The following is a 144,179-nucleotide window of genomic DNA, read 5'->3' as shown; positions in this document are numbered from 1 at the left end:
AGTAGCCCCATGTTCTCATAAGGGAAAAGCTATGTGCCTTTAAAACTCTGGCATACATTGTGCCTAAAATTATTGAAAGACTTACGTATTTCACCTGTATACTCATAAACTCAATCCTTCTAGTATTTGCTCTGATACAATCAGCAACACCTTTTATATTATTCTCAAATTACCAAATTCTGGGAGGCCTTTGCTAATAGTCTCAGTATTTTCTTTACAAACTTCCTTGATAATATTCTGTCTGCCAAGAATTACTCAATTTCCATCATATACTGTAATTTACAATAAACCTTTAGAGAAAACAGACATCAAGATACAGAATAGAGAATTTCCAACTTCTGGCCTTGATGAGAAGTTTGTGCAGATATAACAAAATCAGAAAAGTGCTCATCACTGAAATTTGATGAGTATTTTAAAATTCTACTTAGAGCATGCATCCCTTTCTTTGAATGAAGCAGCTCAAACCCTATCAGTGCAACCTCCTTTGGTTGCCCAAAATGTGACCATGCTCGACCCACTATGGCTCACTGCGAATGGACATGTCCTCTTATAGCAAATTTTTTGACCCAGGTCATATGCCACATAGAATATGTCTATGCTTAGACTCACATTGACCTAATGACCCACAACTTTTACTCTTCAGTCATGCTGCATCCTTAAAAAATGTTTTAGGATTCAGATTGATTAAGTCTTTGTCTAACAGCCAGGAGTTGTATCACATCAAATTGAATCATATCCTGCTCTCCATCCATATCGGATGTAAAGAGAAAATTTTTAACAATTATTTCTCTGTGAAAAATTGGAAACTGAAATGCAAATACACACATACACACAATTTGCTTTCTCAAAAGATGGAGACTCTTTATTCAAGAAATCTTTGACAGAGCTGAAATTGAACAGTTGTGTTCTTTCTGTTATACAAAGTGGTTTGCAAGAGTACAGTTAAGTACTGAGGATAAGCGCTTTTGGATATCGAATCCTCCATTTTATTTTTTATTTTGGGGTTTCTTTGTTTTATTTTTTTTTCAATCCAGGTTAGAGATTGTTATATCTTTGGTGTACAATTTCATCTTACCTCACCTCTAACTTATAGTAATCTTCACCTGTGCCTTGGTATTTTTATACATAAAAGTATTGAAATTGCATTGTTATGGGAAAAGCTCTTGCCTATTATACTGTGACTGTGTTACCATATTGACATGGTCTTTCTTATGTAAGTCTAACAATTTTTTTTACATGAAATAATGTTCAAAAAATAAAAATGTTTGTCATGCACATACAGGTATGCAACAGAGTTTACATTATGGTAGCTTCCTACACAGACTATATATTAAATACTAAATATTAATGATTTTTAGGTATCATTTTAATAAAAAGAAAAAGAAATGTAAAGAATAACTACACTTTTGTTTAGAAAAAAATATTCCCCTCTGAGTGATCTAAATACATTGCAAGGATTATAACAAATTTTGTTGCAGATTCCTAGCTTTTGTTATTCTGAAGAAATAACAGTTTGTTTCTCTGTGTACATGTGCACAGTGAATTTGTATGAGAGACACTTTATAATTATCAATCAGCTGCTGTACCTGCAGTGTGCTAATAAGGAAAACTGCAATGCCTGCATCCTTTTAGATGTGATTTTCTTAGGGAGTAGCTCACCAAAAATGAAAATTTTATTGCAGGGAATGCTCAAAATCTGGCTTGTATCTTAGTGCAGACTTTTGGAAAAAACTGTAAGCGAATCATACAAGCAGGACATGACATATCTGGGGGGCATATTGCACACCGTCTGTGTGCAAAACACTTCCAGGTAGCCATATTGCATTGCATTTTACAGAATATTACAGTGTTGCAGATTGAAAAGGAAAGGTAATTTTTATAACATTCAATCACAATATGGTTTGTGTTGCAATTGTATACACTATATTATTATTTTTTTATTTGCTATTTTTTTCCCCCACAAAATTACTCTTTAAATATTTAAAGAAAAAATATTAAAAAAAACAGACAATAAACAACAGCAGAATAAAAAGGATTAAATATAAAAATTACTTAGTAAAGTTTGCCTGGTCTATGGTTGCATGCAATGAGTCCAATCGCTTAAGGAGTCAATCCAATCTGATGTAGCAGAGTTACTGGCTCTCATAAATGACTTTTAGCATTCTTTTGCAGTCTTGATTGTAAACAAGACCTCAGAACTACAAATGTAACAATCTTTTCTGGTCTCTTGAGAGGGCTCTTGCAGAATTAATACAAACAATTAAAGCATTTGAGTGGTGTGCTGGAAGGGTGTTGAAGTGTTTTATTATGCTCTAGCAGACAAACCCTTAATACATCTATACCTGAATATATCTATATTTCCATCTGACAAGGTTTCACAATCTTATAATTAACCTATAATTGCAAAGAGAAAATTAGGATTCGTTACAGACCAAATATGATATGTATATAATGCACGTCTCACTTAGGCTGTGTTGACACTTGATTGATTTATAGCTTGAAGCTTGAAGCTCCAAATATGCTCAAACTTAAAAAATCAGTTGTTCTCTATGGTGCCTGTTCATGGTGCCTGATCAGGTGTGAACAGGCACTATAGAGAATATTTGACTTTTTTAGGTTTGAGCGTTTTTGGAGCTTCCAGCTAAAAATCGCCCAAGTGTGAATGCAGCCTTAAGAGAACTAATATGTTCTAATAACCTCCTGAACCTTGTAATATAGGTTTGTTGTCTACCTGGTTGGCATCTTCCCATGCATTAACTTTTATGAAGGTAACTCCATCACAACGGGAATTATGCAATATGGAGAGAATTTGGCTTTGGTAGTAAAAAACAGATTTAAGATTTATTCTAATTACACAGTTTATTTATCACCTTGCTTTTTATGTCAGGGCTGAGTAAAAAATGTCTGGGGATTCTGGCTGATGGAAACTTACAACATCCTGCATTGCTTCTAGCTTGCACTGTAATAGTGGAATTATATAATGTCTCTGCTTTTTGTTAAATGTGTCTTAAGTTGGCCTCCTTCTTTGCTGTCTTGCACATTAATGAGATATAAATCTGTTTTTGTGACCAACATGTGAATTTTGGAAAAATGAGGGTAGTACTGTGTTCATTATTCATTCCACACAGTTAGGGGTTTATCAGAGCTCATTAATGTCACAGCAAGGACAAATAGAGAGGGTGAATCTCCCCAGTGGTGACACAGGTTGCAATAAAAAACTGATACAACTTTTATCACTCCCCTGCTCTATTCAAGCAAAAAATGGAGAGGCTTTAAGAAGGTATTAATTTTGGATCAAAGGTTGTAACAATGGCAATATACTTTGGCAGTATACTTTGCTGTTGTAAAGGTCTTGGTTGCTCTTGATTGTACATTTGTAGTGTGTTATTATAACAGAAACAAAAAAGACTTTTCTTCTGCAATCTGCATATAACTGACACAAGAAGCTTCATTCGGCTCATGGGAAAATACAAATCAATTGAGGACACTGTGCAGATACTGTAGACAAGCCAGAGTTATGTGCCAGGGGGCAGCACAGTGTCACAGCTAAAGATACAGCATAGCTCCTGAGTGCTGACTTAATTTTAGCTTTCTGGGGATTATCTGCAATACTTTACACTACTGATTCCTAATGCATGGATGATTATCATATAATGGACTAGGGCAGACATAGGTAATTTGTGGCTTTTTAAATACTGACAAGACTGACAGATTATGCTGAGATTTTTAGTTCCACACTAGCTAGGGTCAAGAGTTCCTGGACTAGAAAAAGCAAAACTCCTGCAATGGGGCATGTTAAGAAACAATTTGTTCACCTCATTCACTGGCCTCTCAACTGCCTTCTGCAGCAACAGAAACTGAGTAAGCAGTGTACCAAAATCTGCAAACCTTGGAATTTATCCACAATTTATTTTCATTTATAAAGGGACAGTGATCCTGTGATCCTGGTGAAAGGTAAAAGAATACCTGTACGTGTTAAAGTTTACTTTGCATGCATGTACGTAACAGGAAAAATTATTTGATACTAGATCCACTTTTAAAAAGTACAAAGGATAGACCTTGCTCCCATGGATACAATCTAGTGCCCCTAGCTTAGCCACATTGAGAAACTGTTTATTTTTGTGTTCAGTTCTTGGCAAGGTACATACTGTATACCATTCACATTAGCCCTGCTCCCAAACCTGCAGTCTAGTGTCCCTGATACAACCGAAACAAGGGCGGACTGACCATTTGGAAACTCTGGCACTGCCCGAGGGCCTGGGGTCAGTAGGGGGCCCCATGAGATGCCCCTGGTACCTTTTTCATAGGCAAGGAGACAGGGGCCCCATGAGTTGTCAGTCCGCCCCTGAACCGAACACTTGCAGACACACATATGCACAGTTTCAGGTAAATCAGTTGGGTTGCTAACTTAGCTCTCACCACAAGGCCTGAAATGGTTGCTAAAAAATACCGACTCTAACACTGAGTGGCCCACTAATTTCTGCACTGCCTTGGAACTACAGAGAGAGAAGTGGTGGCTTTAACCTTGCATTTGCATGCAGCAATAATATTTTTGCAATAGGCTGCAATCCACCAGTGTTAAGGGAGAGGTTTTATGTGTGCCACTGGCTCCTATTCAGTTGCCTTGGGAGCAAATTCCCTGCTCATCAATATAAAAAAACAATCTAAAGTAAGCAGTAAGCCACCAATATTAACAGGACAATATTAGGTATGCAATAGGCCATTGGTCACCAACGTAATAGGAACAATTATTTTCAGTGCAATGGGGCATTTTCCTTGTGTGTTAAAAGAAAAATACTATGTGTACAGTAGACCACTGATCACCAATGTAATGGAAGCTCTATGTGTGAAGCAGGCCATTCACTAATATAGCACCCTCTAGTGTGCTACTAAGGTTAATGTAGGTTCATTTATTGTGTATGACTCATGGTAACTGTGTGTCTGTAATTAGGTCGGTTTACTGCGGGTCAGGCTGGATGACTTAACAGGTTGGGACTCTATTGCCCCCATCTGGTTCTGGAGGACCATGGAAGCTTCCAGAAGCCAGTAGGTGGAAGCGATGGAGACCCAATTCTGCATATTTATAGGAGTCTAACCAATCCCAAGTTTGAAGGACCTGGTAGGGGGTGAGGCCAACCCATAAATATACTATATGACAGTCCCTAGCCCATAAGTGGCTTTTGCTACTGATCCATAAAGACTGACAGCATTCAAGGAGAACAGTCTAGGATCCGTTTCTGTAAATAGTAAGGGAGTTGCCCTTTGCATTGATTCTGTCAAGTTGGGCATCCCATAATCCCTATCACCCTATCTAAGTTGTTTCCCCTAATAAAATAACAAAATCCAAGCTCATGGACTGTTCACTGACCATGGACGCAAGTATGGAAAATGTGTGTTGCTTGGCTATGCAGAGCTTAGGGGGACCTAGAAACACAGCGACCCTCAAGAGGGTAGTGCTTCACTAACACTGAACAATGGAATATGGAAGAAATGGGAAGGGTCTAGCTATGACTAAACTAACAAGCCCTAAACAGGGAGACAGGACAGAGGAAGATACCAAAATTACATTAATAAACAAGCTGTTGTGGCCCAAAATTACTACTAGATGTCAGCATACTACAAAACAATACCAATGCAATGCAGTTCAATTTAAAAAAAAATTTAAAGTAGGGAAGAACAAAAGCTGCCAATATTAAGAACCATCAAAGATGAGGACAGCAAAGGGGTGATTGACCAAAGTAAAGCATATCCAACTGATCCTGCTCTCTCTCCAATTTGTTATCCCTCCCTATCCTCTCCCTATAACAACTTTAAATCCATTGACACTATGGGGTTTATTTACTAAAGCTGGAGAGTCCAAAATCAGACTCCCTTCTGCATAGAAACCAATCAGCTTCTAACCTCAGCTTGTTCAATGAAGCTTTGGCAATGAAACCTGGAAGCTGATTGGTTTCTATGCAGAAGGGAGTCTGATTTTGGACTCTCCAGCTTTAGTAAATAAACCCCTATGATTCCTCTATGATTCCCTGAGTCCTCCTTTATAGCGAAGGGGTTGGCTTATCCAAAGGTCCTCTATTGGATCATCCTAAGATTTATGGCTAGGATTCAAAAGCCATGAAATGCACTCTGGTTGAAAACAAATTTGTCTGGAAAGCAAATTTCAATCCTGCAGGATTCTTTGTCGCCATGGATTTGAACATGGACTCTGAAACGTATCTCTACTGCTGGGATATTACATCAGTGCTTTTGCTGTGAACTTGCAAAATGAATTGCTCCACAGTTCCTGAAGTTACAGATGAGAGTTAGTACTTGTTTTAAAGATCATTTACTTCTTGTTAAGTATATCTGTAGCCCAACCACAAGTTCACTTTAAACATGGCTTTTAATCTATGTTTTTATATGTTCCTAATGCATCTTAGCATATTTTCTAACAATGCTACAATATATTATAGTTTAATATCATTTTATGACTCTGTTTTGTTTAAGGCGTGTTAATTGCAAATGAGTGCCAGAGATTATTGGCTTGATTGCAAAGCTTCCTACGTGTTATTTGGTCTAATTTATGTAATATAATATTCTTCTATTGTACTCCCATGTAAATATAACCAATCTAAAATGATTGCCCCCTGCTGAGGTCTAGTATAAAGTAAAAGATACTGAAGGGTGGAAACCACAAGTATAAAGTGGGATTAGAAAGCTGAATGGCTTTTACCATCAGACCTGCACGTACACTAAATAACACATGCAATATAAGAGCAGCTCAATACTCTATTTGTTTGGAATTTTTCTATATTTGTTTGGAATTTTTCTACATTTCTATATAGTAGTAATTTTGTCTTATAAGCAGAAAAAATTATGACTTTTACATTACTTTCTTGCAGCTGACAGACAACCCAAGAACCTGATAAAATAAACCTGTCATTATGTTAACCGCTTCAATACCGGGTACTTACACCCCCTTCCTGACCAGGCCAATTTTCAGCTTTCAGCGCTATCACACTATGAATAACAACTGTGCGTTATGCATCATGCAACTGTAACCAAATTAAATATTAAAAAAAAATTTCTACACAAATAGAGCTTTCTTTTGGTGGTATTTAATCACCACTGGGTTTTTAATTTTTTGCTAAATAAATAGGTTAATTGTAGGGAAAAAACTTATTTTTTTTGTTTCTGTTATAAAAGTTTGCAAATAAATAATTGTTCTTCATAAATTTAGGCCAAAATGCTGCTACATTTCTTTGGTGAAAATAACCCAAATCAGTATTTATTATTTAGCTAGTATTAAAATTATAGAGTCCACAAACTATGGTATATATTTCAAAATTGATCAATCCTGATGTAAGGAGGACCTATCTCATTTCTTCATGCCTGAAAATGTCAGGACAGTACAAATACTCCCCAAATGACCCCTTTTTTTGGAAAGTAGACAGTCTGAGGTATTTGTAAGGTTTTGTCATATTTATTTGGAAAATGAAGAAAACATTTTTCACAATTTTTCTTTTTTTTACATAATGTCACCAGTATTTTTCTTTATTACATTTTTTTCTTTTTTTTATGATTTCCTTTTTAAACAAACTGTGACCAGAGCAATACAATGTTACCATAGTAACATTTTACTACTCTGGGGAAGTGATCAGGATTTTTGTTTTTTACACATTATGATTGCTTATAGCAGTGAATTTCATTACTATAAGCAAGCATTTTACTAAATGAAATCTATTTATTCAGTAAGTACTGTTGTGATTAGCTATGACTGGCCACAGCTAATCACATGGTGCAGATGGACTGTGATTAGCCCTGTCTGTACCATGTGATCACTGTGACCAATCACAGCTAGCAACACAATTATACACAGTAAATGGCATGAAAGTAAACCATTCATTGTTTACAATTGTCATGTGACATGCTGTGATTGGTCACAGTGATCACATGCTACCAGCAGTGGGCCAGCACAGTGAACTGTCATTGACTGTGTCTGTAGGACACAGCGGGTGACAAACCGTGCCTGCAGTGCCTGCAGTGTGGCTGCGCAGCCATGCGCAAGGTGCATTCTGGCAGGACGTCATATGACGTCCACCTGGAAAGAGGAAAGTCCTGCCTGGTCATCATATTACAATAGGTTAAGATACTACATAGATTTGCATTGTGAAACCATATGCAGTTTTGCACACTACTGCCATGTTTTAAAGTGATTGTAAAGATAAATTTTTAATATTTAAAAGAAAAGACAAATGTCGTACTTACCTTCCCTGTGCAATGGTTTTCCACAGAGCAGCCCCAGTCTTCCTCTTCTGGGGTCACAAGCCGGTGCTCCTGGTTCCTCCAGCCTTCCAAGTACCCCCCTAGCAAGCCACTTGCTAGGGGGACACTTCTGCCTTCTTGATCCCAAGTCGCACCGGATTTCAATGACAGTAGCAGGAACCAACGGCACTTGCTGCTCTCACTGAGTCCAGTGAGGAGGGAAAGAGAGAGTAGCACTGCTGCTCTTGGGCACAGCACTGGATCGAGACCACACCTAAAAGGTTTTTTTTTACCCTAATGCAGAGATTGCATTAAGGTAAAAAACCTTTAGCCTTTACAACCACTTTGATGCATATTTATTTGTTTTTATTCATTGATATGTGCCTTAAAGTGGGCCTAGCACTAAAATGCAAAGTCCACTTTTTACATACACCCCCCTCCTAAATCTAAAATTGCTTCATTATATATGTCGCGGTAGTGCATTGTTAAACATATGCGTTACTGCAACAAGTAAAGTGCCCCGTGCACACATTAGTGCGGTGCTATTTATTTTGAATGTCACCCCAAATGCACAGCCAGAATACAGCTGTGTTACAAGGCACCATATGCTCAGGCATTCAGTTTCCATAATGTTTTAGGATTATAGCAAAAGATAAAAATATACATTGTGCAATAAATATTACTTTTTTTCATTATCCCATCCTACATAAACAAGAATGTGGGAAGCTTTACTTGCATCCTAGGAGTTGAACTGTTGAGTGGCCACATAAAAGAGCTAACATGTGAGTGGCAGTTCTAAGCATAGATATGTGACTTAGAACAAAGTAAAAAAATTATGTTTTGTTAGTTTTGACTAGTGGTGAAGAGGTTAGAACCTTTGTCAGGTGCATATGTGGGGTGCCATACTAAATTTGTAAAGGGTCCTAAGCTTTACAAGTAAAGTCAAAAGTAAAGTCAAAATCTGTAGCTTTCATTAAAATTTTACCTTATTGTACTGATTATGTTGATGGGGGAATCAAGCAATGGGGCCCCTGTGTCCTTGCCCAAACTCAAAAAAGCCTATGAAAAAGGTACCAGAGGCATCTCATGGGGCCCCCTACTGACCACGGGGTCCTCGGACAGTGCCTGAGTTTCCAAATGATCAGTCCACCCCTGAATTTGAGTGTTAATTAAATATTTTTCAGTTTTTAGTTGGTAAATATTGTAAATTAATATATTATTTACAGCCAGCAGGTGGAGCTTTTCTCTTTCACTTTTCTCTTGTATTTCTTGACTAACTGTTTACAGAGCTTGGTAGCTAAAGCTGAAATGTATACACACCAGTGAATGCATCAGAGTAACAACTCTTCCCTCCTATTCCCATGTCCTCTGTATTGAGTTTAGAGACTAAGGGGTTGATTTACTAATGGAATATACAGTATGGGCTGTTCACATAAAAAGATGAATTATCCCTTTGCAATGGAATTATCCCGTAGCCTAGTGAATGAGTTTTGCCTAGCTCTGCTGACTTCAATCATCCAGGCATGTGTTTTTTTAATTCTCCTTGCATACTACTGGATATTCTTTGCAAACTGCTTTGCTCTTTTTTAGAAAACTTTGTGTGTTTTTGAAAGCCTTTGTGACGAGTAAAACCTGTATTAAATGACTATTTATAAAGCAAAAATGATGCACAGTGGGTATAATATATACAAAATACCATTTTAAAACTGTAAAAAAAAATAAAATTGGCCCCGACCATTATAACTATAGAAGAATTACTGGTATAGTATTTTAAACATAGTTACATTAGTCTGGCTTGGACCAATGCATATACCATACCTGGCTTATGTCCATACTATACACCACTACTCCAGTGAACTCCAATTGCTTCCAGGTCCCACACCTAGTAGCATTCTGAATGCAGAAGGTTGGCCGCATAGTACAGGGAATGCATTTTGTGATTGATGGAGGTGGAGAGTGTGACTTCAAAACTCCTCACCACGTCCAATCAGAAACACTGGTACAATGTTTAGAAGGATCATAAATGCCTAAATATGCTTAAAAAAAAAAAAAAAAAAAAGCTTATTTACTTCTTTGAGCATAGGGCATAAAGTGGTGACTATGCAAACAAGTGTGAAGAGGTGTAAATACTGTAGAATAAATGGGATTCAGCATAGTCAGGCATAGGGAAATGAGCAGAACAACACTGTGAATAGAAGCAAAATATAATGATTTTACGTCAGTTTTGTTTTATTTTTTTACATTGTATATCCTGTATGTATATATATATATATATATATATATATATATATATATATACTCTCTCTCTCTCTCTCTCTCTCTCTCTCTCTCTATATATATATATATATATATATATATATATATAATTCTTATTATACAGGATTTATATAGCGCCAACAGTTTGCTCAGTGCTTTACAATATAACGGGAGACAATACAACAACAATACACTTCAATACAAGAGGGTTAGGGGAGCCCTGCTCCTTGGAGCTTACAATCTAAGAGTATATATCTAGATATATAAAACATATAATGTATATGTTATATATATAATATATATATAATCTTTGTTCCCGTAAATTAAAGTGCTGCTCATGCCCTTTTAAACTCAACTCTAGGTATCAGCAAAGGACTGTGCTTCCTGACAGGCAATGGGGAGATGGGCAGAGACACAACACTGAAAATGTTTTTTATTACACCGGACTTGCTGATGTTGACGATCGCTTGGAAGCACAGCTGGATCTGTAATATCCAGGGATGGTATGAGGAACTAGTTTAACACATTTCCTGCAGCAAGACTAGCAAATAAAGGCACATTACATTTGAAGGGACAATAGGGATTTCAACTCTAAAACATGATGGAATCAGGAGATTGGATTTAAAGTTGTGTCTGCATAATATCTCCAATCAATATAGATAGGATGAAACACTGCTATTGAATTTTAAAAAATGGCGTGGTCACCATTACATTCACTCTCTTGCTTCGTGCCTGTAGTTTTCCCCATTGTCTCTACATCAGTGGAAAGTAGTAAATAATCATCAGCAACATCATTGACACATACTCATTGCTGCTTCTAGAAGAATCACCTCCCCAGCCCTGGCCCGTGTAAAGGAAAGTGACAGTTGGAGCAGTCACCTGACTGAAAGAATGGAGTAAAGATTAAGTTACTCTGTGGCAATATTTTTATGCACAGTACGTAGATTGTGTTGATACAGAATACCTTGCCTAACGGAATACCATTTTAGTTTCATGACAAAGGGTTCCTAGCTAAAGAGACTGTACGGCAGTTGTTCTTTGTCTAACTATAATATTTTACCGAGCCCTCTGAAAAGGGATAACTTTTGCATAAGTGTGCCACTCCTGGCTCCTCATTATTGCTTAATATATGCTGCTGCCATTTTGTTCTCAAATTGGAGTAGGACTCTCGTTCCCTGGTTAAGCAGAGCAAAAGCTTGTAGTGCTGTGTATGCTGCTCTGAGCTCCAGAATGTTTGATATGATGTCTTCTGAATAGAAGTTTCACTGTCCTTGCACTGCCAAATCCTGGTATTGTGCAGTGCACCCCTCCCTTCTGGCAGATGGTTCCTCAGAGTCTTGGATGACGTCTTCACCACAGATGTTATTCAGATAGATGCAGGAGTGTGGCTTGGTCTCACTGACTTAAAAACTTGGACTTATAGAGGACACATGTTCCAGAGTACTCACCTGACAATAATGATTGCTTAAAGTTTTCCCAAGATACTGAGGCACTGGGATGCTGATACATAGCTGGCAGCTAACGTTTTCCCGATGTTAAAAATGATTCCAGAAATCTTCTCTCTTTGTACAGTTGTAGTATCGATCAGCACTTTCAGAAAGACTGTTTTGCGATGGTTGTAGAGGACTTTTTCCAGTTGATTAACCACTCTCTATAATCTGAAGTGTGTGCAGTAGAATGTTTCTGTGATGAAAAGGTTTCCTGTTTGTTGGGAAGAAGCAAGCTATCATCTAAGTAATGGTGGATTCTTTTTCTTTAACTACTTCAATACCAGGCACTTTTACTCCTGTCCTGGCCAATTTTCAGCTTTCAGCGCTGTCGCACTTTGAATGACAATTGTACGGTCATGCAACACTGTACCCATATGAAATTTTTATCATTTTTTTCACATAAATAGAGCTTTCTTTCACCACTGAGTATATTTTTTGGTAAATAAAACAAAAAAAACCTGAGAATTTTGAAAAAAAGCGCATATTTCTTAGTTTCTGTTATAAACTTTTGCAAATAAATAACATTTCTTCATAAATTTAGATCAAAATGTATTCTGCTACATTTCTTTGGTGAAAATACCCCAAATTAGTGTATATTATTTAGTCTGTAGGAAAGTTATAGAGTTCACAAACCACGGTATATATATCTGACAATCAATCCTGATCTACTGATGGCCCATCTCATTTCTTGAGGCCCGAAAACGCTAGGATAGTACAAATACCCCAAAATCACCCATTTTTGGAAAATAGACAATTCAAGGTTTTTAGTAAGAGGCATGGTGAGTTTTTTTGGAGGTTATAATTTTTTGTTGCAATTTTTTGGAAAATGTAGAAATTAAAAAAAAAAAATCACACTATTTTTTTTTTTTTACATATTGTCACCAGTCCAGTACAGTGTTATTATATACCTGGTGTGGCAGTGATCAGGGACACTGACTGGTGACAGTATGTAAAAAAAAAAATTAAAATCATTTTTTTTTCAAATTTTTCTATTATTTTTTTTATTTTTTATTACATTATTTTTTTCTTATTTTTGCTATTTTTTTCTACACACTGTGAACAAAGCAATGCAATGTTACCATAGTAACATTGAACTACTCTGGGCAAGTGATCAGGATTTTTTTTAACACATTACAATATGATTGCTAATACCAATGTATTTCATTGATATTTGCAATCATTGTTACTGAATAAAACTGAATAAAACTGATTAATTCAGTCTTTTGTTGTGATTAGCTGTGATTGGGCAAAGCTCATCACATGATACAGATGATGCAGATGATACTGATGATACTGTCTGTATCATGTGATTGCTTTGACCAGTCACAACTAACAACATAATTGTATACAATGGATAGCATGACAGGAAGCCATCCATTGTATATAATTGACATGTGATATGCTGTGATTGGTCACAGCAATCACATGACACTGGCAACAGGCCGGTGTAGTGATATGTCACCGGCTGTGTCCCGTGGATACAGCTGGTGACAGATTGCGCAGGTGCATGGTCCTGCGGCCACGTGTTCGACTCCTTTTGACAGAATGTCATATAACTCCCAGCCACGAGAAGTGTGTTAAGCATGGTCATATGCAGCAATAGCACCTTTGTGAATGTTCTCGGGGACACTCAGAGGTAGAATAAAAGACAATGGAAGATCAACCTTTTTACATAAACAGGGCTAAAAGGAATTAAAATCCCATGTGTCCATTACAAAATTGTAATATTCCTGTTATAGCTTAGATTTTAGTAGTGTTTCGGAAAAAAACCTACTTCAGGGGATAAAGCAGGGGTATGCCATGTATAATAGATCATCAACATATAAATAACAGTTGAATACAGGTGGTTGTAGAAACAGGGCTGCCAACACAATGGTCATCCACCCTGGACCTGGATGGGGATATATCCCAGGACCCAATACACATCCACTGGGGCTACCACGTGTAAGGCAGAGCAGCCACCTACTCCCATATAGATGTCAACCATGAATGGCTGAATGTGGACAGCCCTAATTCTGCAACCATCTGTATTCAACTATTATTTATATATTGTTGATCTACTATACATGGCATACCCCTGTTTTTATCCCTGAAGAAGGAGTTTTTCTGCAAAACCTTGGGTTTTATCCTGATGTCTCTACTAAAATTTAAGCCAAACAAAATTGATACAGTATTTTGTGTATGTAATATATATATTTTTTGCAATAAACTTGGCATACTAGCCTTCTTGTTGAAATATAAATGATTATCATATCTGCCTTCAAAGTCCCATAAAGGGGGTCATGTATGATTGTTTCAAGTCGTACAACAATCAAATTGGGTACAGTCAGGCTGACCATAGATGGTTCAAATCTCAGCTGCTCCCTACTGAACTGGCCAAGATTCAAACTATCAATGGCTGGCTTTAGATACACAGTTAAACACAATGCAAGTAAACATAGAACCTGCATTTACATGTGTTTGGCTGCATAAGGGTCCATTTAACCACAATTTCTGTGTTCTTCCTGTAGTGATGTGTAAGTAAGGGTGTTTGCATGTGTTGACATGTTGGTGTGTTTTCCCAAATTATTTTTATTTTTAAAAAAGTTAACAGTTACAAAGAAGTACATTGAGCAACCAAGTGCAGAGACTGAGAATAATGTTGATAAGTATGTAAGTAAGGGTGTAATGGGGTGGGGATGGCAATCCTGAGATTCCAGAGGTGCCAAAGAAGAGCTGAGGTAGACTTTAGGTTGCATTGAGGCACTAGTTTATTGTGTTTCTGACACATGATGAAAGGTAAGCTAATGTCATCCACTCCCCCTATGCTTCCCTCTCTCCAGGTCTTCCAGAGAGAATCTACCCAGAGACAAGGGACAACGTAACGTGTATGGTAAGAGTCTGCTAGGGGAAGATGAGGTACTCTCCAGAAATTAAGGAGAGATATAAAGGCAGCACATTTCTAATATCTGAAACGTAAATAAGAAGGGGATGGAGGGAATAGCTAGTAGTGTAGGGCAATTGTTTGGTGTGCAAAAAAATAAAGGGTATGGGAGGTAGGAGGGGAGGGGAAAGGAGGGGTGGAATATAGGATCTTCAGGAATGTAAGGATAGCAGGTTATGGGGTACAGGTAGAAATAAGCTAACGTGAGGGTGTGGAAGGGACCTTTTGAGGGGGGAGAGGGTCTTACATTCCAACTAGAGAGACCCCAGATGCCCAAGCAAGCGTCAATCAATTTTCCACAGATGTTTCTTGGGTTGTTGTTGGTTGAACTCAGCTGTGTAATCTACTGCTTCGTTCAGCATGGTGAAAAAGAGGGGGTTGGTTGACAAAATATGCCAATTAAGAAAAGCTAGGCCAGTGGGTGTATTATGTGGTTGAGTATTTGTAGGGGTGCTATCTGGTCTGGACTTGGAGAATGAGGTCATATTATCCTTTTATGTTATATGGAGATTTGGCCACATTTAGCAAATGGAGTATTAATGAACAATTGTATTGTTTTATGGTCATGGTAGTGTAGTGGGGTAGGAATGGAGTAGAATGGAAAGTAGGGTGATATCAGTAATATCAGTGATGAGATGATGGACTTCAATTCAGGATGGCTGGATCCCCAGGCGCTGCCATAATATACAGTTGTTCTCAAAAGTTTGCATATCCTGGCAGAAATCATGACACTTTGGCATTGATATTAAAAATATGACTGATCATGCAAAAAAAAAAAGCTGTCTTTTATTGAAGGATAGTGATCATATGAAGCCATTTATAATCACGGTTGTTTGGCTCCTTTTTAAATCGTAGTGATAACAGAAATCATCCAAATGGACCTTATTAAAAGATTACATACCCTGGAATGTTTAGCCTTGGTAGAGACACACAAGGTGACACACAAAGGTTAAAATGGCAATTAAAGGTTAATTTCCCACATCTGTGGCTTTTTAAATTGCAATTAGTGTCTGTGTGTAAATAGTCAATGAGTTTGTTAGCTCTCACGTGGATGCACTGAGCAGGCTAGATACTGAGCCATGAGGAGCAGAAAAGAACTGTCAAAAGACCTTTATAACAAGGTAATGGAACTTTTTAAAGATGGAAAAGGATTTAAAAAGATATCCAAAGCCTTGAATATATCAGTCAGTACCATTCAATCACTTTTTAAGAAGTGGAAAATTCAGGGATCTCTTGATACTAAGCTAAGGTCAGGTAGACAAAAAAAGATTGCAGCCACAACTGGCAGAAGAATTGTTCAGGATAAAAAGAAAAATCCACAGGTAATCTCAGGAGGAATATAGGCTGCTCTGGAAAAAAATGGTGTGATTGTTTCAAGGGGCACAATACGACGATACTTGAACAAAAATGAGTTGCATGGTCAAGTCGCCAGAAAGAAGCCTTTATTGTGCCAATGCCACAAAAAAAGGCCAGTTACAATATGCTCGGCAACACCTTGACACGCCTCACCGGGCTTTTTTGTGGCATGACAATGAAATGACAGTGATCTAAATATATCTAAATATTTTATAAATATCGGTAGTGCCATAAAATGCAGTTTAAAATTTAAGTAATGGCAAGTGTAGTTTTTGCAAATGGTTCTCTAGTTTTCACTAGAGAAAAATCAAACAGCAAAGGTTGTAGGCAGGTGCAGTCTCTGTTCTCCACTGTAGGTGGTGTGCAGCCGGAGTGATACTGCAGCTGGAGAGGAGGTCAAGAGAAACTTGGTTTCTCTATGGTTTCTTGGTCCCCTAGGCAGTGTTCTAAATGGGTATGCTGCATCCAGGTGACCTTGGTGGCCATCTTGGGTCAGCAGAGCCTTTTTAAGTACCTGCCTCCAGGCTTTCGTGCGCTTTCTGGTGAGTGAATAGTGTAGGGACAGTTCACTCTCCTGTCAGTGAATAGATGTAAGGAAAGGTTTCAGATCAGTAGAGACAGACTAGGGGCACACCATCCTGCAATGGAATCCTCCCTACTGGGCTCAGACTGGTCAGGGCTCATTCTGCCCTCGGGGACAGGTGCTGCATAAGAACCTGCTCCTACAAATTTGGTGTAACTAAGTGTGTAACTATGTTTTTGGAGCATGATCAGCTCTGGTGACATAAAAATGCACAAAGGCTATGAGAACCACTGTGCCAAGATATGGAGTGATTACTTTCTCTTATAGAGCTGCAACATGGGTGCAGTGTGCTCTTTAACAAAAAAAGTCTTTTCACTACTGCCCTAAACCTGCTCTCTTTGAGCAGCACAATCCATAGGGGAGAGTATAGGTGCAAGGCAGTTGAAAGAAAATGTCTGTGCTTAAAGGAGAATAATAGTCAAAGCTATTTTGACTATACTTCTCCTTTAGGCCAAAGGAGTACAGTTTTTTCTGCACTTCTGTGACTTATTTTCAGCCAACAGTGCGCTAAAGTCCTCTGTTGGCTGATGTCACTTAACTGGGTCCAGCCTCTGAAAAGATCCCGGCCATATGGTCGGGATCAACCCAGAAGCCCGGACCGGCACCTGGCTCAGCCTCTAAACAATATGTCGAGAGACTAAACCAGCCCCTCCAGCCCCCTCCACAGCCCAGCGCTCCAGTGAGCGCTGGAGGTTCAGAGCAGAGAGCCAATAACTGACAGTCATCACTCTCTGCTCAGAGTGGAGGAGGGAACTGAGTGATCAGTGGTGTTTGATTGCCACTAAGAGTGCCATGAGCCTATCAGTGGAGGCTCCCATAGAGAGCTGAGCATCTTCGAGGAGTTCAGAACAGATAGGCAAGAAACCTGTATAAAGGAGATTACAAGCTTGTATTTTAAGAGCACATTGCCTAGATTGGGAAGGACTTCTATACATTAACAAATTGTTTCAAGCCTATCAGAAATAGACCCTCTAAACCACCAGAATGGGGCTCCTCCCATAAGACTAATTTAGAGGCTGAATGTAGAGGACATAAAACTAGAAGAAGAAGCTTAATGTGGACAGGAATTTTTAATGTGGAGAGTAGAGGTGAGGTTCGTGTTCGGTGCTGCTATTGATTTGTGGCAAATCCTGTGTGTATGACACTCATGGACCCGGTGAAATAATGTGGGAATTCTCCATAGAATTCAAAATGATTATGCTGCCTGGCCTTTGAACTTAGATTAGCTGGCTTAGAAGCGCCTAAAATGGGCCTTTGGGATAAGCCAGCCCCCCTCACTATAAAAGATCGAGGTCACCACATCCATACTGACAATGTGCTTTTGCTGTGTTAGGGAAAGTATAGAGTGTGCTGCTGGCAAAGTGCATGGGGAGAAATTAGTGTATGGCTTGTAGGCACTGGCAGGTCTGTAAGAGTAGATGTAAACACAGGATGTCATGTAGCTAGCAAAATGCTGAATATCCTAGAGACTTAGGGGTGGGGAGAGGGAAGGGTTTTTTAACCTATTTCATCCTTTGTTATATCTTAATGCTGCTGATGTCCTGCAATCTTTAATAGCTTGTACCTGTCCACATGCACTACAGGGATAACGGGCTGCAAGTGCTTTTTCACAGGGCATTTCCTAATTGTTGATGGCTGCAACTGTTTTTTTTCACAGCCCTTTTTTAAATGGTGACAATGGTGGAATATGCCTGGGCAATGTGCATCAAGGCAGATCCTTTCTTGGAGACCATGTGACAGGGTGTTTTACAGGCAGTAAACTGTGGGACACGGGCAGATGGTTGTCACCCTATAACACAAAATGCCCAAACAAAGGAACTTTATGTCAGTATCACCAGTGATTAAAATAAAAATAGGCTTTCCAAGGATGATTTGGGGACATTTTTTTCCTTAGGCTCAAGCGAAAACCTGTCATGGGCAAGTTGTTGTTGGAGATGGTGGGGTGGGTGTTGGCAAGTGCAACTTTTGAGTTTGTGGGGTTCACTCTAGGTAGTGGTAGACTGTTAATGCCCGTAGCATTGTATGCTTAATTTTTGCTGCTACCTGCCCTTCCCCCTTTGTCACGGGATAAATATATACAGAAAAGGGCACATGAGGAGCAAGGAGGATTAAAATGAGTCTCCCACCAAATTTGGCAGCCCCACAAATTCAGTCCCCCTTTCCAGATGACAATATTGCTAGTTATGCCCAACAATTAATCACTTTGTACACACTAAAGGGTCACATTCCTCTGCAACCTCCCACAAACAAACAAAACTTTTATTTGTGGATTATTTAAATATTTAAATTGCCATCCTTACCCATGTTTGCTTTTTCAGCCTCTCATGACAGCCTTACAGTGGAAAATAAAACATTTTAAAAATGTAAATATTGAAAATAGTTCAAAATTCGAGGCCATTTGATCAAAATAGTTGCCTGCCAAAAGAAGCTTCGTGGGCTGTTAAGGCCAAATGGAGATTTTAAAGTTTATATAATAAAAGAACAAATTTGAAGGAGTGGAAACTGCATTTTCACCATACTACCCTGCTACATTTATACACTTATCCCAGCATTTAACCAATGCCTGGAAAGCATTCCCACAGAAATATTCGCCTCTTGTACAATTTCATGACAGGTTAAGTGTCAATTATCCAGGATCAGGCATTCCATGCACTGAATGTTTAGAGGAATGACTGATGTGGGCTGGGAACCACCATGGCCTGGTATGTCACTGATGGACGTACCGCCTTCTTTGAAACGTTTACATCATTCATATATCTTGCTGTGGCTGAATGTCTTCTGTTGATATCCGCGGGTTTTACACCTTCCTTCACAACTAACTTAATCACCGCATGCTGTTCCATGCACGCGCTAACACTGTTGTCTGCCATCTTGATTAATCGTCTATGGACTGGCCTACAACATGTGCACCACCTATACAGTACGTAGTACAGCCATGCTAGTATCCCTTTTTATACCTGCAATATTAAAAGTCCCAGTTTGACTTGAACGCTCCTCGTACACGAAAGTAGGATTACAAAGCTACACATTGTATTATCTTCTGCAGAAAGAGAGTGGAAATCTGAATTATCACTTTCCATCAAACACATGATAAATATGGTACTGCACTGGACCTTTTGCTCACAGCGAGAGCTGAAAAGGCTTTGCATTGGACTAAACATACAGTAAATGTTATTGGCATGTCAATAAATAAATATTGACCAGCAAACCCTTCACCACCATCAGATTCCTTACTTCTGCAGGGGCCCTATTTCGAACCCTTCCAAAATAGCCTCCATACAGTATATACAGATTTTCTGACCTTATTGTACAACCATCCATTTTTCCCTAGGATAAGGTGGACCATTTCTTCCAAAATCTCCATCTGCTAACTTAAATACTGACATCATTGAAGTGCTCTTGGGTATTAAACCTTTAAAAATCTGTAAGGCCCAGAGAAAAAATTATTTTTTAAAAATCTTCTCTCCTCTTTCCATATTTTACCCTTCTTTTGAATGACCTGTCCTTAAATCTTGGTCCTGCCCTTTATTTATTTATTTCCCTTTAAGTTCATGTTACAATGATCCTTATGAAGGCTGATGAAACATTTGACCCCCCCCAGGACTTCCTCCTCATTTCCTTCATTTAGTGAACCTTAAGGTGTTGGGCACAATTTTGAGAGCAAGGATTAACAAACATTTACTGCCTCTTATACATAGAGATCAGGTGGGGTTTATCCCTAGGTGTCAATCCAAAGATAATATCCACAAAGTGGTCTGTGTTATCCATCTATTATGTCAATGCAAAGTCACCAAGTTTCTTTTATCCCTTCACAGTTACAAAGTATTAGGTTCCTTGTCCTGTGACTATCTGAAATATATACTTTGTAAGCGGGGATTTAGGGATTCTCTGCTCACCTGAGTGACTGGTTTGTAGTCTAGTCCCTTGGCCATGGTGCAATATGCAGGGTACCATTTTCAATGCTTTCAAATAGACTGCAGCATGAGGCAAGGCTATCCACTATCACTCATTTTGTTTATTCTGGCCCTAGAGCCTTTGGCATTTGCCATCAGGGAGAATCAGTACATCTCTGGGGTTGCTTATGCAGACCTTGACTTTAAAATTATTTGTGGACAATGCTCCCATAACTCCACTAACCCTCATATTTGCTTTCCAAACCTTTGCAATGTTCTGAACCAACATACCTAATTCTCTGGTATTAAGACCAATCAGGCTAAATCCACTGCCCTGAGGGCTCGTTCACACTTGACTTTACTTCTAACTCTTGCCAAACGCCCCTATAGCTTTTGACAGGTGTTAGACAGGTGTTTGGGAAGCATTTTTAATGCTCCTCAAACGCTCCCCAAACGCCCTATGCTCGGTTTTGAGGCATTTTATAGGCGTTTCCCAAGCGTTAAAACCACACCACAAACGCCTATAATGAAGTTAAATGATATTAATGCTCCACAACCGCCTCTCTACCGCACCGCAAACGCCTGCCAGGCGTTTGAGGAGTGGCACCGTAGACTTGAATGGGAGGCTTCAACTCCTCCTGACTCGACACGAGGCGTCAGTTTTGCCGTGACGCAACGCAACACGTCGCTATCACTTCAGTGTGAACAGCACTGTATGCTGCCATGTGCAGAATTTTCATAGGCATTTGAGAAGCATTAAAAATGCTTCCCAAACGCCTGTCTGATGCCTGCTGACAAAACTAGTGTGAACGTAGCCTGAAAGTTACTCTTCCACTGGATGTGTTATCCCATATTCACAATTTCCCTTTGCCTGGACATCTTCATCTTTGGAATATCTCACATCAACAGAAATTACTACCTTCTACTCTGAGCCTTGTCCACTCTCCTGCAGAACTAGGACTTACCTTTCTATCTTAGATTGATTGCATTAAGGAAGTGAAAATTACCGGTACTTTTTTGCATAAGATCCTATACCAATAAAGGTTCCACCACATTATTTGCGACTGTTCCAGTGTCAAATCTTGACATTCATCTGGGCCCATATATGTCTGAGAATTTCACAGCCCACTCTATATACACACAAATGACAAGGAGGCTTAAACATCCCCAATATAGGGAAATACTACCATGTAGCTCAGATTCCCCAATTCACTCTACTGCATGCTACTAGGGACACTCCCCTTTGGATTTTCTTGGAGCTTCCACACTATGCCTGGTGGACTGCCCATTGTTTTTCCGCATCCACCATTTCCTCACATCTCAGCTCTTTCCATCACAATCGATCTTGCAAGAGCACCACAAAGTTCCCCAGATGGAGTACTATAGATATCTACAGGTTAAACACTGGAGTTTTTTCCTTACCCAGAACTTGGAATTTCATTATACTAAATTAGTTTTGAATATGTTTGCCTCCATGAGCTAGGGTCCCCAAGGCACATATCAATCTTATACTTAGTTCAAAATGTCCACTCATCACAGTCTCCCCATACGCATGTTAGAAGCTGGGAACATGACTTAAAACACCCAACCATCTCAGATTTCAAAAGCTGTTCTGTCCTATAGTGGCAGGAATGAGGCCCCATATGCGACATGCACCACACATGATGATCTTTTCCAAAACTGATTTGCCAGGGCCCTGGGTTAGCCCTTCTACACTTCCCCATTCCAGGCCTTATCACTTCCCAGCAAAAACTCACCAATTTCTTTTTATAGCAGCTATGCAGTCTATCACCAGAAGCTGGAAGAAGCCTAAGATGGTTCTACAAGAAGTTAAAATGCATATGAATTTTCCTTAAAAAATGCATATAAATGTACTGTTTGTCATTGAAAAACTATATATTATTCTCACTGACTCACAACCAAAAATCCCTCGAAGTCTGAGAGCCCTGGCTTGGATACACATTCACCACCTTGAATCTACACTATATTGCCAAAAGTATTAGGACACCAGCCTTTACACGCACATAAACTTTAATGGCATTCCAGTCTTAGTCAGTAGGGTTCAATATTGGGCTCGCTCACCCTTTGCAGCTATAACAGCTTCAACTTTTTTTGGGAAGGCTGTCCACAAGGTTTAGGAGTGTATCTATGGGAATGTTTGACCATTCTTCTAGAAGCGCATTTGTGAGTTCAGGCACTGATGTCGGATGAGAAGATCTGGCTCGCAGTCTCCACTCTAATTCATCCCAAAGGTGTTCTATCAGGTTGAGGTCAGGACTTTGTGCAGGCCAGTCATGTTCATTCACCCCAAACTCGCTCATCCATTTCTTTAAGGACCTTGCTTTGTGCACTGATGCGCAGTTACAGTATGTTGGAACAGGAAGGGGCCATCCGCAAACTGTTCCCACATAGTTGGGAGCATGAAAATGTCTTGGTATGCTGACGTTTTAAGAGTACCCTTCACTGGAACTAAGAGGCCAAGTGCAACCCCCGAAAAACAACCCTACACCATAATACCCCTCCACCAAACTTTACACTTGGCACAATGCAGTCAGGCAAGTACTTTTCTCCTGAAACCACCAAACCCAGACACATCAATCAGATTGCCAGACAGAGAAGCATGATTCATCCAGGGTCGGACTGACAACTCATGGGGCCCCCGAGCAATAGGAGATCATGGGACCCCCTGTGTTCCTGCCAACTCATGCCGCACCCACACAAAGCCCCACCTACATATTACACTGCCCGCAATACATGCGTTTGTCACAGAATTTCTCTACAGTATGTTCAAAATAAATGTTTATTACACAAAATAAATTAAAAACAACTTACATTAAAGAGAGCGCAACAATGGTACATTTCAAAATTAAGGTTTTAATGAATTTTTCCTATTCCTTCCACTGACACCAATGATAGGGCACTATTCCTCCCACTGACACCAATGATAAGGCACTATTCCTCCCACTGACACCAATGATGTGGCACTATTCTTCCCACTGATATCAACGATGGGACACTATTCCTCCCATTGACACCAAAGGTGGGATGCTATTCCTCCCCTAATACTAAACATGCATGGTTTACTCCCACTGATGCCAGGACAATTTCTGATCCCAAAGACCACAGTCCGGCCCCCAAAAACATGAAGGACAGTAAACTGGCCCTTTGATCTAAATTTGGGTTCTCCAAACTTTCTAAACAAAGCATATTCATGTGTTAGAATGGCCCAGTCACAGTCCAGACCAAAATCCAATGGAGAATCTGTGGCCAGACCTGAAAATTGCTGTTCGCAGACGCTCTCCATCCAATAACAGAGCTTGAGTGATTCTGCAAAGAAGAATGGGCAGAAATGTCCCTCTGTAGATATGCAAAGCTGGGAGAGACGTCCCCAAAAAGACTTGCAGATGGAATTGCAGCCAAAGGGGGTCCTACAAAATACTGACTCCAGGGGGCCGAATACAAATGCCGCCACACTTTTCACAGATTTATTGGTCACAAATGTTGGAACCATTTCTCATTTTCCTTCCACTTCACAATTATGTGCCACTTTGTGTTGGTCTATCACATCCAATCCCAATAAATACATTGTAAGATGACAACATGGGGGACATTTCAGGGGGGGAATGCATTGTAACATGACAACATGGGGGACATTTCAGGGGGGGAATACATTTTAACATGACAACATGGGGAACATTTCAGGGGGGAATACATTGTAACACGACAACATGGGGGACATTTCAGTCATGAGGAAGACTTTTTCAAGCCACTGTATATATCACTGATATCTGTACACTGAGTGCTATTCCGTACTGATAGGCAGCTCAGATGGGCACTGATATGTGGCATTTATGTGCACTGGTAGGCACTGATGTGTGGCATTGATTAGCAATGATATGTGGCAATGATGTGCATTGATTGGCACTGACAGGTGGCATTGATGGACACTGACAGGTGACATTAATAGATACTGACAGGTGGCACTGATGGGGCTACACTGATCATCAGGGCACTGATCAGTGACCTGGTGATCAGTGTAGATGTCCCCTCTGAGGAATGCTGATTACCGGCTCTCCTCTCCTCACAAGCTGCCAGCGTGACAGCTGGTGAGGAGAGGAATGCCGATAACTGGCATTTCCTTATTTACATGTGATCAGCTGTGATTGGACACAGCTGATCACATGACTGAGCTGACGTCTTCAGGCTCTTTCCACTGATCAGTGATCTGCTGTGTCCCAGGGACACAGAGCACCACCGATCATTGGAGTGGGAGGACGTCATATGATTTCCTCCCAGAACAAGAGAACCGCCGCCTGCCTGTCATTTCCTTATATGGCGGGCAGGAGGCGGTTAAGCTGTAGTGCTGTCAGTGTCACCGGGGGTCGGGCGATTACACACTGACCTGCTGCAGGATACAGGGCAGGTCAGCACAACGATGACTCCGCTCTCTTCTCTGGCTGCCCGTCCTATGGCAGGGATGTGGGACCCGATCCTCTGAGGAAACTCCAAGGAGAGGTGTCCGAAGTGCCTGCCACGGCACTGCCCCGTTGCAACACTTCCTTTTTTCTTCCTTTCAGTAGCGGCATATCCAGAGGACAGACTGAGCCTCTCATGGGGCCCTCTAGTGATCCCGGGCCCTCGGGCAGTGCCCGAGTGCCCAAATGGTCAGTCCGCCCCTGGATTCATCACTCCAGACAACACGTCTCCACTGCTCTAGAGTCCAGAGGTGGCATGCTTTACACCACTGTATCCAATGCTTTTCATTGCAGTTATTGATGTGGCTTGGATGCAGCTGCTCGGCCATGGAAACCCATTCTATGAAGCTCTCTATGCACTGTTGTTGTGCTAATCTGAAGGCCTCCTCAAGTTTGGAGGTCTTTAGCTATTGACTCTGCAGACAGTTGGCGACTTCTGCGCACTGTGCGCTTCAGCATGTGCTCTGTCATTTTACGTGGCCTGCCACTTCGTGGCTGAGTTGCTGTTGTTCCCAGTTGCTTCCGCTTTGTTATAATACCACTGACAGTTGACCGTGGAAAATGTAGTAGCAAGCAAATTTCACAGAAGGACTTATTGCACAGTACCATGTCACAGGACCACGCTTGAATTCACTGAGCTCCTGAGAGCAACCCATTCTTTCACAAATATTTGTAGAAGCAGTCTGCATGCCTAGGTGCTTGATTTTATACACCTGTGGCCATGGAGGTGATAGGAACATCTGAATCTAATGATTTGGAGGGGTGTCCCAATACATTTGGCAATATAGTATATCTAGCCTCAGTTATCTATGAGAGAAATATATTGCTGCCACCTATGTTCTTCTGAACATGTTACACAGCAAACAAGTACAAATAATGGGACTTTAATTATTCCTCCAATGGTCAAATATATACATGACACAAATGTTAAAAAAGAATTAAATTTATTTTATTATTTATTTATTTCTGGTACTTATATATAGCACCGTCAATTTATGCAGTGCTTTACACATATACAGTATATATATATAGTACATTCACTTCAGTCCGTAACCCTCAAGGGGCGTACAATCTAAGGTCCCTAACTCACATCCATACATACAAATACTAGGGCCAATTTAGACAGGATCCAATTAACCTACCAGCATGTCTTTGGAGTGTGAGAGGAAACCGGAGTACCCGGAGGAAAACCATGCAGGCACAGGGAGAACATGCAACTCCAGGCAGGAGGTGCCATGGTTGGGATTTGAACCAATGACCCTAGTGCTGCCAGGCAGAAGTGCTAACCATTTAGTCACTGTGGTGCCCTATAATTACATGTCTTTATTACATCAGTTTCAAAAGCATTTTTCCATTAAAAACATATGTATTTTGAAACAGGATGTCAACTCTACCACCTGTCTTCCACATAAACGGATGGAAGAACTATAGCATAGAAGTCCTCAGAGATATTTGAATGTAGGTTGACACGTTTCGCAGGGGGACCAGCTTCATCAGGACCTTAGATCTCGAATATAGACACAGATGGCCAATAAATTAGTATTAAAGAGATGCAAATTAGTCAAACATTGTACATCTTACATATTGAAAAGACAATAATAACTTAATATGTCTCTACAAAACTGTCTATCCCCAAAAAAGAGAGGAAAGAAAAAGAGAAAAGTAGGGGGAAATAGAAGAATTGGGGGGGGGGGGGAGAAAAGAAAACAGAAGGGGAGAAAAGAAAACAGAAGGGAAAGGGGAAAAAGTAAGAAGGCAAAAAAATAATACATACAAAGTATATACATCCATATATACCTTCCAAAGTGAAGGTTCAAATCCACTTATGGATGAACATTATGTTGGTAAATCAGTGGGAGAAACTGTCCTAGCAAGTCCTGCCAGGCCATGGGAAGACCACCAATGGGAATATGAAGTATATGAGTACCCCAGACTCTCCCTTACCACACTTCATTCACATTCCCAGGTTACTTCAGACTTGCCCACCATACCCCCATTAGCCATCCAATACTCCACACCCCAGTACCAGAATAGGTCTTGTTGGATAACGCCTACTTTATAATTGTTGGAAGTTCTCACATGATATAACTTAGAAAAAAATATTTTAAAACTGCCGCTTACCTTTTTACTTGCTTAGAAATCCTACCTAGCATTTTCTATTTTATGTAGTGTTAAGGAGAGGGCTGGGTAGTCAAGGTAAACACATATAACCCTGTATGTACTTTACTGGTAGATCTTCATTATCAGTTGTAAACTAGATGTGCACAATGTTTGTCCGAACAAAGTTTAAAGATCTCAAGGCTTGGTTGGTACATTGAATGTTAATGTACTTAATAAAAATATCCCTATATTTGTCCCCTCATCAGGCCCACCATTAGATGTCATGGGACCCCATATAGTCTGCCTGACAGGACCAACGCTATATAGCCTTCCCTCCACTCCACACCTTATTGTTCATGCACAGTAATCCCCCCAGCTGTGGCTCCCAGTAATTAAAGGAAAGTTCTCCAGTCCCTCCTCTGTCCCTGGCCTCTTCTTCTAAACCGATGGGGACCAGGGAACTTATTTAATTGCTGGAAGCCACAGCTTGTGGGATTACTGTGCACACACCCAAAGGTATTTAATGAGTGTCCTTTCTGCCCTGGGCCTTCTGATGAACTGATAGGGCTTAGGCCCAGTACAAGAAGGCTTGCTCTACCCCCCTATAAGGAGCTCCTAATTGAACATTGGAAGATACTCTAAACAATTTCAAGCTGGCTATGAAGTCCTCTGTACAAACTGGTTCCAAAAAAAAACAATTAGAAAGTTAAGACATATTTAAAACAAAACAATTAATATGAGGTATGCAGTGTGACTAGAAACATATAACCAATGTACAGTGGGGGTTTCTCAAATTTGACTGCATGTGTGGAGATACACTTTAAAGTGGTCTAATCTATATTTTAGTACCACAAGCGGAAAACACTATTTAATTCATTTTTAATATACAAAGCAAATTCACCCATCCATCTATGTCTCATTACTTTATTTTATTACAAAATCACTTTGGAGAACACTACCCCTTGCATTTCTCTCCATGGCCACCTTGAGTAAGGGCAGATGATTCATGTAGCATTTGCTTTCTGTAATCTTTCCGCCCTTAGCTCAAGCGCGCAGGTCTGATGAAAACAAAATGCCCCTGACGTCTCCTGGGATGTATGACGTCATTGCGGCCTATCTATCCTACCTATTTACTAATACTAGCAGCACAAGGATTAAAAATAGTTAATGCTGATTGAAAAAGTTTAGTTCTGCTTTAAAGTCTTGCTCCAGCAAAGTTCGGGGGCTGCTGATTTCACACTGAAACAGGCATTACACAAGCATTACAATCAGTATGTCCTGTACATATAGCTGAATCCATACCACTTTCACACAGTCAAGCTTAGACATACAGTATATTTCCCTACATGCCTTGCTTTTATTAAATTCTCCACACACTTGCTACTATATGGTCACAGAACATTTTTTTCAACAATTTGCTAGTATCTCTTCACTAAATTGTCTCTACCCAATTCGTTACTATGTTTACATAGATAACTATGGGGTTACAATTTTTTCAACAACTTGCTACTATGTCTTCACTAAACTGTCTCTACCCAATTCGTTACTATGTATCCATAGATAACTATGGGGTTACAATTTAATTTAGATAAATATTACCTTAGTGTAGCGCTAAAAAACATATATAATCGGAATAATCTTTATGTGAATAATAAAGTAAAATCTATTGACCTTGTGAGAAACCTCACAATGCCTAAATCACACTAAGTGCTCTTCACACGTGTTGCTTAATTCATAAATAATATTCACAAATGTACATCATAATAGTGCTATTAAATATTTACCCATTAAATATATTTTGTGATAGTGCCACCTCAAATATACATATATCCTGTGATCGTGCCAAATCACTATAACCTAATCCAATATCAAATGTCCAAATAAATCACAAACAATATAAGACGATAAAGTCCAGGTGATGCTTATATACACATGCAGTGTATTTTCATAGTGCCACTCATGTAAAACACACTCTCCCACTTTGGCTGCAGTGCCTCCTCACCTCCTTTCAGCGACCCCTAGGGGCCCACAAGTCTCTAGGATCACCTTGGATCCTCAACACTCCTGGATGGTACCTCTCAGGCCATCCTCCTATTTGGCCTCCTCCACACCTTCACCTTTACGCCTTATGGAGTCCTCTACAGCGATCCTCTGTGGATTCTCACTCACATAATAGTGAGTTCAAAAAAGAGATCCTCCATAGTGTAATAGTTTCCAATTCAGCAAAAGTTTTTATTCTTAAAAAAGTAACTTACATTGATGAACAGCGTTTTTCTTCTCCCTGCATGGGTAAACTGCACACATGTGTTACTTTGGAAAATGGCGTCCCGTACCGGAAGTGCATCACTCCGGACACTGGAAACTGCGTCTCTGCGTGCCTACGCATTACGTCACGTAACCTCGTGACTTCATCCTTTCAAAAATTACTTTTTTATGAATAAAAACTTTTGCTGAATTGGAAACTATTACACTATGGAGGATCTCTTTTTTGAACTCACTATTATGTGAGTGAGAATCCACAGAGGATCGCTGTAGAGGACTCCATAAGGCGTAAAGGTGAAGGTGTGGAGGAGGCCAAATAGGAGGATAGCCTGAGAGGTACCATCCAGGAGTGTTGAGGATCCAAGGTGATCCTAGAGGCTTGTGGGCCCCTAGGGGTCGCTGAAAGGAGGTGAGGAGGCACTGCAGCCAAAGTGGGAGAGTGTGTTTTACACGAGTGGCACTATGAAAATACACTGCATGTGTATATAAGCATCACCTGGACTTTATCGTCTTATATTGTTTGTGATTTATTATTTGGACATTTGATATTGGATTAGGTTATAGTGATTTGGCACGATCACAGGATATATGTATATTTGAGGTGGCACTATCACTAAATATATTTAATGGATAAATATTAAATAGCACTATTATGATGTACATTTGTGAATATTATTTATGAATTAAGCAACACGTGTGAAGAGCACTTAGTGTGATTTAGGCATTGTGAGGTTTCTCACAAGGTCAATAGATTTTACTTTATTATTCACATAAAGATTATTCAGATTATATATGTTTTTTAGCGCTACACTAAGGTAATATTTATTTGAGCACTGTTTTTGGTTCAGTTGGAGTGTAAGCAGCTTCAATTAGGAAAAGGGGGGTGTCCATAGAAGCGCAGGAGGACTTACAATATAATTTAATTTAGATACTTTTCTAGCTCACAGAGACAGTAACTAAATGCACACCATTTCTGTTTTTTTCATATGTTGAATTTTCTGAGAATTATTCAATACACAAGTAATAACATAAAGTGACCATAGCCATGGGTAGAGATCTGCACAATGAAAAAAATTGTTTAGTTTTGGGTTTATTAGTCAAGTAAATAATTTAATTTTGTCATATTAGTTATGTTAAAATTATTCATTTTTGGAATCCGTTTCGTATAATTGTTATTTCTGAATCAATACAATATTTTTAAGTTTTTACTGATTCACTCGTTATGTTGTTATGTTATTTTGGCAAGTTGCTTGCAAATTTGATGCAACTTGCTTGCGACTTTGGCTAATCATAACAGAATGTAAACAAAAGACGCATTGAAAAAACAGCATGGGGATCACTTTTGGTCTGGTATGGACTTTAAGTGGGGTCCCACACCAAAAAAAAAAAAGAAAAAAATGAGTGGGACCCTCCGCCCAAAATCCATACTAGGCTCTTAGGTCTGGATATTGAGAGGAAACCCATGTCAAAATGTAAAAAAATAATGTCATGGGGTCCCACCCAAAATCCATACCAGACATTTATCTAAGCATGCAGCCCAGCAGGTCAGGAAAGGAGGGGGGACAAGCATGTGGCCCCTCCCCTCCTGAAACATACCAGACCACATGCCCTCAACATAGGGGGGTGCTTTGGGGGATGGAGGGTTCCTCCCGTAAAGCACCTTGTTCCCATGTTGATGAGGAAAGGAGCCTCCTAACCACAACCCTGTGGGGGTGCGGGGATGACTTATTGGAATCTGGACGCCCCCTTTATCAAGAGGGCCATCAGATCCTACCCCCCAATTAATGAGTTTGGGGTACATAGTACCCCTACTTATTCACCAAAAAATGTCAGAGGTAAAAAAAGGAAACACTAACAGTTTTTTTCAGAAGTCCTTTATTTAAAAAGTAAATATATAATAAATATGTCCCCTAAACCAGTGTCAATCACAATGAGCACTGCCCTGCACAAAAAAAAAAACATGACTGTCAAGACGACAAGTCAAGAGACACCCACCAAATGACAGCTGATTCTCCCCCATTGTTAAGTAAACATGCCATAGGGTCAACCGGGAACACCAGCAGGTGCCCACGCCCTCATGACGGCACTCAGAGACCTCAGACCATGATGTCACTCAGTAACGTCACCAGGTAACCTCACTCCATGATTACTTAGCAACGGGGGAGAATCAGCTGTCATTCAGCAAGTGTCTCTTCACAGGACTGGACGTATTTGGAAGGCAGATTGTTTTTTCATGCGGATCGGTGTTTATCGTGAATAAGGCTGGATTTACATTGGGAAAAATGTGTTTATTTATTTTTTTAATAAAGGATTTGTCAGGCAGGTGCATGGTGCTCAGTACCCAGACACTGTGAGTGGCCAGGGTATCATGTGATCGTTATGACCAAATCAGGTGGAAACAGCAAATTTAACGACTCCCCTTGATTTTTTTGGAGCTGTTTTTCATGGAAGATCTGTATGCACTGATTGTGGATAAAAGCAATTTATATGCACAACAATTTATCGCCGCCAACCCAAATTAAAATCTTGCCAGACCATTCGCATGGAAACCCATTACAGTTTGCGAATTTACATTTTTTTGGGGCCTAACCTTCAACATGGGCATTTCTAAAAAAAATTAATTGTGGTTGTATTGGTCCACAGTACCGATTCATCATATGCCCGTGTTCCCTGCTGCCATGGCCAGGCATAGATATGAGAGTATAATGTGTTTTATGCATTTCAACGACAACACACTCTGTCATCCTCGAGGTGACCCTGAATTTGACCGGCTCCACAAAATTCAGCCCCTCATAAATCGCCTTAACCAAAAATTTGCAAATGTCTATACTCCCCAGCAAAACAACTGCGTTGATGAGTTCCTCATTCATTTTTCTGGCCACTTTGCATTCAAACAATTTCTCCCCAGCAAATGTGCCAGGTATGGGGTCAAGATGTAGAAGACCTGTGAGAGGGCAACAGGCTATACATATAATTTTCAGATGTACAAGGGAAAAGATAGTTACGTGGAGCCCCCCAGATGCAGAGGCTACATGGGGAGTAGTGGCAAGATAGTTTGGGACTTGGTGTCATCCTTTTTCCATATGGGGTACCACTTATATGTGGACAATTATTATTCAAGTTTGCAACTATTTAGACATTTGTACAATCTTGGAACTGGCACATGTTGCACCGTGCGACCTAATGTGTGCCCACCATTAGAAGTGGGTATATTCTAATGGTGGGCATAGCACACACTTTTTCTGGCAGAGATTTCTTCTCTTTTTTTTATTCAGCCCACAAGCTGCATACAGAAAAAAAAAAAAGAACATAGCATATATATCCAACAAGGATCAGAGACGTACTGGTACATCACTGGACTTTGAATGGTTATACCAGGATGATGCCTACAGCTTCAAGCATCATCCTGGTATCGTTGTTTTCAGCCGGCAATCGGCTTTCATGTAAAAGCAATCCTAGTGGCTAATTAGCTGCAGGATTGTTTTTACAAGCAGTGGGAGATGATGACCCCCCTCCCCTGCTGCCTTCCACAGCCTTCTCAGGCGATCCGGTGCCATGTGGAAAACCTGAGAATGCAGCCGGTGTTTCTGACAGCTAACCACAGAGCTGATTGGAGACCAGAATGGTGCCAATCAACTCTATGGTCTAAGAAATCGGAAGCTACAAGCATTTCATCACTTCAGTTTCGCAGGATATAAACAGTGCAATTTGTAAACTGGGAAAACATCTGATCACACCGATCTTGGTTTGATTAGATAATGTAAGGGCAGAGGAGATATCTAGAGTCTGATAGACCCCAGATTTCTCAAAAAAGAATATATGACAATGCCCATTAAAGTTATAGGGGATATTTGCATTCCCTGTGATAGCATTAAAAGTGATAAAAAAAATGAAAGGGACAGTATAAAAATAATAAAAAAATCAAAATAACTTAAAAAAAAAAAAGGACCCTCGCCTCCCCCCCACGCATGCACACCTGTGTGCCGGTATGTAAACAGCGGTTGCACCATGCATGTGAGGTATTGCCGTGAACGTCAGATCAAGGGCAGTAATTCTAACACTAGACCTCCTCTGTAAATCTAAAATGGTAGCTTGTAAAGGCTTTTAAAATGTTGACTATGGATACTAAAAATGTTTGTCGTCATTGCACGGGGCATGCGCAGTTTTAAAGCATGTCATGTTTGCTATCTATTTACTCGGCATACCATCATCTTCCTATATTTTACCAAATCATTGGCCAATATATTGTGTTTTTGTGCATTAAAAGTAACAAAAGTGTATTTTTTTTAAAACAAATTGCGTTTGAAACATCGCTGCACGAGTACTTTGTGGCATACAAAATTGCAGCACCCACCATTTTATTCACTAGGGTGCTTGCTTTAAAAAAATATATGTTTGGGGGTTTAAATTAATTTCCTAGCAAAAAATACAGATTTTTTTCATGTGAACAAAAAGTGTCAGAAAAGGCTTGGTCTTCAGGTGGTTAGAAGACTGAGTGATGTGTGGCATAATTTTCTAATGCTGGGCATAGAATGCTCCCACCCCCCAAAACAACCCCTTTTTGGAAAGTAGACACCCCGAACTATTTGCTGAGAGGCTTGTTGAATGAATAGAATTATTTATTTTTTTACCACAGGTTTTTGGAAAATACTCACAATGCTTCTTATCAAATTCCTTGGGGTGTCTACTTTCCAAAAAGGGGTCATTTGGAGGGTTTGGTGCTATCCTGGCATTTCAGGGCCTCCGAAACTGTGATAGGTAGCGAGGAAGTGAAATGAGGAAGTTACGCATCTTCAAGCTTTCAAAGTGGTCATTGGATTTCAGGCTCCTGTATGTGGCTAGGCTTCCAAAAAGTCTCACACATGTGGTATCCCCATACTTGGTAGAAGTATCAGAATGTATTTTTGGGGTGTAATTCCACATATACCCATAGCTTGTGTGAGAAATATATCATTTAAATGACAACTTTGTGTAAAATAAAATAAAAATATTTTTGTCATTTTCCAGAAACTTGTGGAAAAAAATAAATCTTCCATGGACTTAATATGCCTCTCAGCATATAGCTTAGGGTGTCTACTTTCTGAAAAGGGGTAATTTGGGGGTGTTTGTACTATCCTGGTATTTTAGCACCTCAAGAAAGTAAAAGCTGTGTAAATTCCATTATCTATACCATAGTTTGTAGACGCTTTAACTTTCACACAAAGCAATCAATATACACTTATTGGGATTTTTTTTACCAAAAACATGTAGCAGAATACATTTTGGCCTAAATTTATGACGAAATGTTAGTTTTTTTTGGATATTTTTTATGACAGAAATTAAAACAATTTTCAAAACTTTTTTTGTTTATAGTGCCAAAAATAAAAAGCGCACAGGTGATCAAATACCACCAAAAGAAAGCTCTATTTGTGTGAAAAAAAGGACATAAATTTCATTTATGTACCATATTGCATGACCACGCAATTGTCAGTTAAACTAGTGCAGCGCTGTATAGCAAAAAAAATGACGTAAATTGCAGTATCTATACCATAGTTTGTAGACGCTATAACTTTCACACAAAGCAATCAATATACACTTATTTGGAATTTTTTTACCAAAAACATGTAGCAGAATACATTTTGGCTTACATTTATAACTAACTTTGAGTTTATTATATTATATTTTTTTATAGCCGAAAGTAAAAAATATAGTTTTTCTTCAAACTTTTCGTTCTTTTTTTGTTTATAGCGTGAAAAATAAAAAGCGCACAGGTGATTAAATACCATCGAAAGAAAGCTGTATTTGTGTGAAAAAAAGGACGTAAATTTCATTTGGGTGCAGCATTGTATGACCGCGCAATTATCAGTTGAATTAGTGCAGTGACGAGTAGCAAAAAGAGGCCTGGTCATTAAGGGGGGAAAATCCTCTGGAGGGCAAGTGGTTAAGGCAACATTTAAACAACATGACTCCTCGGCTAGAGCTCTGGGTGCTCATGTGTACCTTAGCAGTTTGTAAACAATATAAATGACTCTGAAGATTTCTGGGACATAGGACTTTCTGGAATTTACAATGGTTTGGGATACAGTATATGATGTTCTGTGATATATGACGTATTGGGATACATGACATTCAGGTAAAAGTGATGTACTGGGATATATAATGTACTGGGATATATGAGGTTCTAGGATATGCAATGTTTTGGGATATATGACATTCTGGGATATACAGTATAATATGCTATTCTGTCTCTCAGTGCTCCAATACACCTACCATTCGATTTTTAGACTGATCATTTCTAAGTGAGTGGGCAAACATTCCAAATCAACAGGGGATCAAATACTTATTTCCTTCACTATATATGATGTTCTGAGATATATAACGTTCTAGGAAATACAATATTCTTAGATACTGTATATGACGTTTTGGGCAATGTTCTGGGATATATGAAGTTATGGGATATACAGTGTTCTGGGTTATATGATGTTCTAGAATATAAGACATTCTGAGATATACCGTGTTCTGTGATTTATGAAGTTTTTGGATATATGACATTCTGAGATGTATTATGTTCTGGGATAAATAATGCTCTGGGATATACTGTACATTGTTCTGGGTTATATGATGTTCTGGGATATACAATGTTCTGGGATATAATACATTCTGAGATATACTGTGTTCTGTGATTTATGAAGTTCTTGGATGTATGACATTCTGAGATGTATTAAGTTCTGGGATAAATATTGCTCTGGGATATACAATGTTCTGGGTTATGTGATGTTCTGGGATATACAATATTATAGGTTATATGATGTTCTGAAATATTTGACATTCTGGGATATATGACATTCATGGATTTACCATTTTCTGGGATATATGATGTTCTCGGATATACAATGTTCTGGGTTATATGACATTCTACAATATATGACATTCTGGGATGTAGGATGTTCTGGGTTATACAATGTTCTGGGTTATATGATATTCTACAATATATGACATTCTCGGATGTATGATGTTCTGGGTTATACAATGTTCTGGGATATCTGATGTTCTAGGATATATGACATTCTGGAATATACAAAGTTTTAAGATATAAGTTATGTGACGTTCTGCTATAGACAATGTTCTGTGATATATGATGTTCTGTGATATGACATTCTGGGATATACAATATGATGTTCTAAGATACATAATGTTCTGGGATATATAATGTTCTTGGATATACAACATTCTAGGATATACAATGTTCTGGGATATATGATATTCTGAGATATACAATGGTTTTGGATATAAATTATGTGATGTTCCGAGATATACAGTATTCTGGGATATATAATGTTCTGGGATATGTGCAATTCTGAGATATACTGTGTTCTGGGTTATTTGATGTTCTGGGGTATATGATATTCCTGGATATACAATGTTCTGGGTTAGATGAAGTTCTGGGATATACAATGTTCTAGGATATACAATGTTCTAGGATATAAGTTATGTGACGTTCTGTGATATACAATGTTCTGGGATATATGACATGCTGGAATAAACAGTGTTCTGGGATATATGAAGTTCTGTGATATGACATTCTGGGATATACAGTATGATGTATAATGTAAGATATAGTAAGATATATAATGTTCTGGGATATATGACGTTCCGGGATATACAATGTTCTGGGATATAGGACATTCTGGGATATACAATGTTCTGGGATATATGCTGTTCTAGACTATTCAATATTCTGGGATATATGGCGTTCCGGGATATACAATGTTCTGGGATATAGGACATTCTGGGATATACAGTACAATGTTCTGGGATATATGATGTTCTAGGCCATTCAGTATTCTGGGATATATGACGTTCTGGGATATACAATGTTCTGGGATATATGAAGTTCTGGGATATATGACGTTCTAGGATATACAATGATCGAGGATATATGATGTTCTAGGATATACAATGTTCGAGGATATATGATGTTCTAGGATATACAATGTTCTGGCATATATAATGTTCTAGGATATACAATGTTCTGGGATATATGATATTCTGGAATATACAATGTTCTGGGATATATGATGTTCTGCGATATACAATGTTCTGGGATATATGAGGTTTTAGGATATACAATGTTCTGGGATATATGAGGTTCTAGGATATATGATGTTCTGGGATATATGACGTTCTGGGATATACAATGTTCTGGGATATATGACATTCTAGGATATTCAATGTTCTGGGATATGCAATGTTCTGTGATATATGATGTTCTGGAATATACAATGTTCTTGGATATATGAAGTTCTGGGATATATGACGTTCTAGGATATAAAATGTTCTGGGATATATGATGTTCTGGGATATATGACATTCTGGGATATACAATGTTCTGGGATATATGACATTCTAAGATATTCAATGTTCTGGGATATACAATGTTCTGGGATATATGACAATCTGGGATATACAATGTTCTGGGATATATGACGTTTCAGGATATACAATGTTCTGGAATATATGACATTCTAGGATATACAATGTTCTGGGATATATAATTTTCTATGAAATACAATGTTCTGGGATATATGATGTTCTAGGATATACAATGTTCTGGGATATATGATGTTCCAGGACATACAATGTTCAGGGATATATGTCGTTCTGAGATATATGGCATTCTGGGATATATGACATTCCAGGATATTCAATGTTCTGGGATATATGACGTTCTAGGATATACAATGTTCTGGGATTTATGTAGCTCCAGGATATACAATGTTCTGGGACATATGATGTTCTAGGATACACAATGTTCTGGGATATATAACATTCCAGGATATACAATATTCTGGTATATATGATGTTCTAAGATATACAATGTTCATGGATATAAGACATTCTGGAATATACAATGTTCTAGGACAGTGGTTCTCAACCTTTCTAACGCCGCGACCCCTTAATACAGTTCCTCATGTTGTGGTGACCCCCAACCATAAAATTATTTTCGTTGCTACTTCAGAACTGTAATTTTGCAGTGGGAGGAATAGTGCCCCATCATTGGTATCAGTGGGAGGACTAGCGCCCCATCATTGGTATCAGTGGGAGGAATAGTGTCCCATCGTTGGTATCAGTGGGAGGAATAGTGCCCCATCATTGGTGTCAGTGGGAGGAATAGTGTCCCATCGTTGGTATCAGTGGGAGGAATAGTGTCCCGCCATTGGTGTCAGTGGGAGGAATAGTGCCCCATCATTGGTATCAGTGGGAGGAATAGTGCCCCATCATTGGTATCAGTGGGAGGACTAGCGCCCCATCACTGATGTCAGTGGGAGGAATAGTGTCCCATCGTTGGTATCAGTGGGAGGAATAGTGCCCCATCGTTGGTGTCAGTGGGAGGAATAGTGCCCCATCATTGGTGTCGGTGGGAGGAATAGTGCCCCATCATTGGTGTCAGTGGGGGGAATAGTGCTCCATCATTGGTGTCAGTGGGAGGAATAGTGTCCCATCATTGGTGTCAGTGGGAGGAATAGTGCCCCATCATTGGTGTCAGTGGGAGGAATAGTGTCCCATCATTGGTGTCAGTGGGAGGAATAGTGTCCCATCATTGGTGTCAGTGGGAGGAATAGTGCCCCATCATTGGTGTCAGTGGGAGGAATAGTGCCCCATCATTGGTGTCAGTGGGAGGAATAGTGCCCCATCATTGGTGTCAGTGGGAGGAATAGTGCCCCATCATTGGTGTCAGTGGGAGGAATAGTGCCCCATCATTGGTATCAGTGGGAGGAATAGTGCCTCATCATTGGTATCAGTGGGAGGAATAGTGCCCCATCATTGGTATCAGTGGGAGGAATAGTGCCCCATCATTGGTGTCAGTGGGAGGAATAGTGCCCCATCGTTGGTGTCAGTGGGGGGAGGAATAGTGCCTATCATTTGTGTCAGTGGGGGGAGGAATAGTGCCCCATCGTTGGTGTCAGTGGGGGGAGGAATAGTGCCCCATCGTTGGTGTCAGTGGGGGGAGGAATAGTGCCCATCGTTGGTGTCAGTGGGGGGAGGAATAGTGCCCCATCGTTGGTGTCAGTGGGGGGAGGAATAGTGCCCCATCGTTGGTGTCAGTGGGGGGAGGAATAGTGCCCCATCGTTGGTGTCAGTGGGGGGAGGAATAGTGCCCCATTGTTGGTGTCAGTGGGGGGAGGAATAGTGCCCCATCGTTGGTGTCAGTGGGGGGAGGAATAGTGCCCCATCGTTGGTATTAGTGACACAAATGATGGGGCACTATTCCTCCCACTGACACCAATGATACTTACCTTGCTGACCCCTGCTCCAGCCTGGGCTCGCTCTCTCCCTCTCCCATCTACAGCCTGCAGAAGCAAAATTTGCACTTACCTGTCAGCTGTCTTCCTTCTCTGGCCTCTCTCCTCTTCACTCGGTCCTGCAGCTCCCTCGATCTTCTTCGATCTGCGCGCTCTGCCGCTCGGCTCCTCCCCTCCAAGCTCCACCTCCTCACCGGTGATTGGCCGCCTGTGTGCCTCTCCTGAGCTACAGTTCCGGTGGCCAATCAGCGGCGAGGAGGCGGAGCTGTTGAGTGATCCCGGAGGTGTGGCCAGGTTACAGGGGCAGCATATCATCCCGCCCACAGATCGTGAGACAGAGCAGCGGTGTCTCGGTTCCTAAGACCATCGGAAATATGTTTTCCGATGGTCTTAGGCGACCCCTGGGAAATGGTCGTTCGACCCCCAAAGGGGTCGCGACCCCCAGGTTGAGAACCGCTGTTCTAGGATATATGACATTCTAAGATATACAATGTTCTTGGATATAAGACATTCTGGAATATACAATGTTCTTGGATAGATGACATTCCAGGATATTTAATGTTCTGGGATATATGACGTTCTAGGATTTACAATGTTCTGGGACATATGACGTTCTAGGATATGCAATGTTCTGGGATATATGAAATTCCAGGATATACAATGTTCAGGGATATATGACGTTCTAAGATATACAATGTTGTTGGATAGAAGACATTTTGGAATATACAATGTTCTTGGATATATGACGTTCTAGGATATACAATGTTCTTGGATATATGACGTTCTAGGATATACAATGTTCTTGGATATATGACATTCTAGGATATACAATGTTCTTGGATATATGACATTGTAGGATATACAATGTTCTTGGATATATGATCTTCTAGGACATACAATGTTTTTGGATATTGTAGATGTGTCAACAAAAATGTTAGCATGTGCCAGAGAATTCTGTAGGTCTTTAGCTGACACTCTGGGATTCTTCTTTACCTCATGCAGCATTCTGCGCTGTGCTCTTGCAGTCATTTTTACAGGACGACCACGCCTAGGGAGAGGAGCAACAGTGCTAAACTTTCTCCATTTGTAGACAGTCTGTCTTACCGTGGACACATGAACATCAAGGCTTTTGGAGATACTTTTGTAACCCTTTCCAGCTTCATGCAAGTCAACAATTCTTGACCGTAGGTCTTCTGAGAGCTCTTTTCTGCGAGACATGGTTCAGATCAGACAGTGCTTCTTGAAACCAGTAAACCCAAAACAGGTGTGTGTTTTTTAAGGGCAGGACAGCTATCAGCAACACATCCAATATCATCACACTGATTGGAGTCAAGGTTGGCTCACTCCTGGCTCCAATTAGCTCTGGGAGAAGTCATTAAGCTAGGGCCTCACATACTTTTTCCTATCTGCACTGTGAATGTTTACATGTTATGTGCAATTAAACCATGGCAACATCTAATGTTTGTGTAGTATTATGTTAAGCAGACTGTGTTCTTCTATTGCTGTGACTTAGATGACGTTCAGAGCACATTTTATGCCCAATTCATGCAAAACTCCACGTAATCCCAAGGGGTTCACATACTTTTTCTTGCAACTGTACAATGTTCTTGGATATATGACATTGTAGGATATACAATGTTCTTGGATATATGATCTTCTAGGACATACAATGTTTTTGGATATATGACGTTCCAGGATATACAATGTTCTGGGATACATGACGTTGAAATCTGAGGAGTGGGAGTGCAGTTCAGCTACGTCCTCTCGCCTAGGTAAGAAATGCTGAGTTGAGAAGAAACAAAAAAAGCCATTTACATAATACAGAAAAAATTGTATTTATTTTAGTAAACTTGTACAACCCAATTCCAAAAAAAGTTGGTCCGCTGTATAAAATCCACAGAAAGACGGAATGTGATGATTTACATTTCATAAGCCCAGAGTTTATTCACAATAGAAAGAGAAAACTTATCAGATGTTTAAACTGAGAAAATGGACCATTTAAAGGAACAAATTGAACCAGATGGCAGAAAGATTTGAAATGTTCCTATGGTGCAGAAACTCTGGGTTTGCACATCATGGCGTTGTGTTCTTCTGGAGATTTCACACAGCGTCCCAACATTTTTGGAATTGGGATAGTAGAAGGGAAGTTAATGGAGAGAAGTGAGCGGAGCACACTGAGAGGGAAGGGACTTTGTAGTCCACATTTCCATAGACATGGCAGCCAATCAGAGTCCTATCTCCTGCAGTTGCCTGTGCAGAGTTCTCCCAGTGAGGAGACCCTCCACCTACCCCCAGCCCTCGCTCTGTGAGGGAACATCGCCCTCCCCTCCCCCTCTGTTTCTTTTAAGACGGGCCCCTGGGCGGACGTTCGCCGCCTGCTCGAGGTTGTGCTTTGCAGACGGTCCCTGGTCGGGGTGTGTTGTGTATTGGCAGTGGGGCGGCTCCGACTCCCTGACGCCAGTGAGACCAGATCAATCCAGGTTGCCGTGGAGGAGGAGGGAGCCTCTCATCCCGGGCTGCTGCTGAAGGCATGCGAGCGGCTTCCCTGCATCGCTGCACACACCGACCCGCCGCCGCTTGGTGACTGGCCGCCAGCCGGGCAGCAGGTAAAAGAGCGGGGAAGGCAGTGGGAAGATGAGGGGGTCCGGACCGGAGATAGGATTCCTGTGTACTTCGGCCTCCGCTCCGTCACTTTACAAAGTAGTTTAGCTGGGCGGAGTGCGGCTCTCCACAGAAGAAGGGCCGGCCTGGCTGAGACTTGTAGTGACGGCAGGGCCTCTGCCAGGAGTCCGCCTCCACTCCTTGTGTCCCAGCTCTTCCATGGGGCCCGGGCAGGGGAGCTGAGTGGCTGGGTAACTCCACAGCGCTCCCCCGTATCCCGGCAATGAGTCAGTCCGGGATAGTGCGAACTTGTGCTGTGGGATCCTGGAAAGAAGAAGAAAGGGGGGGGGAGGTGGGGGCAGAGTGATGGCGCCTGCACCGCACAGAACAAGCCCTTGTGTGTGTGAGGAGTCAGCCTCCCTCTCTCCTCTCCCTGTGGAAGGCCCGGACATTCCCAGCACACGGCTGTCCGCTCTGCCCGCCACCCTCACACTTCTCCCGGCTGACCTTCCTCACTTCTCCGCCATACTAACTCCTCTCACCACAACTTTCTAGTGAAGGCAAAGTATATCAACCCCCCCCAACACAGACATGGCAGCGTAGCCCTCCGCCTGCATTCGGTTCCTAATTCAGGCAGTAATAAAATGCTTTGCTAGTGCCATTGTGCTATTCTAACAGCAAACCTTGATTCTATTGCAGCTTACCAGTTCTTGGATGTGTTGGCTGCCTTAGTTTTCTTTTTTAGCCTTTCTTCTGCTTTCATATGGCAAAGCAGCCAATAAATCTGTTTTTCAAAAGAACAAGCTCTCCTATAGATGTAAAGTTAAAGTAGAGTTCCAGTGAAAATAAAAACAAAAAAAAAAAAAATTGGTAGCTACAAAAACCGTAGCTGTTGACTTTAAAAAAATGGCCACTTACCTGTCCCGCAATCCCGCAGAGTCCTCCATGCAGCCCGTTTCACCCTCTGCCCAGTGTTCCCGGCGCTGGCATCTTCAGTGTGGGCACCTGACTATGACAACTTGCAGTTTCAGAGTCGGGGGCGCGAGCAGCGCTGCTCTTCTGGGACCTGTCACGCGTCCCAGAAGACTATGGGGGGTGAGGGACAACTTCCGCTTCTGATCGCCTAGGCGATTGCAGAGGAAGTGGGAGCTGGTACCTGTCAGTTTCAAGTACCTGCGCTCCCCAAAGGTGCCAATCCTTAATGGGGAGGGGGACCAGTCCTTAAAGCAGAACTTCCTGTTTTGGGTGGAGCTCCACTTTAAGCTTTCCTTTAGAAGTTAGAGGGTTGAGACAAACCATTTTCCACTGACGGGTGCTTTCAATGGCCAGCTTTTTTTCATGCAAAACCTTTATCCCAAAAGAAAAAAGTATCTGTAACTGCCTATAAAGTCTTAGCTGGAGTATGGCTTCAGTTGGTGGATTTAAATCATCTTTGGCTTCCACTTGCCCAACAAATAGAAGTTCCAAATATTAACCGCTTCCCACCGGCTGTACGCATATATGCAACCTCTTGGAAGGTGGGCCTTAATGCCGATTGGCCACATATATGCGGCACTGTGTAAACCACTTACCATGCTGGGATTGGTAAGCTCCCGATGCATACTTGTGATTGGGAGCTTTCCGATCATGTGACAGGCAATCACAGCGGTCACATGACCCATATTTCCACCTCCTGGCTTTTAGATTTCTTTAAGGGCCTGGGAAGGGGTTAATAACACAACTCTATCCACAAATCTTTCCCCGGCTACATCACTAACCTAGTCTCATAATATGCCCCAAACCGTGTTCTCTGCTCCTCCTACTCTCTAGATCCCTCATCGCCTCCTCTCATGCACTCCTCCAGAACTTCTCGCAAGCCTCTCCCGTCCTCTGGAACTCCTCATCCCAAGTTGTCTGTGTCCAACTTTGACCTCTCTTAGGCGATCCCTGAAAACCCAGCTCTTTGGAGAAGACTCTCTTGTTTTTAACTAATGAACTTTTTTTTATTTTATAAACCTTTTTTTTTTTATATATATATTTTCTCTATCGGCTCATCCCGCACAGTTATTACATTTTGTATCACTTGAACCTGCCTCTTAGGCTGGCCATACATTATACAATTTTCTTTGGAAGATTGCTTTAGACTTACCAAAAACCATATAACATAAGTTCAAACCTAAACACTTTCAATTGTATCCAATTAGGTAGGCACTTGTACTACATAGTTTGACCTCTTCGCGCCAGCGCCTCCCGACCCTTTAGGAGTTTCAGAAGCCGGGAGGCGGGGTTTTAGGCTCATGTGACCGCCGTGATTTGCCGTCCTAGTCACATGATCAGAATAGGTCCTGATTGAAAGGGGAGATTGGGACCTTTCCGGGAGTCACGGACATATGTGCAGGGAGCACACTCTCCACACATGTAATTTCTAATTGCATGCAAATATGCAGCTGCTTGGCGTCAAGGCCCAGACGCCGAGAAGCCAAATATTTGCGTGCGACCGGCCTCAAGGAGTTAAGATAAATCTAAAGGAAATTGGGCAGAAAATTGTATAGTGTAAGGCCAGCCTAAAGCCAACCGTACATAGGTCGTTTTCTGAAAGAATTTTCAGGTGTGTTACTGGCCAGATTGCCAGGTGAAAACGGGGGATTGGTAAACTGCAATATATAAGTTTTTTTTGGTTTGAGGTTTAATAGCACTTTAAGTCTAGGGGTAGAGGAGTGATCTGTAATATTACTTTATTCTTCGATACCAGGAGGCTTCTGTAAGGTGTTTTGGCTGACATTTCCACCAACCACAATGCAGGACCAATAGGCCTGCACTGTACATGAGGACACCGTGGGCCTACCCACAACAGGGAGTTTCAGAGAGAAGAGCGCCAGAGGCCAGGGAAAGCAAGGAGCCAGGTAAGTATTACAGCCTTTTCCACTACCCCTAGATCTAGGTGCACACTAAAATGTCACCTTCTCTTTAATTTTTTTATTTTTCACGTATTTTCAATTGTAAAGTGCTACGAGGAGGAGGGGACTGGCTTTGAGTGTGGAAAAACATGTTATGGGCCATTGTCAGGCATGGTCATTGAAAACTGTGAGACCTGTATGCGCAAGATCATGCCGCAAAGAGGCTTATGGACTTCTTTGGCATGAAAAGCTACAGCACATGTGAGCAGGCCCCATAGAATACAATTGTCCCTTTTTTTATTTTGGAAACGTGACAAATGATTTAGGTGCAAACAGAGGCTTAACACCTTTACTACTGCCTAACATTTGGAGACAGAAGGGTGGGCTTTAACACCCACATACATGCTTTGCTGGGTGGCTGATGCTTCTGTGCTGAGAGTTTGCTCCCAGTACAGAGACTAAACTGTGAAAGACAGCTTTTGGTCCCCACTAATAATTGGTGTTTGGAGGGACTGGCTCCTGATCATGTGATCACTGTGATAGCCAGTGACAGTGGTCATGTGATAAGCCAATCTTTTTAAAGGGTTGGGTGGAAATGGGATAAACAGTGAAGGTGGGAGAGGAATTGTGTTTTTCATCTTTCTCCTCACCTTCCTAGATTAGAGCATATTACTGATGCTGCCATTAACATCATTTCCTGTCCTAGAGTAACTGTTTTCATTCAGTGTACTGTATCTATTGAGGAGCTGCGTTTTCACCTTGGAGGACAACATTGGGATTTCAGTTCAGTCTGCAGAAAGCGACAAGGATGCTGACTTGCTATTGAGATCAACAGGCATTTTTCTATATTTTGGTGTTAAAAAGAAAAAAAAATGTAGTCGCCCCATCGAAGGACTGGTTTACCACAATATTACATTTTCTTGCTTGAGTTTAGACCACCTTTGAAATACACATAACTTGCCACAAAAAGGACCTGTTTTTTTTTTTTTTTTCTTTTTTCCGCCTTTTACTGTTATGTCTTTGTAAATACACTTCCTGTCTGGTGTCCTATATAACTTTCTGTGGCCTGGTTGGATTAGGAAACCAAGAGAGTTGTCTGTCAGAACAGGCATGGTCATATTGTGTCTGTGCTGCTGCTACAATGTTATATTTATCAGTAGAAGTGAAGCATCAGAAGGGATTTCGTACTGCTGGTGAATACAATGTCAGATGATTACCCCATTGGAAAAGAACTGTCTCTGTTTTTCACGATGGACAGATGTGCTAGCCTGCAGTCTGTTGCATCAGTCAGGAAGCTGCTTCAGGTTCTCCCTGGAGAAATGTTTCCCAGCTTTTGACTGCTAAGGCTCTGGTTACTGTGGAGGTCTTTGTTTGATTTTGTGAGTTTGCAGTAGCCCCAAGTCCAGTCATTCTGAGCCATTCAGTCTCATGGGAGAGTTGCTGCAAGGCGGGATTGGGTTACTCCTTAGGGCATGGGCTGTCCTTGCCTCATCTTCTGACCTCTTACAGTTGGTGTAAATTCTAACAGGAGGACATTTAGTGTGCTCAAACATGGTGTAACTTAAATAATTACCACGTCGTCTTCTTCTTCTTTTTTTTTTTTTTTTTTTTTTTCCCGCATCTGAATGCTGCTGGTCTCCTCCAGCTGCTTTCAGCTGCTTGTCTACATGCACTTACTCTGGTGTTGGCTGCACATTATCAGTAAACTAGTCCTGAGCAGTAAGAACTGTGGACCATGCCTTTTGGTATGTGTGTCAGCATAGCTGCATATAACCTCCACCAGTGACACATGAGACAGGGTGGCAAAACAGGAGCATGATTGGCAGACCACCCCATAAGCAAAGAGTGCCTAAACAAAATTTTTTAATGAAAGCTGCAGTTTAAAAAAAAAAAAAAAATTGTAAGATTGAAAAGTTTGTATTGTAGTTACCATGTTAAAAAAACGTCTGGGCTTAAAAAAACTAAATAAAATAAAAAGTGGAAGTAACACCCAATGCTGCATCTGAACACCCCCAACCCCACTGAGTATGGAGTGATCAAAGGCTGCTGATCGCTCGGTTCTCCGCTCTGCTCACTGGAGTGCTGGGCTGTGGAGGGAGCTGCTGGCTAAGCCTGTCAGCTGATCACTGAGAGGCTGAGCCAGGCTTCTGGATGGATCAGCTGTGTGATGTCAGCTGACAATGGACTTTAGCCTGCTGTTGGCTGAAAATGGGTCACAGGATTGCAGAACGAACTGCATTCCTGTGTTCCATAGAAGTACAACCAAAAAAGCTTTGTATGTAAAATTTTAATGATTTGCTTTAACTCTTCTAAAGCTCACCTAGAAGCCCGCAACAAACGTTTGTATATTGCGGCTTACCAGCTCTTATATGTTGGCTAAATTAATTTTTTTTTTCCTTTAATTTCACCTGATGATCTTGTCGATAACAGTCTAACTGCACTGTATCTTTGGAGGCTTGTCTACTGGAACGTTGAGAACTTTTGTCCTGTGATAGCTGCAGCCACTGATCAGTGTATTTGGACAGTGGAGAGTCCTGGGGGGGGAGCCACTGATTGGCCAGCCTTGCATCAACATTACACTATGACAGAGAGCAAATCACCTTCAACCCACAGGTGAGCAGGACACGGGAGTATTTACCAATACTGGCACACAGCAAGATGATGCTAAACATGTACATTGAGACATATTTTCTATAATTAGGTAGCTTCATTCATTAATTCCTCCCCCAGCTGCCCTGAAGTAGTGCTGCAACAGAATAAAACCTGCCTCTGGCCACTTAAAGAGGAATTCCAGTCTCAACCCAAAAAATTAAGTCAGCAGCTACAAACACTGTAGCTGCTGACTTTTAATAGAAGGACACTTACCTGTACAGGGGTCCAGTGCTGTCGTCACCTGAGCTAGTTCTGTCTAACTGCTGGGTTCCCGGCGCCAGCATTGCAAGTAAGGGAAACTGGTATTGAAGGCTTGGCTTACTGTGCATGTATGAGTCACGCTGCATTTTGTGATTGGTCCCATAGTCTTTTGGGACCTGTAAAGTGTCCCAGAAGACTGTGGTGGGGGAGGAGGGGAGCTGAACTTCTGGCTCAGTTTGCTGCAGAGAACTGAGCTGGGAGTGGGTACCTGTCAAAACCAGGTCCCCGCTCCCCCCTTCGTCCCAAAAAGTACCAAATGTGGCAGTGGAGGGGGGAAAGTATGCAAAGAAGCAGAGCTTCCCCTTTTGGGTGGAGCTCTGCTTTATCTTCACAGCTTTATCTGCACAGGTAATTCTGTCCTAGACTTGGGCAAATATGTCTTTTCGTTGCACAGGATTCCAGGTGCAGGGATCACAAACAGAAAAACTTTCACATGGGCTTTGCTAACTGCAGCTTGTTTTGTGTTTAATTAAGTGTTCTTGCATGGCAAGACCACTTACTGTTATCTCACATATATATTCTTATTATTATAGCCAAATTTACCACCCTAACTCCTCCCACAGTTTTTACACTACATACAGTAATATATCGAAATGTGTGGATTGTTCCCGATTGGTGTGCTATTACTTTTTGGTTCACGAAATATTGGCGTTTTTGTGGTGAAATTCGTCCCATAGGAATGAATGGCAGAATGTTCAAAACTAGAGTGTGAGCTGAAAAATCAGGACATGATTTCTAAACTGCCATCACTCCCTCATTTTCAAGCCCACCTACACAAATCTTATATTAAAACGTTCAACTATCCCTGCTGCCACTAAAAATGTCCATGGCTAAGCCATAGTCCTGATGGTTTTCACAATATGACCATTTGTTTGCAACTCACGCCGCCCATTGACCTTTTCACAATTACTCCAGCCACTCCAACCACACAACAGTTACTCCAGCCACTCCAACCACACAACAGTTACTCCAGCCACTCCAACCACACAACAGTTACTCCAGCCACTCCAACCACACAACAGTTACTCCAGCCACTCCAACCACACAACAGTTACTCCAGCCACTCCAACCACACAACAGTTACTCCAGCCACTCCAACCACACAACAGTTACTCCAGCCACTCCAACCACACAACAGTTACTCCAGCCACTCCAACCACACAACAGTTACTCCAGCCACTCCAACCACACAACAGTTACTCCAGCCACTCCAACCACACAACAGTTACTCCAGCCACTCCAACCACACAACAGTTACTCAAGCCACTCCACCCAGTTACTCCGCCCACTCCAGTTGTAGACTACTGGTGGAGGCAAGAACATTTCACACAATTTCCCCAGAAATTGTAGATTTTCTAGTTTTGTTGCTAAGATACTTAAAACCTGTCCCTCTGAGGTTCTTAGGAGCTTGGCTAGAGGATAGCTGGCAGTGTAAACTAGAGTAGCATTAGACACATTTTACTTGTGGTTTAAATTGTGAGAGCTGGAAAGAACATTGTCAGATTAAGGTTGTAGAAAATGCTACATCTGACTCAGAACCTAATGGAGGACTGTACTTTGTCTGCCACTTGCCTCTTCACTGTCCACTGAGCTTTTTTCATCTGGTACCTGTACAGCATCTCCACAGAAAGCAGGCCAACTATGCATGTACAATAGATTTTCAATTTATTCTTATTAGATGATGGCCTTTCTTGTTAGTAACCCAGGAGAAAATATATATAATTGCCACATGCTACATTAAAGGCCATTTATAAATGTGATAAAAGACATTGTTTAATAATTTGATATTGGTGCATTAATTACTTCTCTTACAGTAACCAATTGATTTCCTGCCTGTACTATGTCTTATGCTTCTATACTTGCTTTGCAATGAGGTCGGACCCATGGTAACATTGAGCAACTCTGCTGACTTTCATCTCTTCCCCTTGTGGTCTGTTGTCAGGACAGTTCTTTGAATCTGTAGGAATGGTGCCTGCATGTATTTGTGCCAGACTGTTCATAGGTGCATTAGTTCTGTCTGTCACTCCACTTTGCCCTCTTGGAGCTTGTTTAAGATGTGTTAGATGTGCCTTAGAGTAAACTTCTGTTTTTAGATAAATGTAGGCTGCTGTTGCTGACCTTAATCTGAAAATCCTAGGTGTCTGGCCAATTCTATATCAGTAATTTCTGAAAATGAACAGGTATGCAGGTTAGGGATGTTAGATTGAAATTGACTACTGTATGTGATCCTTGCAGTATTCTGCATAGTACTCGGCTATGGTATTACAAGTGAATGAATTTGACTCTGCGTGTACTAAAGCCGTAGTAGGTATGACAGTCGGCTTCTATACTTCCTCAGTAAAGGTTTCCTTGAAAGCATTTTAAATGGGTTGTATAGTACTGTGGCTTTTTTTTTTTTTTTCAGGATTAATTTTTTGGTCTCTATCAAAAATTAAAGGTGCTTTGGTACCTTTTTTTTTTTTTTTTTTTTTTTTTTTTTTTATTTGCATATAAAAAGTGTACTAATCTATGCTGATGTGCTCTAATGCTTTAGCTAAAATTTGTTTTAAACATACCGACTCGTACAACCAGTATGAATGAGACCTTTAAAGTTATTGCGGCATCCAGGGTGGGTGATGACAAATGACATCCCAGAAGCCTGCAGTGTAAATATTCTGTTAGGTCATAGTCCCAAGTGCATGCCACTTGTTAGTCATTAGTATGTGTCATAAAGATTTCTAGTTTGGAGAAAAAGACCACTAGTCTTTTATGCAAGCAGGGCATGTATTAGCTTTCAAGTGACGTTTGCAATGAACTCTCCTTGTGTTTTCTAGCAGGTAGTTAAATATTGTCCATTTTTATTTTGTTTTCTGAAAACATGTAATTAAGTCAGTACAGCATATTAGCAAAAGCCTATCCTTAATGCCCATTTGAAATGCTAATTAAAACAGAAGTACCTTTTTAATATGACTTGTATTTATTCTAAATGTATTTTCTGTAGTTTATACTGTCGGTATTAAAACTATGGATGTAAGGAGTTACAAATGAAACTGTTCATACAACAGGATACAGTTGATGTTTTTCAAATATCACATCTTGTGCAGCTATACAACTTGCTTTGGCCCTTTTAAGGGACAAAGACTTTTTAAAATTAATATGCATTAATGAATGAAAAACTGTAAAATTTGCTAGTTTAAAGGAAATAGAACTTGCAGGGAAATTAAGGGTAGTTGACCAAGTAATAATGAAATTACTGATTATCTATGCACAATCTTGGTGGCAAAAAGATTATGTGCAGTCTTCTTCTTTGGGAAAAAAGTCTTTAAAGTACCTGCATTTACATTCATAGATGTTTACATGTCTGTACAGCATTTAGATGTAAAATTCTTTCATTCCATTTAGCTGTAAAATTCTTCCATTCATACAGTAACCTCTTGCTCAGGTTTTTCTATTTTGAATTAACAGATCCGAATGCAGTTCAGTTGTACTGATCGTTATGCTCTGTGTGCATGGGGCCCATAGAAAATTTAGGAGAAAAAAAAAGTACTGGTTTAAAAATTTCTCTTTTGCAGCTGTACACATGAGCCCTTAGACGCAGACTATACAAAATATATTCCCAAATCTGCTGTAACACGTATGTATGTTCTGTAGTATAAAGGTTATAAATATGGGTATTTCCATGCCCTCAGCCTGTGTTAGTTCTCCAAGGCCAAGTGGTGCATAAAACAGTTTCTCCATCTGTGTAGTTTTATTCAGCTAATGGAGGTCTCAACTAGCCCTTATAAATAATGTAAGCTGTGTCTAATGGAGAGACTCTAGGGACTGAGGAAAAAGCATCATTACTAGACTTTTCAAGATGCTACAGATCACAGATTGATTTACAGCACTGATCTGGTGCAAAATGATACATCAGGGCGAACAGGGTCATTCTGTGAAAGTGTATTATGTGAAGCTATTAGTTCGCTGATCCTAATTAAGTCACATTGAAAAAGGCAGCTGTATGTGCGAAATGTGTCATAATGCACTCTTTTATGACGAGGGTGGGACACGTTAGACTTCCCTAATTGTTCTAAACTTTATTATTTGGCTTTGCTCTCTAGGTTCACTGGGTGGCAAGCAAAACTTAAATTGAGGTTGGATGTGAAAAACCATACTACCTAGAAATGCACAGCATGTTTGTCTATGTAGCTAAATCCACAAGATTATTTTGTGTAAATATGTGCCTATACTGTACATAATGTGCAGCGCAGTGTGCAAACATTTCTCAAGATTTCTGCTCCGGCTGAATAGACTGACAACAGGGTCCTTCAGACTAAAGCAAAGTCTTCTGCATTTTGGCAAAATATCTATTCTTCACATCACAACTCTGATATAATCACACCATATTATTGATGACAGTTGCCATATGAAATGTATGAATGTGTTCGGTTTGTAAAAATTGGTGTTTGTTTTGTTTTTTTTTCTTTTTAATTTTTGGGTGTTTTTGTATACATTGTGATCCAGGGAGCAAATTATTAACAGTTAACCATTTTAGGCATGTTTTCTCTGTCAGTCAGGAAACCCTATTCCAAACATTCCTTGATGTACTTATGACTAGTGTGCCAGCTACATCCGTTTCCTTTCTTAGGATAGTCCCAGAATTCTCAGTCTTGAAAATCCAGTTATCTAGGCTGTATATACTGCGTGAATAATGTATGTATTTTTGCCATTCAAAATGTGGGACCTTATTGTCCTTTAATTCGATGTTGAACCCTTTACAAGTTTGATAGCAATTTCAAACAGGTTGTACCTCTTGCATATCATAATAGCTGATTCTGTAGTTGGTATTGTTTTTAAGGTGGGCACATAATTTCTTTTGGCTTTATATGTGCTTTTGGTTAAGTTTTGACAGAGAAAAAAAAAATCCAGTATATGTGGAGTCTTGTTACTCAGTTATGCTGCCCATCTGGTGTTTGGCGTTTCCAGGTTGACCTCAGCACAGTGAGCAGATACAGAACATTGGCTGTAAAATGCTGAGCTGTTGTGCACATTTATCATCCTGTTTCCTAGCAATTTTGTACTAGTTGTGTTAGACAGCTGTGTCCTCGTGTAATTGAATTATGTTTTGGTGATCTGAGTCTGAAAGTGTATATAGCACTCTTCTCCATGGTTTAATGGTTAGTTGCTTGATGGCTACTAGTCTTCACTCCATTAAAAGAAAAGTAAATGTAGAGGATTTTTTTTTTCTCTTGGTAAAAACTGCTGCAAGAACTATGAAAATGTGTTTGGGTTATTTTTAAGTTCTTTAAATGGAAAATGAGAATTTCCATTGTTTAAAGCATTCCTATTGTATAAAACATTACCATTTTTGTCCTAAAGCTGGAGCGTTACAGGTAGACTTTACACTTCTGTGGTATGAGTACCCACACGTTCACCTTAAAGTGGCTGTTGAAAAGGCATTTACCATCCATTCATCAACTGAAAATGAATCCTTTAGCTGTTCTATGGAACTAAGCCCAGTAGTAGGATCGTCCGCATTCAGCACCAGAGACGGCAGTGTGGAGGAATCACAGGGCAGTGCGGAGGAACCACAGACATCATATGATGTTTGGTGCTTTAGGTTCTTCTGCATTATTTTTTTTTTTCTGACCAGAATTGGTAGATGGTGGTAATGTACTTCCAAATGCCGTAGGGCCTTCCTGAAGGCTAAGCCCAGGTTTTCTGTCACTTGAAATGGTTCATTTGGGCCAAGCTGACCCAAGCAACCTATTTCTTTTACTAAGTGATGCTGTTGTGAACATTTGATCATTTGTAGCAGCATCCGCTACATACAGTATGCAATGCTGTGCTACAGCAGCATCACAGGAGACTTCTGTCTGTGCCTGAGCAAAGTGCTTCTCACTTATTCAGAGTAGGTCTTGTGTTTTTATCAATGATAAAAAGGCTTCTCCTGGCTGAGGTGGATAGGCTGGCAGGTTATTTAACATTCTCTGATTGAATAAGGTGGAGAGATGGCACAGTGATGTCACAATCCCCACCTCCTCCAATCAGAGAATGCTTGCTTTCCATTTATTGAGGAAATGCAAGGCATTCTGTGAATGGCATGGGGCCTTGAAGACAGGGGTAACTGCTACAGTGATATATAAAACAATTTTTTTTTTTTACTTCGTAATTTTTAGTGGGGTAAAATGTTTTGGACTACAGTGACATTCAAAGGAAGGAAGGAAATTTTTATTTTATTTTTTTCTCAATGTAACATTGAATGTGTGTGGGGGTCTTTTTTTTGTTTTGTTTTTTGGTGGGGGGGGGGGGGGGGGGATCATACATTTTGTAATCCAATTGTAAGTGCATCTGGGATTCCACATGTATAGTGGGTCTGGATGAATCTTAAAAGGGCTTGGAACAAAATTAGTTGACTCCAATGACAAATGATTTTCTGACAAGGTTTTACAATTTCTGTACGAATGTGCAAATGGGAATCCATGTATGGCCAGCTGAAAGTGTAATTTCCTCATACCCCTCGCAGTTGGACAGGACTCTGCTTGAGACAGACTATCGGTAGATTGTAACAGGACAACACTGGATCTGCTTGACATGGGAGTGTGTATTCTGAGGATAACCCAATAAAACAATTAAGATGGGATGAAAAAAATGTCAATTTAGGCAGTGAAGTTCTCTGAGTGAGGATGCTTGTGATCAGTGTATGTAGCCATTGCTTATCTATGTTACCATAGAGCACTAGAGTAGGAGCCAGAAAATGCAGATCTGCTCAGTTATTTTGTAGATTTTTAGGCTTGAAATTGGCTAAAAATTTTATATGTCAGTATTGGAGCATATTTAGAAAGATGTACGAATTCAATTGGGCTTTCAAGGGAAGGGAGAATTTCTTTTGTATACGTCCAGGCTAAATTTTTTTATTTTTTTTTTAACAACTATCCAGGGTTCCATTAATGAGTTTTCCCTTCTCTTCCTGTTTTGGTGGCCAAATGTTTCACCAGACTGGAGTTGGAGGAAAATTTACCTAGCGATGCCTTTTTAGAGTATACATAGTGTACTTCTGCATTTTGTGTCCCTGTCCATTTTTTTTCCATTCTATCCAAAAATGCAAAAAGTTTTGGTGGGTCTTGTAACCTGAGATACAGTGAATTCATCTTCTCTAAATCTCGTGACCCCGAGGAAGTCACGAGACCACGTGACGTAACGCGTAGGCACGCTAAGACGTAACTTCCGGTATCCGAAGTGTCGCACTTCCGGCGCGGGATGCCATTTTCCTGGTTATCAGGAAGCTCAAACACGTGTGCAGTTTGCCCGTATAGGGACAGAAGAATCGCTGTACAAACACATGTAAGTTACCTTTTGTGATTTCTACAATTAAACCCGGATTATTGGAAATACTACACTATGGAGGATCTCTGTTTTTGACTCACTATTTGTGAGAGAGAGTTTGCAGAGAATCGCTGGTGAGGATCCTATGAGGCACAGCAGTGGAGGAGGCCAAATAGGAGGAATATCTGAGAGGTACCAAACCAGGATTCTTGAGGATCCAAAGTGATCCTAAAGGCTTGTGGGCCCTTAGGGGTCACTGAAAGGAGGTGAGCGGGCATTGCAGCTGAAGTGGAAAAAGTGTGGTTTATTCACGAGTGGCACTTGATATATAAAGACACATTGCATGTATTTAAATATCACTTGGAATAGATTTGTTTGGATTTGGACATTGGACGTTGAATTAAGTTGAAGTGGCACCATCACATGATATTGATTTATATTGTTTTGAAGCGGCACTATCACATTATTTATATGTTTATTTAATTAATGCAATAGGAATTTGTATTGATTTTGGGGATTTGGAATATACATATATGTAGTAAGTGGCATATAAGAACACTGAGAAGATTATAGTATTTATCACGAAGTCAATATATTGGATTACAATAGTTTGTGTATTTTAAGTGCTACACTAATTTATATTTATGATTTATCATTGAGCACGGTTTTAGGCATCAGTTTGAGTGTTAGCGGCTTTAAAGTAGGAGGGGATTCCATAGAAGCGCAGGAGGATTTCTAATAAGAATCTTCTCTAAATTATTGAAGCTTTTAAAATTATTTTGTGAATGCAGCGAAACACTTGCACAGGACCCAGTCCTGTTCTGAAAATTCTTACTGATTTCACTGCACACAGTGCATTAGAAGTTTCAGTAAATCCAAACCTGCCTGCTTTCCTGGTTGGAGGATATCGGCATCATCTAACACTTTCCTTCCTTGCCTTACTGCTCCTGGCCTGCCCCATTTGTTCATTGGATTTCAGTTCTATCAATCCTAAAGCTTCAGCATCACTTGTGGGCATTGCGTAAGGCAGGCTATACATGCAAATGAAATCTACCTAGGAATGTCCACTCCTCAACATTGATGTGACCCATCAAAGCATCCGGTTTTAGGTAATGTTTTCAGGAAGCAATGTATAGCACCCGGCTGGCCCCCAAATCCCCCAAGCCATGATCTGCCTCCATTGGATAGAGACGTACAGAAATTCTGTATCACTTGGTATAAATGGAGAGATAAAGATATAAAATACACTGATCAGCCATACCATTATGATCATCCATCATCCAATTGAGGCATGGACTCCACCAGACCTCTGAAGGTATGCTGTGGTATCTGGCACCAAGCTTTCAGTAGCAGATCCTTTTGAGTATTGAAAGTTGCAAGGCTGGGCTTCCACAGATTGGACTTGTTTTTCCAGCACATTCCAAATATGCTAGATTGGATTGAGATCTGGAGAATTTGAAGGTCAAGTCAGCACCTTAAAATCATGTGCCTCAAACCATTCTTGAATTCATCAGACCAAGCCACCTTCAGTTGCTTCTGTGGCCCAGTTCTGGTGCTCACGAGCCCATTGCAGGTGCTTTTGGCTATGGACACAGGTCAGCATTGGATCCCTGACTGGTCTGCGGCTAGGCAGTTCCATACACAAACTGTGATGCACTGTATTTTGACACCTTTCTATCTGAACCAGCATTAACTTTTCAGCAAGTTAAGCTACAGTAGCGTTTTGATTGGATTGGACGTCAGGGGGCCAGCCTTCATTCTACACGCGAATCAGTGAGCCTTGGCTGCCCACGACCCTGTGGCCAGTTTGCCAGTTTTCCATCCTTAACCACTTTTAGTAGGTCCTGACCACTGCAGACCAAGAACATCCCAAAAGAGCTGCAGTTTGTACTATGCTATGACCTAGTCATCTAGCCAATACAATTTCGTCCTTGTCAAAGTCCTGTAAATCCTTACATTTGCTCATATTTTTTTCTGCTTTCAACACATCAATTTCAGGGATATGTTCTCTGCCTAATATGTCCCACCCACTTTCCGATGTCATTGTAACAAGATAATCTATGTTAATCACTTTACCTGTCAGTGGTCATAATGATATGACTGATTGGTATGTATTTGATCCCACTAACAATTAGAAGCCCAAATGAGGGTTCTTAAAATGTTCCCAGGAATTTTACCAGTGTAAGAACCGCTTAGGTTTGTGCCCCAAATGACTGTGGTTCACTGTAGAATGAATGGTATTGCACCTATTATGGGGATCCTAAAAACTTACCCTGGGACACAGTTATCAGTATTTTTTATATAAAAAGCAAGATTTGCTACAACTGTAATTTTCAAACAAATCTATATTCGCAAACCTGGACAGGGTCAGAAAAAAAGTTCAGCTTTTTATGTGCATCTAAAGAATTGGATTTCAGTCATGTTTCAGTCATGTTTCTTCTGTATTTAGGGTGGAACATGTAGCATGTTCCAGCTTCCTGCCTCCTCTGCACTCATCCCCCCTCCCTGGGACCGTGGACACGGGATCTCTCCCCACACCTGCCGGTACATTACTGTGAGTGGAGTGCTGTCAACCTCTGCGGGAGACGACTCCTAGTTCTCAAGGAAATGCGAGGGCCCTTGTTGAGCGAAAGTAGTTCATTGCTTCTTTCTGTATCTGCCTGTCTGCTGGAGCCTGGCATTGCACCCGCAATCTGCTGATCGCAGGAGCATTGCTTTACAGGCTGCACAATAAAATACACTTTTTTTGCAGGGGGAATTATTTTTTTTTAAATGTAATTGGAAGATATTTTTTTGGGAATAGTCGGCAAATTTTCTAATTGCTCATGGGTTAAAATTGATTGTGACACTAGAGAAAAATATAATCAAAGGATGGAACATTTTTTTTCATGAACTTAATTCTAACTGTAAATGTGCTTTGCACTGCGAATGTGCATCCTGAAATTGAATGTAGACTTAAAAAAACTGGCGTGGCAATTGCAGAAAAAAAGTTCAGGGTTTTTTCTGGTAGTTTCAAACAGATGTTCGAATGAAATGAGCAAACTTTAGATGTGGAGCACACCTTCCTATCTGTTACAAAGGACTATACACTAGCTCAAGTAGTTTTCAAACAACCAAGCTGTCTATCCTACAAGATCTGTATCCAGACATATACTGATTGGATGCTAGAATAAACTGTACAGATACACAGATTACTTGCTTGGTATACTAGATACTTAAACAACTTGTGTGCCTCTTTAAATGGAAGTTGTGTTGCTCTGATAAAACCGGTCATACATGGATCTAAATCTATCTCGTTCAGCAGTGTCTGTCCAGATTTTGATCCATGTAGGGGCATGGAACTGCCCTTTCTGATTTTTCCCTCCATCAAATTTAACACTGCAGGCTATAGCTGGAAATGCTGATCTGTGTATTCTGATGGAAGGGAGGTCTCCCCACTGTTAGAATACAATGGCTCAGTGGGGAGGATTCCCCTATTCACATTGAGTGTGTGGATCAGGTTGGGGTTGTGTTGTTTTTTTTTTTAGTTTTGTGGGTTTTTTTTTTTTTTTTGGTTTTTTTTTTTGTTTTTTTTTAACAACAAAAAAAATCTATGGGCTGCATAGTTTTTTTTGTGTTTTTGTATTATCAGGACTTTCAGTTTGGCTTTGCATCTGTCCATAGTCTGTGAAGAATAAATTGATCAAAAATGTGGACTTCACTCTGCCAGTCATCGGTCTTGATAAGACCTCTGTTTTTTCACTGACTCTTGCTAAGTCCTGGAGGTTACATGTCCAGCCCTTTTTAATTTTGTATTTGTAAAGGGAGCAGATGGCTCCAATAACAAATAACTGGACATCTTTGAAAAATATGTCCCTTTTTTGTATTCGACTTCTCTAGGAAAAAAAAAACACCCCACACAAACTGCATAGGTGTGAACCTAGCCTTAAAGGGTATGTTGTGCATAAGGTTTTAATGTTTAGCTGTAGACTAGTTCTACAATTGGATTGTTGCACAGAGCAAATTAAGTCACTGTTTGTTGTCTATCTCCTGCACTGTCTAGAACATCCTAAATTAAGTCACCTAGAACCTACTTAACCCTTTATAGGTGTCAACTAATTACTGTAGTCCAATGAATGACTTTTAATCAATTTCTGTCAATGTTTAATACCCACACTTATTTATTGAAGGCCTGAAGGAATTTTTTTTTACTTTCATATAGTAAGAGTCTGATTTATAGTCAGCAGCTGCTTACATTTTGTGCTTAAAATGTGTATCTAAACAAATAAAATTTGATTAATTGCAATCTTTGGGGGTTGTATCTGCATTCATCGTTCCTTCTCCCCCTTTTTTTTTTTCTACTTTTACCTGGAGATCTTGTCGTTTTTTTTTCTGTCTTAGGGCAACAGTTAGGACTGCAGAACATCTCCCTGTATTCTCATCTCCATAACATTAAAGGCTGGATCAAGCGTTTTTTTTTGTTTGGTTCTTTTTTTCCCTCTCCCTTATCGAACAGGTATAACCGAATGCTGCCAATTGTTTATTTAATAGACCAAAAGGGAGCAACATGGGCAAACCTATAAGTACACCTGTGCGAAAGGCCATCTTTTCCTACATGGGATGCACAGGCAGTCCCATTTTATCTGTTGGGATGCATCAGCTGTACTGCAGGGCTAAGAGAGGTGTGTAAAAGCAGTACTTTGATTCAGTCAGGTGTATTTAGGCCATGAGCATGCTGGTGTGAAGATGGAGCAGAATGACAGAGCTGCTTCTCCTTTTTACTTTTCAATCACAGGGTGAGGGTGGAGAGGAGACCTGAAAGTAAAACTACAGCTCAGAGAGATCTGGTTGCATTCTCTGCTAGTCAGGGCTGTGCTGTGTTAAACTCAGAGCTGGATGGACAGAAATGTAAAACAGCTCTATGTATTTTTATTTGGTTTTGCCTTTTTTCCTGGTGTTCAAATTTCAAAACCCAAAGCACTTTCTTAGTCAAATGTTGTGTTAAGATGCTAAGACTCTGTGAACATTTTCAGTTTCAGAATTGTGCTGTGTATAACTATATGGGTATGTGCGTGTGTGTGTGTGTGTGTGTGTGTGTGTGTGTGTTTTATGTCGATATCTGCCTGTTATTCATGTGGTTGGAATGTGATAACTAAGCTTTTACTACATCTGACTATATTATTAAATGTGTCCTTTTTTGCTACCAGAGCCATTTTTGCATTTATCAAGCATTAAAATGCTCATTCTAGAAGAATAAAACGGTGGTACAATTTGTCACATGATATTGGCATAAGTGTTTATGAAATGCATGCTTTCAATAAAAAAAATTGTTAATTTTGGTGTACACAGTCGCAATATATTACCAGTTATTTGAAATATGCAAAAGATGAGATTGTGGAGTAAATGGATACAAAACATGTCAATCCTTAAAACTGCACACACCTGTGAATTGGTGACAATCTTTGGTAGCAATAATTGTCCATAGGCGTCCCTTTTAAAAGCTCCTTCAGGTCATCCGTTCAGAGCTAACCATGAATAATTTCCATAGAAATATTGCTTTCATTCAGGCATGCATGACAACATGTAACACAATCTCCACTTTTATGTGGATGCACCCCCCGATGCCTATGTTCATGTACCTGGGCGTTATGACCCTTTTTTTAGGCTTTCGTTCGGCATGTGTCCCTTCAAGGAAGCAGTTTTGAAAGCTTAGGATATGGGGGTAATTTACATTTCCAACCCCCCCCCCCCCCCCGTTTTGTCTCTCGTTATTCTACCTTGTAGGTGACATTATTATAGCATTCACCTATTTAAATTTGGCTTTATTTTTTTTTCCACTTTACTACCTGGAGTCCTTCCATGGCTAGTGACAAGAATGCTTGGGACTCCTAAAAGCGTACACATTTTGGCAATGACACAAGCAGATCTTTTGCTGTCGTCTCACCTGTGGTCTGATATCCTAGAGACACCTCCACAGGAACTCTGTTCGTACCTGGGTTATTGGATTCGTATATACCAGACATGCTAACCCCTACAGTCTGCATCCATTCTGTGAGTACCCAATAGGGAAGATCCTCACTTGACAATGGTGGATTGCAGGTGCACATGGGACCAACAACTGGAATTTTGATGCAGGCCCTGGGGAAATTCAAGTTGAAAACTGTTCACTTGTTTCAGAGCAAGGTCTTCCAATTGCACTGTTCCATTGCTTTTTTGGGTGCTCTCACAGAAGGCTGACCAAAGCAAAATATTCTGATGCTGTCTGCTCTACTTCAGAAGCTATTGCCATTTCTGGAAACAGAGGTTGCCAAAAATCATAAATGCTCTTCTGCCTCCCCTTCCCCTGATTTCATGGGATACAATCTGAATTGCCTGGTGAGCTTAGATTTGCAAAAGGGACTCTGGCATCTTAGCAGAGGCTGCTGAAGAGTTTTTTCACCATCAGCATTTTTTTAAGTTAATCCTTCACCACCTTGTCACATGCTGGCCATGGTGGACTCTTGAGGCTGTGCACACTAGTCACTGGCTAGATACACTCCAAGAATAGGGAAAATTGCCGCCTTTATTGTACCTACTGATCAAGCTGAATATTGACTGACCCAACTTCTAGAGGTTATTCATTCTCCTTTCATTTTTGCTGCTTTGTACACCCTACGGGAGAAGAATTAAAATAAAAAGGCCATTAACCGATATCACCTTTCACACCTGCTTATGTGGCTTGTAAACATACCACCCACTCAGATCTCCAAGATACCCCTTCCTTTATCTTTTCCCCATATACCTAGAACCTAACATCCATCCTACCTCTAAAATAAAAACTGCCCCAGACAGAACTACTCACTCTTCGGCAACTAAGCTCTAATTATACTCTAAACCTCCCCCTCCATCCACTTAGGGGTGAGATGTCAAAAGGGGAACCTTATCTCCCTTAGCTTGACCGCTTCAGCTAGCCATACATGGATCAAAATTCGTCAGGTTCAGCAGGGACTAGCCAAATATTCGATCTATGTATGAACAGTGAGGTTGTACAGAAGTAGATCTACCGTTTGACTTGTATGGTACCACTCTGATGTGTTTTTCCTGCTCAATAGGCACTGCTGGCAACACTGATCAGTGTTTTCTGATGTAGGAATTTTTATCAGGCATTCCCTGAGACTGGAAAGGTATTTCAAGGGTTCCTCCTGTGTTGAAAAGTTTGAGAGAGGCTGATCTACTGTATCCCAATAATCACCAACTGTAGGAGGTACAAGATGGAGCCCACATGCAAACTAAACTGGAACGTTTGCCCCGCAGTGCCCCCTAGTGGTAGAAATGCATATTTCTCTTGTTTGAGAACTGCAGTGCTATTTGAATTGTATTCCAGGATTTGCTTGTCTTCAGCTGAGAGAACTTGCAATAATTTATAACTTTACATAAAGTCTTAAATCTTTCACTAAGAGCTTTATCATTGCAAAAGCACATATTCCACACTTTTTTTTTTTTTTTTTTCCCTGGGGGAAAAAAAGAACCGCTTTTTGTTTTTTGGTTTTATTTTTTGTTCCATTTCTATTCATTTATTTTTCAGTCCTTCCCATCTTTTGATCTACATATGAATGAAATGCTAAATACAATGTAACTAAACATTGTCTATCTGCAAGTGTCATTTTACACAGGAATGGCTCTGCCCATACCATCAAGGGTTTTCCTGAATATTAGATGAGACTAAAATATGGATCTATGCAAGATTAAAATTGCATATATTGGTGTGGCTTAATACTTTATTCTCTTTAACAGCTTGAGTAAACCTAAGTTGTAAACGTTACAACTAAAATGTTGTACATAGGGTTGGCTCATTGCTTAAATCTCCTCCCTGTGTATCTTTTTCATCTTCAGTAAAATGTTATTGCAAGCACCCCCATCTGTGTATTCTGTGTTGAGCAAACAGACATTTATCTCCTATGGAAAGCGCCCTTTATAAAATAGGACAGACCATAATAAAGTGGAAAGACCCCCACCCTTTTTTTCCTGCTTTCATGGTGTATATATTTTGCCTCCTCCTTGACTTTTTGAACTGTCTGTGGAAAACAGGTGTTATGTTTTTTAGTTTTTGACAAAAAATGCACATCTGTGTGGGTGTGTATGTTGAGAAGCACAAAAGCAGGATAGCCTCTATATATAGATTTGTCTGCTCAGCTCTAATTGCATAATTTAATCAGGGCCCTGTGCAGCGGAAAGGCATCCATACTGCTCTCAGGCATCAAAGGAAACATCTTTCCAAGCTGTATCCTTTTGCAGAGCAGCACGCAGTCCCACACCACACGCCCAATTGTTGAACCCCTCCGCTGGGAAGAATAAGGAATTTTGTTCTTTTGTGTCTTTTAAACAAGCACTTCCTCCATTATTTAGGTTGGGTGTTAGGGATGGCTAGAGCCACGCAAAGGCCAGCTGATTACACCCTTGCTGCCGGCCAGGTTTTCGTGTAGAAACTACTTATTTCAAAAGTCAAAGCCGTAGTAGAGCGATTACAAATATTTTGGTTATGGAAAGATTCTGGTGAGTTAAAGTGGAACTTCACTCTATCAACCTGGATGAATTTTAATCCTTCTGCTGCTAGCAGAATTATTAAAAATAGATAGGAAAGTGTATTATGTTAATATACTTTCCTAATTTTTTTTTTTTCTTTAAGTTTCTTATTTCCTGGTTTTCTGGCCTAGGAAAATTGTCATACATCCCAAGAGTCTTCAGGAGGGGAGAAGGGGTTTTTCTCCGCTAAGCACACCCTTCTATTTGCATGACTGAGCTAAGGGCAGATGGATTGCAGGAAGTAAATGCTGCATGAATGATCTGTCCTTGCTCCCGATGGACACAAAATGCTAGGAAATTAAAAAAAAAAAAAAAAAAAAAAAATTTCTCAGTAAAAGTATAGAGGCATGGATGGGCAAGTTTGCTTTGAATATTAAAAATGAATTCATGAACACTTGTGATGCTAGGGTGCGGTGTAAATCCACTTTAAAGCAGCTACTGGCTTGTTTCTTCATCTTGAGAAGTGGTGAGATCTTTCTTACTGAGTCACTGACTGTTATTCCCAGCCATAGTTTGTCTTCTTGCTGTACCAGGCAAGTTGCATTGCTCTTTCTGCAATCTCTAAAATGTACCATTAGTAAAAAGTCTAATAGGGGTTTTTTTTAATGACTATGCAGATGAGTGGGGTTGGAGACTGGGAATGAAGATCATATATCTCACCAATAGTATCCCCAGAAGGCCTACAAAGCCCATGGGTGATTCCGTCTGTTGGCATCTATCCAAAACTGAAATGCCTCCTTTGATGGGCTAACCCTTTAATTGTTTCTGCTCAGCAAACCTAGTGGTATTAAAGCCCAACTTCTATTCTTAGGGCTCGTTCACACTTGGCTGTTTTACCAACGCTTGCCAAATGCCGCTATAGCGTTTGGCAAGTGTTGGTCTGGCGTTTGCAGAGTGTGTTTTTTTTTTTTTTTTTATAACGCTCGGCAAATGCTCCGCAAACGGCGCATGCGCGGTTTAGTGGCGGTTGCTAGGCATTTGCCAAGCATTAAAAATGCCCCGCAAACACCTATAATGCAGTTTGAATGGTGTTACCGCTCCGCAACCGCGTCGCAAACGCCGGCCGGGCGTTTGCGGAGCGGCACCATAGACTAGAATAGGAGGCTTTAACGCCTCCTGACTCGACCAGAGGCGTCCGTTTTTGATGCGACGCAAGCGCTCCCGTTGGAACAGCACCATGTGCTGTAATGTGCAGAATTGGCAGAGGCGTTTGGGAAGCGGTAAAAACTCTTCCCAAATGCCTCTCTGCCGCCTGCACACAACACTAGTGTGAACGTAGCCTTAAATGTGTTTTTTCTTATCCACTGCTGATTATTGCATCATTAATTCCATAGATCTGTGCTACCATATTATGGCAGTAAGCCTTATTTATTTTTTTTATAGCTTGAAAGGTTATATATGCCAGTCAGATGAAGTGTAAAGATTCTCACTTTTAAGACTTATGTTGCTATATTCATAAATATAACATTGTATAGATGTCCTTAAAAAACCAAAACAAAACAATAAACTTTTATCTAAAGGTGCGATTAAGGCTCCATTCACACTGGCTTAAAAACACGCTGTTCCTAGGAGTGTAGCATCTTGCCTTAGAAGCAACTAATGTTATCCTATGTGTCCATGTACATTAGGTAGTCTAGAGGCGGTGAGTTTTTGAAGGCAGAAACATTCTGTTTTTGAGTTTTTCTGGCAGAGAAAAAAACAAAACAGTAGTACAAAAACTGCTCAAAATTAGAGCGCTGGCTTTTTTTTTTTTTTTTTTTTTTTTTTTTTTTACTTTTTAACATTTCTGCTATAGCCAAAGAACATGTTGAGAGCACAAAACTGTCCGATTCTTTAGTTTAAAAAAAAAAAAAAAAATGCAGACTACTGTACCCAAACTAATTCTCAAGCTTTAATTCTAGCTACTATATATTCCATTTATTAAAACCACAAAGTGCATGGCAGGAGCAGTATTGGATTGTAACATATATAGAGTTTTGCGTGAATTTATCTTTGTTTAAAACAGAATTCCAGTCAGCTAAAAAAAAGTGCACCTTGCAGTGCCCTCAATCCCTGCCGCTTATCTCCTAAGCTGAAATACTAACCTTGTCCCTCACGCCCCTGACAGCTACTGATGCTCCTGGAATGTAAACAGGCTGTCTGCATCCTCTTGGATAATGCAGAACCTCTGGTCCCACTTTGTAAATGTCCAAAGCTGTGACCAGTTGAGCAATTTAAGAGGTGGCGGGAGGAAGCCCATGGAAGCTAGGAAGAAGGTAAGTATTTAATCTTAGTTAATTTGTCTAGGGGTGATGACTATTATGCTGAACTACACTATTGCAGCTCTGTAATCATTGGTATGTCATTAAATGGTATTTTTTAATGCAAGTACTCCAAGTACTGGAATTTGACATGGTACCAGACTCTTGCAGTCCTTGTACAGCAGGGCTGGATTGTGAGAGGAAGAAGCAGTACGAGGAGCCTATTCGTTCTTGTGCTGACAAGAACCATGGTCCTAGGAAGAGAGCGTGTAAATGGGATAAGCTAATTACGGTTCTGCTTCTATTTTTCGCTGTCCAGTTACAGGCTGAAGCCAGTCATTTGGTCCTGGATGACCTGAGGTCAGGGAAAGTGGTTTGAATGATGCTGGTTATCACTTAGTCTAGGTTCACATCTTCACAGGTGATTGATTGCTGATGTGGGAATGGAGTTAAAAACAGCAGGAGCTGGATGCAATTGATGCTGATGGAACTCACCAGAAATCTGTGTGTGTGTTTTTCTTTTATCTTTTTAACCGGCTATTTTATCACATGCATACATTATCATGAAATTATTATAACGTGTATGTCTACTTCCTCTGATGAAGAGGACTCTGTTGGCTCCCCTGGAAAATTAAACATTCCAGCTTTTATAAAGATTACTGGGGTATAGAACATTCTTTTGGTCACAAGCACTGCTCCTCCTGTGTAGCTCTCGTGTTTCTTTTGCGTCACCTTAGGCACACATGATGGACTTTTTGGGTGTCTTTTTTTTTTTTTTTTTTTTTTGTCTTGCGTAGCTGCTTTCATCAGGACCACTTACTAGTACTGGTGATAAAAAAAAGTTGTATATCCCGGTTATACATGGATTTCGGAGCATCTGAGAACCTGGAGCATGCTACAGCTAACCCAAAGGGATTTATGATCCAGAGGTGTTGCTGAACTAGCAGGGTCAGCATTTATAGTCTGTGGAGAAGGTATAGTGGAACTGAAGTGGTAAGTCTGTACACGAAGTTATAAAGAAGTGTCCAGAATGGTAGCAGAACCAGGCAGGTCCAGAACATGTGAAGGTTAGTGCCTTCCTATGTGAGGCATCTCCAGCACATGGATGAGATTTGAGAAATAATATTGTGGAGAGTTAAGGGGCCTTTTGTACCATTGTTTTAGGATTTTAAAGCTCATTTACTGAACAGAATTGGAGATGGACACCGCATGAGTAAACCATAAAATGCGGTCTTTCTGTAGATCTGAAAAGTGAATGCTCAGGTCTGTCTCCCACTTGGTGATGTAGGGTGAGTCTTGACTGTCAGGTGGAAGGTTGAGCAACATATAGGCCGAGGAAAGTCCATGTCTTAATGGTGAGGTGGAGATGCAGAACTTTTCAAAGCCTGTTAAATGAGAGATCTTTTTACTGTATTAAGCCAACATCTTACTACAGTAAATCTTTGATATAGCAGCTTCCCTAACATCTTGTTCCTCTAAACAGGCTGGTGGCAAGAACATGAAAATGCTGTATTGCAGGATAGGAAAGTATGAGAACAAAGCTGGTTGTGTTGTCTGGCATGGTTGTAAATATCTTCGAACAAGATGGGCATAAACACAATTCATTTGCTAGGGTAACCAACTTGTGTGTATTTCAATCATGTATCTGGCTGTAGTTGAGTTTCTTACACATGTGAACAATGCTCCATACAGTCGAAGGGCTTGTTCTGATGTGCAGTAGCACTTGCTGCCCCTGTAAAAGGCAATCCAAATGAATATGTACTGTTTTTAACCCTGAAAATGGCAACTCACGGTTGTGACACAGGGCCCCATTCACTTAAATGGGTCCTGTGCTGTTCATTGGGCAGTACCACTGTTAAATGTGACCTGTTCAGGTGAATGGGGCCTGCAGCATGGTGGGTCAGTATTTTCAGGGTGTTTAATTTTTGCTGTGGCATGTGTAGAGCCCTGAGTGTCTGCATGACCTTTTTTTAGGTTGGTGGTCGGGGGAACAGTAAAACTGCAGCTCAACTGCCTGCTTTTACCACCCCCACATGGCTGTGCATCTGAACAAGCCCTTAGTGAAATGGCAAGCATTGCTTCACAAGTGCTTGTTTGGTGTAAAACACTCTTGTTGAAACATCACTCAATTTACTGTAGTTGGGTCCTTTTTTACATTATGTATTAAAAATATGACTTTGTGCTTGTTACATCCTTTCAAACACCTTCTATTGTGAATTTAGGCTAAAGTTGAAAACCACTGTAAGAAATGTATTGTGCTTGGATGCCATTGTTCTTTGTAACCTTTTTGGGATTCTATTGTCTCCTGATAAATCTGCTTAGAACAGACTTGAACGTTTAAGGCTTTTAGATTCACGGCCCTATATACAGAAGGATCCACTTTGGGACTGAAGGCTAACTTATTTCTGTACTGTAGGGCCTCCTGCACACACGGCATTTTTAAACATGCTCTTTCTCTTGGCAGCAGGGAGAAATGCTGGGAGGGGGGGTGAGGTTCCTAATCACGTGACTGCCGTGATTGGTTGTTTCAGCGGTCACATCATTGGAAAGCTCCGGATTGCAGGTAGAGAAGGAAACCTTTCTGTTAACTGCCAGGCGTGCACTCTTGGCACAGTTCTGTTTATCTTTAGGTACAGAGAGAGGCTGCATATATGCGTGTGACCAGCACCAAGAAGTTAATGTATTTTCTGTAATTCCAGATATATTTATAACTAAAGAGAAATTCCATGTATTGATCTTCTGTTACGCTTTTTGGATTTAGAATTTCTTGAAATTTTGCTTTGATAATATGCTGTATCTGCAGATTCATTTATGGTTTATGGAATGTCATAGTGCATCAGACATTTTATGAGGGCTATTGATATGATTAAGTGAAACCAAGAATAGCACAAATTGAGGGGAATAAGTTGACCCTCTCTGAGCACAGGTCACTAAATTCTCAGGGGGGTTGTGTTCTCACTGTGGATATATGTTGTGCAGCAGCCAATATATTCAGTACTCTTGGATGTTGCCAGATGATGAAATCTCGCATCTGGATTTCTGTCCCTCACTAACTGATATATTATACACATTTTTGTTTCTGTTTTAGATGCTGCTGGTTTACTTGGAACTTCAGACACTGACTCCTGCACTGGAAATCGTCTTCTAGCCTAGATACAAGGAACTGCATTATTTGTGTACAAAATTGTGAACTTGGACTGGACAATTTTCTTAGCCCTCTTTGACATTTGAGCTAGTCACAATGAATGTGACCAGCTTATTCTCCTTCACTAGCCCTGCAGTGAAGAGACTGCTTGGTTGGAAACAGGGGGATGAGGAGGAAAAATGGGCTGAAAAAGCAGTGGATGCATTGGTGAAAAAACTTAAGAAGAAGAAAGGGGCCATGGAGGAGCTGGAGAAAGCCCTGAGTTGCCCTGGGCAGCCCAGCAACTGTGTCACCATTCCTCGATCTCTGGATGGCAGGTTACAAGTTTCACATCGAAAGGGTCTCCCACATGTCATTTACTGTCGAGTGTGGCGCTGGCCGGATTTACAGAGCCATCATGAACTCAAACCCTTGGAATGCTGCGAATATCCCTTTGGCTCTAAACAAAAAGAAGTCTGCATTAATCCTTACCACTACAAGCGAGTAGAGAGCCCTGGTAGGTATCTTAAATGGTGTACATGGGATGTTGTTTAATCATGTATTGTAGCTCCTTATTCATTAGCTGTTAAGTAGTACTTTAGTGCAATGTTTCCTGCAATGATATGGATAAAACCTGAAAAAGTAAATTATTGAAATATCTACAGTGAAATGAGGACAATTTGCCAATAGGACAAGGTAACATAAAATGTGTGATCTTCTTATGTTTATCAGGCAGGAAGATGAGTGACTGTTAAAAAAAAGCCTGTACTGATCTAATGTTGGGTATTCCACCTTGGCTGTATGACTTTGTGTGTTGCTTTACTTATAAATGAACCTTTTTATCTAATAGGAAATCTGTCCTCATTTTGCAGAGCTGCCCCAACCGCTAGAAACATCATTTCTTAGCTTTGTAATGTTTTATAGCGAGTGTCCAGAGTGAAACCATTTCATGTTTATATGGATGATTGAGAAGTTTTCCAGAGCCATGGGCCATTCTTCAAAAGTGTGTGTCTAAAATCAGACCTGAAGAAATCTCACCCAGAACCAAGAGCCGGCTTTAAGAAACTTGAAGTCAGCATCACACCACTTGCATATTATTACATCGAGTTTATATAGCGCCAAAGGGTTTGCTCAGCGCTGTGACGTTCTAGGTAGCTGAAATATAGAGAAACTGGTTAAAACAAAACATTTGTTCTATATTTTTATTGTTGGTCTGTTCAAAATTAACAGAACAAACAATTTCTCTACCAGTAGAACACCTTTAAGCCATAAATGGCCATACGTTCCACATATTCCCATGGCTTGCCTGCATCATGGTAGCTGTATATGTCTCTCAGAACAAAGACAAGTCATGGTCCTGTAGCTGAAAAGTGTCAGCTTGAGAAGATGGAGAGAGTGTTTGGGCACAGGGTTTTCCCAACAAGCTGGTACTGTGTGAGAATGTAGCCACTAATGTGACTATTGGAAGCCAGTGTTACATTAAACCAGCTAAGCTAACTTTGCTTTTCTCACGTGCTGGGAGGACATAGCTTGGTTGTTCAAAAGTAACGCTAGCTTGTTTTCTGAAATGTCACATATTGCTGACTTTGTCTAAATATCCCTGGCATTTCAACATCTACCTCCCCACATGCATTATCCCCAATGACCTTATTGCTGGAGTTATGATGCCATGGTAACTGGAAGGTATGGTGGTTAACCCTTTCCTGCCAAGCCACGGTGTCCCTTTTTTATAGGGTCTGTACATTCGGGGGCAAGAAGAACCTGTTATGTGATTGGCTGGCTGTCAGTGGTCACGTGACCAGGAGCTGGTTTCATCGGCTACCGATAATTAGTGGGGACTGTGAACTGCCTTTTACCAGTTCAGTCTTTGTGCTGGGAGTGTGCTCTGAGCCTAGAAACATTGGCTGCCAAATGATGCCTGTAATGTGTGGGAGTTGAAGCCAGTGGCAAAGCTAGACATTCTTTAACCCAGGGCAAAGGCTCCGTTAAAATCCCCCATAATAGCCATAGAGCCAACGGCTTATCTGCGCAAACCTTGAAGAACTTATAATATTATATATTAAAATAATCAGGGATTGCTTAACTAACAGCAACTGTTCAGAGAATGAACACTTTGGTGAGATATATGTACAATGTAGAGTGAGTGTGTATAATAAATATATATTCGTGCAGGCATTGGTTAAGCTGGGCATAAATGGTTAGTTTTTTCACAATCTCTCTCCCCCCCCCAATTTCTCTGAATGGCCCCTATTAGTGGGGCACCCTGGCCATTTGTTTCCCTTGTCAAAGCAACAGGTTAATGTGGGTTGTGTTGACAGAGCACAGGCCAAATTTTTGTAATTATCCTCTATTATGCTTTCTTTCTCTTCAGTATGAGTTTTAAATTATGTAATAGCCATTGCCAATCCGTTTTTGTGAGCAAGTATTTCATACCTCCGCTCATGCATAACTGGGTACGTAACGTTTCACAAACAAAACAAAGGAAAAGTGGCGCAAACACTGCATTATCCACAGCACTTTATTAAAATATGTAAATTGAGGTTAGATACCCCTAAAGGCAATACAAATACCAGCATTGTGTATTCCAGAAACCCAAACATGGGCTCTGTGATGGAAATCCTTCTTCTGGTTCAACTGGATGTCCTACAGCCCGCTGACCCGTATCGGGGGGGGGGGGGGGGGGACTTCCTTCAGAGCAAGGCTGGTATACTCATCCCCCTTCAGTCTCTTGTCCAAGAGAATCTAGTGGACAGCGCTTTTATAGAAGTCCAATCAGAACCCATCTTTTGAGTATTTTGGGTGAAGATAAAGGTCGTATGAACTACTGTCCTTCTTAATCAGAGTTCTCTCTGCTTTTTGTTAAGTTGAGAACTCATTAAAACATCACAACCTGCATTTTATGAATGGACCTTTAAAATTTAGGCTGTGGTGTGCGTAACCTAGAGACGTACAATGGAGAGCAGCTAGTGATATCCGCTTTCTGTGATAAATTGGGACCCTTGGTTTTCTACTATCCACAGCAACTTCAGTGGTGAGATCTTTGTGAGCTCAAGGTTTACTCCGGCAGTATTCTTAACTGTTCTCACTGTCCCTGTTGGATGTTCAAAGTACAGTTGTGTGCAAATGTTTGCATACTCTGGGGAAAATTGGTAATATACAGTGTGTGCCATTTTTAAAGAACCTGAGTGAGCAGGCAAAACACATTTCTTTTATTTCTAATGTGATTCTTATTCAACTGTAGGTCATCACAGAATGGCCCAATCCTAAAACAAAACATGGCAACAAGTTAAATAAAATGACCCCTGTTCAAGTCTGCATACCCTTTTAGTTTTTAATACGGTGTATTGCCCATTTAGCATCAATGACAGCATGCAGTCTTTTGTAATTGCTGTTTGATGCCCAGAATTCTTGCAGGTGGTATAGATGCCCATTCGTCTTTGCAAAATGTCTTCTGGTCATGGTTGTCTTGCACAAAATGCACCCAGAGTGGCTTGATGATATTAAGGTCAGGAGACTGGTGGCCACTTGAAAACCTTCACCTTTTTCTGTTGTAACCACTGGAGGGTCAACTTGACCTTGTGCATAGAGGGTCATTGTCATGCTGGAAAGTCTAAGCGCATCCTATGCGCAGTGTTCATGTAGAGGAATGCAAATTGTCTGCCAGAATTTTCTGATGGTATTGCAGTTGCCCTGATACCGTTTAGCGGATTGTATGAGTACCAATACTTGCTGATACCTTTTTGCAGTTGACTTGAGCACATAAATTTTTTATGTGCTCAAATCGCATTGCAAAGAGTCACATGTGATTTGAACAGGAATGCGGTACGATTCACATGCAATATTGTTGTTCTCTCCCCCCCCCCCCCCCCACACTGCTCCCATGTGATCCATCCCACTATGGAAAGACAGGGAAGTGACATGTTAAAGTGCTTAGAATCTTGCATGTCATATCCAAAACTGTTCACGGGGCTGGAGAAGAGGTAGGAAGTTCTGGGACTCCTGTGGGTATAGGGCGAAAGTGATGTCCACTAGGGAGCAGACTGCCTATACCTCTCCTCCAGCCCCATAAAGACTGACCACATTGGATTTGACATGCAAGATATTAAGAAATTTTAACCTGTGACTTGTGCTAACATTTTAACCTGTTTGCCCATTGCTTCATTGCTTTCCTGTCTTTCTATAGTGGGATGGATCACTTTGGAGCAGTGGGGGAGATCACATGCGATTTGGACAGGAATCGCACTATATTACTGTTCAAATCGCATGCAATTCTCTGTAGTGCGATTTGAGCCCATTTTATTTTTTTTATGGGCTCAAATCGCACCGCAAAGGTATCGGTTTCAGGTATCGGGAGCATTTGCATGAGTACGCGTCCAAATACTTGGTATTGGCACAACCCTGGATGGTATTGTCGCTATAGGCCTTGTTGACCCCTCTCCAAATATTTTGGTCTTGTTACTTCAGATTAGTAAGCCAGAAGCTGTGAGGCATGTCAAGGTGTTGTCTGGCAACACCTTGTGGGATTGGTGCAATAAAGGCTTCTTTCTGATAATGCAAACGTACAGCTCCAATTTTGCTCAGGTATCATCGTATTGTGTTCCTTGAAACAACCACAATGTCTGTCCCGAGCAGCCTGTATTTCTCCTGAGGTTACCTGTGGGTTTTCTTTGCAGCCACAACTGCCAGAAGAATTGTTTGGCATACAATCTTGGTCTGCTTGACCTTGGCTGGGTATCAAGAGATCCCTGAATTTTCCAATTCTTAATAAGCAATTGAACTGTAGTGACTGGATATTCAGGGCTTTGGATATCTTTTTATATCGGTTTCCATCTTTTAGAAAGTTCCATTACCTTGTCCCTTAGGTTTTTTGACAGTTCTTTTCTGCTCCCCATGGCTCAGTATCTAGCCTACTCGGTGCATCTACGTAAGAGCTAACCTACTCATTGACTATTTAAACACAGACTAATTTCGATTTAAAAAGTCAGATGTGGGAAATTAACTTTTTTAACTGCCATTTTAACGTATGTGTGTGTGTCTGTGTCTGTGTGTCTGTGTCTGTGTGTCTGTGTCTGTGTGTCTGTGTCTGTGTGTCTGTGTCTGTGTGTCTGTGTCTGTGTGTCTGTGTGTCTGTGTGTGTGTGTGTGTGTGTGTGTCTGTGTGTGTGTCTGTGTGTGTGTGTCTGTGTGTGTGTGTGTGTGTCTGTGTGTGTGTGTGTGTGTCTGTGTGTGTGTGTGTGTGTCTGTGTGTGTCTGTGTGTGTGTGTGTGTCTGTCTGTGTGTCTGTGTGTGTGTGTCTGTGTGTGTGTCTGTGTGTGTGTGTGTGTGTGTGTGTGTCTGTCTGTGTGTCTGTGTGTCTGTGTGTGTCTGTCTGTGTGTGTCTGTGTGTCTGTGTGTCTCTGTCTGTGTCTGTCTGTGTCTGTCTGTGTCTGTCTGTGTCTGTCTGTCTGTCTGTCTGTCTGTCTGTCTGTCTGTCTGTCTGTCTGTCTGTCTGTCTGTCTGTCTGTCTGTCTGTCTGTCTGTCTGTCTGTCTGTCTGTCTGTCTGTCTGTCTGTCTGTCTGTCTGTCTGTCTGTCTGTCTGTCTGTCTGTCTGTCTGTCTGTCTGTCTGTCTGTCTGTCTGTCTGTCTGTCTGTGTGTCTGTCTGTGTGTCTGTCTGTGTGTGTGTCTGTCTGTCTGTGTCTGTCAATTTGAGCATCTGTACCAAGTCCAAACATTCCAGGGTATGTGAACTTTTTTTGTAAATCGTAACAGAAAATACAACACAAAATGTCCCTAATCAAAGCAGTCAAACTGTGTTAAATGGCTTCACATTATCACTATTCTTCCCGTCCACCCTATAGCAGAAATGCTTCTACAGGGCGGCACGTGTGCGCAAAATCACGTGTGTGTGTGTACGTGATTTTTCATTTCCAGGTAGGGAGCCCTACCCGCGCCGCCATTTGCAGCTGTCAATCGCTGGTGATTGCTGAGGATCTCCGATGGGGAGGACTGTTTTGTAACCAAAACAGTTCTCTTCCCTGTCAGCTCCTGCACACTCAGCCATACAAAGCAGTGTGCTTACAGTGAAGCACAAACACATGGCCCCATAGTAAAACGCACACAGTTAACCCTTTGATCGCTCCTAATGTTAACCCCTTCCTGCCCAGTGACATTAGTAAAGTGTCAGTGGTTTTTGTTTTTTGTTTTTTCTTTTAGCACTGATCACTGTATTGGTGTCACTGGGGATGTCAGTGACACCAAGTAATTTCCCCCCAGTGTCAGAATGCCCGCCGCAGTCCTGGTACAAGTCAATTATCGCTGCCATTACTAGTAAAATATATATATATATATATATATATATATATATATATATATATATATATATATATTCGCCATTTGTAAACGCCATAACTTTCACGTAAACCAATTTAATTTACACGTATTGTGTTTTTTTGTTTATTTTTAATTTTAACTGGACATGTTTATTAGCAAAAAGTAAAAACTTTTTTTTTTCCTCAGTTGTTGGTCTTTTTTTGTTTTATAGCGCAAAAAATAAACGCACAGGCGATCAATTACCACCAAAAGAAAGCTAAATTTGTGGGGGGGAAAAGGATGCAAATTTGATTTGGGTGCAGCGTTGCATGACCGTGTAATTGTCAGTTAAATTTACGCAGCACTGTAACACAAAAATTGTTCTGGTTAGGAAGAGGGGTAAATCCTCAGGAGGGCAAGTTAACTAAGAGTGTTTTTTTTTTTTTTTTTTTTTTTTTTCTGGCACGTTCAGCCAGTTTAAATTATCCATGCCAAATATCTGCCAGGGTTTGCAAACATTTTGAGCACAACTGGTATGCTGTATTGTAGGAGTAGATCTAGGATGAGCACGTGTTTAATGAAGTGTACAATAAATATAAGAACCCAGCTGCTGACTAGATCCACCTGTACCTGCATATCACTTTTAAATGGTTAACACCCCTTTTTGCAGTTAATTGCAATGAACTTGTATGTTAAAATAAAGGCTTTTAAGTCTGACTGGATGTAAGAGTAAATGCTAACTCTCTTGCTTCATCTGATTTTTATAAGTTATGAATTGAAATATAATTTTTGATCTCAAAAACAGTTGATCTTCACATACCTGACCTAGGGTACATGGTTATCTCAGTGTTTTTAGTAATCACCCAAGGTGACTTCTAGTAGCTGCCTTCTATAAAGTTTGGCACTTTGATTTTAGTGAATGTTTTTGAACTTACAATTTTCCTGAGCAAATGTAACTTAGGTGGGCCACCCAGTTTTAGTGCAGTACAGCCATGATACTGATTGGTCTGGCATTAACCCATCAGAGTTTGAAGTCTTGAAAAAAGGAAAAAAATCTACAGCAAGCCTTTTCATATAAAAATAATCTAGCCAAGAATCTGTAATGTGTGGCATTTGTAATGCTGGCGGTTTCCCCTTGCCACCCGCATAATGTCAACATTGGCAAAGGATAGTTTAAGATTTTGGCTTTCGTTCTGAAAGAGGCAGGCACAGAAACATCTTCCAGACTGCATTTTATTTGCACATCGGACTAGAGTAGATCCTATCCAAGCAGGTATTCTTAACATCTGCTCTACTAGATGTTTAATTCCTCACCAACTTTGATGGCATAAAATAGCTGAGAAGTCCTGAGATTAGGAGAATATTTTTTTTTTTTTTTTTCCCTTCTAACACATTGACAGAAATGTTCTTACATTCAATATTTTTGTATTCAGTCTAATTGGGTAAATATGAGGTCTTATGAGCTAGGCAAGTTTGAAATACCCATAAAGCTGATTTCAGGTGGTGAGCTGTAGGCAACTACTCCACCAGCTTTCCTATAGCTGAACTCCAGATGACTCAAAACACAGATGAAGTTGATATATAAGGTAGCTATTTTACCTGAAAAAAGGATTTCTATTTCTCCGTCTAGTCCTGAGGTTTTAAAAAGCTCTGCCACACAGCCCTGTCTTGGAGGACAGGAGAAAGCATTTTTCTATGCTGAGATAAAAAATTTATAGGCCCATGTCACACAGACTATCATGTAGTGGCAATTTGAAACCGCTACAGAATTACTCTCCTTTACCATTTTTGTTTCTAGAAAAAGGTTATTTTCAATCATAAACAAGCCTGAGGGGGTGGGGCATTACCAGTAAGGTCAAATAGAAACTGCTGCGTGTTCTGACAGGAGTGAGCAGAGTTTGACTTGAGTGTCAAATGTTTTACACAAGGTAAGATTCTCACAACTTTCTCCCAAGATGTACACATTTTTCAGTGGGGTTCAATTGGGGGAAAATTTTGATTCTTCTTTGAGAACCGTTTTTTAAAATGACCCTTTTAGGGCCATTTCACATCACATCCAGTCCAGTGCATTTTTTTTTTCTGCATCAAAAACCCATTGCTAGTAGGATACATGGTTTCCAATGGCATAGTTTTACAGTCAGTTCCAGTTACAGAAAAAAAGTCGAAAAATGCACTGGAATGCAAATGTCCTTAAGTTGAAGAAAGAGGGGAAACGTATCCTAAAAGCATCAAAAATGCATCACAAACGCATATAGAAACGCATCCAGACTGTGTTTCTATGGTGTGAACCAGCCCTTAATGTGTAGCTGCTTCTTCATTGTCTAGTGCTATTGTCTAAGCTATTATTCATGACTGCTGTGCTCAACTGCTTTGTAGGAAGCAGTCTGCACATATTAGAAACAAATATAGCTGCTAAACCTATTTTAATATCTGTAGTTCTAAAAACATTAGTGAAAACAAAGCAGCCAGATGTTTATTCAAGACAATCCTAATTACTCTAGGTACCTTCAAGGATTATCAATGTGTTGAACCCCTTCCTATCTAGCCTATTGTAATATATCGGCTGGGCAGGAGCCCCATTTATCCTGGGATGACTTCATATGACGTCCCCCCAGTATTGTGCCTTGCGTGCACCCACAGAACACAGCTGATGACCGATCAATGTACCGGCCCACTGCCGGTACCATGTGATTGCTGTGGATAACGCACAGCAGATCACATGACAGTTTTACACAATGAGGCGTTGATTCATGCTTTTCATTGTGCATTATTGTGGTGAGCTCTGTGATTGATCACATGATACAGAAAGGTCTAATCATAACCCATCTATACCATGTGACTAGCTGTGGGCCAATCACACAGCTAATTACAATCGCAAACACTGAATAGTTTTCATTCAGAAAAAACATTTGCTTTTAACTGTAAAATTCAGTTTATAAGCAATCGGTGGGAGAAAAAAATCCTGATTACTTTCCCAGAGTAATAGTGTTACTGTAGTGCTCTGGTCACTGTATGTGTAAAATTGAAAATTTATTTTTTTATATACTGTCACCAGTCATTTTCCCTGATGACCGCCACACCAGTTATGTGATAAGGTTGTTAATTATATCTTTTCATGTGACCGCACTGAAGAAATGAAACTTTGTTATACAAGCTGTACACTCGCTACTTTACATTGCAGCAGTGTAAATTTTGCTGTCCCTTCAAAATAACTCAACATGCAGCCATTAATGTCTAAACCGCTGGCAACAAAACTGAGTACACCCCTAAGTGAAAATGTCCATCTTGGGCCCAATTAGCCATTTTTCCCTCCCCGATGTCCTGCGACTTGTTGGTGTTACACGGTCTCGGGTGTGAATGGGAAGCAGGTGTGTTAAATTTGGTGTTATCGCTCACTCTCGCATACTGATCACTGGAAGTTCAACATGGCACCTCATGGCAAAGAACTCTGAAGAGCTGAAAAAAAGAATTGTTGCACTACATAAAGATGGCCTAGGGCTATAAGAAGATTGCCAAGACCATGAAACTGAGCTGCAGCACGGTGGCCAAGACCATACAGCAGTTTAACAGACAAGTTCCACTCAGAACAGGCCTCGCCATGATCGACCAAAGAAGTAGAGTGCACGTGCTCAGCGTCATATCCAGAGGTTGTCTGTGGGAAATAGACATATGAGTGCTGCCAGCATTGGTGCAGAGGTTGAAGGGGTGAGGGGTCAGCCTGTCAGTGCTCAGACCATACGCCGCACACTGCATCAAATTGGTCTGCATGGCTGTTGTCCCAGAAGGAAGCCTTCTAAAGATGATGCACAAGAAAGCCCACAGTTTGCTGAACACAAGCAGACGAAGGACATGGATTACTGGAACCATGTCCTGTGGTCTGGTGAGACCAAGATAAACATATTTGGTTCAGATGTTGTCAAGTGGCAGCAACCAGGTGAGGAGTACAAAGCAGGGGCGGACTGACCATTTCGAGCTACAGTTCATTGAGGGAACCATGAATGCCAACATGCACAGGGACATACTGAAGCAGAGCATGATATCCTTCCTTTCGGAGACTGGGCCGCAGGGCAGTATTCCAACATAACGACCCCAAACACACCTCCAAGATGACCTGCCTTGCTAAAAAAGCTGAGGGTAAAGGTGATGGACTGGCCAAGCATGTGTCCAGACCTAAATTTTTTTGAGCATCTGTGGGGCATCCTCAAACTGACGGTGGAGGAGTGAAAGGTCTCGAACATCCACCAGCTCCGTGATGTCGTCCTGGAGGAGTGGAAGGGGACTCCAGTGGCAACCTGTGAAGCTCTAATGAACTCCATGCCCAAGAGGGTTAAGGCAGTGCTGGACAAGAATGGTGGCCACACAAGATATTGACACTTTTTGGGTCCAATTTGGACATTTTCACTTAGGGGTGTACTCACTTTTGTTGCCAGCGGTTTAGACATTAATGACTGTTATTTTGAGGGGACAGCAAATTTACGCTATACAAGCTGTACACTCACTACTTTACATTATAGCAAAGTGTCATTTCTTCAGTGTTGTCACATGAAGATATAATAAGATATTTGCAAAAATGTGAGGAGTGTACTCCTGTGAGATACTGTATGTACACCCTGTTCCAAATTATTATGCAAATGATATTTTTCTCATTTACTTAATTGATGTAAGTAACAGCATAATTCTCATGTTATCAACTATTAAGAGTACAATTCAAATTTTATTGATAACAATATTTGTTAACAAATAAACAGTGATAACAGTATTTTTGTTTAAACATAAACTTACAATGCACTGTTCCAAAGTATTACGCACAGTAAGTTTCAAAACACTTTATAGGTTGTAAAGAACTGAAAATTGTCATTTGTTGTGTTTGCAGCATATTTATTGAAATCAAAAGCTATTTCAATCAAACTTTTAACAACATTTTAACTTTTTAAACATTTTAACAGGTCACTTAACATTTTAACATAGGACCCCTTATTTGATAGCAGCTTCACAAGTCTTGCATCCATTGAACTTGTGAGTTTTTGGACAGTTTCTGCTTGAATTTGTTTGCAAGATGTCAGAATAGCCTCCCAGAGCTGCTGTTTGGATGTAAACTTCCTCCCACTCTCATAGATCTTTTGCTTGAGGATGCTCCAAAGGTTCGCAATAGGATTGAGGTCAGGGGAGGATGGAGGCCACACCATGACTTTCTCTCCTTTTATCCACATAACCGCCATTGATGCAGAGGTATTATTTGCAGCATGAGATGGTGCATTGTCATGCATGAAGATGGTTTTATTACGGAAAGCATAGTTCTTCCTTCTGTACCAGGGAAGAAAGTGGTCAGTCATAAACTCCACATACTTTGCAGAGGTCATCTTTACACCTTTGGGGACCCTAAAGGGGCCGACCAGCTCTGTTCCCATGATTCTGGCCCAAAACATGACTCCACCACCACCTTGCTGACATCGCAGCCTTGTTGGAACAGGGTGGCCGTCCACCAACCATCCACTACTCCATCCATTTGGACCATCCAGGGTTGCACGGCACTAATCAGTGAACAGGACTGTTTGAAAATTAGTCTTCATGTATTTTTCTGCCCAATGCAGCCGTTTCTGCTTGTGAGCATTGGTTAGTGGTGGCCGACTAGAAGGTTTATGCACAGTTGCAAGACTCTGGAGGACTCTACACTTTGATGTCCGTGGGACTCCAGAGGCACCAGCAGCTTCAAATATCTGTTTGCTGCTATGTAATGGTATTTTAGCAGATGCTCTCTTGATCCAATGCATGGATCTGACAGAAATCTTCCTCAATGTGCCTTTATCTGCACAAACCCGTCTGTGCTCTGAATCAGCCACAAATCTCTTAATAGTGCGATGATCGCGCTTACGTTTTCGTGAAATATCTAATGTTTTTTATACCTCCGTCCAAGGCATTGAACTATTTCACTCTTTCCGGCAGCAGAGAGATCCTTTTTCTTCCCCATATTGCTTGAAAATGGTACTCTGTTTAATAATGTGAACACCGTCCTTTTAGTAGTTTTTTCCTTAAATTGGGCTCACCTGCCAATCTAATTATCACAGGTGTCCGAGATTGTTTTCAGTGATCAAAAGAGCCCTGACACACAATGCCATCCATGAGTTAAACTGAAAAACAAAATATTTATTCTTTGACACTTAAATAGAATTTGCTTAATAATTTGGAACAGGTTGTATGTATATATTATGAATAATTTTCACGTAAACCAATTAAATTGCACGTATAGGGATTATTATTATTTTTTTTTTTTAATCGGACATGTAGCAGAATACATTTTTGGCCTGACAAAATTCGATTTGGTTTTTAAAAAAAAAAAAAAAAAAAAAAAAGTTTGAGCATGTGCCATGGCAAATAGTCACCACACAATTGTCAGTTAAAGTAACGCAGTGCTGTATCGCAAAATATGGCCTGGTCAGGAAGGGGGGTAAATCCTCTGGAGGGCAAGTGGTTAAGGCGAGACTTGGGAAAGCTCCAATTTCGGTGATAATGGTAAACCTGACCGAGAGAGTGAATCTCCCCAGTGGGGTCACCATTCAAGAGACATTGGGGCTGAACTGTGCGAGACCGATTTGAACACAGCCAGTGATTGCACAGACATTCAGATGCTCATGTTAATGAGCATGCATCCAAGTCCAATCAGTAGCTGCTGATCCTGGATGATGCCCAAACAGACACTAGCTCTTTGCCCTATATTCTTCTTTATGGAAAGATTTTCCTTTTTAAGCCAGCAATTTTTGTTATCTTCACTCATGTCAGTGCTGTGCTCTCTAAACTGTTCATTTTAGATATTGTCGAAAAAGTCAGCAGTTATAATGGAAGTAATGTATGAAGGTAATTTTCTCTAAAATTAATGGTTTATAGATTGTGCCTAGATGACAAGTCGTGGTCACATTTGCTGTGAACCATGTTCGTTTTTCAGTCTCCTAAGGTTTGTTTTTTTGTGTGGTGGTTTTAAGAGTTAAAAAAAAATATATATTTTCTGGTTGGACAATGCAACTTAAACAACACGTAATGGGAGAGACCTAGGATTCATGGTCTACCCTGAACAGTGGATTCAGTTAATGGAATTTTGATGCTAGCCCAGCCAGAGTTTTAAGAGCACCGTGGGTTGCTCTGGGAGGCTCCTTATTCAGAGATAGCAGCTGTTCTCTAGGTCCTCAATTTTGCTTCTAGTGCTTTCAGCTGTGGGAATCCAAGGAATCTTTCATCCTTCAGGGCTTTTGCAGCATCTTCAGTCTTCAAATTTTACTGTTTATTGACCCAGCTCCATGATCTGTTTGCAAAATCTGTAATGGCAGCTGCCAGCTCTGTTTGATGCATTTTGCTTCCTGTAGACAAGAACTCTGACTAATCAGACAAGCAAAGTTGATTACAGCTTGCACTTAGAGGTTAGTAGATTTTAGGTGAGCGAGGATTAGGAGAAAGGTGAAGAAATATATTACGGACTTGACCTAGGCAGAGATCAGACCAGTTATTTTTCTACAGTTGCAAAGATTATGCTGAGTTCTGGCTTCACCTAGTTAATGGTTCCTGATGGCTGCTTCCGAGAGATACCAATAATACATGACTGCAGTAGCCCTGGATCAAAGACTGGAAGCGGCCATCTGGCAATGCAGTCCCCTGTACATCTAATACAGTAGCATTACTCTGTTCCAGGGGTCTCCAAACTCTGTACATGAATGGCCAGTTTAGGCTACTTTTAAAACTGATCTGTAGCAAATACACGTATGGATGTGTTGTGTTTTTTACCATGTGCACTTTTTTTTTTTTTGTACTGAGCGAGTGACTCCCCATTCCGATGCATGCAGGATTTTTAAAAACAGTGGATTTACAATGGATCAGTGTGAAGAATTCCATAGGGTTACATAGTCGCGTGTGGTGGGGTTTTTTTTTTTTTTTTATATATATATATATATATATATATGCAAAAGTGGAAGAAAAATGGATCAATGTGAAAGCTGCCTTACTGTCCTTCAGACTGTAGGGGAGCTGGACTATGGCCATTTGGGAGTTGAAAAGGTTGTGACACCTGTGGGGGGGGGGAACCCAATGCTCCATCTTTGTTGTCATTGGAAGGAATTGTGCCACAAGGGCTGGATAGAAGAGAAGGGCTGCATCTGGCAGACGTTTTCTATCTGGCAAAAAAAATGGTTTTCTTTTAAGTCCAGGTGTATTTATGATCTAGGTTTTATAAACTTCCCTCATTGTAAACTGATTCAAATCCTGTGCACGTGTTCCCCCACGTAAGACTAAACACCTCTTTATAGCCTTTTAGTTTGTTGTATTTCTTTAGTGTTGAACCTCCTCCCTTGCCCTTCCTTCCTGCTGTATTGTCTCTTGCTCATGATAAGAGTTTCCCAACTGTGCATCCTCCCAGCTGCTATGCCTTTTTTTAACATCCCATTACTTGCTCTTTTTAGTGCTGTTTTTTGAATGTGGTCTCTGGTTAGAGAAGATTTAATATTTAGAGTGCAAGTGCAGTTATGGACCCCTCCAAAAGAACAAAAAAAAATGCAATGGTTGCCGATTCCTGCACTCTCCTGCAGACTTGGCAATCCAGTTATGTGGCGTCACTTGTTTTCTGTAGACACTGTAATGCAGGAGGTGTGTTACTGCCCAGGTCACCAGGTGAAAATGGAGGGGGGAGCCTAAAAAAACTAATGCAGCGCACCCTGAAAACCCATCTCTTCAGGGAAGCCTACCCCACCCTCGCCTAACAACCGATCTCCTCCACTTCTCCCACCACTCCATCCCCCACAGCCACTTCCTCCTGTAACACTTCCCCTCCCTCCTAGATTGTGAGCTCGAAAGAGCAGGACCCTCGAACCCCTCATGTATTGTACTGTTACTGTCTTGTCTCATGTTCTGTCCCCCTTGCTATTGTACAGCGCTGAGCAACCCCTTTGGCGCTATATGAATACTGTATAATAATTTTGTAAGCTGCAATATATATTAAATTTTTGAGAGTTAACACCATTTTAATGGCCTTGCCCTAAACTACCAGACGAGTGTTGCAGAGAGTAGCAGAGACAGTGCTACTCTACAGCAATTGGAATCCACCCACTCCCAGAGGATGAGAACAAAGAAGACCTGTGATGTCAGCAGGCAGAAGAAACCCTGGGGGAAAAAGATTTGTTGACTTGCTTAACCACTTGCCCACCGGGCCAATTCTGACATTGTAAAAAATCTGCATTTTTTCTTTCTTCTTTTGTCTAGAAAAGTACTGTATTTTTCGCTCCACTTCGGGAAGAAAGACGCACTCCCCCCCCCCCCCCCCCCCCCCAAAAAAAAGGGAAATATGTGTGCGTCATATGGAGCGGCCGGCCCGGTATTCCCACCACCGCCGTTTTAGAATACCGGGCCGGCTGCCTCCCAAAGGTTTGCAGTCTCTGGTCATCTCCTGTACTATGTCCGCAGCCTCTGGTCATCTCCTGTACTATGTCCGCAGCCTCTGGTCATCTCCTGTACTGTGTCCGCAGCCTCTGGTCATCTCCTGTACTGTGTCCGCAGCCTCTGGTCATCTCCTGTACTGTGTCCGCAGCCTCTGGTCATCTCCTGTACTGTGTCCGCAGCCTCTGGTCATCTCCTGTACTGTGTCCGCAGCCTCTGGTCATCTCCTGTACTGTGTCCGCAGCCTCTGGTCATCTCCTGTACTGTGTCCGCAGCCTCTGGTCATCTCCTGTACTGTGTCCGCAGCCTCTGGTCATCTCCTGTACTGTGTCCGCAGCCTCTGGTCATCTCCTGTACTGTGTCCGCAGCCTCTGGTCATCTCCTGTACTGTGTCCGCAGCCTCTGGTCATCTCCTGTACTGTGTCCGCAGCCTCTGGTCATCTCCTGTACTGTGTCCGCAGCCTCTGGTCATCTCCTGTACTGTGTCCGCAGCCTCTGGTCATCTCCTGTACTGTGTCCGCAGCCTCTAGTCATCTCCTGTACTGTGTCCGCAGCCTCTGGTCATCTCCTGTACTGTGTCCGTAGTCCATTGGTTCAGAATATTTTTTTTTTTATTTTCTTCCTGCTAAAAACTAGGTGAGTCTTATGGAGCGAAAAATGCTTTTTTTTTTTCCCCCTTTTTTGTGCATGAAGGTCAAAAAAGAAACCACCTGGGTGATGCTCCAATCTCAATCCAGCGATGTACATGAGAGCATTGGCTCTCCTGAGTCTCTGCCCTTTGCTGTCAATCACAGCCAGTGAGCGAATAAGGAGAGAGCGGGGGACAGAGACAAGCTACAATGTCCATTCACAGGAGTGCAGCTTGGGAGCGGGCGTGCTCGATTGCCTTCATAGCAAGAGGCCTGTTATTGTTGGGGGGCGCTCGGCGGGGGGGGGGGGGGGGGGGGAGTGCCGTCGGGGGACCCAAAAAGTAGAGGCTTGGGGCTGCATTGTGCAAAACCATTGCATAGAGCAGGTAAGTATAACATGTTTTGTTTTTTGTTAAATATTTTAACCCTTTTTTAGAATCTCTTTAACCACTTGCCATCTGATTGATAGACACGCGAGCGATTTTCTGGTAGGGGGGGGGCGTGTGCACGCCACTAATGGAGGCTGGGGATGTCAATCACTGGGTTCTGACCGGTGATTCTCAGCTGGCACTCAATGATTTTTGGCAAATCTGACAGGGGAGAGACCTGTGTGTGAGCCTAACTACTATATCCAGAAAATATAAAATGCATGTTTTCTGCATACGCCCTTATGCTGTACTGGTATTTATGATGGCATCGATGTACACAAGTACAGCAGCGCATCGCCATTCATGTCAGTGGCAGGCTGTACGCTGCACCTGGTTGGAGGAAATATGCCAGCAATTATGCTGAATGGGCTCAGCAACCTGCACGCAAAAGCTCTTTACAGATTCCCTTTGGTAAATTCATGTGTTAATTCCGTTTGAAAAACTTTTTGTATGGGGCCAGTTTATATTACGAAGTTGCAGGGTGGATTTGATTTAAATTGCGATTGAATTCATGATTTAGATCACTAGTGCAAAGGCTCAATTTAAATCATAAATTTTAATGCGCAACTGTCATCTCTGTCCTGCAGCTCCTCCTCCTCTGACCCGCTGTTGACTCACCGACCGTCCCATTCACCTTGGGATGGCTGGTGATGCAGCAGTGACACAACGAGGTGAGGGACGTGGTGGCAGAAGGTGAGTGGATACCTGCTAACAGGCGCTGCCATGATGGATCTAAAATGACAGGTACTCTTTAAATGTAAGGAATCCGACTCATTTTTGCTGGTAGTTACAATCTTTAATATTTGCAAACCAAATGAAGGTTTCTTTTTTAGAATAATAAGCTGGCAGGTTAGTAAAACAGCGATATCGGAACCAATTTTAGGTTAATCACACATAGCTGGAGAACTACTGAAATTCTTTTATTTCATTTTTTTTTCTCATGGTTACTGTGAAATTGTGTGAATGCATCAATGCGGTGCATATTAACTCAGCTTGCAGAACTTGGATTCATTGAACGAGTTTACCAAAAATGTAAATATTGCAGAATATACAGACTAGTGCTACATAACTAAGCTCCATTTCATACTGTATAAACTAAATTATTAATGTATCTTAAATAGAAAACTATCTTTATTTTTTTACTCAAAGCATTTTATTGAAATTTAATTTAAAAAACTTTTTTTTTTTTTTTTTCCCCTCCACCCTGCTAAGTTCTATATTGAGGTTGCTGGGGGGAAAATAGAATCTAGCATGCAAGTTTTTTTGTTTTTTTTTTTGTGTTTTTTTTTATTCCGTAACATTTCATGGTTGGAAATGGGGAGGGGGGGGGGGAATGCTCAAGCGATTATCAAATATCAGTGTGTTTTGGTTTGAGCACCCTTTAAATTATTAAGCAATAGGGGAATTGAGTGTTTTGTAGAGCCCTACTATGTGTTTTTCATATTTTTTTTTTTTCCTTTATTGCATGCATTGCAACTTTATGATGCAAGCTGCACAAATGAGATGTGCATAGATCCTAAAAACTGCATTGCAGATGCGCATGAAATTAAGTGAGTTGTATTGTTTCCTTTCATTGTGAATGACACCCCAGCCTGCACACCAGGATGCAGATGTGAGCCATCTGTGCTTTTGTGGAGCCCCGCATTGAAAAGAAATGTTGCAGTTCTGTCAAGACTGGTTAATGGTGCAGTGGCAGCCTATTGAAAATGTTTGGGCTGCTTTTACTGCAACATGCTTGATGGGTGTGTGGTAAGGCAAAATTACTGTTTAAGTGAGCCCTTATGAAGCTAATGGTTGTATTTCCTGGAATAAGTAAACTAGTCAAATTTAGAGACCTTTTTCATACAACTTTGTTTAACTCCTTGCAGTCTAGCCTTGTTACAAATGGCTTAGAGCTTTAGGTCTTTATGAATTTTTCACTTTTGTTAGTCATTGAAAAATCAGTGGGTTTGAATTTCTGCACTTTTTTACTTTGACCATGACACTGCTAGAACAAAAGAGTACATATTTTAAGTCCTCATGCATACTGGATATTTTTACAGCTGCTGTTTGTCTTTTGGCGGTTTTTTTTTTTTTTTTTCTACAGCCAGTAAACTCTCCAGCATGTTATCCTGTGTGTCCATGCACGTATATGCTTTAATCAGCGGTTTTTGGCAGGAAACCCCCCCAGAACTAGTGGGTTTGTAGAGGAGTTTTTTTAGCTATAAAAAATCTAGAAGGATTCACGCACACAGCGTTTGGGAAAACTCTTCTGAGCTATGGAAACTGCTTGAAAACATAGGTTAAGTCAGTTTAGCTGCGTTTGCATAACGTGTTTATGCACGTTTGCGTTTAGAAGTATTTTTAAAAGATCACCTCAGGAGACCCTCCCAAATGCCCAGAATGCACTGAGAAATGGTAAATTCACTAAAAAAGCTACTAAAATACCGCATGAGTTATTTTATTAAGTAATGTGGTATTTTAGTAGTGAAAAGCATGCATTAATGTTTCAGCTGTCAGCGGGATTCCCACTGACCGCTGAATGTAAAAAAAAAAGCATTGCCGGAAATTCAAAAATTTTAAATGGCGTGGGGTCCCCCCCTCCCATCCATACCCAAGCCCTTTGGGTCTGGTATGGCTTTTGAGGGGGAAAATGTAAAAAAAATGGCGTGGGGTTCCCCCCAAAATCCATACCAGACCCTTATCGGAGCATCAGTAGATCAAATTAAATTACAAAAACTATGAGCAGCAAACCTAAAACCCTTATCAAGGTATAGATAATATAAATAAATATAGGAATGTGCTAAATCATATTTATCAATCAAGAAAAAACAAATCAACTTTAATAGTACCAGTTTAACAAAGTCCAAACAAAATATCACTCTGAAAATTGTGAATAAAATAGCACGTGATCATAATCCACCACCAGGAGAAATAAACTCACCAGAGCTATATGCTGATCAAATTATAAATCCGCATAAGCATTGTTGCTCTGGGAGCGATGGTAATAGGGTATATCCAGACTTTAGGAGCAATAATCTGCAGCAATAGGGGATATCCAGACTCTAGGAGTGATACTCTGCAGCAACACAAAGTCAGCATATGAGGGAACCTCTTATCTGATCGTCTTCTCCACCATACTTGTAGAAACCACACTCAGGGATAAAGAAAAGGCATGATGGTGCAGCGTGTTTTAAAACCATAAACCTTTATTCATTTAGAAACCTTATCAGAGCATGCAGCCCGGCAGGTCAGGAAAGGGGGGGGTCGAGCCTGGGCTGTGGTTTTGGGGGTCTGCGGGCGGGGGGTTTATTGGAGTCCAGAACCCCGGGGGTACATGGTACTGCTACCCATTCACAAAAAAAAGCTGTTGTGTGAAAAAAGACAGGAGTCCTCCTTTGTCAAGTCCTTTTTTAATACAAGCATGTCCCCCGAAGGAAATCCAATGTCAATCAGTATGTCCCCCGCCGCCCCGAAGAAGAAAAAAAAAAAAAAGTCTGCTCAGAAGCTGGTTTGATAGTTCCGGTGACATCACCCGTGTGACCCTACCCTGTTTGACATCGACCGGGGCATGCTGGTCACTGACGTCATACGGGGTGGGGTCACACATGATGGTCCCCCCCTTACATATTTAAGAACTCAAACCAGCTCCTGAGCAGATGGCTGGGGGCCAGCGTCGGTAGCGGAGCCTTTTTTTTTTTTTTTTTTTTTTTCCCCCCCATCGGAGTGGCGGACATCGTGATTGACGTATCTACTTCGGGGGTATTCTTTTATTAAAGGACTTGTCAAAGAATGACTCCTGTCTTTTTTTTCACACTACAGCTTTTTTTTTTTTTCCCTTTGTGAATGGGTAGCGGGGTACCATGTACCCCATAATCATTCACGTGGGGGGGGCAGGCATCTGGGGGCCCCCTTTAGCCCCAGATACCTTCCCACCCATGTGAATGAGTATGGGATACATGGTACCCCGCTACCCATTTACAAAAAAAAAGCTGTAGATTCCAGATTCTCATAAGCCCCCCCACCTGCAGCCCCCCACAGCCCAGGGTTGTGGGGAAGAGACCCTTGTCCCCATCAACATGAGGACAGGGTGCTTTTGGGGGGGGGGGGGAATCTCCCCCCTACCCCAAAGCAGCCCCCATGTTTAGGGAATGTGGCATGGTTCGGTGCGGGTGGGGCGCTCACTTGCTAATATCATGCGGTATTTTAGTAGCCTTTTTTAGTTGATTCAAATGCTATGCAGTGTCCTACCACATACTCGAATGCGGTAGGATACCGCTTAGTGAATTGTGAATTCACTGTGATTTGAACTGTGATTTATGGTTAAAAAAAAAAAGCGGCTATATGGTCATGCAAGAACGCTGAAAAACTCATGTTTTTAGCATGACTTTATACAGCTGACGCAACCAGTGTTGTTAAAACGCCTAGTGTGCATGGAGCCTTAAACCAAATTTTGCCATATTATAAAGCAGAGGATAAAATTCGTGTGTGTAATATATTTACATATATACACACACGCAAAAATCTTAGGTGTGGAAAAATGCTCTAAATTATGAATGCTTGCAGAAAGACGTGTTCATAGTTTTATTTTTAGCAATAACAAAACGGGAAGAGAAATCCAAATCAAAACGCCATCAATTCTCTTACGTACACTTGCACACAGTTTTTGAAAGATCTTGATGAACTAACCACAGATCTTCTGTGTATGTAGGTTGCCTCAAATCCTTCTGTCGCTTTATGTAATCCCAGATGGACTCCAAGATGAGATCTGGGCTCTGTGGGAGCCAAACCATCACTTCCAGGACTCCTTGTTCTTCTTTACACTGAAGATAGTTCTTAATGACATTAGCCCTAAATATTTTCTGCAGCAAGACAATGATCCCAAACATACATCCAATCACACACCTCCCTGATGTTATGGCATGAAGAATATATACCTGCTTGTATCTCTCACCCTTGAGGACACAATTGATTCTGACCCAATCTCCAACTCCATTGCAGAAATGCAGCCCCAGACTTACAATGAGTGTCTGCAGGCAACAGTGAAGTATGGTGGAGATTCCTTGCAACACTCTCCAGCCCTTCACAACAAACTGCCTTTTTGCTACAGCCAAATATTTTACAATTTTAACTCCTCAGTCCAGAGCACCTGTTGCCAGTTTTTATGCACCTCAGTTCCTGTGTTTTCTTGCATAGGACATGGAAAAAAGGCTAAGTGACCCATCTGTATTTCCAGAAGAAAACCCAAAAGTGGTAGAAGGTGTGCACGCTGCCCAAGTGGTTGTAAACTTTTGAGACCCTAATAATGTGCCATATAAATAAATTTCTCCATCCTAGCTTGACTGTTAGGCTAGGTTCACATCAATGCGGTGTGGTATATCGCATGTGATTCGCACAGGAACCGCACCTTATTCCTGTGCAGATCACGTGATTTGTGTGCGGTGTGATTGGAGCCATACATAATGCACTGCACCTGCACCAAAAAGGTGCAGGACCCTTTTTTGTGGGTCCGCACTAGAATCGGATTCTGCACATTGCGCCTTGTTTTTGCAGACAGATTTTGGGGTGTTGTTAACTTTAACTTACACACCTGCATCAGTTCGTATGAACGGGTTAAGATTCTGATGCGGTGTGGAATTTGCACAGAAAACGCTGCAAATTCTGCACCGCATCAGTGTGAACCCAGGCTTAGGAACCATTAACTGCTTTCCGACCGCCATATAGCTGAAATAATGTTCCTGATTTATGTGGAGCCCCCTTGATGCCCAGGCTACATGGGGAACAGTGGCAAGATAGTTTGGGACTTGGTGTCCCCCTTTTTCCATATGGGGTACCACTTATACGTGGACAATTTTTTTTTTTTTTTTTTTTTTTTATTCAAGTGTGCCACTAATTAGACATTTGTATAATCTTGGAATTGATGCATGTGGCACCGTGCGACCTAAGCGCAAGGCTTCCCCCAACGGCTTGCAAATACTCGTCTTAGGGGGGGAAAGACTGCTTGAGAAATGAGGAATTGCTTGCAGTGAAGTGGAAGGACAAACCTGGATGTTTTCGTCCTGTCTTCCATTCACGCAGACATGACCATCCAAATTGCCACGGCGGCTGGTGTTGAGAAGCCCCTCTGTGTCCACGATTATAACCTCCACATGGGAAGGGTGGACTTCAACGACCAGATGGTGAAGCTGTACTTTGTTTCCCGAAAAGCCAAATGCTGGTACAAAGTCTGTTTATTTCAGTTGGCTCTGTATAATGCTTTTTTGTGCTTTACAAAGCAACTGGACGAAGTAGATTTTTCCTAAATTTCCAGGAAGAGATCATCACGGCCCTTTTTGTATTCAGAAGGTGCTGTGGCCCAAACCTCCAACACAGATGCAGTTAGCCGGCTGCATGAGAGACATTTTCCTGATGCCATTCCTGGTACCCCAGCCCAAGGACACCCCAAAAAAACGTGTCTATAGCAGACATGGAATTAGGCATGACACTCGCTTTTTTTTTGTCCCTCCGGTCCTGGCCAACCTGGCCTTTGCCTCAATGACTGCTTCCATCGCTACCACACACTAGTGGAGAATTAGTATAGGGTACAGCACGGCACAATTCAGAGCAAATATTTACACAGGGTCTTGAAAGATTTTAAGTAGTCAGGATACTAGCTATCACATTTGGAGAGACCCTACAATCTGTTTTTAAAAAGTTTAAAAAAAAAATACAAATTCCCCCCCCAAAGAAATAAAAAAAATGTAAAAATCCAAAAATGTTTTATTTTTTGTCGTTGTTACTGTTCTACTGCTGTTTTGCTGTTTTCTTTGTAGGAATGCCATTCGGCTGCAGCACTGACCTGTTTATTCTGACAGTAACAGGAACTTGCTCTCAGAATATATATGTTAGTTTGGGCAGCGCTGTTTGGATGAGATTTTTCATCCGCAGTTAAAGAGCATATATGCCGAAGCATGGGGGCCTGGTGGGTGGATGGCCCCTATACTTTGGCATGTATATGTTATAATATTTTTTGGCACATTTTGTGTGCCCACCATTAGCAGTGGGTGGATGCAGGGCTATATATTCTAATGGTGGGCATATCACGCACTTTTCTGGCAGAGAATTCTTCTCTTTTTCATTCAGCCCACAGGCTGCATAATTAAAAAAGAAAATTGTTCATGTAAATGCAATCCTAGGCTAATTAGCTGCAGGATTGCTTTTACAAGCAGCGCGAGAAGATGCCCCACTCCCCCGCTGCCTTCCACAGCCTTCTGGGGCAGTCCTGTGTCATCGGGGGAACCTGAGAATGCAGCTGGAGTTTCTGCCAGCTGACCATAGAGCTGATTGGAGACCCGAATGGTGCCAATCATCTCTATAGTCTAAGAAATCGGAAGCTACGAGCATTTCATCACTTCAGTTTCGCAGGATATAAACAGCGCCATTTGTAAATTGGGAAAGCATCGGATCACACCGATCTTGGTGAGATTAGATAATGTAAGGGCAAAGGAGAAATCTAGAGTCTGATAGACCCCTGATTTCTCAAAAAAGAATGACAATTTCCATTGAAGTTATAGGGGATATTTGCATTCCCTGTTATGGCATTAAAAGTGATTTAAAAAAAAAAAAAAAGCACCCTCGCCCCTTCTTGCACCTGTGTGCGCTATTTGACCCCGAGCCAGTATGTAAACCGCAGTTGCACCATGAATATGAGGTATCGCCATGAACATCAGATCAAGGGCAGTAATTCTAACACTAGACCTCCTCTGTAAATCTAACATGGTAGCTTGTAAAGGCTTTTAAAGCGTTTGCCTATGGATATTAAAAATGTTTGCAGTTTGTCGCCATTGCACGGGGCATGCACAGTTTTAAAGCATGTCATATTTGGTATCTATTTACTCGGCGTACCATCCTCTTTTATATTGTATCAAATCATTGGCCAATATATTGTGTTTTGTGCATTAAAAGTAAAAACAAGTGTCAAAACAAAAACATCACTGCGCGAGTACTATGTGACATAAAAAATTGCAGCACCTACCATTTTATTCACTAGGGTGGCTGCTTTAAAAAATATATATAATGTTTGGGGGTTCAAAGTAATTTCCTTGCAAAAAATACTGATCTTTTTCATGTGGACAAAGTTTTTGTTTTTTTTTTGTTTTTGTTTTTGTTTTTGTTTTTGTTTTTTTTAGAAAAGGTTTGGTCTTCAGGTGGTTAGAGTGAATTATGTGTGGCATAAACTTCTAATGCTGGGCATAAAATGCCCTCACCCCCTAAAATGACCTCTTTTTGGAAAGTAGACGCCCCAAACTATTTGCTGAGCGGCATGTTGAATTAATAGAAGTATTTATTTTTTTTTACCACAAGTTTTTGGAAAATGATAAAAAAAAATTTTTTACACAATTGTCATTAAGTGATTTATTGCTCACACATGCCATGTGGCATTACTCCACAGAATACATGCTGCTTCTCCCGAGTATGTGAATACCATATGTGAGATACTTTTTTGCAGTCTAGCCAAGTACAGGGCCCCAAAATCCAATAAGCACCTTCAGGCTTTTAAATGGCTTTATTTCCTCATTGCACTACCTATCACAGTTTTGGAGGCCCTGAAATGCCAGGATAGCATCAGCCCCCCACCCCCGCCTAAATGACCCCTTCTTGGAAAGTAGACACCCAAAGGAATGTGATAAGCATGGTGAGTATTTTGCACATCTCGTTTTGTTGCCACAAGTTTTTGGAAAATGAATAAAGAAAACAAACTATATATCAAAACCTTGTGAGAAAAAATGAGATCTGCGTCTGTGATAAGTAGTGAGGAAGTTGCCCACCTTCAGGTAGTGAGGAAGTTGCGTACCTTCAGACTTTCAAAGTGGTCATTGGATTTCAGGCTCCTGTATGTGGCTAGGCTCCCAAAAAGTCTCACATGTGGTATCCCCATACGCTGTAAAAGTGACAATGTATTTTGGGGTGTATTTCCACATATACCCCTGGCTTGTGTGAGCAATATATATATAATTTAAGTGACAACTTTGTGTTAAAAAAAAAAAAAAAGTTTGTCATTTTCCAAAAACTTGTGGAAAAAAAATTATCTTCCATGGACTCAATATGCCTTTCGGCAGATAGCGTAGGGTGTCTACTTTCCGAAAACTGGTCTTTTGGGGGTGTTTGTACTGTCCTGGCATTTTAGCACCTCCAAGAAATGTGATGGGCAGTCAAAGTAAATTCCATTATCTATACCAGGGGTCCTCAAACTGCGGGCCACATGCAGCCCGCCGGCAGGGGCGTATTTTCCGCAAGGAAGGGACACTAACTACAGGGGTGGGCAGGGGGCTGCTATACCTTACCTGGCTCCGGTCCCAGTCCCACGATCCAGTCCAGGAAGCGCTGCTCCTTCACTCCGGCCACTCCCTCACTCCTGCCGCTCGGCTCCGCCTCCTCACCGGTGATTATGTGCCAGCACTGTAGCTCAGGAAAGGCACAGAGGCGGCCAATCACCTGCGAGGAGGCGGAGCCGAGCAGCCCCGCGAACATCGAGTGAGGGAGAGGCCGGAGTGAAGGACAGCTGAAGGTAAGTGTGCCATGCTGATGGTGCTGCTTCAACCAGGTATGCTGGCTGCAGCAGCACCATGCTGGAGCAGGGGTCAGCAAGTTGAGTGTCATTGGTGTCAGTGGGAGGAATAGTGCCCCGTCATTGGTGTCACTGATCCTAATGATGGGGCCTTATTCCTCCCACTCACACCAATCATGGGGCGTTATTCCACCCCCCCACTGACACCAATGATGGGGCACTATTCCACCCCCCCACTGACACCAATGATGGGGCACTATTCTACCCGCCCACTGACACGATTTTGCTCCATAAGACACACTTGGGGGGGGGGGGGGGGGGGGGGAAGGTCTGTGCGTTTTATGGAGCGGCCGGCCCAGTATTCCCGCCGCCGTTGTATGTCTGCAGTCTCTGGTCATCTCCTGTACTGTGTCCGCATTTGTTCATAGTTTTTTTTGTTTTTTTTTGTGTTTTTTTAACTATAGTCCAGCCCTCCAACGGTCTGAGGGACAGTGAACTGGCCCCCTGTTTAAAAATTCTGAGGACCCCTGATCTATACCATAGTATATCTTTCACACAAAGCAATCAATATACACATATTGGTATTTAATTTTTTTTTACCAAAAACATAGAATACATTTTGGCCTAATCTATTTTTTTTTTTCCCCAAAATTTTTTGGGTTTTTTTTTTTTTTGTTTTGTTTTATAGCGCAAAAAATAAAAAGCGTACAGGTGATCAAATGCCACTGAAAGAAAGCTCTATTTGTGTGGGGGGGAAAAAAAGGATATACCGTATTTTTCGCTCCATAAGACGCACCTAGGTTTTAGAGGCGAAAAAAAAATATTCTGAACCAATGGACTGCAGACACAGTACAGGGGATGACCAGAGACTGCGGACACAGTGCAGGAGATAACCAGAGACTGCTGACCTTTGGAGAGGGAGGGGGAGCGGGTACCTGAATTTGACAGGTACCCGCTCCCACTTCTGCGGAGTTGTCCTTCTCTCTTCTTCCCGGGCCGGCTTCTGTGACAGCCGGGTGCCCACTGCGCATGCGCGAGAAACGCTGCGCTTTGTGAATAGCCCAGCGCCTTCTGGGACCTGTCATGTGTCCCAGAAGACACCAGATCATTCACAAAGCGCAGCACATGCGCAGTGGGCACCCGGCTGTCACAGAAGCCAGCGCGGGAAGACTGTGCAGCGCTGGAGCGAGGAACAGGTAAGGCCCTGCAGGAGAGAACAGCTGAGCGGCCGGCCCGGTATTCTGACATGGTGGCGGCAGAAATACCGGACCGGCCGCTTTATATTCGCTCCATAAGACGCACTGACATTTCCCCCCCTTTTTTGGGGGGAAAAAAGTGCGTCTTATGGAGCGAAAAATACGGTAAATTTTGTTTGGGTATAGCATTGCAATTACCAGTTGAAATAGTGCTGTGCTGAATACCAAAATAAAGGACCTGGTCAGTAAATCCTCAGGACAAATGGTTAATGGAAGGGGTCACTTTAGAGTGCCAGTGCACTGGGATGCACATCGTAGCTGGATTGATCATGTACATAGCCAAAGATTTGCGATAGTCGAATTGGCGAGAGATGGAGGTTTTCAACTAGAAATTACGTGGAGAGTGAAGACCTCTACTACTGTTTACTACCTCCTAAAATCATAGATGGAAAAGGTCCATCATATATGGAGCAAAGCGCCTTCATCCTGCTCACAACACCAACCGTGGTTAGAGATCACGGGATATTTTGTGTCCTGTGCCAACGTGTTGTATCGCCAATTTATAGGAAAATTGTGGGCAATTATGTTGAATACTGCCTAAAAGGGGTATTTTTTTTCTCTGTACAGCAATATAGATATCGGTTTTGCCTATACATGCATTAAATCTGAGAATAAAGCTATTAGAACATTGTGAAATGGTTGCTGTAAATGGGGCATTTTTTAAGTCCTACGTGAGTAATTCTAAAACTGTTTTCTAGCTATCTTAATTGTATAGCACAGGACAAAAATATTCGTACAGCATGGGCTATATGCTTGTACCTTCAAGTGATTGGACACTTAGAATGTTTGAGGACATGCCCCCTTGGCACCCCCCCCTAACAACCCTACCCCACTTTGTGAGTCCTCAGTTTTCGGTGTCTGAAGGTAGTTGACATTTTCTTCTTCATGGAGAAACTCGCTTAACTAGCTTTTTTGTTTTTTTTTTGTTTTTTTTTTTTGTTTTTTTTTTTCTTTAATCTTCAGCTTCTTTTAGCATGGCTGTTTATCAAATGTCGGGATAGAGGCAGTGCATGTAGTCCAGCACAAACTTGGTAAAACCTTGAGAAGCGTACCCCATACTGTGTTAACCGCTTTTAATGTTGGTTCTAGCATGGAGTCCTACATCATTGGTGCTTACCTTGGCACTCAGTGCGGTGTGCTAAGTTAGCTGCAGGGTACTATACAGGTCCTGGACCACAGTCCATAACTTTGGAACCCAGTCCCTGAAAATCCCTTGGGGGGTATGCCTACTTTAACAGGTGAAACCTGGAATTTTTATAGTCCAGTGTCATGGACAGGTAAAAATAGGGTCACCTTGTATCTGACAGTTGCTGTAAAAAAATGTCTTTTAGCAGTGTATTCACCTAACAGCGCTTCAATTTTAACACCAGGTTTAAAAGTTTCAGCTAAGTCTCAGGTGGATGACCACGTCTTACATTGTACCACTGGTTGCGTACTTTAACGTCACTTTTTAACTGATGTATCCTATCAAAGGAGATTTGGAAAGGGATGAAAAATCCAAAATTTATCAGTTACCACTGGAACAGGGTTTAAAAGGATAAGCACTAGGTTTTTGTGGTTTCTTTTCCTATACGAGTCAAATTACTGAGTGAAGTTTATACCCATTAAGGAGTACAAATAAGGAGCATCGGTTGAAACCTATGTGGGGAACGCAAGCGCTGTATGACATTAATTGTATAGTCATATATCCCAGGTGAGAGCACATCTGGTGGAAGGCGTTTTATGTTGCTACATAATTATATTGGAACGAAGTGGTGGAATGAGATAATGGAATTGGAGAAGATAGTCAGTCATATAAGAAGAACACTGGACGGTGTTTAAGTGCGCTGTGGATAGGGCACATATATGATTGGGATTGGACTGATGACTTTATGTATTGCAAATGATGGGGTTAGAACACTATGAAGCGCGGCACTTTATGGTTATTAGTATAAAACCACAATTATATGAGTGTGTATGGTGTGAGCGATTCACAGGATATAGTACTTGTAGCATAGCAGCTTACAAGGGTTTTGGTGTATAGTCCATTGGTGTGGTGGAGGAATCTTGCAATAGAGAAACCTGTTGTAGGAAGACACTCAGGGGTTTATTTACTAAAGCTGGAGAGTCCAAAATCAGACTCCCTTCTGCATAGAAACCAATCAGCTTCTAACCTCAGCTTGTTCAATGAAGCTTTGGCAATGAAACCTGGAAGCTGATTGGTTTCTATGCAGAAGTGAGTCTGATTTTGCACACTCCAGCTTTAGTAAATAAACCCCTCAGTGTCATGGTGGAGAGCTTTCTTCTCACGTCCTGTTGCCAAGTGAAGTGAAATCTTCTCACTGGTAACACAGCCTGCAAAAAGATTTTAACTTGGTGCCAAGCTTTAGACCATTGCCAGGTGTTCCAGTATTTTTTCTTTGTCTCATAAATCTGTATTGAGAAACAGTCTGCCACTGCAGACCACCTTCTGAAAATGCTAGCTGCTGGCCTGTACTTGGATCCTCTGAAACGGATTCACTGACCCCGAACAAGTATGTAGGGAAGATGAGGTGGGATACATACACCAACTTTTACTCTAATAATGAAAGTTGTTTGCTCCCTTTTATGTCTGTTTTAAATGTACCACTGAAAGTGACTTGTTTTTATCGATTTAGAAAGTGCAGAAAAATACCTGTTGATCCTTCCAGAAATTCAGAGCTATGCTATGTCATGTATATTTTGCTGGTTATCTCATTGAGGGAAAGGAAGAAGAAGAATTCTGTTTAATAAAGGTTACTGGGCAGGGATGACACAATTTTCCATGCGATTTTAAGTTCAGAAAAGGTGCTTTATTGTCTCACAACTGGAGATTTGGATCTTGCAGGATATCACTCAAGAACAGGTATTTTTATACTGGCATATTTATTTTCCTCCTTTGAAAGACTCTGCATGCATTACGGAGATGTGCAGACATTTTTTTGCCCTAATCTACTGTACTTTCAAGGTCACTGAAAAGTGAGCAAGTTAACATAATAGCCAGTCAACTAGTATCTTCCGAAAATGAGGTCAACAGCAGTCTTGGTTCTCTCCATGATGTGTTTTTGTTAAATTTTAGGTTTACAAGCTCTACTATCTCTTAAAATTACTAATTAGAAAATGTAAAATGTGTTCAGTTGTTTTGGTTGTGTGCTCCTTCCTTTTTTTTTTTTTTTTTTTTTTTTTTTTTTTGGGGAGTGGAGGTGGGGAATGAAATTAAATGAAATCTGCCAAACAGGGCAAATTGCATGTTTGCCACAATGTATAGGTGTGGTAAACGTAGTCCGCACACAGTTTGGTTGTTCTGGGATTTTCTCCAATTTACACAACTAGACATAATATAAACATTTCAGGGAAGCTCGGCACACAATAAAATCTGTCTACAACTGTTGGGAGGCCCTGTTGAAGGGTATGAAGTCACAGCTGTGTACTGCAGTCCCGTTGTACTAAGTAGGCCTGCTGGATTTATTTCAAAAACTCTGAAGAAAAAGTTTATCCCTACTCTTTAAATAATATTATGGAATGTTTCGCGAAATCCGTGTTACCACAAGCAAAACAATGCTTGGACTTTGTCGTCCCCCCCCAATGGCCTGTGCAAGTTACATGCATGGTCCATAGACTATGGCATTAAGAAGCAATATGAGAATAATAATGACATGGGGTCTTACATTTATAGCTAGCCAGGACAACTTTTGTATATATCTGTGCTAGGCATGGACATTCAAATGTAAGGGTGCTTGTGACAACTTTTATGTTTACTTTGAGTAGATCATACCTTTTTAGGGGAATGACATTTAAATGCATACCATAAAATGTTTCCCAGATAGCCAACATTTAAAACCTATGCTGGTCTTGTTAGCAATCTAAAGCTCCCCTTCGTTGTGTCCCCCCCCACATGCTGATGTGCGTACAACTATATCCTATACTGTATTGGCAGTATTAATTGACTTATAGTGGGACTGTGATAGTGTGGTGGATAATCTGGCACTAACAGACTAGCTGGAGGGTCACTGACACTGATGTCATTGGTGACACTAATACAGTGATAATACTGTACTAATGACATTGGCTGAGAAGAGGATAACATCTAGTAGCAATCAAGGGGGTTAACTGTGTGTCTTACAAGTGTAAAGTGTGCTGCTTTTACTGACTTATCTGGCTGTTTCTTCTACTTGCTTTTCAGGGAGAAGAAACTGCCAGATCACTGTCCTATGTACAGCAAGTTCTGTGTGTTTTTGTATCGCAGAACTGTGTGTGTGATTGGCCACAGCCGATTTCAGCTGAAACTGTTGGCTTAACACCCCGGTCACATCAAACCCTATTTTGAAATCGTGTGCAACTTACAGTGAAGACACACGATTTCAAAGTCGGATGACATGCCGATAGAACTCACATTCATTAGATGCGATTTCAGCTCGCAGATTGCATCTAATGAATGTGAGTGTCAGTGTCTTAATGTGCGATTTGCTGCAGTGCGATTTCTAAAGTAGTACTTGCATTACTTTTTCTGCAGTTTATTGCGATTTCACGTACATGGAATATAAAGCAAATTGCAAGAAATCTTTGCAAATGTTCACAAGTCGCAATAAAGTGTTAAGAAATCTCACCTGAAATCGCACACTCATCATGCAATTTTATGTCGCAGCAGTGTGACCAGTGACTTAAACTCTCAAAGGTGTGGAAATGTTTGAAAAAAACTACTTGTCCAGGGACTATATCAGGGCCGCAATCTACTTGTCCTTCTATAACTGTCTACTGGTCCAGATTAAAAATATTTTTTTTTTTTACCCACAATTGTATTTAAATCTGAGGTGCTTTTAGGAATGTCTGGGGCTTTTAAAAACAAAGGGGCTTTATGGCGACTTAACAGCGCAATATTAAAAATATTACATGTTTATCTCCTCCTCCCCTCCCTGCCTGTCTCCAACTCCACACCCAGGGACTAGCAGGGAGGAGAGAGACCTTGCAGTGTAATGAGCACTGATTGGGTGCTCCTCAGGAAAGGGCAGTCTCGGGCTTATCCTTTATCCCTTTTTGTTGCCAGAGCCGGATTTGCGTTTTTTGCACACGTTTAAAAAATCATTTTAGGCCTGAAGGTTACATTAAACCCCCAAACATTTTCTATTTTCTGAAAGCAGAGACCCTAGAGAATAAAATGGTGTTAGTTCCAATTTTTTATGTCATCTATTACCACAAAATTTCAGTAAAAAATAAGTTAAGGTCATTTTATTGCTTATTTGTGCCATAAAATTATTTTTTTGTAAAATTTAAAAGGAGGTTGCAGCTAGTAAATATCCAACTTAAATTTTGTGCATGCTTGTGAAATGGCGTTTTAACTTCAGTACCCTATGTATTCTATAGGTAACACTTTTTTTAAAAGCCCCTTTTATAGAGGAGGAGTTCTAGTGCTAGAATTATTGCTCTCATTCTGGCGTGCGATGCGATATGCAACATGTATATTGCAATCAACATCTTTGTGTGTAGGCTTCCCAGCGTCTGCTTTTACGTTTTTTTGTTTTAATCACATATGTGATTTTCGGTGACAGATACTCTTTATTGAGACATTCAAGGTCTAAAAGACCCTGCATGTCTCCCCTTTGCACCACTGAATGTAATGCAGTGTACATCGTACCGCATTACATTCTCTCAACAGGGACCCAGAAGTGACGTTTCATTATGTCACTTCTGGGTCAGGACAGGGAGGGGAGTGGATGTGTCTGCTCTCCCCTCTAGCCAACGGCGGTGAACAGGTCCCGGCCCGCAGATGGGCAAGCAGAGCCCGGGAGACATAGCGAGGGTAGGTTCACACGGGGGGCAGACTGGCACTGTGTGGAAGCAGTCTGCGGCAGCGCTGCCGCCCAAATGCTTCCACCTGACAGGTGAGCCCTGCTGCTTGCCCACAGAAGGGCTGAAGGTTGGGAAAAAAAAAACTGTCTTGGGCGATACAAATTCAACTGACTTCCTGTCTCTCCTAGAAGCCTTTCCTCCTGGCAGCGTTTTGGCAAAATACACCTGACACGTGTAAAGTGTGTAACTCGTTTAGACGCATTTCGTCTCATTAAGCCTCCAAGCATTAATTAATTTAATTGGCCGGATTAAATAATTTAGTCTGGTCATTGGAATGAATTAATGCTGAAGTGCCTAGCATTAAAGCACCTTTACACTCGTTTAGACTTATTAGGCGTTTTTGTTTTTTTTTTGTTTGTTTTTTTTGGCGAAAACTCTGCTGCTCTTGGACATACCGGCAGTGTTTTTTTTTCTTTTTTTGTTTTTTTTTCCTGCCTCTAAAATCTCCTGCCACTAAACGCCTCTGAAAGTCTGTGCATATGGACACATAGGCTAACATGCAGTGGGAGAAAAAAACAAAACTCCAGATGCCCCAAGAAGCAGCTATAAAAATGTCCAGTGTGCATGAGGCCTAACAGTGCTTATATATTCATCTTTGAACATGTCCTTTAATCATTTTTATCTTGGGTTTAGCCACAATCCTTCCAAGACCCTGGAGAATGTGTCCAGGACATATAAAAAAATGTGCATTTGCAGTGGCCTTTGGGTCCATGCGTACCTGCATGTGCAGGTAATATTAAAGGAGCACATTCATTTTAATTGGCTCTTAACGCATGAAAAGTGCAGCTAAACTATTTTTCACAATTTTTCAGTCCATCTTTGTGCGTGCTATAGTGAAGGTGCAGTTTTCTAGCCCAACTTGTACACCCTACGGTATCATTTCAAAATTAATATAAATATACCACCATACATATACATTTACGTTGGAGTGTTAACAAATTCTTAAATTTACTTTACTGCACTATTCTGCAATAAAAATTTACGTGCATTTAAGAATTGTTCAGAGTAGCTAATGTGCTCCTGAACACACAACATTCCGTTTTCTCTAAACGTAGCTACACTGAGTGCACCTAAATACAAGTAAATACGCTTTGCATATTGCTGTTTAAAGTGTGTGTGTGTGTGTGTGTGTGTGTGTGTGTGTGTGTGTGTGTTCACACATGTATTTCATTGCCAGTATGAATGAGGCCTTAACTGCTGCAGAAACTGAAAGATGTTCCAGAAGTTGCACATTGGTTTTGAGGCTTGCAAATTGAGATGCTCAACTTTTTTGTAATGATTATTTTAAAAACTTTTTTTTTTTTTAAGCAAATAATCCATGAAGCTGTTCAGTTTTCTTGATCGTGGTATAGAAATAAAACCTATTTCAGCAAAGTACCAATTCTGCATGCACTGGCACCTGTTAGGATGGCACCATGTTGGGCAGGGACACAACCATCCATTTTCATACGTTCATGGCCGCCTCCTTTTCAGCTGTTAGGTTATGCAGTAGTCTGGTTGTTCCACGTGTATAATTAGCAAATTATACATCAGCTGTTAGATGAAATTGTGGGCCTAGTCTAAAATTAGAGAAGAGGGGAAGGTATAAAAGGAGGAATCTGTAGCATCCAACACACGTTGTTTCTTGCCCACCCACGTTATGCTCTCTCATCTCTGCAGTGACTGTGCATGTACAAAACACTTTTCAGTTCAGGGAACAGGAGGCAGCATCTAGAGCAGCTGCACCATACATGAATGTGCAGCACAGACGTTTACCATGTCTTTTAATCTTTCTTCACTATGTATTGACCACTTTGGGTGGTCCCTAATGTTTTGGGTAAAGAGTACTTGGCTACACTTTTTTTTTTTTTTTTTTTTTTTTTTAAGCTTATGCAAGCACCAGGAAACTAAGTTGTTTAAAAAAATGAGTGGAAAAACATTTAATATAGAAGCTGTTCATCCATATATAATTGTATCTAGTGTTCAGTTTTATGGATCACTTGCACCAGGAGAAACACAAAAGTATGTTTTGCCTAAAAGCTTGGCATACACTGGGGATGATTCAGTAAAGCATTTGCGACATTTTTCTGGCGTTATGGCTGTATTTGAAAGTCCTGTGCCAAAATCATGAAAGCCATGGAACGGTGTTCTTGCTATTTCTGGCACGTATGACAAATCCAGGTAGTTATGTGCTACACTTCAATCATAAATTAATAACTCCATATCCATAATAAGAAAACTAGAGATAAATAAGACACTTTCCATATTAATTGTTGTGTTTTTTTTTCTTGGGAGAGTGCATGTGGTCAGCACAGGGCCAATCAGCACTGTTCAGACAGAGGTCAGGGGTTCTGCATCCTAGCGCAAAATGAAAACTCCTACAAGCTTTAACCAGTGCTCAGCTGGACACTGATAGAAGTCACAAGACTGCTATATACTGCTGATGAGAAAAGGTGTTTAGCGGTTTATATTTACTAAAATAATTGCATTTCTGTGTACTGTGGGAGACCAGATAGAGGGAATGCAGGGTCCTGGGTTTAGGAACACTTTAACTCTTCAGACTAAGAAGTTGAATCCAGTGCAATTTTACATCAGCTAATCGCAGTATATAGTATGTTTTCCAATCTTTTGAAATGTATGAAGACAATTGAGTCCCTAAGCCCCATCTCTGTGAAGTACTAACACTGAGAAAACATCGAAGAAATAGTGGGAAACTAGCTAAAACTGAACTAACTAGCACTAAACAGGAGGGGCAGACAAATGAAGAAACCAGATCATACAGTAAACAAGTTGTAGCTGCCCAAAACTGCCACTAGATGTGAGCATACCATAAAACAACCTAATGCAATTTCTCTCATAAAAATTCATGTAAGTGGGATGGAACACTAGTGCGCCTGAAATATTGAACAATACAGCGACTCCAGAGATGCAATGGAATGTTTCTGTGCTATTCCCTTTTGGGCTCCCTCAGCCAGTAAGCTGTAATGGTACTGGGCATTAAAAAAAAAAAAAAAAAAAAAAGCGGAGATGAAACTTGAAGTGGTTGTAAAAGCTTAATAGTAATTATTATTTCAGGTACTTATATAGTGATGTCAATTTACAAAGCACTTCACATATATATTGTACATTCACATCAGTCCCTTCAAGGGGCTTGCAATCTAAGGTCCCTAACTTACGTTGATATACACATACTAGGGCCACGACAGGATCCTATTAACCTACCAGTATGTCTTTGGAAAGTGAGAGGAAACTGGCATACCTGGAGGAAAGCCACGCAGGCACAGGGAGAACATGCAAACTCCAGGTAGGTGGTGCCGTGGTTGGGGATTTAAACCAACGGCCCTAATACTGCCAGGTAGAAGTGCTAACCATTTAGCTTAAGGTTTTTTAAGCATGAAGGTAAAAAACCACCTCTGTGCAGCATCCTCAGCTACCCCAGGACTCCCTCTCCTTATTGGCTGATACAGCTGCGGGAACCATTGTCAATCACAGCCAGTGAGCCAATGAGAAGAGAGGGGGAGGGAACGAGCTTTGGGAGTGCGCGTGCTCAGGTGCCCCATAGCAATCTGCTTGCTGTGGCGGCACCCAACAGGAGGGAGAAGCTAGGAGCACCGGCAGGGGACCCAAGAAAAAGGATCCGGGCTGCTCTGTGTAAAACCAGTGCACACAGCAAGTAACAAATAATGTGTTTTTTTTTTTTGGGGGGGGGGGGGCCTAAGAGCCTTTAGAGTCACTTTTAAGCTTAATTTTTTTTTTTTTTTTTTTTTTTTTAATGAATGCATTCTTGTGTGTATTTTGTGTGGGGGTTTTTTTTTTTTGTACTCTGATGTTTTTCACCTTCTTGATCTTTGTGGCCACTTCACTATTACAAATTTGTATGTGTTTTTGTATCTGCGTACTCTCCAGACAGGATTTATTTATGCCAGTATAAACATGCAAGCATGAAAAGAAAGCAAGTGTGTATAGAACCTAAATATAGTAATAACTGCAGCTAAAAATGACCCTCAGTACCACTCAAAACAATTTTGTGGCACACTGTCATTTGACTGGGTGTGGTGTCACTAGTTGATTTGTAACTTGGTACTGAGGGCTTTCCCTTTGCTTTGCGTTGTACATGCTTTCATTTACACATGAGGTACTTTGCTTAGATGGGAAATTTGAAAATCAAACTAAACATGTTTTAAGCCTACATTCTGATGCAATTGGCTAAATGTGGAAATACACACATTTTGAACTGTTCTGTCTGTCAAGAAGATTTCAAGGTTGGTTTTTTGTTTTGTTTTCTTTTTTTGGGGGGGGGGGGTTGTCTGCAAGATGTGTAATTTGAGCACCCCTGCCAGAAAGTAGTCTAGTCAGTGACCTTGTTTTTCTCCAGTGCAGGCGTGCAATGCAGCTTGGTCATTGACCCTGACTGCTTCGCTGGGATGTGATGCATTGCTACGCTAATACGATCACTTTGCTTTCTTATCACCATTTTACAAGCCTTACAGTTGTGCTCAAAAGTTTGCATACCCTGGCAGAAATCATGAAATGTTGGTATTGAAAATATGACTGATCATGCCAAAAAAACTTTTTTTTTTTTTGTTTTGATAGTGATCATAGCCATTATTAGCCATAGCATAGCCATTTATTCACATTGTTTTTTGGCTCCTTTTTAAATCATAATAACAAAATCACCTAAATGTCCCTGATCAAAAGTTTATATACCCGGAAGCTTTTGGCCTTGGTACAGGCACACAAGGTGACACGCACAAATTAAAATGGTAATTTAAAGTTAATTTTACACATCTGTGGCTTTTTAAATTGCAATTAGTGCCTGTGTATAAATGGTTAATGAATTTGCTAGCTCTCACATGGATGTACTGAGCAGGCTAGATACCGAGCCATGGGAAGTAGAAAAGAACTATCAAAAGACCTGCATAACAAGGTAATGAAACTTAAGATAATGGAACTAGAAAGATGGAAAATGATATATAAATACATCCAAAGCCTTGGGTATGCCAGTCAGTGCTGTTTTTTTAATTATTAAGAAGTGGAAAATTTGAGGACTCCTTGATGCCAAGGTCAGGTAGACCAAGAAAGATTGCAGCCACAACTGCAAGAAGAGTTGTTCAAAAGGGAAATGCAGAGGGAAACCCACAGGTAACCTTAGGAGAAATGCAGGCTGCTCTGGAAAGACTGGTTGTTTCAAGGAGCACAAAATGACATTACTTGAGCTGCACGGTTGAGTTGCCAGAAGTTTTTACTGCACCAATGCCACAAAAAAAGCCCATTTGCAATATGCCAGACAACACCTTGACGCACCTCACAGCTTCCGGCACACTGTAATCTGGAGTGACGAGACCAAGAGAGAGCTTTATGTTCACAACCATAAGCGCTATGTTTGGAGAGGGATCTACAAGGGCCTATAGCAACAAGAATACCATCCCCACTATGAAGTGGTGGCTCACTGAGGTTTTGAGGGGTGTGAATGCTGAAGGCACAGGGAATCTTGTGAAAATTCATGGCGAGATGAATACGGCTTATCAGGAAATACTACTAGACAATTTTTTGCCTTTTGCATGTCCAGTTTTAAAATTGTGCACACCCGTGCAATGGTGACACACTACATATATTTTATTATCCATAGGTGAATCTTTAAAAGCCTTTACAGGTTACCACTTTAGATTTACACAGGAGGTCAGATGTGAGAATTATTTCTTGATCTGATGTTTGCGGTGACACCTCCCATGTGGTGCGATTAGTTTACATACCAACACGGGACCAACTTGTGCGTTCGCCTTTGCATGTAAGCATGTGGGGCGCGGGCGCTTTAAAAAAAAAAAAAATTAACTTTTTTTTTTTTTTTTTTTTTTTTTTGCTGCTGGATTTCAATCCATGGTGGCGTATTGTTACCAATGGTCTGGTTGGTGTCTGTGGTCCCAACTGGCTTGAGATTATTCAAAATCTCCTCCCATGTAGTTCTGGCTGATCCCTCACTGTTCTCATGATCATCCTTACCCCGTGAGGTGAAATCTTGCATGGAGCTCCAGACCGAGGGCTATTGATGGTTTTGTATTTCTTCCGTTTGCTGATAATTTCTCTCAACAGTTGTCATCTTCTCCGTCTTGCTGATGGTCTTGTAGCCCATTCCAGCCTTGTGTAGGTCTACAATCTTGTCACTCATGCCCTTTGACAGCTCTTTGGTCTTGCCCATGGTGGTGCCCAAGAAAGAGATTCTGTGGACAGGTGTCTTTTATACACATAACGAGTTGTCGTTAGGGGCATCTTCTTAACCAATAGCCGTTTAGTGGCCAGGAAAAGGCTGAAGATTTTCGGGTGGACGCCATATGGCGTCCTCGCGCAGTTTGCGCGCTTGCAGAGCTGCGCAGCGGCGCAATCTGTCATGGGCCGTGTACCTCGGACACGGCCGATGACAGATCTGAGTACCGGCCCCCATTGCCGGTACCATGTGACCTGCTGTGACCAATCACAGCAGGTCACATGACAATTGTATACAATGGATGGCTTCATCCATTGTATACTAGTGTCTAGCTGTGAATGGTCACAGCGATCACAAGCACACAAAAAAAAAAAACCCTGAATGAATCGATGTTGTTCAGGTAAATGCTTGCTTATAGCAAAAAAATTCTTATGGCAAATTGTGTATAAAAAAAAAAAAAAATACTGATCACTTCCCCAAAGTAGTACAATGTTACTATGGTAACATTGTACTACTTTGGACATAGTGTAATATGAAAAACAAATTTTAAAAAAAGAAAAAATTAATTAACATTTAAAAAAATATTTTTTTTTTCATACGGTCACCAGTCAGTGTCCCTGATCACCACCATGCCAGTTATATGATGACTCTGTACTGCACTGGTGATAGTATGTAAAAAAAAAAGGGGTCATTTGGGGGATATCTGTACTGTTCTGACATTCTTGGACCTCAAGAAATTAGATTGGCTGTCAGTACATCAGGATTGATCAATATTCAGATATATCCCATAGTTTGTGAACTCTATAACTTTCCTACAAACTAAAAGATGCATCCTAATTTGGGTTATTTTCACTAAAGACATGTAGCAGAATACATCTCGGCCTAAATTTATGAAGAACAATTATTTATTTGCAAACTTTTATAACAGAAACAAAGAAACGTGTTTTTGTTTGTTTTTGTTTTGTTTGTTTTGTTTTTTTAAAAATTTTCGGTCTTTTTTTGTTAATGTAGCAAAAAATAAAAACCCCGGTGGTGATTAAATACCACCAAAAGAGAGCTCTAGTTGTGTGAAGAAAATGATAAAATTTTAGTTTGGGTACAGTGTTGTATGACCGTGCAATTGTCATTCAATGTGTGAGAGCGCTGAAACCTGAAAAATGGCCTGGGCAGGAAGGGGTAAAAGTGACCGGTATGGAAATGGTTAAATTGACAGGACTAATCTGTGTACCACATGAACACATAGCCAGTCTGTGGGAGCCAGAATTTTTGGTTGGATCAAATACTTATTTTACTTACTGAACTGCAACTCAGTTTGCACAAAAATACAATATAATACCCGACTGGTAAAATGTTACGCTGAGTAAATAGATACCAAACATGTCAAGCTTTAAAATTGTGCACACCCGTGCAATGGTGACAAACCACATACATTTTATTATCCATAATCAACTCTTTAAAAGCCTTTACAGGTTACCACTTTATATTTACACAGCAGGTTCAGTGCAAGAATTATTGCTTGATCTGATGTTCGTGATGATACCTCACGTGTGGTGCGATCGTTGTTTACGTACCAACGTGAGACTGACATGTGGGTTCACTTTTTTTTTATCATAAGGAAATATCCCTTGTGATAACACACCAGTGACTTGTCACTTCCTGTTTTGCCAGATGGTTTCAAAATACTTGTCACTTCCGGTTTCTCGGACTGTATAGAGACTATCAAGGCTGTTCTGGTCCCTGATCAACTCTATGGTCAGCCGGTAGAACCACCGGCTGTAAACTCTGGTCTCCCAGTGTGATAGCGGAAGGCTGATTAGCCGCTAGGCTTGCTTTTACAAAAAAGCCGGCCACCGGCTGAACTAATCCTTACCAGGATGATACCTGCAGCATCCATACTCTAATGCTCTTAACTTTTAACCAGCCAAAGATTGTAAACTTGAACCCATTAAGTCTTTTGTGTGTTAGGTTTGCTGCACTAGGTTTTTAAAAGTAAAACTTTCATGACGTGGTTGTATCTGTGAGAATCTCTAGCTGGTTTAATATCAATTTAGCAGTGAGGATTTCATGGAGGTATCCTCCCATGTGGCTTCAGTTTGAAAATTTTTTACAATGTTACTGCAAAAGCGGTGACCTGTAAGTGTTGCTTAAAGGAAAAGTTCACCTTTTTGGTGAAAAATAAAAAATGCACTTTTTTTTTTCAGGTAAAAAAAGTGCATGTATTTTTTGCTCCAGGAGCCTGTAAAGCATTGCAGCAGCGATAGATCGCTGGTGCAATGCAGGTTTCCTGAAGATCTGTCAGTACATCTGCTTGCCTGTATGGGATGTACGAGCAAGCAGATATACTGACAGATTGAATTAACGATCACTACAAGCCGACAGCAGCCAAGGATGTTGGTACTTGTAGTTTCTCATTCACAGGAGAGTGATGCAGCCAATGACGCGGAGTCCTGCACAGCCACGGTTTTTTAATTTTACAGCTGTCAAAGCGGTAGATCGATGGGTGAATATGCTGTATATGCGTCATATGGATGTAACCTGTTATGAAAGGTGAACTTATCCTTTAATTACAGCAGAGAAACATCAGGTCATCTGTCTGCCCTGCAAAACCTGACTGTGCTGTGTGACAGGTGTGTAAATCCCAAAATTAAATGGACAGAAATGCAAATGGTTGGCAGGAAAAAAACATTTCCATGTATTCATTTCATCTGTGTATTTAGTGCTTTTGGCTAGACTTTTAACTGCACATAAATTGAATGTAAATGTAATTTATTTATTTTTTTCTTTCTCTTGTAGTCCTCCCTCCAGTCCTTGTTCCGCGGCATAGTGAATACAACCCACAGCATAGTCTTCTGGCTCAATTCCGTACCATGGAGCCCAGTGAGCCCCACATGCCACACAATGCCACTTTTCCAGATTCTTTCCAGCAGCCAAACAGCCACCCTTTTCCACACTCGCCCAACAGCAGTTACCCAAATTCTCCTGGAAGTAGCAGTACCTATCCCCACTCTCCAGCAAGTTCAGATCCAGGAAGTCCTTTCCAGATCCCAGGTATGTTTTTTGCTTTTTCTTTTAGAAGATACTAGCTATAACTGGTTTCTGTCCGCTTTTCAACTGCCATAGCGGTACAAGTAATATAAATGAGTATATGGAAAATGTTACTTTAACAAGTGTAATAGCAGTCCTATGGCTGTATTCGCACCCCTTCGGATATGCTAAATGTTCTTGGATTGACTTTTTTTGTAACACACTGCATTGGTGTGTGTGGGGGAGGGGAGGAATAACAGAAGCCAAAATGCATTTTTTTTTTTTTTTTTCTCATTGTGTTATGGCACGCATTGCAATGCGTTTAAATGTTATATTTTTCACCCAGCACACACAAACATAACACATTGGTGTGAACTGAACATATTGATGACCATGAATTTTGGCTTGTTATTGCATTGGACCTAAATTAAACCATGCAAACCAATGAATGTGAAAAGAATAGCCCCTTAGAAAAACAGCGTAGAATGCATATGAAAGACATGGGGTGTTTTTTTTGTTTTGTTTTGTCTTCAGCTCCAACCCGTTTTTGATAGTAGGATCTCATACTTGCTGCTCTTGTTCTTGCGTGTTGAAAGTGTTGATGCAGTTCATGTATAGCTACAATCTCTTTGCAGTAGAGCCAAGTCTATCCATTTCTGTAAAATGGTGCTCATGGAATGACTTTCATTATGGACTAGCTGCTAAATCCGTGAATGGAATTTCTTGTTAAATCCATTTGGCTATAAATAATCACAACCCACTGCTCAAGATCTTTAATGCAAGATTGCGGAGCTGGAAGGTGTCCAGAATGTCAACTGGACACTTTTTTGTTCTTTCATTTGTGTAATTGCTTGGGCAGCCTATATATACATTATCTTTTTTTTTTTTTTTTTCCCCAACCAGGGGATGGAACAGTGGATTTCCCCATACACACACTCTGTGAATAATCCTTCCTGTTATGGTATTCTATTCTAACAGCGGGGAGCCTTCCTTACTTTCATAATACAATGATCAGTGTTGCCGCCCATAGCCTACAGCACTGATTGTTCAGGAAAATCCAGACAGGCTGGCTGTATAAAAGTTGATAGTGACTTTTGTACAACCAGCCTTGCCCATACATGGATCATGATGAACCGGCTGGATTTCAATCCATGTATGACCGTCTTTAGTAATGTTTCTTTGATAGTATTGTCTGTAAAAAGGGATGTTTGTTGGCAGGGGCGGACTGACAACTCGTGGGGCCCCGGGCAATAGGGGATCATGGGGCCCCTGTGTCCTTGCCCAAACTCAAAAAAGCCTATAAAAAAGGTACCAGGGGCATCTCATGGGCCCCCCTACTGAGCCCGGGCCCTCGGGCAGTGCCCGAGTTTCCAAATGGTCAGTCCGCCCGTTTGTTGGGAACCTTTGACAGAATGTCAGATGGGATGAGTCCCTTAGCAGTAAGTTAGGATATAACTTAGTAGTTTGTATGTAAATAAGTATCCATACATCCATTGTCAAATGATTTATAAAATTAAAATAATAAAAGGGCATTAGAAAAGTTAAAATTTGCATATAAAGTAAGTGAGCTGAAATTTCTCTATTGGAGCCCTGTAGAACAGTTGATACAGGTGTCATGGATTAGACCCCTACTGTTTAACAAAAAAATGTGTTTTGAGTTATTTAAGTCCTTCTCAAAGTGGCATTAGAGAGTTTTTGTCTTGGATACCTGTAAAATACCGAAACATGAGGTATATTTCAACAGATTGCCAGTCTTTAGTGCAAGGTTAGTGGTTTCCCCTAGTTTTAGTTGGGCTATTTCATACCTACAAATCATACCAGCATATTTTCTCTTTAAATACATTTTTATTAAAGATTTTAAAGGCTACAGAGCATAGCCAACAGTTAGGGCAGTCCTATGTTTTCTTAAGCTTCATGTCTTACTCCTGAAGGTGGCATTATAACACTACAGTCAAGACTAATAGCGGGCAAAAATGCAACCCACAAAAGAACCCCCAGTAGAAGAGCGAGACCTCAAACCTGGCAGCCAAAACATACATCCGAAGATGCAAAAACATCAGCCTTGTAAAATTTAAAAAGCTATGAAAAGATGACCAGGTAACAGCCTTGCAAGCCTGGAGACACAGATGCCTGATGCTTGCAGCTGGCAATTGCTGCCATGTCTACGTGCTTGACTATTGCTAGCTGAACAAGACAAATGAGAACATGGCCCCATCTTTAGAACAATCACAGCTGATGCCTTCATCCTTCTTTTTTTCCTGTAATGCCTTTACAGTGCATGTGTACAGGATTTTGTGGCTAAAAGCTTGGTCTGCTTAACCTGCCTGTAGGAAGCACCTCATATGCATGCCTTTTGATAGTGAATTCCTAATTGGGGAATCTCTCCATAAATTCAACAAAAGTTACTGAGGGAAAAGGTGCTTTTACAAAAGAAAGTCTAAGGGCTCTTTCACACCTAACACAGTGGGATGCAGTTGGATGCATTTTGAACTGCACTCTAACTGCATAGAGTGTCCAAAATCCAGGCTATTTTATGGGCATAGTTCACACCAGTGCAGATAAGTACAGCATGACTTTTTTTTTTTTTTTTTTTTTCTGTACCACAAATGCTTGCAACGCATCACAGTGCACATAGAAGCCCAAGGAAAGAAAGAAGGAAGTGACCTTACAAGTCAAATGCAGATAGAAAAGCACACGTCAACTGCATGTAATACGTACAAGGAAACCTTTTACCCTCCCAGGAGTCCACCTCCAAGCCCAGCCTTGGACCACTAAGTCTGCCCAAAAGTCATCCTCAGTGTAGGGGCACCCTTTCTCCTTGGTTGGGGAGGTGGTCTGGATTTCAAAGGAATTAGAATCTCTGCCCCCCCCCCCCCCCCCCCCCCCCGACTTTCCAGCCTCCAATCTGCCAACCTCCATTCAAAAACATGCAGTTTTAGTGGCTGCCTTGCACCAACTTCAGTCATAAGGAGTATAGTTGTACAAATCCCTTCAGCGCAAAGATATTATAAGGCTTTTATTTAAAGGGTGAGTACACTTATGTAAGGTGCATTTTTTTTGTTTTCTTAGAAGCCTGCAGAACATTGCATCCGCACTCAGCAGATCACGTACAGTGTCAGGCTCCTACAGACTCTCATTGCAGCTGTCTGCCCATACCTCTCCTCCTGTACACGCAGGCAGTTACATTAACTACAAAAGTGCTTACAAACGCCCTTGCAGTTCATTGACAAATACAAGCCGTATGCTGCAGTGGAGTGTAGCTAATTCATTTACAGAACTCTGAATGACGTGGCTGTGTGGGCAGAACCCTCGCAGCCATGCTGTTTTTGGATTGTGACAAGTGCGGAAGAGGATCTCCCGCCTGCTGTCACAATCGGTGGTTGGGGGTGCTGGACTGCTGATTTTAGTAACATGATACTGAAGGTGAACTTGGCCTATAATCCTGTTAAGTCCCCAAACCAAATGGAGGTATCTGCCCATATTGGACTTAAAATCTCCAAACCATTTTGTTTGGGTACCAATATTCCATATGGAATCGGCAACATCTATCATTGCTTCTCTCAGTGGTCTCTGCACCCCGAGATCTTTATTTTACCAAGGTGGTCTTTCCCTTTCACCTCAAAGAGGGTATTGTCCTCCCTTCTCTGTGTCCTGCTCCAAAACGCAAGAGGGAAATTTCCCCTACACTGTTTGGATGTCGTTAGGGTCTACCTGGCAGCCACGCAGAACAGAGTCCCTTTTTATCGTACCTGGATGCCCTCATATGTGTCTATTGGGCTTTCCAGCATCAAGCCTCTATATCCCAGATTTGCAAGACTACCTGGTCCTCACCACAGGTTACCCAGGTTCTTCCAAGTGAATTTTCAGGCCTCAGCTGATGTAAGCTTAGGCCACAAGGTGCTTCAAGCGGTTATCTGAATGTTTCCAATTTGTTTTTCTGTGGGCCCACTGGCAATTGTTTGCCATGTTGTTGCCCACCCCTCGGTTTGTTTGGGAACGTCCCATGGTCTATGAATAAGTCATGTGCTGTGCGATTTAAGATGAGAATTTAATTTCCCTATAAACTCATTATCTTGGAATCCATTACAGGACAGAGGTGCCTCCTCTCTGATTTCTGTGGTCATTCCTTATTGCTTGCATAAAACCTAAAGTCTCAAAAAATGGATTGGGCTAAATCAACGTTTAGTATGGGCATCCCTAGCAAAGTGTTTTTTTGTTTTTTTTTTGCCAGTGTCCAATTACCTGAAGATAGCCTGCATATAATCCCATGATTTTATTAAAGTTTTACTAAACCCACAAAATAAAATCAGTCTGTATATGCAGTAAAGCTTGCTTGTTATACTCACGGTGGAATCTAAGGGATTAATCCTCTGCATTGTGTAAAAGGAATGTTTGATCCTTCTTCCAGTGCCCCCCTCTTATCTCCTGATAAGACATATCATGTGGAGACACTCTGCACATGCTCAGTTTGGAATGTGTTGTGCTAGAGGGTATTTTTTTGTTCTTTGGGAGTGCATATGATCAGCACGGGGCCAGGGGTTCTTCATCCTCCTAGAGCAGAAAGAAAACTTCTCCTACAAGCTTTAACCAGTGCTCTGCTGGACAATGATAGAACAGTCTTGTGACTTCTAACTGTTGATGGGAAAATGGATTTAGCATTTTTTATTTACTAAAATAATTGCATTTCCATGTTCTGTGTACTGTGGAAGACCAGAAATAGTGAATGCAGGGTCTTGGGTTTAGTAACACTGGGCACTTATACCTCTTCCTGCCCAGGCCAGCTTTCAGCACTGTCGCACTTTGAATGACAATTGTCATGCAACATTGTACCCATATGAAATTTGTGTAATTTTTTTTTTCACACAAATAGAGCTTTCTTTTGGTGGTATTTAATCACCAGTGGGTTTTTTTTTTTTTTTTTTTTTGCTGTATAAACAAAATGCTAAATTTTATAATGGAAACAAAGACCAACTTTTTTTTTTTTCCTTAATTTTTTGCGAACTGGTAATTTTTTTTTCTCCTTCACTGATGTGCATTGATAGGCAGCACGGATGGGTGGCGGCACGGATGATGCTGCAATGCTGGGCTCTTGTGGTTGGCACTGCTGGGCACTGATCATCAGTGCCGATCTGTTTTCTAACAATTGCCGTTTATCGGCAGTACTTTCCTCACGCTATGACAGCGTGAGGAAAGTGAAATCGGCAGCTGCATTTACCCGGTGATCTGCTGTGTCATTGGACACAGCTGATCATGTGGTAAAAAGTCGCTGTGATTGGCTTTTCTTTTACCACATCACGTGATCAGGGGGCGTGCGGGAGGGCACGTTCTGGGAGGATGTCATATGAGACGCCCTACCCCCCAGAACTCGACAACCACGCTGTAGCCGTCATTCAGTTGTCAAGTGGTTAATCTACGTCCTGTGCATTACTTCCAAGACGAGATGTATATGGATTTTAAAAAAATTATGGCCTTTTTAACTTTATACTTTAAAGTGGTATTGAATGCTAGGCATTCTAGTACTTCTTTTTTTTTTTTTTTTTCCCGACCACCATCCCCAAATACTGTGGCACCTGTTCATTATCTCTGGCTCTTTCGATCTGTTCCACTTCCTTGACCTTGTGGGTACAGAGCTGTGGTGCAATTGGTTCCCAAATTGCAGAGAGGAGGTAACAGGGGCGTGCGTTGTTAGATGTTGTGTGAATGTCTATGGGCATAAGCTGCTTCACCCTGGAGAGTGTTTGCACAGGTGTTTCTAACAGCCAGCTACCTATTTAGAACCAAACAGGAGGGTGGTGCCTGTGGTTGGGGACCAACCACAGGAGAGCAAATGAGGCAAGTATAAGAAAAAGGTATTGTAAAATGTGGGCCTGTTCTTCAAAAAATAAAAATGGAAGTGTGCCATATTGTGCCAACAAGGTGGTAAAGCTAGACAATCAAGGTCAGAGTTTCTGTGCTGAATAAACTGTACTTGTTACCTATAGTATACTGATGTAGAGTCTGTCGTTTTTTTTTTTTGTTTTGTTTTGCCTGAACATTTGCTACTCCTAACTCCCAACTGCCATTCTTCAAACCTTAGTTGAGTTTTGGTGACTGTATCTGCAGCATTCATTTAGTAGTTTCCTTGTTAAAATGTCTTTCAGCGGACACCCCTCCTCCAGCTTATATGCCTCCTGAAGATCAGATGACCCAGGACAACTCTCAGCAAATGGATACAAACATGCTGGTGCCCCCCATCCCTCAAGAAATAAATCGATCAGGTAATTACTTGGTTTGAATGCCTAGACAGATCCATAATAATTTTTCTCTATGTGGCAGGGTGCAGTTTTACTAGGGTTCAAACTTTGCACTGAGACTTCCCCATACAAACTTGGTGCAAAGTTTGCCTAACCCCATAAAAGGAGAAAGCTGTTTTTAAAGAAAAAAATCTGTGTCTCCCTAATTCTGAATGGGGCTGGGTAAGCTGTTAATCCAGGCTCTGACAGACCCTTAAGCTTACTGTTAAAAAGTAATGTAATAAGCTGCATGTTTCGGACTCTGTACAGCCACCCTTCCCCGACTTCTAAACAGAAGAATTTCTGAAATGTATCCACTTGCCTAAAATAACCAGAGGAAATGTCTCACATTTTTCATGTGAAGTTTTGTCATTCTGAGTTTTCTGCTGACACAGGAACTTTGCATCCTTTTTTAAAATATGAAAATAGGGCTATAAAACACTCTACTGTCATAATGACATACTTCATTTGCTGCGTGAATGCAAGCATTGTTTTCACGGGACAGACAGCCTTTGCCCTACCTCTGCTTAAAGTGAAAGTTTTTAAAAGATGGCTTTGACACCTGTTATCTTTATTTTAAAGTTGCACATTTAGTTGTCTGTTTTTCACTTTCTGTTTTAGGAACATGTTATGCTGTTCCCGTGGGAACAGTTTTCTCTTGGCCTGAAAGTTGTTCCTACTTCCCTTTTTTCTTTTCACTGCTCAACACCCAGCATTTCATTGCAGGTCATGTACTTGGGTACCAAATTGTAGAAAGTGGTCAGATTATGCACAGAGCTGCTCCACTGAATCACAGTTTAAAGCTATACTTCAGGTGATTTATAAAAAAAGAAAAACACACACACACACACACCCTTGCAGTGGATCCCAACTTGTACTGCAAGGCTTGAATGCTTGTCTAGTGGATACAGTACAATCACAATTGCTTACTTTGCACACCCTTGCGCCATCTGGTTCTGGCATTCTTCTCCTTCCCAAATCTGATTTTGTAGGTGGAGCCTTGGTTACATCACTTATAAAACAGGAATATTATGGCAGTTGTAGTGATCGCAACTTACAGAGGAGACTTTGGCAGACCGGTTGCAGCATTGGAAGGACCCTGTCCAGATAATGGCATTTACTTCTTCTGGCACACCAAACATAGGGCAGGGGCAGTGCAACTATGGATTTCTTCCAATTCCTGGGACTGGGCCACAGAATCTACTGATCGACTTCTTTACAATGTCCTGTCGGATTTTCCCTGCTCGATCAGCTGTGCTGATCAGTGTACTCTGATGGTGGGGAAGCGTCTCTGCTCTCAGAATACAATCGCTCAGTGGGGAGCATTCCTCCACCAACCTAGAGTGTGGATGGGCTGTTTTTAAACTAGAAGGGAAGTATGGCAATATGGATGCTTGTTTTCAATGAAAGCTGCATGGAATGGGAATCCTCAGGGAATCTTAAGATGTGCAGACCCTTTTTAAAGCCATTCTTGCATGAAAGTATAGGGGCTTGATGTTAGATGCCTGTCTTTGTCTGACTTCAGTATGTCCATCCCCAAACAAGCGTGCTGTAAAGAAGTATCAGAAAAGTTTAAGCATTTATTAGATCTATACTTGCCCTGGGTCATCGGCTCCGACAACAAAGTTGGAGTATCAGATTGGCAGCCAGGAACTAGCTTTCTCAAGAGCGTTCATATGGAAGACTTCCATAATCTGTGTTGTCCCTTTTTAGGTACACATCACCAGGTTATATTGCTAAGCTTTCTAATAAAAAAAAGTGATAAAATAAGCACCCCACATGTCTATCCACTCCTCACTGGTGTATTAATTTTGCCTTTATCCCTAGAAAGTTAATGGCTTACAAGGCAAACTTACTTTAATCTCCCATAACACCCTTATGGCTCTTAATGTGAGGGGTGTGTATGGACATTATGGAGTTGTGGGAAAAATGGGCCATTTGTTTACTTCTGTGGAAAAAGTGCACCCTAGGATAAAGGGCTTCTGGGGTGCCCAAGACACTACATTTCTCTTAAAGCGGCCTGTTCTTAGTTCTAGAACCACTGTAGCAGTGTACGTACCACATGACCACTGTAGCAGTGTACGTACCACATGACATGTATACTTACTCTGATAAAGATATTTGAGATACAAGCTGTCAATTAAAAAGCCCAAGGCTACCTCTCTACTCCCAGCTGAGTCCACTTTTCTTAGTTATGATACTTGGCTGTGTTTCATGCATACAGTGGCTGCGTGCTTGATTGATGTATAAAGGGAACACTGTAACACCACTGTTGCAGTGTATTTTGTCTTTTCACTTGTATATGTAGATCAAAGTTTTTCTTTAATTCTTTGATCTGCACATATGAGCTTTAGCAGCCACTTTTCTTTTTTTTTTTCCTTTAATCTGAAAAGAAGTTTTAGGTCTTTGTCCTTCATTTTGCTTAGTTTTTTTTCCAGTTTTTTTTAGTTAATCTTCTGTAGCTGCGCAATTAAACAAAACACAGTTTGTGATGCCACGTGCTTGAAACTATTAGTTATTTAATAGCAGAATAAAGTGTTTTTTTTTTTTATTTCCAATAAAATTAGTTTTTTTTTAAAACCTACCACTATTCACAGTGGATACAAAATATGTTTGGGTCGAACACAACCACAAGAGCCTAGTTTTCCTAAATAAAATGATATATACATTTCTGTACATCAGTAACTATGATCTTTTTAAACATATCTAAAATGTAGAAGTTGCAACTGATCAGTAGGCAATGTAGAGATTTCAGAAGCAGAAGTTAATGTCACTTAATCATGAATGTAATCTTTGCCATTCATTAATTTGAATAAGAAAATACTATCTCTTTTCAAATGCTTTCTTTGTATGTAGATTGGATTACAGGCCTGTCTCAGTTTACGAATTTAATTCGTTCTGTGGGACTTTTCCTATAGCAAAAAATACATAAACCAAAACGCCGTTCCCCATAGGAGTGCATTGTAAACAAATTAATCCGTTCCAGAGGTCAGAAAAAAGTAAACGCTACTAAAATACCGCATAAGTTATTTTATCAAGTAATGCAGTATTTTAGTAGTGACAACCATGTGTTAATGTTTCAGCTGTCAGCGGGGCTCCCCACTGACAGCTGAATGTAAAAGAGAGAATTGCCAGCAATTAAAAAAAATATTTAAAAAAAAACTGTGTGGGGTCCCCCTTCCCATCCATACCAAGCCCTTCGGGTCTGGTATGGATTTTGAGGGGAACTCACATGCCAAAATTTTAAAAAATATGGGAGGGGCCCCCTTTTTCTGACCTGCTGGGCTGCATGCTCGGATAAGGGTCTGGTATTTTTGTAAAATTTTGGCGTGGTTCCCCTAAAAACCCATACCAGCCCCGAAGGGCTTGGCATGAATGGAGGGGGGACCCCGCAACGTTTTTATTATGGTGCCGGTTTTTAATTACCGCTTTTTTTTTTTTTTTTTTTTTCCAATGCAAATTTGTAAACGGAGGCATTATTTTCAATGGATTTTCATTCGTAAATCAAAAATTGCGTTAACCTAGGCGTTCGCAAACCGAGGTAAACCTATACAGTCTTGCATTTAATGGAAAGCTATAATGGTTTGAGGCCATTTGCAGTAATTTTTCAATGTTCATATGTTCTCAATTTTTTTTATATTTTGCTCTATGCAACCCAAAACCAACTTATTTCTTTCGAAGTGCCAACACTGCAATGAAACCTGAATATCGAGCTTTTGGGTTAGAAAAAACAACTCGTACAGTAGTGCAAACTAATTAACAGTACAGGGATGACCAGAGACTGCGGACACGGTACAGGGATGACCAGAGACTGCGGACACGGTACAGGGATGACCAGAGACTACAGACACGGTACAGGGATGACCAGAGACTGCGGACACGGTACAGGGATGACCAGAGACTGCGGACACGGTACAGGGATGACCAGAGACTGCGGACACGGTACAGGGATGACCAGAGACTGCGGACACGGTACAGGGATGACCAGAGACTGCGGACACGGTACAGGAGATGACCAGAGACTGCGGACACGGTACAGGAGATGACCAGAGACTGCGGACACGGTACAGGAGATGACCAGAGACTGCGGACACGGTACAGGAGATGACCAGAGACTGCGGACACGGTACAGGAGATGACCAGAGACTGCGGACACGGTACAGGAGATGACCAGAGACTGCGGACACGGTACAGGAGATGACCAGAGACTGCGGACACGGTACAGGAGATGACCAGAGACTGCGGACACGGTACAGGAGATGACCAGAGACTGCGGACACGGTACAGGAGATGACCAGAGACTGCGGACACGGTACAGGAGATGACCAGAGACTGCGGACACGGTACAGGAGATGACCAGAGACTGCGGACACGGTACAGGGATGACCAGAGACTGCGGACAGTACAGATGACTGCTGACCTTTGGGGAGGGAGGGGGAGCGGGTACCTGAATTTGACAGGTACCCGCTCTTACTTCCGCAGAGTTTTTTTTTTATCTTACCTGTTCCTTTATCCAGCCGCGCGCTGTCTTCCCGGCTTCTGTAGTGTGGGCGCTCGTCGGACAGCCGGATGCCCAGTGCGCATGCGCGAGAAGCGCTGCGCTTTGTGATTGGTCCGGCGGCTTCTGGGATCTGTCATGTGTCCCAGGTACCGCCTTACCATTCACAAAGAGCACTGCTTCTTGCGCATGCACACTTGGGACTCGGCTGTCACGCACACTACAGAAGCCGGGAAGACAGCGCGCGGCTGGATAGAGGGACAGGTACGGTCCCACTGCAGAGCTGAGCGGCCGGCCCGGTATTCTGACACGGCGGCGGTGGAAATACCGGACCGGCCGCTCTATATTCGCTCCATAAGACGCACTGACATTTTCCCCCCTTTTTTGGGGGAAAAAAAGTGCGTCTTATGGAGCGAAAAATACGGTATTCTCCTGGCGTGCCCACAGATAAGGCTCAGCGTGCCGGCTGTGGCACGCGTGCCATGGGTTCGCCATCACTGACCTAGGCGATCAAAAACGTGACAGGTCTCAGAAGACTACAGGACCATTCATGAAGTGCAGTGGGTACCTGGCTGTGAAGCCGCAAGCTGTCAAAGCCGGGTGCCCACACTGAAAATGCCGGCCTCCTGGAATACAGGACAGCCTGTGAAACTGTCTGTGGGGGACACACCATGGGACCGAGGGACAGGTAAGTGGCTGTTTTTTAAAAGTCAGCAGCTACAGGTTTTGCAGCTGCTGACTTTTTTTTTTTTTTCTTTTACAGGGTGAGTGGAACTCCGCTTTAAATGTAGTGTCTGCATTCATTTTTCCTTTTTCAGAGTGCATACTTGCAGCCAGAACTGAAAAATACCCATTGGTCCCGCCAGAAATACAGCTTCCTGTTCACTTCCTGTGAGCTAAACTGAAATCTCTAACAGTTTTTTGTTGACTTTCCCAGCTACCTAATGAAAGCTACAGAACACCTCTCGCTATGTTATAGAAAATAGGAGAAGGAGATGATCTGTAGTCCTGCCCTAGGGTGACAACACTGCTCCTCCATGACTCAGTACAGTGAGTGTTGTCAACGTAGGAACAAAATGTTACTGGCAGGATCAACAAGGCAAAAGAAGCCTAAGAAAAGGAAATTGGTGCGGACATCACATCTAAGGATTGGTAAGCTGTAATATAGTCCACTTCCAAAATGTATTTTCGGAAAGTGTACAGTAAGAGTTCAAACTCCTTTTAATAAAAGCAGTGGTTCTTTCAAAAAATAGATACATACACAATTAAAAACAGTTAACCGTTTTTCTATACAAAATACAGCTATCCCTGTCTAGAAAAGGAGACAACCCCACTCCCCCAGTTCAAAGGGATGTGGGACTGGGACCAGGGGCACTCTCCCCACCCCACCACATCCTTCCTCATGTTTTATAGCTTAAGAAATATTCTATCAACAGTAATGACAAAATGAGCAAGTTAGGGAAATGAGTTTGGTAAAACACATTCTTTTTAAGACAACCAAGTGGATGTTACTATAAATGTACCATTCGTTAAGAAAAGCGAGGAAAGTAAGATAGTGGGGAAAGAGAGAGGCTGTGCAACCATAAAGCTCTGCAAACATCATAAATGTTTCTTGGGGGCGCTAGACATTGCCGCAGGGATACTTGATCCAGGTGTCCACGAATCATTTTAGTTTATCCTTCAAGATGGCAGAAAGTTTCTCAATCATTAACCAGGATAATTTAGCCTTTACCTGATCAAACTGTATAGTAGGAGAATTTCAGGATCCTGATGCAGCAGTTTGTGCAGCTATAAACTCATGAGATAAGCCGTCTTGCATGCCTTGGTGTTTCTTTTACTGGGTGGCCCAATAAAACCTGCTGTTGAAACTTTTTGAGGTTTGTCCCAGTCAGGAAGCATATAAAATTGTATACCTGTATCCAAAGTAACCTCACTTTTAGACAGGTCCACCAAATGTCGAGTTATGAACCACCTTGCCCATGTCCCCTAAAGCATAATGGTAAGGCTCTGGGAACATAAGAGGCTAAATTGTAATATATTCTATCCTCTTGGGTTAGATATGCTTTCATATAATACATAGGATTCCCAGAGTGTTTTGGGTTATCTAAAGAGACAACACGGCAGTAGATGCCTGCCTGGAAGCACACAAATTGAACCCTTGAACGGAGCTATTTGATAAAGGAAGAGCAGCTGCTGTGACTCATTCACACGCATGTAAATCTCAACTTGAGTTAATGCTCTGCAAGAAAGGCGCAACAGACCAAGGAAAATATGAAAACTATGCGCTACCGTCTGGCTAAGATTAAAGTGGAGCTCCAGTCAAAATTAAAAAAAAAAAAAGCTTAAAAAAGCAAAACAAAACTGTAGCTGCTGACTTTTTTGAAAACAGACTCCAGCGATGTCCTTATCTTAGCCAGTTGCACTGTCTGTCCTGTGTCCCTGGTGCTGGCATCTTCATTGTGGGTTAACCCGCTGTGACAACTTGCATTGGGGGGGGGGGGTGTAGTTGTGGGGCAAACCGTTTGCAGCAGAAGTGGGAGCTGGCACCTGTCACATTTCAGCCCCATCAAACCACCACCCCTGGTCCCCAAAGGTGCCAATCCTTAACGGGTGATGAGGCCTTAGAGTGGTGCTTCCCTTTTTTGGTGTCGCTCAACTTTAAGCATGTAACATGCAGTCCTGTCCCTAATGAAGAAATATACAAAACATTTACACATTTCCTCTTGTGGGTCACTTGAGTGCACCATGACCTGTTTTCAGCTGACAGCACGATAAAAACTGCAGTCAGATGACATCACTTTTGGTCTGGAATCTGGAAAGATCCTGACTTTAAAGTCTGCATCCACCCAGATGGCAGATGGCTCAGTCTTTCAGCAAGCCGCTGAGTCTGAGCCAGCTGCTCCCACCTCCTCCACAGCCCAGTGCTCCAGTAAGTGCTGTAGGAGCTGAGCAGAGAGTCGGTGACTGACGCTCACCGCTCTCTGCTCAGTAAAGACCTAGAACTGAGCAATCAGCAGTCTTTGCTCAGTTTTACAAGCTGTAGGGGACAAATTAATCACCGGACCAATGCTGCATCCATGTATGTAAGTATATGTTGTGTGGTGTGTTTTTTGTTTTTTTTGTTTTTTTGTTTTTTTTTTTGTGTATGTGTTCCAAACATCTTTTTAAAAGTATGTATACATTGGCCTTTATATCAGCAGAACCAAGCTCATTATGCTTAGGCTGCCTTTTTGTATGAAAAAGTAAGTTGCCCTAAAAAGAATTCCCCTTCCATTAATTTTCTAGTTTATTTAAAAAAAATGCACTGACATTGGTTACTGTGAGCAATGCAAACACTATCCTTTTTTACATTTTATAAACCATTTTCCCTGTAATCTTGATCGAACTGACTAAAAGCTAGGTAAATGAGTGTTTCAGTTAATTCATTCTAATAATTGACTTGGGCACCATGCTGATCTGAAAAGCCATGCCAGAACATCTGCTGTAGTTTGTTTTTGGTTCATGGTAATTTCGTGTTGTCTGGTTTCCACTGTGCACAGAAAAGGGGGTTCAACCCCTTGACGCCGACGTCACACAAATATGCGGCCTCGCAGAACTGGGCTTTTTTTTTTCTGTGGGGCCACATATTTGTGTACTTGTCTTTTGTGCCGAAAGCTCGCCGCACTCCCAGCACAAAGACCGCGGTGTCACAGAGAGCCCCGGGTCCCGTTCTAACGATCAGGACCCGGGATTCCCGATTCCGGGGTCACATGATCACTGTGATAGCCTCTGATTGGCTATCACAGTGATCATTCACTGTACAGCCCGGCCCCCTTGCTTTTTCTCTCTATGAATGGAGAAGAGAGATACACTGTATCTCTCTAACTCCTGGCATAAAGAGAAAAAAAAAAAAGGTATAATCCACCTGGATGTACAAAGTAGTTGTGGTGATATGTACGGTTTTACTAACACGTCAACGTTGCAGAATTGTGCTTAGGCATTTAAATTTGTTTTACCCTTGGGCGTGAAGGGGTTGACCAGTTGAATTTCCCATTCCATAAACTGTAACAAATTAATGTTAGTAACTTTATTTAAAGACTGGCTCTATTTTAATGAAGAATTTTGTGTACTTCAGACTGTTGCATAGTCCAGCTTCTCCCAGTTGGTCATATGTGCCCTCACTATTCAATTTATTCTTTGAGTTGCCTTATCTCACTGTATTGGTTTTTGTAATAGTTTAATTGCTTTCATTTTTAACAAATGTCACTGTGCTGAACAGTTAACTTAAATCTCATTTCAACTGTTCAGCAGCCTATTCTGCTGGAGATTTGTTGGTCCTGTGAGATTTCATTTAACAAGCTGCATCCTGTCGGTAGAATTGGGTGATTTCCATTGTTGGCCTTTGCTGGGAACAGAGACACATAGCACCTGCTCTGCATGACTTATAGCAAACGTAAGGAAGTTGTGCAAGAAATCTGTGAGAGAGGGATGATTCATCCCAGAAGAATTGCCAGCTGGCAGCATATCTTACAAAGTTTGAGAAAGCTGTAGCCTTGATGGTTACTGGTATCTTGATGTGTGAAATAACCCTTTCTTAATAAGGAGACATTTTAATTATGCTGGCAATAGGGTGCTCCAAGAAACTGCAAAATAGAGGTGTGTGTGTGTATATAGTATGTTTGATATGCTTCAGTAGCTTCCAATTCCCTTACACTTCCATACGGATGTGTTCACCAAGCCTCATGTTTAATGTGAAGGTTGCAGGACCTTTCACAAATACTGTGTGGTCATTTGTGTGGGTGCAAGTTAAAGGATACATTCACATTTTTTTATGGAAAAATAAGTGCTCATCTTTAACAGGTAAGAAAATGTTTACTTATTTTTTTTTATTAAGCATATAAAGCATTGCACTCAAGATCGGTCCTCCTGCAGACTGTCAGTGTAGCTGTCTGCCTATACCTCATATGGGCAGGAAGTTAATGAATGGCAGGAAGAATCGGTGAACTACCTAGAGTGCTCATCAGCACCCTGGTAGGTTATTGAGAAATATAAGCTGTCAGCCACAATGACTAACAGCTGTTGTAGTTCTCCCATTCACAGAGCTCTGTAAATAAATGATGCAGCTTGAAACATTGGGTATGCGGAGACTATCCCTGGGCCGCTATCACCATGCGGGGAGATGAGTTATGGGTCCGCTTAGTTAGTAACATGTTACACCCTAAATATGCTGTAATCTATTAATAAAGGAACTTTATCCTTTATTTTTTCCCCATCATTCTCAATTTTCTCTTCTGCTGAAGGCTACAATCTTTAAGTTTAAAACTTCCATCCCTCCTGTGCCCATGCAGCATTATTCTTCTGGTGCAGCAGAAGTAATACAGACTCTGGACCTGTCAGAGGCATCACGGGTGCCAACTGTGCTCACCCTTTCCTATACACCCTCCATTTGTAGAAGCTGTACTGTAGTTTCTGTAAATTAAAAATGAGACCTTTCATTCATAGGCCTGTTTGCCATTCATGGAGCACTTCATCGATCAAAGCTATAGTACAGCTTCTATGCATGACGGAGGGAGCTGGAAAAGGGTGGGCACAGTCAGCAGGTTGTGACAGAGAATGGAAGATTTCAACAAAGAGAGCTGTCACCATCTAAAAAATAAAATTACAAACTTTGGCTTTTACTTGATCCTGCCAGTAACAGTTCTTTTTCTAGGACGACAGCTCACACTTCTGATTCTATATCTGTGGAGGAGACCGTGTCACGCTACAACAGAACAACCACCCTTAATCTCCATAACATTGGGGAGAGTTGTTCTGTAGTCCAGATATAGCTTAGAACAGTGCTAACATTACATTCAGTGGATTTCTGAGAAGATCAGTAGTTTTGTGGGTTTTTCTTTCCTTTTTTTTTTTTTTTTCCAAATTATCGAATAGCTATATCAAATCTTTCAATAGCATAGTTAACAGAACAAAGTAGATCAAAAAGGAAGTTCATTGTTTGGATTTACATGCAGAATATACTATTTTTTTTCATTGTAATTCACCAAGTTATTACTAGTAGTGGTGATGCTTGGTTAAAAGCCAGTTAAAATGCCTTTACTTGCAGTAACATTCACATAATGCAACTTTATTACTCAAGATGGTATTCTCCAGTATGGAGTAAAAAATAAAATGGGTGCTGGGTTTACTTCAGACAGTTTCTGTGGGTCTAAAATCAATATTAAAAAAGTAATCAAAGCGATTTAGTTTTCTAATATTATGGTTTTAGTTTGATTGCAATAATCTGTTCAAATTTATACCACAGGAAACTGCACAGATGTGATGTTCACTGCAGAAAGCGAGAAACACTTTTACAATCAAAAAAATCGGGCATGCATTTTCACTAACTGATGAAGTAGAAAACTGCATTTGACATGCATTTTCATTTCTTCTTTGAGAACCTTCCAAATCATTACATAATAATTGTGCAAAACTTGTCACATGGATTTTATTCGGTGCTACTTGCTTTAAGATGGAGAAATCTCAAATGTCAGTCTTACCATTTTGTTTTGCAGCAAATGTGTTAAACGACTTTTACACTTAATATTGTGATAACTGATGCCTCTCATTCTGGGTTTAACAAGTTAAAATTTCAGACATTGCGTGCATGCGGATTATGCTGTAGGTTTTAATTGGTTCCCATGCCAAATGATTATAACCATATCTCTGTTACAGATGTTCAAGCTGTTGCTTATGAGGAGCCAAAACACTGGTGTTCTATTGTCTATTATGAGCTGAACAATCGAGTAGGAGAGGCGTTCCATGCCTCCTCCACAAGTGTGTTGGTGGATGGTTTCACCGATCCTTCCAACAACAGAAACAGATTTTGCCTTGGGCTCTTGTCCAACGTCAACCGCAACTCCACTATCGAGAATACCAGGCGGCATATTGGAAAAGGTAAACCTACCGAAAGAATTACATTGCAAATACTACTAATATATATTTTGGGTTTCACGCTCTCCTGCCAAATTAAATCTAAAACCTTGCTTCAAAGATTCTATTAATGTTTATCAGAGTGGGCTTATACCAGGAGCCAGATATGAAAGTATCATGCACACCAAAAAAAAATTAAAGGGGCACTTTCATCAGAGTATAGCATCAAGTCAGTTAAACTCCTAGGATATTGTTAAGTAGCGGGGTTTGTTACGTTTCAGCTGCTTTGGTGTTAATGAAAATAACAGGTGCACTAGATGGGCAACAATGAGACGATCCCCAAAACAGGAATGGTTTTACAGGTGGAGGCCACTGACATTTGTTTTTCCCTACTCATCTTTTCTGACTGTTTTTCACTAGTTTTGCATTTGGCTAGGGTTAGTGTCACTACTGGTAGCACAAGGCGATACTGGACTCTTCAGAGGTTGTACAGGCATTCCAACTCCTACAGGATGGCACATCAATACATGCCATTACCAGAAGGTTTGCTCTGTCTCCCAGCACAGTCTCAAGAGCATGGAGGAGATCTCAGGAGACAGGAAGTTACTCTAGGAGAGCTGGACAGGGCCGTAGAAGGTCCTTTACCCATCAGCAGGACCGGTATCTGCTCCTTTTTAGAGGAACAGGATGAGTACTGCCAGAGCTCTACAGAATGACCTCCAGATCCGCTGGTGTGAATGTGTCTGACCAAACAATCAGAAACTGACTTTGAGGTTAGCCTGAGGCCCCAATGTCCTCTAGTGGGCCCTGTGCTCACTGCCTGGCACCATAGAGTTTGATTGGCATTTACCATTGAACACCAGAATTGCCAGGTCCACCACTGGTGCCCTGTGCTTTTCACAGATGAGAGCAGGTTCACCCTGTGCTCATGTGACAGACGTGAAAGGGTCTGGAGAAGGCATGAAGAACATTATGCTGCCTGTAACATCGTTCAGCATGACCATTTTGGTGGTGTTTCAGTGATGGTCTGGGGAGGCATATCCATGCAGGGATGTACAAACCTCTACAGGCTAGACAATGGCACCCTGACTGCCATTAGGTGTCAGAATGAAATCCTTGGACCCATTGTCAGACCCTACGCTGGTGCAGTGGGTCCTTGGTTCCTCCTGGTGCACAACAATGCTCAGCCTCATGTGGCGAGAGTATGCAGGCAATTCCTGGAGGATGAAGGAATCGATACCACTGAATGGCCTCCGTGCTCACCTGAGCTAAATCCAATAGACCACCTCTAGGATATCATGTTTTGGTCCATCTGACGCCACCAGGTTGCACCTCAGACTATCCAGGAGCTCCGTGATGCCCTGGTCCAGATCTGGGAGGAAATACCCCAGAACACCATCCATTGCCTTGTAGGGAACTTGCCCCAATGTTGTCAGACATGCATACAAGCTCATGGGGGCCATACAAACGACTGAGTACCATTTTGAGTTGCTGCAATGAAATTTCAGCAAAATGGACTAGCCTGCTGCATAATTTTTTCACTTCAATTTTCAGGGTGTCTTTGAATTCAGTCCTCTGTAGTGCGATGATTTTCATTTCCATCAAACGATGGGGCATCCCTTACGTTCCTAACACATTACCCAGTCCATATCAGTATAGATATCCAGCATATTTTTTCCCCATTGAGATCTCATGTGTTTTCAAAGTGTTCCTTTAACTTTTTTGAGCAGTGTAAGATAGATAGATAAAATACAGCTGCCAGTTGGTGTGTAAGCCCAACCATTAAAATACTAAAAAAAAAAAAAACCCACATTTTTAAATATGCAACTTTTTTATCAAAATACATTTATGTTCCTTGTTAAGGCAGCTCCTGTTGTAGTGAGACAATACTCAGTACAGTTCCTGTCTTACTAGTTGTTCAAACCTTGTCACTTTGTCAAATGGGCTTCTATGGGAAATACCAATATCCACTTTAAAAGTACATTGCCCAGGCATGATGCATGGTTGTTGTCTTCAGGAAACACGCTATGGTAAATGACATACAGCAGTTGCTGGCAACGAGGCTGTAGGATTTTATTGTCATTCAGTTGGATTTTAACTGCAATTTTCATGTGGCCCCTTCCTTGCCTGTATAGCTGTTTGTTCTCAAGCATTTGAGAAACTGAGCGAAAGCTACCTTCTGTGACCTTACATGCCAAGTCCATCCTGTTTATAACCATTTGAAACAAGGAGACATCCTCTGTAGATTCAGTATGAAAGGAGGTTAGGTGTGTAAAGGAAAAATCTCCTGGTCAGATCTTTAATTTAGGAGCAGCGTTTTGATGGGTTTCCTAACATTTACATGCATTTGTGAAATGAGCTAATATTTTAGTTTTTTGATGGGCCTTTAATTTGGTATTTAATACTAGTCAAATATGGGACCCCAGCCAAGACCTTTGCAAATGTAATATCGTACTGTGGTGTCTGCATAGATTTAATAGATCTCTGAGCAGACGTGAAAGAGCCAAGTTGGCTATGACACTTTAATAGCACATTGAAAAAGCAGCATGTGAGCTTCTTTTTAGAGCCATGGAGAGGTTTACTTTTATATAGGAATGGCTTTCACTTATATGGTGTTTCATATTTTTTTCCCTTACACAACTGAATGTACTTTGTTCTAAAGTTTTACTGAAACTGTCTTTTTGTTTAGCAAGTGAAAATAGTTTTTCTGTGGTGCTCAATAAAGTGTTACACAAATTTAGTAAAGCTGATCTATCTTGTAGGTGTCCATTTGTACTATGTTGGAGGTGAAGTGTACGCAGAGTGCTTGAGTGATAGCAGCATCTTTGTTCAGAGTCGAAATTGTAATTACCATCATGGATTTCATCCTACAACTGTATGCAAGATTCCTAGTGGATGCAGCTTGAAGATCTTCAACAACCAAGAGTTTGCTCAACTTCTGGCCCAGTCAGTAAACCACGGGTTTGAGACGGTCTATGAACTTACCAAGATGTGCACTATTCGAATGAGTTTTGTTAAGGTAATAATTTTGCATGGAATACAAACCTGTTATTCCCCCCCCCCCATGGCTTCTCAGGTTTTTAGTAGCTCTTGGCAGATACAGATACTAGCCTTTAACCTCTTCCCGACTGCCCTATAGCAGAACTACTGCTACAGGGCGTCAGTGGTGCGTGTGTATACGTGATTTTGTATTTCAGGATAGGGGGTGCCTGCGCCACCCTACCCATGCTGCCATTGGCGGCTACAGCTGTCAATCACTGGGTCCAGGCTGGAGATTCCCCACTGGCACCCAACGATCGCTGAGGAACACTGTCGGGAGAGGTCTGTATGTAAACAGTACAGATCTCTCCCCTGTCAGCATGCCGCTTTGTATTCCTCTGTATAGCAGAGCAATACAAAGCAGCGTGCTTACACAGTAAAGCACACAGACAAAATGGTAAACCAGCACACAGTTAACCCTATGATCGCCCCAGATATTAACCCCTTCCTGCCCAGTGTCATTAGTATAGTATCCATTTTTGTAGCAGAATATATTTTGGACTAAATTTATGACTATATATTTTTTTTTAATCTGTTTTATAGCAAAAAGTAAAAAAAAATATATATATATATATATATATATATATATATATATATATATATATATAAATTTTCAAAATTGTTTTTTCTTTTTTTTTATAGTGCAAAAAATAAAAACCGCAGAGGTGATCAAATACCACCGAAGGAAAGCTCTATTTGTGGGGGGAAAAAGGGACCTAAATTTTATTTGAGTACAGAGTTGCATGACCGCGCAATTGTCAAAGTAACACAACACCGTATCGCAGAAAATGGCCTGGTCATGAAGGGGGGTAAATCCTCTGGAGGGCTAGTGGTGAAGTTAAATTCCAGCTTTTTTGAAAAGGCACTTGAATACATTGCAAAAATGTTGGCAAACCTCTTCAGTCTTAATTTTCTCCGTTCTAGGAAAATTGTCCCAGCATGTCCTTTCTCAGTCTCCTATGGGAGGACTGATTAGAGGAAATATCGTATTCTCTAAAACCCTTTAGCGCAGAAAAGTTTAGAAAGTATTTATGCTAAAATGCTAGTTGCATGTAATCTTCTAAATGAGCGTTACAGATCTGTGTAGACTTCTGGTATAAAGCAGCAAGCCATACAAAAGTGCTACCTCGCTGTGCCAGCTCTGAGGCCTGATGATCGGGATGATGATGCCCTAACCCTGCATTCACACTTGAGCAATTTGTAGCTTGAGCCCGGGTTCACACATGTGCGGTATATCGCATGTGATTCGCACAGGAACCGCACTGCATTCCTGTGCAAATCACATGCGATTTGTGTGCGGTGCGATTGGAGCCATACATTTTGTATGGCTCTATTCGCACCCGCACCAAAAACATGCAGGACCCTTTTTTGGGTCCGCATTAGAATCGGATTGCATAGGTATTCACACCTATGCGATCCAATTCTGCACTTCGCACCGTGTTTTGCGGACCACTTTTGGGGTATTAACATACACACGCGCGGTTCGCATGAATGGGGTGCGATTCTGATGCAGTGTGTAATTTGCACTGAAAACGCTGCAAACTCCGCACCGCATCAGTGTGAAGCCCGAAACTCCAAAAATGCTTGCGCTTAAAAAAAAAAAAAATCCATTCTCTAGTGAACAATTTTATTTTTATTTTTTTTTTAGGTTTGAGCATATTTGGAGCTTCAAACTACAAATCTCTCAAGTGTGAATGCAGTTTTAGAGATGTCTTAGGATGAGGGTGTGGCTCGAAAAAAAGCACTGTTTTTTGGTAAATGGGTTTAAGCTGTAAAATGCAGTGAGCTTTAAGGTGCTTCTGAAATGCTTTGACTCGCATTTATTAGCTTGATTTGCTTTTTATTTTGCTCAAGGAGCTATGGTAAAGTTTATGTAAGTTCTAACTATGAACCTCTCTATATATTTTTTTTCTTTCTTTATACCATTGAAAGATCCTACCAGTGAGCTGATAACTTTGTTCTCTGCTTATGCTGCACTGTTATCATTTGGCATTGTTTTCCCAGTTTTCTGTGGACTACAAAGCATCTCCCCTCCTATGTTATGGTGGATGAGGAGGAGAAGTTCTATAGTCCTAAAATGCTTCCTGTGTGTGGTGGTGTGATCATTTTGTCTCTGTAGGACAGGAATTATTACTGGTGCAATCGCAAGTGGAAAATTTAAGGATAAATTCTCAAGAAACAAAAACCTGCCAGTACATCTAAAGTAATGTGATACCTTACATTATAGCAATCCCCTTTGACTTGATTTTGCAATGACATTGTGTCTGAGCTGCTTTTTTTTTTTTTCCCCCAACAAAAGTCCATGTAAACAAGCTCTTGTCACTGATGAGTTCCCATCTTAAAGCAGAACTACACTGTATCTGAGCACCGTAAACCAAAGGCGCTGTTTAATTAATTTTTAATTTTCAAAGCAAACTCCCCCATCCATCCATGTCTCCATGCTTATGCTGAGAAATCACTTAGGAAAAAAGCCCCTACCATTTCTGTACTTGGCCATATTGATTAAGGACTGAAGATTCATGTAGCATTTACCTCTTGGAATCCAACTGCCCTTAGCTCAGAGATAGGCGGGGGGTGTATTTAGCTGAGAGACTCCTGGGATGTATGACATAATTTGCCTAGGCATGTAAACCAGGAAATAACTAAACAAATGTAATAAACCTGTGTGTGTGTTTTACTAATGCTAACAGCAGGAGGATTAAAAATAGCCAATGTTGAGTGAGAGAGTGAAGTTCCACTTTGAAGGTTATAAAAACAGCAGGTGTTAAAACATTGGCTTTCTGTTTTTTCTGTACTGCGTTGTAGTTCTATTGGATAACTGTCTTTATTTGGTTACCTGAACTAAACAATGTTTTTCATCTTCACTTTTAGGGGTGGGGTGCAGAGTATCATCGCCAGGATGTTACTAGCACCCCCTGCTGGATTGAGATTCACCTGCACGGCCCTCTTCAGTGGCTGGATAAAGTACTTACTCAGATGGGTTCCCCCCATAACCCGATCTCATCTGTGTCTTAATTGGAACTGGACATTTCTGGATGTTATGGAGCCGTGCATGTACTTGAAGGATGTATGCATCAGACACATACTGGCAAAGGAGGGGACAATTTTTTCATTTTTATTTTTACATATACAGTTTGGGAGCCTCTAATACTTGATGTTTGTGACCAACTCAACGTGAGAGGGGGTAGAGGGTCCCTACTTTTTGAGATGTGGCTCAATTTTCACAGCAGCTAATTTTTATTTTTTTTTTTAATATATATATAGCGATAACAGTATAGCATTGTAATTTAAACCATGCTGTGTAAAGTATTAACTAAAGCAGATTTACTTCTGGCTGTATAGTAGATATGAGATTTAATCCAAACTTTGCTGTTCTAGATTGGCAACATTCTCAGCACTTGATACTACTTCTTGCCCCGCCCCCCAAATTTAACTGCGCCATTGTATTTCATCTGTTTAAAATACATTTTAGTAGTAGTTGTACATGAGAAATTAACATGTCACTTAAATGTGCATTGGCCATCAGGATGTTAGGAGATGCTCCTTGCTGTTTGTACAGTTTTTTTTTTTTTGTTAATAACCCTACCCCCACCACCACCACCACCATTTTACGAAGCATAAAATATAGTTAGGATGGACTAGGTGAGATTTGAAGGTTTGAGAAGGTTCCATGGTTTTAAATTGTTTAAAAATGTGAGCACAGCTTTGAAGGTCCTTTTTTTTTTTTTTTTTTTTTTTTTTTTATTTGCTGTGTGTTTTGTAATGCACCTCCTGCTTTCTTTTAAAACTTTATGCAGTCAGTTGAGTTCCACAGGTGTATACAACTGATTGAATGAAGTGCAAGCATTATTTCTCCTGGCAATAACCAGCCTTGATTCCTTTCATTTTTTCATAATAGCCTAGCTAACATGCTTTTACTGTCTTCTGGGGGGGCTTACAGTTTTATGACCCCCTTTCCTGTATTGTAACACTACTGCAGTGTCCTAGACCTCGGCTTTAACCGCTAGTGTAGGAGAAAGCAATGGTTAAAAAAAAAAAAAAAATACTAAAATATTGCACCTCCTTTAGTAATGGACAGCCTGAAAAACACTTCTGCTGAGCTTAGTGGACATTTTAAAAATCCAAGGTTTACTCAGACTTTTTTTTTTTTTTTCCCCTTTTTTATGATGTTACTTTTTGTACTATTTTTGTTTTTCTTTTATATTCACAGTTAAGCTGTAGTACTTCTCGAAAGTACTTTTATTCCAAATCTAGTGGATGGTGTTTACTAGAAGTTTAAATAAACGGTCATTATTGCTTACTTATATGAAATTTGTGGTTTTTGTTTTCTTATTCAAATATATCACTTTTGAGTCATGTTCCCAAAATGTACCTGAATTGGTAGAGTACCTGCCTTTTTGGTTTTGAATTGTCACTTTTACTTTGTGGTAACCTTCTCTGAAGGGGTCCTGTACTGAGAAAAATACATAGGCCACCATTGCTGTCCTCCTTCTGAAAATTAGATTGTTGATCCAGGTTTTGAGGCATGTCACTATTGAATAGATCTGTCTGACAGTCAAGCAGCTAGCATTTTTGGGAGGAGGGTGACAATGGTAACCTATGTATTTGTTAGTACAGGTTTACATTACTTTGAATTTACATAAGGGCTGCAACTGCCAAAACAAAAATCAGATGGCATCAGGGAAACCAAAATAAGGAATATTCCGGGCCTGAATTGCTATCCTGTTTCCCTGATGCCATCTGAGTGTCTGATCAGGATGAAATAATGCTAGGCCCATGAGTAACTACAGCATCTGTGTTCTAATGTAGCACATTGCAAAAGAACCATGCTCCCAGCTGGTGCAATATAACCGCCTCCCGCCCGCCATAGAAGGAAATGATGGATAGGCAGTGGTTTTCTCGTTCTGGGAGGACATCATATGATGTCCTCCCACTCTAACTGCATGTGTGCACCCCCGGGGGGGGGGATCAGCGGAAAAAGCCGGTGACTTCGGCTCTGTCACGTGATCAGCTGTGTCCAATGACGGCTGATCACATGTAAATAAGGAAATGCCGGTTATCATCATTTCTCTCCATATGAGCTGTCACGCTAACAGCTCGCGAGGAGAGCCGGTAATCTGCATTCCTCAGACATCTACACTGATCCGTGCCCTGATGATCAGTGTAGCCCTATCAATGCCACCTGTCAGTGCCCATCTGAGCTGCCTTTTGGTGCTGCCTGTCAGTGCCGCATGAGTACTGCCTTTCAGTGCCGCCTATCGGTGCCATATGAGTACTGCCTGTCAATGCCCATCAGTGCCACCTACCAGTGCCTCTTCATCAGTTCTGCCTATCAGTGCCCATCACTGCAGCCTCATTAGCGCACAACAGTGAAGGAGAAAAATTACTAATCTACAAAATTTTATAATAGAAGCTAAGAAAAAAACTTTTTTTTTTTTTCAAAATTTTTGGTTTGTTTACCAAAAAATAAAAAACCCAGTGGTGATTAAATACCACCAAAAGCTCTATTTGTGTGAAAAAATTGATAAAAGTATCATATAGGTACAGTGGTGCATGGCCGCGCAATTGTCCTTCAAAGTGCAGCAGCGCTGAAAATTTGGCCTGGGCAGGAAGGGGGTGAAAGTGCCCAGGAGGCAAGTGGTTAATCTCCACACAGTTTGGAAGAAAACATGGGAGGCCAGCCTTAAAACAAATCCTTAGATTATTTTGAGTGCTGTGTTCTTTTTTTTTTTTTTTTTTTTTTTTTTTTTTTTTCCCAAGGCATGAAGCGAAATCTAATACAAACCTTAATGCAGACTTTTTTTTTTTTTTAATAACCTGTTAATGAGCAGAATTTCAATTTTTGATTAACGTTTTGGGTCCCTTTTTAACATCTGCGTGTTTCAGTATCGTGTGCTAAACTAGAACACTGTTAAATGGGAATTCCATTAAGACTTCTTTTGTAGGGTTGGCATACATGTCAATCTTCCATTTACTCTTTCTCACTAATGCAGTACTAGGTGGTAGGCTAGCATGGGGGGCAAAAAGTAGAATTCTATAGCCTTTTAGTACGGGTAAGGCTGTCACGAAGACTGTTGTAAAATTCACAAACGGGAACCTATCCTCCTCCAATAGGCAGTTTTTCAATAAGTTGATTAACCACTTCCCTACCGCGCTATAGCCAAATAATGGCTACAGCACGGTCGTCCAGTTCTGGGAGGGCATCATATGACATCCTCCCAGAATGCGCCCCCAGCAGCATGCAATCAGCGCTGTCTGTAATTGCTGTGTCCTTTTGGACGCAGCTGATCACATGACTTGGTAAAAGGTCAATCTCCGTGGTCTTTTCACCATGTGATCAGCTGTGTCCAGTCACAGCTGAACACCATGTAAATACACTTGCCAGTTACCGACAGCACCTTTTGACAGTGTGAGGAAAGTAATGCCGGTAACTGTCAAAGGAGACATCTGCACTGATTTATCAGTGCAACCCCAGAAGTGCCCATCAGTTCCCAGCAGTGCTGCCAATCTGTGCCAGTCAGTACCACCTCATCAGTGCTTCCTGCCAGCGCTGCCTCATCAATTCATATCAGTGAAGGAGAAAAATTACCAGTTTGAAAAATGTTATAAAAGAGAAACAAACTTGCTAAAAATATATGGGTACAGTGGTGCATGGCCGCGCAATTGTCATTTAAAGTGCGGCAACGCTGAAAGCTGAAAAATGGCCTGGGTAGGAAGGGGGTAAAAGTGCACAGTAGGCAAGTGGTTAAGGAATAAGCATACTGCTCATTGACAGGTTGATGGGGAGGGGGTTGTATTTTATAACAAGAACGACAAAGCACGCACAAGATGAATTATTAATCTGCAGACAGTGTCCCTCAAGAGTTTACAAGCAGGATTTTATTTTTGTTAAACTATTTGCATTTTGATGGTGCATAGGCTTCAGTTCACACAGGCTGCAGCCATACCTCAGCATTTATGGCTCCTACTAATCACTGATGATATGGCATTTATTACTCCTAGTGACTCCCTCAGTATGTTCCAGTGCCTGCCATTCTATTTCAAACACTTGGGCAGAGTGATCCCCTTCCCATTGGTGCCTGTATAGTTCCAGCTGTGGCTTTGCCACAAGGAATGCTGTAAGATGAGGAGCTTACAAGGTAAGTGACAATGAATACCAGCAGAGCACCATTCTTCCCACTGAACACAAACTATGGTACACTGTTGTCTAAAAACTGATGCAGAGGCATATTACTTCCACAGAGTGTTTCATAGACACTATTGGATGGAATAGTCACCTGCCCAGTGGTGTCTGTATGGTTCTGGCACCAAAACAAATTGTTGTGGGTATAGAAAAGTACCCCCCCCCCTTTAAAATCACATTTTGTTGCTTTGCAGCTAGAAATAGACTATTTTTTTGTTTTATCCCATTGTATTTACTCAGCTTTTTACTATTGCAGCTTAGAACATCCAAGTGAAAGATATAACATCAACATGTTGGGGGGGAAAAAGGATCACCCTCTTGTTAGTATTTTGTTGAACCACCCTTTGCTTTAATTTCAGCTTTTAGTCTTGGTATATGACTTTACTAACTTTGCACATCTAGACTGTAATATTTGCCCACTCTTTGCAGAACTGCTCAAGTTCAGTTAAATTTGATGGTGAACAATTGTGGACTGTGGTCTTTAACCACTTTAATATCGGGTACTTATACCCCGTTCCTGCCCAGCTCAATTTTCAGCTTTCAAGGCTGTTGCACTTTGACAATTGCACGGTCATGCAACACTGTACCTATATGAAATTTTTATCATTGTTTTCACACAAATAGAGATTTATTAATCACCACTGATTTTTTTTTTTTTTTTTTTTTTGCTAAATAAAACAAACACCAGAAACTTTTGAAAAAAAACACACTTTTCGTTTGTTATAAAATTTCTTCATACATTTAGGTCAAAATGTATTCTGCTACATTTCTTTGGTGAAAATAATAATTGAATTTGTATTTTATTTTCAAATGTTTCTATTTTTTTTTTTTTTTTTAATTTTCTTTTTTTTACGATCTTAATTTTCAGCACACTGTGACCAAAGCAATGCAATGTTACCATAGTAACATTGAACTACTCTGGGCAAGTGATCAGGATTTTTTTTTTTTTTTTTAACACATTATGATTGCTAATACCAATGTATTTCATTGATATTTGCAATCGTTACTGAATGAAACTGTTTCATTCAGTCTTTTGTTGTGATTAGCTGTGATTGGGCAAAGCTGATCACATGATAAAGATGGGCTGTGATTGGCCCTGTCTGTATCATGTGACTGCCTTGAGCAGTCACAGCCAACAACATCATTGTATACAATGGATGGCATGACAGGAAGCCATGCATTGTATACAATTGACATGTGAGCTGCTGTGATTGGTCAGAGCGGTCACATGACACTGGCAACGGGCCCGTGTAGTGATATGTCATCGTCTGTGTCCCGTGGACACAGCCGGTGACAGATCGTGCGGCCACGTGAGCGGCTCATTTTGACAGGACGTCATATCACGAGGTGTTAGGTCATTCCACAGATTTTCAATGCGGTTTAAGTCTGGGCTCTGACTAGGCCATGCCAGACCAATTCACCTTTCTTCTTCAACCACTGTGTGGTCATTTTTGCTGTGTGCTTTGGGTCATTGTAATGTTGGAAAATAAACCTTTCCATTTACAACCTTCTGGCAGAGGACAGCAGATTTTCCTCAAGTATTTGACCGTGTTTTGCCCCATTCGTTTTTCCTTCTATTCTGCCAAGTACTCCAGTCCCTGCTGCAGAGAAAAACTCTTAAAACAGAATGTTATCACCTCCCTGCTCTATTGTAGGAATGGTGTTATTTGGATGATGAGCTGTATTGAATTTCTGGCAGATATATTATTTAGTATTGTGGCCAAATAATTCAATTTTAGTCTCATCTGACCAGAACACTTCTATGTGGCCTCAGAATCTTCAAGATGTATTTTGGCAAAGCTCAGTTGTGACTGCATGTGGCCTTTCTTGAGGAGTGGCTTTTTATTTGCAACCCTCCCATACAAGCCACATTTGTGGAGAATTGGTGATATTGTCACCTTATGCACACAATGACCACTCTGTCATAAATTCCTACAACTGCTTCAGAGTTGCTGTAGGCCTCTTGGTAGCCTCTCTAACTAGTTTCCTCCTGCCTCTTTCATCCAGTTTGGAGCTACGCTCTGATCCAGGGAAGGTCTGTGCTGTACCAAGTACCTTCCATTTTTTATCAATAGACTTCACTGTGCTTCTTGGCATTGATAAAACCTTTGAAACATTTTTGTATTCACCTTCTGCTGTCCACAACTTTATCCTGGAGATCTTTTAACAGTGTTTTGCCACTCATAGTTGATTGCTTGCTTCACTTGCTCTATCAGGGACTGAAATACTGCAGGAAAGATCTTTTCATTCTGAGCTAATCAAAATGACCAGAGCTGATCACAGTAGAAAGTCAACTGGCTTTGTGTGCCTTTTTGAGAAGGTGATTAGCTACACCTAATTGAGTTTACAAGTCATTTTTAGGGGGGGGGGGGGAGTGATTCTTTGCCAACTCTGATTTTTTGTTTTTGAATTTTTTTTTCTGACATGTTGGTGTTATATCTTTCATTTGGATGTTTTACATTGCACTGAGTAAATACAGCTGGATAAAACAAACTGTATTCATTTCAGGCTGCAAAGAAACGAAATGTGATTATTTTAAAGGAGGGATTCTTTTCTTTACCCACTGTACAAAATTCCACTGAACACCAGTGATTGAGCACCAATACTCCTGCTGCGTCTCAAATACAGTATAAAATAAATGAAGTCTATAGTGCCTCATACGGTGCAGCGCAGTGACCTCACAATGAAAAAAATTTTAAATGATCTGAATAACTTTTTGTCAATGAAAACCATACATAAAGAGAAAAATAAAACTGATTACATGGGGGAAAAAAACAAATCACCACAGCTTTAAATTATTGTGAAGGATATATCACTGCACTGTACTATGAGGCCATATAGATTTCATTTATTTTGTACAATAAAGATTTATGTGCAAACACACCTCGCGAGTGAGGTCCATATTTCTCTAATTAGGTTGAAACTATTTACGGATTATTTCAGCTTTAAATGTTAGCCTGAGAAGTGTTTAAAGGAGAATTTGAAAGTACAGTACCAGTTGGCATATTCATGAAAGGTAGTCCCAGTCTCTGGCTGTTGAGCTTCTGTATAAATGATATCTTAATCATACAGTACAGGACACATACTGGATAGTTTTAAAGACTCTGGGTGCCTAAGGCTACCTTAAGGTGATTGGATACTGGCAAGGCTTTTGGACGTGCCCCTTTGGCCGTACATCTACAATGTGTGAGACTTCAGTTTTTTTGTTTTAGGTCAATGTTTATTTTTTAAACTTTTTATTTATTACAAGTACTTATATAGCGCCGTCAATTTAAGCAGTGCTTGTATATCTAAAATTGTACATTTCCATCAGTCTTTCCCTCAAGGAGTGTACGTACAATTTAGGGTCCTTAACTTAAATTCATACATACGCATACTAGGGCCAATTTACCTACCAGCATGTCTTTTGATTGTGGGAGGAAACGGGAGTACCCAGAGGAAACCCACGCAGGCACAGGGAGAACTCGCAAATTCCAGGCAGGTGGTGTGGTGGTTGGGATTCAAACTGACAAAACTAGTACTGCCAGGCGGACGTGCTAGTCATTTATCCACTGTGCTGCCCTATCACCCTTTTATCAATCGGTAAGCGGCATTCCTCAGAGGGGACATGTGCACTGATGATCAATGTAGCCCTGTTAGTGCACATCAATGCCACATATCAGAGCTGCCTTTCTGTGCCACCTATCAGTGCCCATCACTGCATCCTCATTAGTGCACATCAGTGAAGGAGAAAAATTACTTATTTACAAAATTTGATAAACTAAGAAAAATAATTTTTTCAGTCTTTTTTTAGTTTGTTTAGCAGAAAATAAACCCAGTGGTAATGAAATACCACCAAAAGAAAGCTCTATCTGTCTCAATAAAATTATAAAAATTTTGTTTGGGTACAGTGTTGCATGACCACAAAATTGTCATTCAAAGTGCGACAGCGCTGAAAGCTGAAAATTTGCCTAGGCAAGAAGGGGTAAAAGTGCCCGGTAGACAAGTAGTTACTTAAACTCTCCAGTATCTTCCCAACTATAGAAGTTAAACTAACAGGTCTATAGTTGCTTAGTAAAGACTTTGACCCCTTTTTTTAAAAATAGGCACTGGATTGGCATAAGGCCAGTCATTAACCACTTGCCCTCCAGAGGATTTACCCCCCTTCCTGACCAGGCCATTTCTTGCGATATGGCGCTACATTACTTTGACAATGCAATGTCATGCACCGCTGCACCAAAATGAAATTTACATTCTATTTTTTCCCACAAATAGAGCTTTCTTTCGG

General features: G+C 41.0%; 1 protein-coding gene across 1 annotated transcript; it reads left to right on the top strand.

Annotated features, from left to right (window-relative positions):
- The first annotated feature begins 42,268 nt into the window (after positions 1 to 42,268).
- On the top strand, positions 42,269 to 137,029 carry SMAD1 (SMAD family member 1). Its single transcript, XM_089670492.1, has 7 exons — positions 42,269 to 42,471; positions 69,409 to 69,961; positions 111,802 to 112,056; positions 118,173 to 118,289; positions 129,493 to 129,714; positions 132,453 to 132,709; positions 135,601 to 137,029. The coding sequence occupies exons 2-7, from the start codon at positions 69,562 to 69,564 to the stop codon at positions 135,742 to 135,744; spliced, it is 1,395 nt and encodes a 464-aa protein (XP_089526618.1). The 5' UTR covers positions 42,269 to 42,471; positions 69,409 to 69,561; the 3' UTR covers positions 135,745 to 137,029.
- The last annotated feature ends 7,150 nt before the right edge of the window (positions 137,030 to 144,179 follow it).

This window comes from Staurois parvus, unplaced genomic scaffold, assembly GCF_062004578.1.
Source record: "Staurois parvus isolate SC_StPar_1 unplaced genomic scaffold, SC_StPar_1.0 ptg000090l, whole genome shotgun sequence".
Classification (NCBI taxonomy): Eukaryota; Metazoa; Chordata; class Amphibia; order Anura; family Ranidae; genus Staurois; species Staurois parvus.
Note: the sequence above shows the minus strand (reverse complement) of the source record. Positions and strands in the feature narration are given on the sequence as shown.

Bases quoted from the DNA above. Each gene is read 5' to 3' on its own strand.
- SMAD1 (XM_089670492.1), top strand. From the start codon at position 69,562: ATGAATGTGACCAGCTTATTCTCCTTCACTAGCCCTGCAGTGAAGAGA. The intron at 118,290-129,492 runs GTAATTACTTGG...TCTCTGTTACAG, and splicing joins TCAAGAAATAAATCGATCAG to ATGTTCAAGCTGTTGCTTAT. The intron at 129,715-132,452 runs GTAAACCTACCG...TCTATCTTGTAG, and splicing joins CAGGCGGCATATTGGAAAAG to GTGTCCATTTGTACTATGTT.